Source organism: Lathamus discolor, chromosome 1, assembly GCF_037157495.1.
Source record: "Lathamus discolor isolate bLatDis1 chromosome 1, bLatDis1.hap1, whole genome shotgun sequence".
Lineage (NCBI taxonomy): Eukaryota > Metazoa > Chordata > Aves > Psittaciformes > Psittacidae > Lathamus > Lathamus discolor.
Genome location: NC_088884.1, coordinates 73,767,005 through 73,911,183, shown reverse-complemented (window position 1 = coordinate 73,911,183; position 144,179 = coordinate 73,767,005). Strand labels below are relative to the sequence as shown.

The following is a 144,179-nucleotide window of genomic DNA, read 5'->3' as shown; positions in this document are numbered from 1 at the left end:
GTTTAACCATGGGAGAAATATGAAGGGTGGTTGGCTAAGTATTAGATGAATGCTTGAAGAAGGTGAGCACAAAAGCTATGAGAGATGCCTTTAATGTGAGCAGAAATTGGTGCCACATGATTACTGCCAAGTTTCTGGAATAGTCAAGACAGGAATTACTGCCAGATGTTCTTGCTCTTAGACTCTTTTTAGGTGACTCTTTATAATTCCCAGACCTTTGTGAACCACTTTCAAGGCCTTCTCTGGCACTGGCCAAAATCCTGGAGAGATACTAAGGGTGAGGATGGAAGTACCTAGTAGGCAGAGGAAAGGGGCCCGGACAAAGGTCTGAAAGGCCACTTCAGAGTTAATTACTGGGGGGGCTTTTTTATTTATTTTGCATGCTAGAGCACAATTAAGTGTTACAGCTGGGGAGGCTTCTCTTTATTTTCTTTGTTTTTATTCAAGGACAGTTAGCTGAGGGCCCAGAAGACTAATTCTTAAGCTCCTTATTAGTTCCAGATAATTCTCAGACAGACCAGAAAAAAACAATTTGCCTGTATAATAAGTGCTTGGTGTACTTTTCCCCTTTTTTTAGCCTGGACTATATGCTCCTCGTGCTGGTAAACTCCACTGCTTCTGGTCCAAATCTTTAGGTTGCCTTTAAGGAAAGGCTGGTTGAAGGCCAGACATGTGGTAGGGAGTTGGCAGAGAGCACAGCAGATAGAAATGGCTCCAAGGTCTCAAAGGCGGTGTGTAGTTGATATATTATACATAAGTATGGAGAAACAGTTCATTCTGGCTGAAGCTGGCTAGCTACCACCAGTGTAGTCAAACCACAGAGGTGAAGTAAGGAAGGTAGAGTGAAGAGGTATAAGGGCAGGTTTTCCTGCCGCAAACAGGATGAAAAAAGCCCACTGATTTTGGTGCCACTTCTGTAGGACTAGTTGAAACAAGTTGCATGTATTTGTGATCTGGTAGAAGACTAGCCTAATGACAGCATTGTTGACTGCATTCCTGGATTGACCTTTGGTGGAGGGGGGACCAAGTTCAGGTTGTAATTGTCATAAATTATGAAGGAAGGGCTGAGGGAACGCTTCTAGTTGAAGCCTGTCAAAGTCAGTTTTATGTGTTGCCTTTGGAGCTTAACAATGTACCTATCTTCCTCTCAGAGTGTGAGCATGAGCCTTAATGGACGACTTGCTTTATCCACTGGAGAGAGTGGCTATTTGATTAAAGCATCCTGATGGTTCTGAGTCAAACTTTTGATACAGGGTGGAGTTGAAGGTTTTAGAGTTGGCAAGGTGCAAATATACCAGGAAAAAAAACGCACTGTCAGTTGTGTGGGGAAGGTTTGAGAATATCTCTAAGACTACCTGTCAGTGAAAGCTTGGACTAAACTTGGTTTTATTTAAGGTGCACCAAAGACCTGCACTATGAGGAAGATGGGGCATTTCAGCTAAATACCATAACAAGAGCAGTGCCTGGGAACAGTGTTTTACCAGTGTGTGTATGACCAGAGGGTAATTCATGGTCACTGCCAAAATGCCAGTGCTTTTTAAAGGAACGATTTTAGAGAGAGAATAAAATACTTGTACTGCCTTATCCAACTGTCTTAGCTCACGATCTATGCACATAAGAGATAAAAATAAGAGACATTAGAAATAATGTAAAGTATCTAGCATATGACAAAAAAAAAAAAGTTTGTAATGATTATGGGAAATAAAAATGAAACATAACATTATCTGATTATGAAATTACACAGTGGAAGGAGGGTGACATTAGTAACCTACTGTGTTCAAAGAGCTGTTAATAATGGACAGTTATAGTATTCTGGAAAAATTTAAGAAGCATGACTGTAAACCTTGTTTGAGAGAAACAACGAGGACTGGCTAAATGTCCCAGAGCCCTAATCTGGGGTGTTTGTGAATAAGTCAGAGCTGGACTGTGTAGAGGTCCAGCACCTTGTGGACAAAGAAAGATGATCAGGTTGTCATGGCTAGGGTCTTGGCTCCGGGCATCAACAGGACCAGAAAGTCACTCTTGACTCTATCCCACAAAAGACTGGGAAAAGGAGGTTTGAAGTAACAGTTATCTCTCATCTCTTGCTGTTGGAGTTGCCTGAATATGCTTGAAAAATTATGTTGTGTCCCAGTAAGACCACAGCATCCTTCTACCTTCCCACTTCAGTACCAACTGGTCTCTGTTCTCTGTATCCATTTGTCCTTGACCCCTGCTTGTCTAAGGGAAAGACACTAGTGCTGCATATAAAGTGACTGTATGTTCCAAATAAGAAACCATAGCCTTTTCTAATAATGTACATTGGGAAGATTAAATACCCATTAAAAGGCAAGAACATTAATTTAAAAATCATGTGTGCTAAAGTGACGTTTCCTAGTTCTTATTACAATGGGGTTATTTTTGAGTGTGGAACTCTTTTCCCAGAAATGTAGAACTCTGGCTGATTTTTCTGAGAAACAGGAGTCAGATATTCAACAGCTACTCCCAAATGCTGAAGTTTTCTGGAAGTCTGGTTTGTATGGTGAGGAGAGAGTGGAGGACATGATCACTGCTAACAAGTGAGGAATTATAATTTCCATTCACATTGAAGAATTCCTTCCTGTAAGTCCAGTTGTACAGTAGGGTTTGAACAGGCTCATCCTTGAGGACTTTTTCTGATTTATGCTAATACTAGAAACATTAAAATGAGGAACTTATTCTTCAAAAAGACAGGACACAGTTTGCAAGGCCAACTACAATTTCACATGTCCAAGGTAGGTAAAGGGCAAATAAATACCTGGATAAATAAATACCTCCACAAGTTGGGGCTTGCAGAGATTTGGGGAGGAACTAATTCTGGTATCAGTCTCAGATAAGGAAGATATGGGCAACCAAGGCATAATTCTTTTAAGGATCACAGACTTTACAGAGTGCTTTACAGAGTGCTCACAGAAAATCACCAATGCATATAGTAATATTAGGGGTTATATTAATGTAAGAATTAAAAAAGTGACTCAAAATGAGGCTCAAACAGTAGCCTAAAATGATGAACTGAGCCAGACCAAAGTCTTAAGACTGTGAAAGTAAAATTAGAATGGAGAATCAAGCTGAATGATCAGTATTTAAAATCACAGAATTTAGAAGGAAACCTGTGATAAAAATTAAAATTGGGAAATATTCTATACTTCAACACCATAGAAGTATACAGTCTGATAAGCTAGACTTGAGCTTCTTGTAGGAAATTGTTGCTTATAATTATGTTTTCTCACCTCCATTAAGATTCTGTGTTTGATCGAATTATTGCTGGCACTTATTTAGAATCTAAGGTCTGGAGGTCCTTCTTTTCTACAGAGATTTTTCTGGGATGATATCCTGGGCTATTGGTATCTTAGTTTCAGTTTTGAATGTTCTGCCTGTCACTGGGATGTTTTCCACATACAAAATCAAAAACCAGTGCAAACATACTTAGATAATATGGAACTAGTGAACAAACATGGGAAATGATGCCTTTATGTAAGAAAAACTATTTAAAAAAACCCTTACAATAGTTAAACTTAAAATAATAACACATCTGTAATTGCACAGCTTTTCATGTTGAAAACTTAAAATGTTTTAGACATTGGACAGATATGTAGGAAAATACAGTCTTGATTTCACACTGCAGTATCTGTGTGTGTTTTTTCTCACATGAGTAACTATATTTCAATGTGTAAGATCCCAGTTCTGCAAAAGCTTCAGTATGCAACTTGGACAATTTTATTTAGGAGAGATATCAGCCTAAATAAGTTGCATATTTGGGGTCAAATTTACAAAAGTTAAAGCTACTCACGTATACAATAACTTCAGTGTAACTGCTCAGATATGGACAGATATTTATGTCTGAAGTTGCAGAAGAAAGTTATTAGATCTGGATCTGATTTTAGGTTCTGTTCAGATCTAAATGCATGGTTTAGATTTCTAGGCCCTAATCTTGCAAATACTCAAAGCATGTTTAATTTTACCATGTCTAAAAAAGTTTTAAGGTATGTTAATATTAGCAGGATAAGGCTCTCTGAGCAAGAGTGAAAACCTGACTTTCTCATTGGATTCCCATTGGTATCAGCAGAGTCAGGATGTGCTCTGGTATCCATGATATATGAGCTTGCATAAGCCATAAGGAATACATATATGTTTTTATGTTTTCTTTGGGGACTCCCAGACCACTTTCCTATACACTTGTATTTTGTTTCAGACCTTGCTTTTTGGCATATTTCTACTCAAAGCCGAAAAAGTTTATGGGAATAGCTCTCTTATCTGTTGTCTGAATGATCATAATAATAGGTCAGTAATCAGAGAAAGAATATTTCATGCTTCTTGTGTAAAGGGGATACATCTGTGAATAACATTTTAGTTGGCTTAGCCTTAACAGGCACCCAGACTGCTAATACCCACAGGTGATTGCAATGCTAGTTTTGAATAGACAATGAGTGGTGGCTACCTCAAAGAATTCTGGGAAGACAGAACTTCCAGGAGTTTTTTAAAGGGATTGTCATTATACAATTAGAGATTTTTTTCCTGTAACCTCAGTAGTGAAGGAGTTTTAATTTTATTACATCTTGAAATGTAGAACCATGGAATAAGTCAGGGCTAGCTCTGAGATCAGACCAAATTGCTTAGGGGTTTATCCACTCTGCTCTTGAAAACCTCTAACCTTCCAAGGTCACCTGGTCTATTGTTTGACTGTCCTAACTTCTGTGAGGTTCTGTGAGGAAGCTGGAACTGCTAAGCAGGGTTTATGTGCTTTATTGGGGCATGCAGAGAGCGAGCAAAAGAAAATGGCTTTCCCAAATGAAAGTTTAAAGAACCAGGGTGAGAAACTCCCTGGGAGAACACAGCGGAAAGAAAGGTGAGTCTCAAACTATTTCTATGCATCCTGTTTACTGAGGGTGATGAGAGCTTGGCTGCGGAGCAGCTATAGGGTGCCATGGATGTGATTATTACATGCTGTGGTTTATCTGCTTTCTTAAAAATAGTGTTTTGTGATACCAAGTGTGTGGAGAGTCAATTACAAAATAGTACAATTGAAATATCAAATAGTTAACAGAAAGATTAGTGGCTACTTTGTATTAAAACTGGAAAACACTTTTTGTGCAACAAAGATAGCAGCCTGAGTGGCAGAAATCACACTAACATAGAAAGTCATCTGGTCATCATTTAGGTTTTAAAACAGTGAGCAAAAAAGTTTGAATGCCATTCTGATAGCCAGAAGGTGTTTAGGAGCTCTATGGCATGGAACATGAGTAGCCTTTAAAATATGTAATTTAATGGAGGCAAATGTACTAAGGATGTAATATGACAACTATACAGATCCTAGTTTTCTGCCAAAACACGCATTCAGTTCAAACAGTCCTTTCAGTGTGTTGTGGAAGAAAGTGACAGAGTTAGCAGAATTAGAATGTTCTAAATGAAGTCAGAAGCCAGCTGACTAAGGTGATAGTGTAGCGCCCATATGCATGTCCGGAAGGGGGCAAAGTTTTCAAGTTCTCTCTTAGCCTGAGAAAAGAGCTGAGAAGGCCAAACCTAGATTTTCTGTTTAATTATTTCATTTCTTAACTATTTTTTTCACTTCAGCCTATGGTTTTGGCTGAATTAGAGTCTTTTCCTTGGGCAGATAAGTTCAAGTGCTGTCACTTCAGGATTCCACTGACACATAGGATGTACCAAAATATATTTGACTAGAAACAGTGATTGATGATGTGCTTATTTGGGACAGAAATTACTATGTGTTATAAAAATCTATGTAATGTATGCCAAGCACATAAAAAAAGGCTTAAATTGAGTGAGAACTAATATCCAATTGGGATGAGTAAGGCTGGTTATTTAGGAAACCTGCTATGACTTGTGCGTCGTGACAAAGGAATTTGACTGAATGTAAGAAGGTAATAGGACAAGTGGAAAAACTTCAAAAGGAAAAGGCCACCCAGAGATTCACACTCATTATTATTTCTATTCCCTGATTTATCATAAAAACTCCACTGAGTATAATGTCAGGGGACAACAGTGAATGCTGCTGTGATTACAAGGGAAAAACTTGGGGAACTGCTACAGAAGAGATGAAACTAATTTCTCTCAATTTAAGGAAGAGTCCAAGTTGATACAAGTTTATGTGGATTAGAGACTGTCTTCTTTCAGAAAGGCAGTCTGAGGGCATACCCTTTCAACACACAGATTTAACAGCAATAGAACTAAACCCAGATTGGAAAATACAACTGCTGGTTATTGGATTGACATATGAGTGGTTTGGAGAACATGTTTGTAAATCACTTGAGGTAAAAACGGACCATATACCACAGTTTCTATCTTTATCATAGAAACTACTCTGCAGATAGCCCTTTTAGCCTTGTAAAGTATCCATGAAACTGGGAGAGAAAAAAAAAACACCACTAAACACAAACAAAACCCCTTCAGTTTGAAATCCTGGCTTGAAAAGGGCATGATTAAAATATCCATGATTAGGAGAGGAAACATGAAGTGGTCTATGAGGGCTCTCTTCAGGGAGATCCTTGCCTAAGCATAGATTTTTGCAAAGGTGTTGGAAGTGTAATGGAACATGCTGAGATCGGGAGGGTGTCACTAGGTAGTGTCAAAATGTCCCTGCACTGACTGTTGGAGAAGTGCTAATGGAATTTTAAATAATCTTTTCTGCTCCTTAGGTCTCATAATGTGTAGTTTTCTTTACTCCAAGGACCTGAGTACATTATCAAGGTTTAAGCATTAGCATGTTTCTAAGAAACAGAATGCTGGAAAACAAACAGGAAGTTGAAACAACAGGAAGATCTTGTTCACTTTTGTCTGATTTTGATTCATAATTTTTATGGATCACATTTCTTCTTCTTAATGAAAAAGATCTTGTTTAAATTTAAATTGCTCTTTGTTGCATTTCATAAAGCAACCGTTAATAGATTTGTAGTATAAACTCCTGTTCCCCCACATACAGGATTCCAGATGAATTAGTAACCAATTGTGTTCAGCAGTCCATAAATTTCTACTCTTTTCAGCTAACCTCTTATGAATATTTGCATGGGTTAGCAGAAATAGTTTGGTTATGAGAGTATATTCTGGAGAGTTTAACAAATTTATTCACATGGAGCACTATTGCAAAACATATCATGCATCTTGCAGTAAAAAGATGATGTTAGAGACTTTGGGGCAGAAGAACAAAAATTTTAGTGCCAGAATGTAATGGGTTTCTTGAACCGAAGGTGGTTAACTATGGTTAGCCAAAAGTACTATACATCAAGAATGATGAATAGGGCAGAAAACTTAATCCAAGAATGCACAATAGTTACCGTTAGTGTGTCTGAGAATATTTCAAACAAAGCAATGGGACTTCTGCTAAGGGAATAAGTTGATGATCTTAACAATGCCCTTTCTTGTAAGTACTCATGGTGGTGAATGCTCTCAAAAGAGAACCTCAGGAGTCACTGGCTTTCTGTTTCTTAAGAACAAATGTAAAGGAGCCAATAGCTATTAGAAATGGAAAGCCACAGGAACACTGTGAACCTGCAGCTGCGCTTCCACTTTTGGAGTTAGTCAGGCAGACTTATGAGCTTCAGAGTGCGTAGTGACATTGTGACGGTAAACCATGGAGGGTCAGAGATCCAAAAGGCACCAGCACGGTCTGCTTATGAGTGTGGGGAATTCTGAGAGTTTACCCTGTCTCCTTATATATATGGATTTGTGCTTTAATAATGGCTTGAATCCATCTGTGGTAGTTGTTGGTTTTGGTTGAAACATTTGCTTTTCTTATCTAATTTTCCAAGATTAAAAAATATACGGAGGGCAAGGGGGTATAATTTAGCTACTAAATCCAGTGGTTGGGTCTTTTATGACCCAACCCCTGTCTTATGGCTAATGCCAGGAAATACCAGCACTCCTTTGTGTCACAATGTGTAATATGCTGGAAAAATATTGTCTTTCATTAAATGAAACAATCTTTCAGCAGCTCCTCAAGTCATATAACTAGTAATTTTTTGTTCTGCAGTGAAGTCTGAGATGCTCACTGCAGTTCAGAACTATCACCAAGCTTCTAAGCCATAATAGTAGGGCTCTTTTAATGGCTAATCGATTGTTGGTCCAGTATTACTGGTGCCTATTGGCAGGAGACTATCAGTGTCATGTAACCATAAGTATTAGTGTGAAAGAACTCTAAGTTTTTAGTAGTTTCTATGGCACATCACACCCCTTTTCAATGAAGAAGTGTACCTATTTGGTCAGAAAACCCAACTAGTTTTAACTCTTCAGTGGTGGTTTGCCTGTGCTATTTCTCAGATTCAAAATAACTTTTCCAAATACTTTTCAAGATATATTAGAACATGATTATGCTCATAACACATATTCCTGCATTATTTATCAGTATTTTGACTGTTATGAGACAGCTGCAGTCTTTTCCAACGAGCTTGTTTTTTAAAGCATATCTAACCTTCAATATTAAATAAAGTGTGAGCCTGACATTCTAATAAAAAGCAGTAGTAATTATATCCCTAGAAAATAGGAAAGTTCAGAATATAATGTCTGCTTCTGCGTAAAAATGACAGAAGCAGTTTCTCCCTCGCAGACACGAGAAAGAAAAGTAATTTCAGGTCCTGATGAATTCATAAAGGTTCAAGTGTAATAATTTACTTTTATCATAGATGTAGCAGTATGCATAACAATTATAATGCTGAAAATATTGTCTTTAGCAGGGAAAATAAACTTTCTGAGGGAAGGTTAACTTAATTTTCAGATAAATAGGAAAACAATATACTCTAAATTGTTTCATGCTACAACACCACAGTTTTCAGCCTTTAATCACCAATTGAGGTGGTGTTTTTTTTTCCTATTTAAGAAATAAAGGTAAACCAAAGCACTACTTATTTGTTTGCTAATTTTGAGTTTTTTAGAAAAATACTGAAAAATCTGCATGTGCTCTAAGAGATGGAAGACGTTATTTTGGGAGCTGATAAGGTAAATCAAACAGTGTTTAATCTGCTATATCATGGCAGATAAAATCTATCTACCTGAATCTTCTGTCTCTGGCTGATTGCACAGCATGCAGACAGATACTTCCATTGCTAGAATTCCTTGAGATAGAAGCTTACAAGTCCAGATACTGCATTTCTCTGTTTATTGTTGTTTGATTTATTTGCCTCTTATAAAAATATATCAAAACACTTCATGAGCTCATGTATGAAATTATTTTATGCTAATCCTTCAGAAAGGAGTTCCATAGTTAATTTACTACTTATTAATTAAAATGCATACTTTCATTTATTTCAGTTAGTTACTCAACGCTCTGTTTTGATGACCCCTGTGACTTTACAGAAGGTCTTGCATGTTTTTAACTTTCATTTGCCTCTCTTCTCCTAAAACATAGGCTACCCCATGCTTTTGATTGTTCTTGTCATCCTCTTTTATACTGTTTCTATCTAGTTCTGCAGAGTCTTTTTGATAAGTCACTAGAACCACTTACATCGTGGCTTCATATTTTCTGCTTTGGTTTTGACCACAGATGCATAGGGAAGCACATCAGAGAAGTAATAATACAGAATCACTGTATTCTCCTAGTGTCCAGAATTTATCTAGAAGCAAGATAGCTCTTTTGTCGGTTAGGAATGTCTACAACATAGAGTAATCCCGATTTCCTCATCCAATTTACTGTGTGGGTCTGCATTTTCAGGGCAAAATTGGTTGGGTATAGAAAGGAAGCATAGATTAGGAACTCCTTAATTTAGAGGGAAGAAGCAGTGTGGAACTCTGGCATAAGAAATAAAATTCTGGATTAGAATTGTAGAAGCTGTTACTTTTTTTTTTTTTTTTTTTTTTTTAAATAGTTACTTGGGGCTGGAGGGGGGAGGTTCAGTGGTTGAACCCAAAATAAATAAGTACTTGCGGTCAGCCCAAAATCAAATTTTTGTGTGAATTGAAACAAATAGTTATTGCCAGTAGGAACGTTCAAACCCATGTGGAGAAAACACAGTTTCTAGGGTCTGCTCTCAACAGCAGAGGTTCTCAACAAATATTCACCTTTTGCACCATATGCTTTCATGACCCATTGTAACCTTGCATCCTGTTGCTGCAAATAGGAATAAAGGCTTTCCTATACATGTTTTCATTTTTCCTGTTTCTGAAAGAAATGAGACGTTGTTTAGCAGCAAATCTAATTTGGATGTGATTATTACTGTTGAGAGAATAAGTGCTGGCTGGCTGAGTAGGGAGCCAAAAAAGGTTTCTAGCCACAAGCAAAGAAAACAGCAAGATGGGACTCAGCGACTCCATGTCCTTGCCAAAAGGCTAACACCAAGTTTGAGGGAAGGTCTCTCCAGGCATAAAGTCAAGGCCTTTGCAAACTGGGTGCTGGAGGATGTCACTGATTAATAACAGTCCCAAAAGACCTGTAAGCAAGTCGGAAGAGATCATAAGCATCTGGCTTTTGTAATGAAAAGATACATGGGAAAGGCAAAGGACTGTTGCAATTTACATAAAGTTTTGTGCATCTGCAAAAGAAACAGGGGTTTATATTTTATTTTATTTTTCTGAGGGGAAAGGCTTAGATGCTTTGCTCCATTCACTAGTACCATCTTGGCTGTGGCTGGGAAGTAACTGGGAAGAAGGGCTGAGCCACTGTGTTTCCCTCTCTCCCACCCCGCCCCCCCCCCACCGCTGGCATTACAGCTGTATCCAAGTCTGGGCACAAATACCCTTGTATAAAAGTAAATAATCATTTAATAGCTGTGTGTTGGGGATGGTGGCAGGCTGGTAGGGATAGAGTGAGGAAATCAGGATATAGGTTTGCTTCCCTTCCCCATCCTGGTAGAGGACCACATCTCTAAGAACAGCTAGCAAACTGTAATGTCTTAGGCTGTGATAAGTAAGGTATTCAACTCCACCCTGAAATTTCTCAGATTGCACACAGTCCCTAAGATTTGCATGCTCTGAAATTTTATTTGGTGAAATTTTTAATGACAGCGGAGAACTAGTGCAAGACAAAGTGAACGTAACAGTAGACAGCCAAAAAATAGTGTCCGGTGTATGCAGTCAATAGGTCATATAACCTGCATGGTTCCAAAAGTTATGTTTCCCTTCAGATACAGTGGGTTTGCTCTGAGTTAGGTAGAATATCTTCTGTATTGATTACACCTCCACTGCATGCTTGTACGAATACAGTTGCAAAGAAGCCTATGCTAAGCCAGCAGCTGTTGCTTTACATGACGAGTAGTAGCATGACTGAGAACTATTCCCCAGTTTAGTGGAAATGTAGGGTGTTCAGCACCTCACTGCATGACTGTGTTACAAAAACAGAAAGCATTGCTTACAACAAAAAGTGATTGCCTATGCACATGCATTAACTCATAAAGATTGTGAAGAACTTGCCATTGAAATTATTTGAATAGCTTGTTTGATAATACTTTCCTTTAGAAAAATCAGACAAGTGAAAACTGGATGTATTTTAATTTTTTTCTTTTTTTTTTTTTTTTTTAACAGAACACTAAAAAAATCCCCTATAGAAAGTGAGCATCCTTGCAAAAAGTTGTTGGTTTTGTTGGGTTTTTCCTTGCCAAATCCCTAATCATCTATTGCATAGTTTCAACAAAAATTTTTCAGGCAGCGCAAAGAACAAGAAAGATCAAATGAAATCTGTGAAGTGCTCCTAAAACTGAGAGGAGTAGAATCCTACAAACAAAAAAAAATGTTAAGCTGTTTGGAGCACAAAGGAATATTTGGGGAGTGTACTAAGATATGTCTATGTCTTGTTGATTTGCCCCAAAACAGCTAAACAGCTAATGAAGCAAAAGTTCAACTCAAACAGTTTAATCTAGAGCTGACTGAAAAAATACTTGGAGTAAAACATTTCAATATAAAATGGCTTTTTTCCAAAACCAGAACTTTCAGGAAAAGTTTTCAGTTTCTTTTAAATTTCCATTTCTTATTGGAACCAAATATTTTGGTCTTCTATTCCTCTCCTCTTTTTTTCTTCTTCCTTCCTTCCTCCTTGCACTCTACTTTCTTTGGGCATTGAATACAACATAAAGACTAAAGTTCAGGGACTAGTCACTCCAAACGTTTTCTTTCAGGTTGGTTGGGTTTGGTTTGTTTTGGTTGTTTTTTTCACTCACAACCTTTCAAAACATTCTCAACTTCAAAACTGATGGAGAGTAACAGTAACAGAAGGGGGAAGGGGATTTTTTATTTGTAATCCTGAAAGGTTTTCAAAGTAAAAGAAGCTTTGAAAAGACGCAGAATAGGAGATTTGCTGCTGAACAAAAATTACGTTCACAGAAAAAGAATGGGCTCAAAAATGGAAATTTAATTTAAAATTTGACAAAAGCCTCATGCTTCAAGCCACATATGAAATAACAGTGTCAATATCTTCTGTAAAAATGCTTTTTTCCAGATTCATAGTTTTCAGTGTCAGGAAAGACAACCAGATTATCCAGTTTTCCTGTAGATAACAGCCCCATAGCATGTCACTAGTTTTCCTGTTTGAGCTTAGTAACTGCCAAATTAACAAGGGACTTCTGGGATTGCTAGCTAACCTCAGATTTGTTCATAAGCTTTCCAAGGTTGGCAGGTGCTGTTGACCACCACTTGAAATTTGCCCAGTAGGCTGGAAAGCTGTAGATATGCTATATATTTCCCTCAAATTTTACAGTGCATTCACATTAGTGACTGAACTTCAGTACAGATGTGCCCGGGCTTCTTTAGAAACACCTAGCTTTAATACCAGGATTTGTGGCTGCAAAACAAACTTAAAGAACTGAATGTTGATAGCAAGGTCACACTGATTGAAATATCTGGTGCAGACCCCAAAAGAAGGACAGTAAATTAACACTGGAGGTTCTTCAGTGAACACATGTGTCAGGCTGTGAATGTGCAAGGCTCTCACTGAAGTCTCATTACAGATTTCAAGGTTTGGCAAGTTTTCCAGCTGACAGTTGTTAAACCACAACTGCATGGCACCATTGCCATGGTTCTGCCACGATGAAACCCACTGACATTGATGGATGTACTCTCTTCCACTTCCCTTAGCTATGAACAACTTTGGTGTTCACCATTACTGATGTTTTTATTTGAGAATGAATAGTGAAAAGTCTGGGAGAAGAGTAAAGGGGAACAGAGACAAAAGACAGTAGAATGGGGTTATAGTTATGAAACAGAACAGATTTTTGCAGTATCCTGAATTTTAAAGAATGGGTGCAGGAGAAGTATGTCAAGAGAAGGCAACGAGTAACTGCAAGACTAGGAAGAAGTCCAAGAATTATTCTAGATTTTAAACAATATATGATCAAGATTAAAAACTAAAGGAAGAAAAAAAATTCAAAGGAGTTCGAGAATCAAACAGAAGAGCTTTTGTAGTTGTGAGGAGCAAGGAAAAATATGTTTGAGAAGAGAATTTAAAGTAGAGAAACATAACATAGGGAAAAAAGTAGTGATCTGAAAAATGTGTGTCAAATTTGATTCAGAAATAATAGCTTTGAGTAGGTGTGAAGGGAAGAGAAAAGATCACAGAGGAAGTGGCATGGGATACAGAAAACACATGAGGATGAAAAAAGAGTCAGGAGCTCAAAGAAATATAACAAAGAATTGCAAGGAGGGATATTCTGGGGTAAAAGGCCAGCTGATGTAGGCATGCGAAGAAGCCATTCCCCCCTCTGTTATTTTTTTTCTTCTGCTGTTTGTTTATATGCCACTGAGAACAGTGGGACCTTTCTATCTCTGTCAGTGCTGTTGAGCCTCCAGCTTTCCTGATTTGATAGCCTTACCTATCGCTGGACGATTCAGTATGCAGAAACTAGAAGAATATGAGTGTAGATGCTGTCAACCATGCGTGCTTAGCTCACAGCACAGGAATCAAGCCTAGACTGACTCTAGCAAATTGAGCAATGCCAGGGAATGTTCCTGAGAGCTGAAGACCACTTTTCTCTATTAAATTGTTAGCATGGATGCTGGCAACACTCTGACCCAGGTCAGATAGCACTCTCCTAGACAATTCCCAAGTATGGCTTGGGAGTTAGTGTATGCCAAGGGCAGCTCCCAGTAGGCAGTTTGGATGCACTTGCCCCAGCTTGGTGGGTAGGAGAAGTGAAAAGGATTGAAGCAGCCTGTTCTTTGCCAGATATGCTGTGGGCCAGGGAACATTCCTTAGCACATTTAGTTTACTAGCATGGGTGCAGCCAAAAAGTGCATTGTTTCCTCTCTTTAAAAGAGAGGATGCAGTTACTCCTTAGCTTAGAACAAGGTCAGCTTCCTTTGGATAGGAAAAGGTAAAGAGTTAGAAAGCTGCTGGAATAACAGCCCTGAGCTGCTAAAGGGGAAGAGGCAAGATACACACAGAACAGCAGAAGCACCTCCAGGCAATGGTATACTGTGGAATTAGAAGTGCTTGTATAAATGTTGGGGAGTGGCAGTGAGGAGGAGGGAACTAAACTGAAGATAGACTTGTAAATGCATGTGCTGAAATCATTGCCTGCCATGCTGAAAAGTATCAATGTTGCATTTGTATAGATGATAAGTTATGGGGTCTTGTCCATGCCTACCCTTATAGACACTAAGGCAGAATATTATTCATGGGAGTGCATAGCGTTAGTTATTTAGCTTTTTCTGTAATAGCTATGCACATGAAAGTTCATGCACTGAATTGTGGAGCTGTAGGCAGGACACGCAGTCTAGAAGCAACAGGAATCTATTGTGAAATGTGCAAATGTTGAACCTGCAAATTGACAGATGCTGTCATGGAGACAGCTGGAGGTTAGCTACAACTAGACTTGGAAGTAAGTACACAGCTTTCAGGTCTCTCTTCACCTCCTGTTAGCATTAGTTAATGTCCACAACACAGTGAATATGAAAGGTGCTTTTTAAACTTATAATTAATGTATTAAAAATGATTTTGTTTTACTGGCTTATGTCACTTGTGCCTTTGTATCTAGATCCAACCAGTCAGCTGAAATAAAATATTGAGTAAAACCAACTGTTAATGTGAATACTGTGTCAGTGAATACAGCCTTCTGTTGTGCCAGAAGTGTTACTCTTCTGTGTTAGCAAGCAGAGTCTTCAGGAGGATTCTGCACTTTTGCAGGACATCGGAGAGTTTTAATAATGGAGCACAGCGCTATGATCTTGTCAGATGAAATCATCTGGACTTGTATTCTCCATCTGTTTCCATTCAGGTCAAATGCACATGCTTCTCATTTATTACTGCCTGTCATCTACATGATAGGAACACCGAGAGCCCCCACCTGAGATCAGCTCCTGCCGATCCTAGATACTGTACAGAGACTCATACTAAGACACAGCCCTTAACTCAGAGAGTTATAGTAAAGTAAAATGACTTCAGGTGGAAGATCAAAAGCTACAATGAAAGTAGATTGCAATGAAATCCTGGCTTCATGTCAGTGAGAGTTTTGTCATTCATTTGCATGTGACCTGGATTTCTTCCCTGGCTGCCTTGGCCAAAACCGTAAGGGAAGTCTGCATCAGAGACAGGAATTGAACTCTGAGTCCCTATCCAGTGACATCACCCTTCCTGCCATGGGGTAGGATGATTTAGATGTGCTCTATGAACAGCGCTCTCAATGAAATTAATGGAAGTTGTGCACATCAAGGGCCTACAGGCTTAGGCCATTCATCCCTTGTACATCCTTTCCATTCACCTCTCAGCAGAACCTCTGAGCTCTGACTATGAGAGATGAGTAAACTCAGCAGGTTCACAAAGAAGGCACATAGGAACCTTTTGCAGCCTGAGTGTGAGCTTAGGGTTGGAAGGAATCCAAAACCTCAAAAGGAAATCCAGCTGAAATGACCAACTTTTGCCTGGTTTGGGGTCAAAACCTAGTGAAAACAACACTTTAGATGGTTTCTATATAAAAAAAAATAAAAATGAAACCACCCAGGTTTATAGGAAACCACCTCAATTTTTCTCACTGTGCAGCCAGGTTAGGAAAGAAGGTAGGGAAAACTGAGTAATACTGCTCAAGTTCCAGGCTGATGGCAAAGGTTCAAAATATTTTAAACCTGCTCCACTCTAGGTTCATTTCACTTCTAAAGCTTGGCATAAACCCAGCAGCTGCCTAAAATGGTATAGTACCAAGATACTTACCAGATATTTGTAGTCTCCTTTTTCCTTTTTGGCGTTTACAGTTAAAACACCTTCCTCAGGGAGTCATGTTGATCCTGTCAGAAAACTCATGACTTCCAGTGTTTTTGGAATTTTATTCTCAGAAATTTTAATTCCAGACAGGTCCACTCCTGCAAAGGAGATGAAATACTAAGGTCTAAATTAAATATAGTCAGAGAGTTCTCCTTAATGACGGGCCACCAACCTGTGCCTGTGAAAAGACAAGGCTGTAGATATGCAGCAAAGCAGTTATTTCGGTAGAGCTAGTGCTCATGAAGTCTTGTTCTTGCAACAGTCGACAGCTGTCAGCTTTACCTTCGGTATTCTATGAGGCCCTTATTTTCTTTGTAGAATGTGAGATAATAATCCTTCCTGTGGACTAAAAATGCATTTGCTGAAATTTCAGTGTTAGATAAAGATCTGCAGGCAACGATATATCGGCCATTTAAGCACAAAAGAACAAACTTGCCTCTTAAGAGAAAAGGGGCCTGGTTCACATGTCAATGAAAATATGAGCACTACTTCATAAAACACAATTATTCTGCTTAAGTCCAAACTAGGTAGTCACTAACTTGTAGTTAAGTCAGGTGAAAATCGCTGTGATTTCAGCAGACTGTCTTCTTGGGAAACTCTAATTGTGACACTTTAATGAAGCAGTCAGAAAAGTAAAAATTTGAATTCCCTGAATGGGATTAAAAGCTCTTTTCTATAAGAAAAGTTGTATGCACAGACACGTTTGAAGAATTCTGTGTAGAGGTTCTAGTGCTTCTGATTCTCGTGCTGCCTGTTATCCATAATGACTTAAGAAAAGTTACTCATTATGGCATTTGAGCATCTTATCATAAATGTGAATCAGAGTAGTATCTTTAGTTCAGGAATAAAGCAGAAAAGCACATAACAGGGAGACGAAAAGTAACTTCTGCATAAAGCAGTGCATTCGTTACTTTTTTGTATTTTTTTTTTTGTATTTTTTTGTATTTTTAGTAGTCTTCTGGTTGTCTTTAGTCTTCTCTGAACCAAACCCAAGGTTTTCCTAGCAAAATCAACATTGTATTTTCAGTTTTACTGAATTCAAAACCTGCTAAAGTTAGCAGTAGCAGTTACACTATAGGAATACCATTCTTTCTGCTAGTCTCTTTTATAATGATGGGAAACAAAGCTAAGATGGAGGAAGAAGAAATAAGACTGTAAAGTGCAAGTGAACTAGGTAACGCTTTAGCCATGAAAGAAGACGGCCCAGCTCAGGTTGTTTCACTTACATTTGTATTGTGTTTGCTGTCAGATAATATAGTAGCTGGTAGGAGACAGGTGACCTAGGGAATTACTTGCAATTAGATCCTACAAATATTACAAAGAAGGAATTTTGTCCAACCTACAAGTGTGATAAGTGTTTTGATAAGAAAACTTCTGATTTCATTTCAGTGCTACCATCTGGTGGGCAAAATGCAGACAGCAAAAATCACATTGTTCTAACACTGGAACATTCTGATACAGTGAGTTTTTGTTTTATTTTGTGAAGGAAACATAAGATATTATTAAAACAACTTGAACATCTGGTTTGGGGATAAAGTCATTTTGCAGTGTTGCTGCCAAGCCTCAGGGCCAAGCACAAAGAGAACAACCTTCTCTTCCAGCCTCTCCATAATGCATAACACCAAACTGTAAAATTTCATGTCCAACACAAATGTAGAACAAAACATACTGGAGCTATAGCTGTACACATTCAGAGAATTTCACCTGATAACTTGAAAGCCAAGTAAATGTATGGGATTAAAGCTGCAGAATTTTAAAAACCAACAGCAAGGAAGGGGGATCATGTTTATTTTAGTATGGGTAAGTTAAAGACAAAGTTACATCAGACATTCTGAGGAAAAGAAGTAGAAAGGAAAATCACTAGCAAATCTTTGTAATTAGTTATTGAAAGGCTCTGTTAAGATGCCATAACGAAGAGCAGCATTGTTTTCTTTGGTACACTTAGAACTTACAATGTGAAGGTGGAAACAAGGGTCAGATCTGATCTTCTCCAACTACTGCCTGAACTTTTGGGATCTAGAAGAAAAGGGGCTAATTGTTCCAATTTTGTGTTACTTACTTTCAAATGAATCTGGCCCCAAACCTCAAACATTTATACAAGCTTTTTGCCTGTTAAAATGTATGTAACTGTCATAACCACATGACTTTAATTTTTACAAAACCTTGGGAGAGATTTTTACTGAAAACACATCTTCAGGGCTGAAGTTCTAGTATCATTAACCTTAGTGTAGCTGAGATTTTACTGCTGGCATTCTTCATCTTTCTTATACTGTCATTTTCTCAGATGTAAATAAGAACTAGCCACTGATGTTTCAAATGCTTCCAGTCCCTACTTGAATGCTCTCTTTGGCCATCTGCCTGCACCCAATAACAAACTGTCCTCTAAAATGTGAGTGAAGTTCTATGGTACCATGTGGGATCACTGTGACCTTTACCCTAGTATAAATCTATGAAAATGAAACCCAGTTTAACAAAATTTAATAATCTGAGTTTTTGGAGCAGGTGTGAATACACCATTACTGGTCTCCAAGTCTGATACATTAAATCCTTTGATTTAACTCAGCAGATTTTATATAATAATCTCCTGGGTTTAAGTGTTGATATTGGTATCTTTTGAGTCTTGGGTAATGTAAATCTGCTACTCCAGAAGGTCAGCCAGTAGGTGACTTAATGTCTCTAAGAACTTCCACTAACGAGTACAACAGTAATTCATGATAATTTCAACCTTGCTAATAAGGTTCACAGAGATCTGGTCAAACAGTCCAAAGCTCCAGCTTCATCAGGAAATTTGTACTGTGGTTGAATGAGAATAAATAACCAGTTTCTGAGATTTGTCTCATGTATTGCTCTTCTGAGTTCCTGCCAGCCTGTCAACTAGAACAAATGTCCACTCTTGCAGTACAGATTAAAGTGGCTTTTATTTTTCCTATTACCCTCTTGGCCCCTGACTCACAAGTGATAGTGATCAGATGCAAGAAAGACTGAGAGAAGTTATTGTATTATATGTAAAGAAATGGAAACCATTTTTGAACTCGCGATAAAGTATGTTCCTGAGGTTTCTGAGGTTTCAACCCCTCTACACATTTTAGGTTGAAAAGGTGAACAAGTATTAGAAATTCTCAGATTTTAATGCCAGAAGAGCAGAAAGAACAACTGCAGTTCATTTAATCTGATTTCCCACAACAAATATACTTTTTTTTTAAACTTTTATTAATGCAAGTGTATTATCATTATTTGTAGAAAGATCTTTTTGCACTACTTCAGAAATTCAGCAATTTCTCCTATTAAAACCTTCTATACATAGGAAATGACACATTCTGGCTCAGGGATGCTGCTTCTCCTATATGCAGTGTTCTGCATTTTTTTTATTTGGCTCACTATGGGAAGCATGGCTGCCTCTCTCCCTGGACTGGCACCTCAGAGGATTCTGGGGGCTAGGAGCCGCTGTCTTGTGCCAGAGGCTGTATCCGTACTCCATGGTACTGGCTTTCATTTTCAGCTGAACTCAAAGTTTACCATATGCCCTAATTCCCATATGGATGAAGTCTTTGTGTGAGAAGCAAATGATTTTGGCTCCCCCTTATACTGAATTATACTGAATTCATATCTTTCCCCCTTCATTTCAAGCTCTTTCTGTATAACATCTGCCATAAATTACTCCCTAGGAATTCCTTTAACCTATTTCTTCTTATTGATTGCTACAGTATCTTTTAGAAGAAGATCCAGTTCTAATTGAAAGACTTGATCTGATAATTTTTTCTTCCCCTCCTCAACATTCAGTGACCCTACTACATAAATGTGTATGTATTTATTTATTCCTTAGCTTTGAGATAGGATAGTACATGGCCAGGGAAAGACATAAATAACATACCCAAGAGAAAAGGATCAAAAGAAAACTGTAAGAATTCCTTACTCAGGTTTTAGTGCCTTTTGAAGAAAAATGTTTTTTATATTTTTCACCATTTCTGGCTTGTTCTTCAAGATGTTTTAAAATAACCATTTTGAGATAAGTATTCCTTATAGAGCAGGATGGGAAATGACATCTCAGTGTCAGGATAAGGTGCTGGTAGTACTTTGGAACAATATTCCTTTTAGATGATTCACTCACTCTGATAGGCTTTCATTTTCATCATACCATTTTTTCTGACGACCCACACAGACATTTACCCGAAACTTGTCTTGGGCTCTGGTCTTCTATAGGCAGAATGAATGTCACCATCGGAATGACTTGCTTCTTCATGAAGTTCTTCTGACCTTCAAGAGTTTCTTCATCACAGAACCCACTAAAACCAGTCTTACTGCTAGTGTCCGTGTCCTTAAATGTACTCACAGATATTCCAAAAATAAGCAAAGAGATTTGCTTGCTTCCTTCACAGGGTGCCCAAGCTGATTTTAAAACTGAGAGTAGCAAAGATGGAGCCCTGCAAAGACTGTATATTTTCTGATATGTCTAGCAATACTAGATTCGAGAGAGGCAATTTCCTGTATTTAATGTTTTAGCATGCTGAGTGGTGAAGTAATGACTATTTTCAATAACAGCACTTTTTTTTTTTCCAGTGGAAGCTCATTCCCTTTTCATACAGCAGCTGCTTCCTACAGGACGACTTTAAGGCTGCACACATTACAAAGAGGTATTGAAAGTGACAATGGCTGGATGTGCTTCAAGTATGCGTGAAAAGAACCCTACCAGCCCTGAAAGTACCTGGGATTGGGGCATGGAATCAGAAGGTGCAGAATGGTTCTCCTATTGGATTCGAAGCTGCAAGAGTCCATCTGCTTTGGGCTTTTGTTGTTAATCTGTGCATTTGCAATAATTTCACATATATACTGCCAATTCCCCAGGCTTGTCTGGTTGTAGGGTTCCTTCCGCCAGATTTTTCGGCCTGTCTTCTGGAGCCCTTCTCTGGGGGATCACTCCCACCTCCTTTATGTCAGAATGGATAATAAGGCACTTACCTCAGTAAGCCAGCAGAGTTTATACAACATTTCCCAGTAGGCTTCACTTTGGATAACGAGGCAGGTTGTCTCTGGCAAGGACTGGTGGCTTGTGATACACTCCTTTTAAAAGCTATGGTAAAATAAGGTTTACAGTGATACTGGCTATAGGGAATTTGATTTCTCTGGTGCTGTTAATAGAGGGTTTTTTTCTCCTTCAGCTTTTTGTCTCTTAGAAATGCTAGCCATTCATTTTATGAACTTATGAATACTCTTATGATCCTTTTGTGGCCAGCAATGATTTCTGGCACTAGAACATTTGATTATAGACAGCAGAAAAGAAAGTGAAAATGTAACCTCCCTATAGAAATTGTAGAGATTTCAGGGGAGAAAATGTATTGAATAACTGGCTGGCTTCCCAAGCTTTTACTATTGGTGCAGTATATAATAAGTGACATTCTATCACCATTTACCTCTTCATGCTGTTTTTTTCGAACAGTACCACAGCATAATGGACACAGTAGATTAAATACCTTTGTATTTTATTTTTCTATTCTATAAAATCAAGCTATAGACACAAGCATTCCACCAGACCAGTGGAACACCTTCTAATGTCTTTCTTGAGTTTGCCATTACACTTCAACTCTATAGATAAGGGGGAAAAAGGAAATTATTTAAAACACTGTGTCTGCTAATCCCAGTCTTAGGGCAGAACTGGTTACGGCTGTTGACATTTTCAAATGTGGGGTTCCCCAGAGACTGAGAGTTGCTCCCTGCCCTGCTATGTGTGATAGGAAGAGGGAAACATGAGAGTCATGTCATGTAAAGGACTAAAAAAGCCCGAATTGTATCATGTCAAAAAAAAGTTATTTTCATGGACCTTTCATAATCAGTTTCACTGGCATTTAAGTCAACCGTTGCCATTTGCATGTTGTATTTATATGTGCTTTTTAAAAGATTAATAATGACACACATGCCTCAAGGCTCTGTATTTGCAATCACACATACCCTTCCCTGTGCCTCTCAATGCTAAAAGCAGTTAAAGGCTGAATCTGGGGCAGTATCGTTGCCTTTCTTTAAATGTCAACATGATAGTTTGATTATTCATTTTTCAATTTTTATTCAGAACAGTGGACATGTCATTTTTTTTCTTTGCAAGTTCCTAATCTGGAATAAGAAGGAACTATGTAGTGTTACATATGATCTTGTATTTTTGGCAGAGTTATTCCTCAGTTGCAGCACCTTTCTTTGCTCCATAGGTAGTGTGTGGCTTTAAATGAAACCTTCAAACCAGAGTCCTGATAGAAGATGAACTTCTGATGATGAACTTCATGCCTATGGCCAATACCTTTTAGCTGGCTTAATTAAAAATAAATGGAGTAAAAACTGCTTCTGGCTTCACTGGACTTAGGATCAGGAGGATGAATATATAATATTTCCAGTGTAAATCTTTATATATACCTTTGTTTGTAGATATAGTGTCTTCATTTGTAACATAGGAATACTCAACAAGTCACAGATATCTATAACACAGACAGCAGACAAAATGACAAGCAAGCAACTAAACTGAAAAAAAAGAACCATAGACAATACATTTCTATAAATGCAAGATAAAGTTCAAAGAGAAAGCTAGACAGACATTCAGTTATAAGAGAGATTTATGACTGTACTGGAGAAATATTTAAATATGAGAGTTCCCATGTTTATGAGCAAGCTAGCAAGTTCCCATGCAGATAAATAAAATTCATTTCAATATTCCTACATTAGTCTCTGTTTATATGAGTTTATGCCAGAATTCAGGCTAATGATAAGAATTCGCTACTGCAAATAACAGAAAATTAATCCAGATGTTGGTGTTGGTTCTTAAAGGAGTAGAAAGCAAATGTATTGAAAGCAGCAAAGCTGCTGTTGATGGCTTCTTATCTTTGGTATTACATTTTGTAATGTGTGGTAAGGATGAAAGCAGTACACAGAATAAATGAATGATATTTCAGTAGTTGGTATGGAGCAGTTAGTAGGAAATAAATTTTGTACTGGGTGGTGGATAATTGTAAGCAACCAGCCCGTCTCAGTCCTTATGTAGAATTCAATGCTGTTATTAAAAACGTGATTCTCCTTATGTATTTTTTGTTGTTGTAGGGAAAAACATAATGATATTTCTGTTAAGACTTGCATTTTTACCATATCTGAAAAATTAAAAAAAAGTATTGTTTTGCTTTGTGAATCGGAACACCTTGTTACAGAGTAGGATGGAGTACAATCCCTTTGATACCACTATGGATTCCAGGATAGCATAGGGCAAAAACTCCTCACTCCTAGTACACAGAAAGACAGTCACTACTCACAGAGTGTAATTTCTTGGGAACCATGGAAGCTGGGGGTACCATTCAGTCCAATATAGATTTGTGGTGCAGGATCAGACTTGCCTGGGGGAAATAGCAATAGCTACTACAGAAGACCATGAAGGGCGGAGAGTAAGGAATGCAGGGAGAGGAGCACCAAAGCTCCACTCATTCTTCCAAAAGCTTGAAACCTGATTTCCAGCCTAAATTAAGTCCTAGGCATCTTACAACCACTGACACTGTTATTGTCTTTAGATTTTCAAATTTCTTCCTTTCTTTTATGCCTTTTGTTACATCTGCTGAACTTACAATCATTGGGACATCTAGCAGTCTTTGTTTTGCTAGGCTGAACAACCTGTTGGTTTAGGTCCTCTTCTATGAGGCAAGCTCTGATCAGCTGTGTGGCCATTCTCTGTACCTGCTTCATTTTCAATTTTCATTTTGTTGTACATGGGTGGTCAGAACTGTATTGTATTCATAATGCAGGCTTGCCAAAAGTTTTTGCAATGACATTAATACTTCCCTTTCTTTAGTAAGACATACTAGAGTTATAGCTGTCATCTTTGTGGCTGCATCTCATTAGTGACCAATCATGAACCCTCTCCCTCTTCTCCTGCCCTATTATAGTTGTCCTAATAAAATCTGTAGCTGTGCACTGTAACTAATACGATGGATTTTGTTGCAAGGCTGTGCTTGGATATTGCCTTAAATGTTTCAAATGAGAAGATCCTTCTGTTTGCATTTTTCAGGCAAAATTCACTGCTCACTCTGACCTCAGTAGCCAAAAGATTATTTTAATAGGTGTGGTATTTATGAGTAAAGAGGCAAACAAGTGAGATTGGTTTTGTGGTTGTTTTTTTTCCCCATTTTCATCCTTTCCTGTGAAAATCCAGGGAATGTGTAGAGTCTGCCTGTGCTAGATTGTTCCACTTCCACTTGATCTGGAGAGCAGAAAGGATTCACCAGCTGAGTAGTAGGACCAAACTATTTAGGTGATCTGCACCTTCCTCACAACCACTTGACTTAGTGACCAGCAAAATACAGAATGCTCTGGTGGGAGGTCCTTACCATGGTGCCACTTGGCTGTGTACATGGCCACAGCTGGTGCCTGCTCAGCCTTGCCTGCCTTCCCCCACACTACCTGCAGAAGCTGCCTGGTCCAGGCATCAGTGCTGTTCTTAAGGAGTACACAAAACCTCACAGGCATGGGGGAACAGAAAAGCAGAACTGCAGTAGGGGTCTCCTCATTCTCTCTTTAGCACACATGCTAATGTCCTCTGTTATCCCAAATCACCATCTGCTCCCTAATGTGCCCCAGTGCCCTTCTCTCAAATTAACTGCTCCAGAATGCCTACACAACTGCAGAGGTCATAGAATGGCTTGTATTGGAAGGGACCTTTAAAGGTTGTCTAATCCAATGTCCCTGACATGGAGCATGCCTTGATTCATCTCATCTCTGGAAAAGACACTTAAATTAGTCTGTGTTGTTCAGTATGCTGCAGTCGATGATCTTCACCATAAGCTGGACTTTGGAACATTTGAGTAATTGTTGATAACTTTTATCAATAGCTCCATTAAACCAGCACCAGCAGTATCTGGTTCCTGGTTGATATAATGTGTGAGACCATTTCCCTATATTTGCAGGGAAGAAGTGTGCATATTATTTGCAAGGATTTTGGAGACTGCTCTGTCACGAGGAAAGCAGAGTCAGTGGAGAGACAGGCTGGATCTTTTGTTAGTCTCTAAAGACACCTTCCTCTCTTCTTTAACCTCAGAACAACTGCAGGCATTTCCAGAGTGCTTGTGTGTATTTGTTTACTTTTGTGTATTCTTCTCTAGTGACAGTATAGGAAGGCAAGAGGAAACATTAGGTCAGAATTTCTAACAGCCCACTATGCCAGCCCTGAGGATAAGCAGAGGACTGTCAACAACAGCACCTACTTCCCCCTGTCTTTGCCTAAATGGTCAGAGGATTTTAAGAAGCCTAGGTAATTCTCTGCCCCTATTTCCAGTGTTAGGGTTTTAAAATCCAGACAAAATAAGCCCTAGTTAAATGTCCTCAGAATGGATTAGGTGGAATCCGTTAGGATTCACTAGAACTCTGTTAGGAATAGGGTTTATTTCTTCAGGGCCTATTGGTATATTAATGCTGCTACTATTACTACTATAATAATCAAAAAATCATAAATATCACAGTTTATACAGTATCTGAAGGATGCCTAAGGCTGATATACAGTATAATGTGTATTTTGGAAAACACTTCATTCAATATTTAACTTAATGCATGTCCGCTTTCCTTGGGCATTTGTTGTTGACAGTGGTCATCTTGTCACTGTAGCCCAAGTTATTCTTCGAGGCATGATTCTCTGCCTTCCTCTCATGATTAATTTGTTTTGCTTTCCAGCTTTCTTTCCCTGTGGGTAGAAAATTCAGCCATCAGCAACAACTGCTCTTTTGCGTTTAAGGCACAGGACTCTCTTTTGTGGTAAGACCACTGTGTTTATGCAAAAGTAGCTCTACTGCTATGCTCACACTCCCATGATCCTAGAGCATTTGATCAAGTCCCTCAGTGGTTTCTCTGTCACCGAAAGGTCCCTGTATTACACTGCTCGTAGCTCCCACAGGGACTGTTTTTTTCTAGCTGAAGAGCAATAAAAGTGTAATATCTTTCCAGTTACGATGTCATTATCTCTCTACCCTACCCAAGGCAGGGAGGTGAGCAGAGAGCTACAACATTCTCGAATTGCTGTCCTCTATGTTAGTATATGTTCCCAAAGGCTGTGAAGCCAGGTGTGAGGCACGTTTGTGTCACTGGCCTGCTGCACGCTCGTCCTGCCGGAGCTGGCAGGCTGGCCTGAACCATAAGTGTATTCTGAGAGGCAGGCAATTCAGAAACTCAGGAGCCACTTCTCTGTGTGCTGGCCACAATTCCTGCTTCCCCTGCCAATGTGCTTATGGTTTGGCATTTGTAGACACACCGCAGCTGTCCAGTTGATAAACTGACACACTCTGGGTGGCCCTCATCTCTTGAGATTTTACAACTGCTGTTTGCTCCACCAGGCATGAATCGAAGTCTTCCAAACTCTCCCACAGAGACTTTCCTGGTACTCTGGTGTCAAGTTGAGAACAAGAATCCAGAGCAGACATTTTATTTCTAATAACACTTGTTTTCCTACACTGCTTCTCTCATTCAGCTAACTGGTGCCTGTGATATTTACAGCACCCTCCAAACCAGTAGCCCTCTACCCCTGAAGAAAAAAGGACTATGTATGCTCTACAGTCAAATTTAGGATTACAAATCAAATATATTGCTGTGCATATACTTTTATATGATCCTTGGGCCTCTTCCTGGTGTTTCCTGCATGCTCATTGTCCAGTTTGAAGAAACAGCTATTACCCACTTAAGTACAGTAAAACAACACAAAATACAATGTCTCTAACAGAGATCTTGAGAAATATAGCTGCTGGGCTGTCTGAATTCAAGATATGCTATGTACTAGATCATAGTGATTTGTATGTGTCTCGACTCTCTTGTACAATTCTTGCTTTACTCACACATTACTCCTGGTATATATAGTTATTTCATCTAGCAGAAAAGGAGAAAAAGAGTTAACACCCATAAGAGGTGATGTTTCAAGCACAAGGAATTGAAATAATTCAGTTTTTAGTAGTCACCATCAAAATCTTGTCAGTATTATTCTTTTCTAGCTTCCACATCACAGCATTCAGGTAACAGTGAAAACAGATTTAGAGAAAATTTCGATTTTGTGCCAAATTGATACCATAGTAGAGCAACTGTTGGATTGCGGACAGAAGGAGAGGTATTCATTTCCGTTTGCTTCTGCAGTAGATTCATTGAAATGTGTTAGCTCAGCTGTGTGCATATATGCTGATGTAATCAAGCCAGGTGCATGCACAGGATTTTCTAACAGGAGGTGGAGATGAGTGTGGATCACGTAAAGAGGAGATGCAGAGCTGTGCAGGATGTTTAAAGGTCACAAGGATGCTTAACATTTTGTACCAGACATGTGAGGAGGGAAAATAGCACAGGGGCACAGAGTCGTTAATACATTGAGTGACAAAAGGGGTACAAGTTAGACATTTAAAGGTCTGGAGTTCAGACCATGTATGCTGCAGGAGAGAGGGGAGGGGACTATGCCCCTCTCTGAGTTTAGATCAGAAAGCCAGGGAACCTGGGTTACTTATAGGAAAGACAGGGAATGGAGTAAGGATTAGTTAGGGAACATTTTACTATGCCACTTGAACCCAACCAGACTTTTTAGTAGGCAAATATTCATTTCTAGCAAAACAGACTCAGAAGCAGCTCTTGTAAAATGTATAAGGTTTTTTTCAGTCATCCAAATACTGCATTTTAGTACAGCCTGTTGTTTTTCAAGGGAATGTGGTTTTTCTTTGCTTTCTCAGGAGCAGAGATAGATTTGGGACACGGGTGTACAGGAGGACATGCGGATAAACAAGGCTGAGATTTTAGAAAAATCTCTACAGCTTGACTCCAGCCACCAGAGACTTGTATACCATTAAACTTCCTAGATAACCTCTCAGACTGTATAAGTGAAAAAGACATTACATAAACTGCCAGCATTTTTCTCTTTTTCACTTTGAGAACCACCCTTGTGGGACAGTTGTAAGGAATTTAGGAGGATTGGCTCTAATAAATTTCTGTGGATAGTACTCTAAAAATACAGACAGAAGAGGACACAATGCTCTTTGGGGGAGGGGGGGGAGTTAAACAGTTATAGAATTCTGCAAAAGAGATACAAATTTTAAAAAAGTTTTATAGGATACTGCAGGAAATCTTTCCATTTTTATTGCATTCTATTACACTTTCAGCATAGAGAAGGTGCAATCAGGTATTTTCAATTGCAGTGGGCATGTGCTTTCATGTCTCACCAAAACCTAGTTGAATTATATGCTTAATCGCCAACTTTCCTGTTACTTGATAACTACAGGCTACTTCAGTTTTTGATTCTTAGCAACGGTCACCACTTTGACAGGGACTGTTTGTTATTCTTATCCCCCAAAGAAATGCCATATTGCTGCAGCTTCAGGAAGCCTGCTTGTGCAACTACAAATTCACTGATAGAGTAACTGAACAAGGAAGTCGTGCCTCTGTGCTGGCCATTACAAATGAACATCACCTTTGACTGCCCCAAGCAATAACCCCCTATGTTCACCCTTTCTTCCGGAACACAACTGCAGTCTCTTAATACTGATACCCCATGAATGCCTTCATTTTGAATCCCAATGACCATGGTCTGGGATAGAAGTCCTTTTTGTGTAGTTTCAGTAAAAGTTTCATGACCCATGAATACTTGCATGAAATACAAATCCTGTTAATTTAACTTCCAGGTTATATGGAGGTCTGAGATCAGTTTCTCCCAAAGAAGTGGAGTTTGACATACCAACTAATGGGCATGAAAGGCACCACCCTCATTTGTTTCGACCTAGAAGCTGCCACACTAGTGCTGCCACTGACCTCCTTGCAGGATGCAGGGTAATGCATGGCCTCCTATAGAACTCTGCCACTAAGTCACACGGGAAAGCCCTGGCTCTTACCTGTCCCACATCATCTCTCTCTCTTGTTCCCCCATGGAGTCACTCAAAATCAACTGAATTATGCAGCAAAAGGTGAGCGAGATCTTTATTGGTAAATCCAGTGCTATGAGCCTTTGCATAATAATTCCAGGACCAGGCTTTCTCTCCATCTTCCAAGAAATTTGATAGCTAAAGATTATGACACCTCTGCCAAGTGACTTTTTCACATCAGTGACCATTCTCTATGAAAGCTTCATCACTGAAGCACAGTAACTTTGGAAGCAGTTTCTTCTGTTTTTCCCTAAATCACTTCGGTATTACCAATGTTTCTTCCAAGGTCAAATCTATACCAGCATTCATTTTCATGAGAATCACTACTAACCTCTTAAACAAATGACCTCATAAATGACAAACCTTGTCAACAGCCTTTGGAGGAGAACGGTACCAAAGGCACATACGCACATACTGTGCAGCTGGGCTAAAAAAGGTTCTTCTCAGCACTCTTCTTCATGTATATTTTTGTAGCCAAAAACTAGAGTGGGAAAGGAAGAGATAACATCTGAGTTGGGATGACCAAAGTACATAGAGAGAACAATTTAGTCTCTTAGAACAATGCAAAAAGTTAGATTCCAGTAGTAATTCAAGTGAAGGCAGGGGGTTGGGTCACATCCAAACATCTATGCAGTCCCAGCGATCAAAGCCATCACATGTGATATACCTCACTTCTTTATTTGCTTGTTTATTCTGAATGACTACAAGGGCACTTGATGTGATAAAACGTGGACAGTGTCCTGAGTTCAGCTGGAGAGAGGATATTATCTTTCTGGAGCTTCTCCCTGCAGTAATGATGATACCCGTTTTGGGGTTAATTTTCTGTTGAATAAGCACGTCAGGTTTTAAGGCACTGGTCCAGACTGTAAACAAGTCAGTCTCTTTGGAGCCTGCTTTGGCAGATCTGCTGAGGTTACTATTTGTATTAAAATATTTGCTAACCTATTCTTCATAAAGCCAGGTACGTTTCCATGAAAAGAAGAGGCAATGTTGACATCTGTCCCCTTGCCAGCAGCAGCAATCATGTTACCTTGTTATCTCAACTAGCCCTCCCCCTTGCAGATGTGCTAAATAAGGGACTGCTGCAATTCTGGCCCAGGGCTGATCATATTTCTGCTCCACACACAACTCTGAGTATCTGTGCAAAAGGCAGGAGCAGCTCGGTCCCACCATTCCAGTGGTACCAGTATGAGAAGAAACCTTGCTGCTGAAAGAAATCAGTAATAGAAAGCTCTGGGATGTAAATTTTACATGAGGTAGAGATTTTCACATGTGGCTGACAAGCAATTTAAAGCACTAAGGAGAGTTCAAGAGGGAGTTAAGTGGTCCATGTAGATATACAGACAGTAGAATAATTTGGATGCATTTAGGATGCAGGATAGACAAAGAATTCATCTCATCCCCAAGCTGTTTGGATCTGTGACTACATTTTGGTTCTCAGCTTATACAAACTTTTCTATAGTGAGACTGGCCCCAACTATAATAGAGCATTATAATAGCTCTGTTCATATTACAAGGTTGGGGAGTGGAAAGCAAACAATCTAAACAATGTAGGACCACCACAATTACTTCAATTGTTTATATAGGTTACCCATAAAATTGTGGGCACTTTTCAGACATGGAAAAAGGCATAGACTTGGATTTAGATCTTACAACCCAAAGCTCTAACCTAGTGCATGCTCCCTTGCACTTTCAAAACTCCCATTGACTGCAGTAGTAGATCTAGGATAAAATGCAGGAAGTTCAGCATTATTATTTATGCTCCAATATTAAACAAAGTGTTTACAAGAAGAAAAAGGTCGAGCTTCTGGAGGACAGAAGGTTGCTGTCCCTTTTCCATAAATGTGCAATCTGAAGGCATAAGAGGTTTTTTCTGGTTGGGTTTTCAATGCTTCCATTTGCCATTGGGTAGAGCACTTTGTGGGGATTTTGCTTTCTTGATCTCTATTTCCTTGCACTTGATATGCAGTTCAAACTCTGATAAAGAAATATTAGAAATAATTGATGTTGTACACACCAATAATTCATGCATTCTATTGTCTGGTTTTTAAATAATGGGAGAATTGTACCTACAAAGCAGAGGATTTTTTCTTTGAAATAGGTAAGATTTTTTCAAAGGAGCTGGGGCTGGCCTCATCCTACTCCCATCAAAATGAAAGATTAAAGCTTCCATTCACTTCAAGAGAAGCAAAAATAGATATATGATGAGCACATTTGGGAGCATTCCCTGTCAACCATGCTGCTGGCAAGAACCTACCATTATTTATCAACTAATGGAACTAGATAGGCATTCACTTTACTTAGTGTAGCTGGATCAGTTTGTATCTGACCCTCTGTTCTGGGACTTCATAATGAAATATTGATATAACTATGATGAGCCAAGTACACAGACAAAATCCATTTTGCAAGAAGAGATGGTATGCTTATTACTCTAGCTTATACTATTGGAAAATCAAGCAACCTTCATGGCATGTAAAACCATTTTTCCATTCCATACCTGAAGATTGGCCCATATTTCTGAAGGTGTGGTTGGATTGGGTTTTTTTTTTAATGGTATTAGTTAGACTGATTGAATATGCTATCTTTCTCTGCAAAATTAGGTATGGAGACTCTTCAAAACATGCCTGTTGCAGCTCTTTCTCAGGTATCTGTCTAGCACAAGGCTGCCTCTATGTTGGTTTGGTTAGGGGTTTTTTTCACTCTCTATTGACTCCTGTTAATTTCTGCCCTTTTTCTTCTCTTCTTCCCACTTCTGCCCACTCCCGTCCATTATGGTTCCCTTCTTGTAATCATCATGCTGAACTCCTATTTAACTTTTCCCTTATTTGGTGGTATGCATGGACGTGCTCCACAAAAGACAAAGCCCTCCACAGTATCTTTATTATTGTGTTTTGACATTTTTGATTCTCATGTAATTGTAGGCTGAGTTACTTTGATATGGACTTGATCCAACATCTGAGTATTTTATTGGTTTGCATACTGTCATTGTTAAAAATGACTTTTTTTCTTTTCAAATGTCAAACTTCCCTTATTTTTTCCCATCTATTTTTCATTAGCTGTTCTTGACAGTAGGTCTGGTTAGGTGATTTGCCATCTCTGCTGCTTCTGTCATCTCCTAATGTCAACTGACTTTTACAGAGGCTGTTTTTCTTATCTTTGAGCTTTCAGAGCAAGGTTTGTATGTGGGGTAGATTTTTTTCTCCCTGTCTTCTTTGCTGTCTCTGCTTCTTGTCTTTTTGGTTTGCCTTTGGCTTTTGTCTTTCTGTTTTTTTGGCTCAGCTGTTCAGTATCTGAGGCAAAGTTATTGTTAGCTCTGGCTTAGAGAAAATACAAGATGGAGAGATGCTTCTTCCTTCCACAGATTAGTTTGATGCAATATCTTCCATTATGAGCCTGAGTTTGAATCCCACCATGCCTTTTTCAAGCTGAAATTAATCCACCTGAAATTGCACAGGCAAACTTGTATGTCAGACTACATTTCACTTCAAGAAAACTTGACTGATACTAGACAAAACTTTGAGGAGGTAGGAAGATATTTTAAAATCAGTGAGGTGATCTCACTTTTTGGAAAATTTCCTAATGCTTATTTTAAAGAAATGTCATGACTCGAAACTACCTTGACTGAGAAACTCCAAATTAGGGTTACTTTGTTGTCCCTGGCAAGGATAGGTGCTTCGGACTCAGTTTGGAAGGTATTGTGGGGGTTATAATTTAAACATTAAGAACAACAGTGTCTATATACATAAGAAATACATCGGTTTCTGAATACCAGATTCTGACTTGTGCATTGTTTATAAACCACATAGCAACAGCCTTTGTGCTCTTTAAGCTGTATGCAGTACTATACACTCTTTCAGAAGTTCATAGCCAAAGGCTACCAGATGCCTGAACAGTTGCTATTATATCCACAAAGAAGGAAGTAAGAAGCACTCAGTTTGAAGCATTTTCTGATCTCCACGGGAGTTTCTACAGAGTCTGTGAACCTCATGGGCATTCCCTGGATTGTGCTTGTTGAGAAGACCCCTCAGTGCCCCTTTGAGCACATCCCAGAAGTGAGGTCTCAATGCACCCTGCTCTTAGCCTACTGCTTCATTGTGAGTAGCTCCCTGCACTAACTATGGCTTTTAGTGAAGTACTTAGATGTTTCTCTTAAGCCCTAGGAAGCTGCAGTGTGAAAGTTCCCTAATCTAGAATTATGTCCAAGGAAAAAGCAGCAGTTAAGGGGCAGGTGGAGATGTGGAATTGCTTGTGTATAAAAGAGAAATCTTGAAATAACCTCATTACCTGAACTCCTCAGTTACTGCCAAATAAACATATGGGAAGTAGAGAATTAGGGTAAACTGCCCCTAAATCTCTTAATACAGAAAAATGCTTTGTTATGCCTGAATCTTATACATTCAAAGGCAACTTGGTGTGCCAAGTAAGCTCTGTGCAGTCCCTAAATATTCTGGTCATAATTGTAATAATTGGAGTCCCAGATTGGGGTGTTCTGCTTTTAATCAAAACTGATGTAGGTCAGGCAAATACTTTAGCAACTGGGTTTACTACAGCACATACTAGGACTTCTTAAGAGTGAGCTTTGATTCCACTGAAACGTCAAGGTGGCAGACTTGGCCTCCAGCTGCAGATGAGTGCCAGCAGGGAGAGTCTGGTCATGGGAGCAGGAAATTCATCAGAGGCTGCAAAAATCTCCCAAGATGGGCAAAGTACTCCTTACTAAGCTCCTTGCTGGCACAGTGAGACAGCTACCAGTGTGCAAGCAAGGCAGCTTAGGTTAGGTAAGTTTACATTACAAAACCATTCTGTCTGCCATGTAGAGAAATGCTGAAACATTTTGACATTCCTCTAATAGCAGTACCTTTATTCATAATGAGTCTGGGATACTGTACCACCTAGTAAAAGAATAGTCCAGACATTCAGAGTTTAAGTACTCACACTAATTAAATCAAACTAGTAAAATCAAATCCACTTCCAAAAAGGAGTCCAACACACCTCCAGGTTAGCACTTTTAATGTTTCTCTTTTGAACATCCCAGTTGTCAGGGGGAAGTGGTGAAACCGGATAGGAAATGCTGTTTGCAAAATCCTCTGCAGAGCCATGAGCTGATGAGGAAGATAAGTCTCATGTATTTTGCTATTTTGGACCCAAGGCCTCTTTTCAACTCTGAAGGAATAAGAAACAAATGCATTTGACTAATAAAACAGACAATAGCTACCTCTTTGGTGGAGACACTGTGTATTCTAGTGATACAGATTTGGGATAAGTTGTCCAGCCAAAAGGTAAAGGAAGCTAATAAATATAAGTGTATGTTGTGAGAAGTACTAATTATCTTTTACATTCGGAAGGGTGAATTTTTTTAAAGGTAAGGATTTTCTAGAACACAGAATATATTCTTCCTCCAAAATCAGTCTCAATTGTATTTGCTGTCTCTTTCAAGCAACAGCAGAAACACTTTAGGGATAAAGGATCATTTTATAGAGAATACTTTGGTAAGATGAGGGGTCTCTAGCCAAATATGACAATAGTCAACATAGTTCCTTGTGTACTTCACAGCTAAGAAATTTTACTGAAAGTTCAAAGGATTGGATTCAATTCCTCTTGGATTTCCTGTGATAATCTCAGTTGAATCATCTACTCTTACGTGTTATAGCTCAACAATGTCTGACTTTGTTAAGGAAAAATGACATTTATTAGACACAACTTTCCTTTACAAACCTTCTTCATCTGGCTGGGACAAGAAATGCTATTTCAAGGGCTGTCTTGCAGCTAATGTGAATTTTCTATAAAGAACCAAAAACTAATATCAGATGAGAAAGAATGAACTGCATTAGCCCTTTACCTTAAAAAACAAAACCCGTGGTGATTTTGGGTTTGGCTTCTCCCTCTCCATATGTTAGAGTCCATTTCATGTATGCTGCAATTTCAAGTTTAGTTAACAAAGGTTATACTCATCCTACTTTGCATTGCTGAAGGACCTGCTTTGAAACATTCATACATCATCCAAATTCATCACTGGTATGCTCAGGAGTAGTTGCACAGAATGACCATTTTCAGCACCAGTGTGTCAATCTGAAAGTCAATAAGGAGGTTCATGACAAGTTATTTGGTGAACATTAAGGGTCAGAGTCCTTGGATTTAGACTTGTATTTCAGGGGATGTGGTTTGTGGGTATTGAAGGACAGAACATTATTCAAATGGACTAACAAATGGGCAGAAGAGTCATGCTTTGCATTTGCTCTTTGTATCTTTTCTGGCATCCTCCATCAGCTATTTTTAAGGGCATGTAGACTTTGGGAAGGACACTTATCTGTTTGTTGTGTTAGAAACTAAATAGGCAAGTACTATATATTCAGCTAATGGAGATCATCCTAGTCCCACTGACATTAAATTTACTCAGTTAATCATCGTCTATGTGAAGTCACTGGAGGTTTGCTGTTGACTTTGGAGGACCAGATTTCACTCACTCTTTTAAATATTTAAACAACTATATTTAGGAATTGTGCCCTTGGTGAGTGCTTTGAACACACCTGATAAAGGAAACAAGATTGTTATGTGTTGTACCATGCAGTGAGAATGCATACATTGCTGTTTTGTTTGGTTTAGTCTGTTTTTATAGAGTACTTCAGGAAAATCCATGAATTTGAGTAGTTTGGTAGCTAAGCAAGTGTAGTGATATCTTTTGGATCACAGCTTCTTGTTTCCTCTATTTCTAACACAGAAGTTCTTTTGCAAAGATTTATCTATATGACAGAGGCAGGATTGCTAATTCTCTCTATTAGCATATGTGGATTTTGCTTGAGCAAGGTTAAGTGACTGATAGTGATCTATGTCATGACTCAAACACAAGTGTGGAGGAAAGTTTGTGCTGGCTTCCCTGAAAGAATGCTGTTGCTGGTTTTTATAGGCTTTGTCCAAAACCCAATAAGAGAACTCTTCAGTGCTGTTAGAGAGGCAGAAACATTTCCAAGAAAAAGGAAAATTTGAAAATCTGCATTTTCAGCAGTGACCAGTATTGGTTATTCCTCACTTTCAAAGTTTGCAAGCAGAGAATTCAAAGGAAAATTTGGAAGGGAATCCAAAAGCAAAGGGGCCCCAGTTTCAGGTTGTTCGTACTTTCTGCATTTCAGACTCTTCTTTTGAAGTCTCCAGTCAGGCAACTGAATTACTAGTCGTTTTAGAACTCTCAGGCTCATTCTTTTCTTTTTTCCTCATCTTTTTCTCTTTTCCTCTTCTCTTTTCTATTAAGGTCAAATCCTGCTTCTCCTGATGCCAATAATAAAACTCACATTGATTTCAACATGAGCAGGAAATATGCAGTTTGCTGTTTACCACAACCACCACAATGAATCTCTGGGAAGAATTCATTTATATTCATTCCAACGATGCCATGAAAAATGGGCTTTTGCTATTTTATCACATCCAAACTGTTGCTCTAACTCTAACATCCTAGCTGTTGCTAACAAGTCAGTGATGATTTGTAAACCAACAATTTATGGTAACCACATTCCATCCCCATTATGATGTGTGGTTTGGAAATGGAAAAGTAATCAAGACCTCCTGTTAAGAGACTTTATTTCAGTTGAATGTTTCTGTAAATAAAAGCATTTTGAAAGGATCACTGCTATATGTTTCTAACTCCAAACTGTTCATTTGATCTAGGCCCCATCTACACTCCAAATTCCTGCAGGGTCTGTCTGTCAGGAGTGTGAGATCCCCAGTGGTGGCATGAGTATATTGGCAAAACCGTTTCCATCTTTAGAAGTATTTTCACTCAACTGGATAGTTTCACTAGACTGTAACAGCAGTTCCATTTCTTGGAGACAGCTATGTCCATTCCTTTGAATACTTCATAATACTTTATCAGCACACTATAAGGGTACTCTGACATAAATGAAGGCCTCCTACCACGGTTACAGTAACAGATGAAGAATTATAGTCAGACCCATGGTATGTAGTAATGCCCCTGGGAACTAAGAGACTGCGTAGTTTGTGCAAGACTTTGTCTTGGTTGTAAGGATTGTGGGCAGTCACTATGACACTAAGGAGGACTTTCCAGCACTTTGATGGGAGACCACCTAGAATGACTGGTAAATAGACTCAAACAAGCAAAATTTGTTCCAGTGCTAGGTTCCAGTACCAACTAGTTTATGAGCCTTCTCTTGATCTCTTGGACACTACTACATTCTGTCCTTTCAACCCTGTGTAAGGAGCCTAGCAGCCTGGGTTTGAGGTTAAAACCACTTTGTTTGGTAACCTGCTAAAGGAGATAACAAATTAGGCAATCTAGAGTGTGTTCTAGTTAAGCAGCACTAACTGTGATGTGATATGGAGACAGAGACCATGCTTATTAGGAGATAAAGCACTCTTCCTACCCCTTCCTCTGCAGCAAAAATCACTAGTTGATTAGTTGACATATCCTAGGATTGGGTTGGTAGATGTCAGCTCAAAAGGATTATATGAATGCTTTGATTTTCTGTTGAACAAAAGACTGACTACTAAAAATCACTCTCAAACTGACTTTTGTGACCTAAGAGTATGAAGAAGCACTGAAGCATGTACGAAGTCCATGATAAAAAGTGTTCACTGGCTTAACTCCAGTTTGATGTTGTCTTTCCCACTCCTAACTGTCTGCTGCAAGCACAGTGCCTTCTCATCAGTGGTAACGCAACCATTCTTCTGCAAACTAGACCTCTGAAATGTGTTGTAAAAAAGCAGCGTGTGTAAGGGAGAGAATAATAAAGTTGAAGTAGTTTCCTGATCTGTTATAGTCATGCTGCCAGGTGTGGCAGGCAGCAATGAGAGGTGGAAAGTGGGAGGAGGTGGTACCTAGGATTGTCTGAAACCAGTAGTAACGTTGCCAAAGGCAAAACTATAATCTGAACTAGCTGTAAAAGAGAGCCTAAATATCTCACTAAAGAGATGGTCAACATATAGTCCTACAAACTGCTAGATATGGGTTGTGGTGGGCCTTGAAAGGACAAGTTCTAGCACGCATCCAGAGAGCCACTCAAGTGTGACGTTAGGGACCATTGCAGCCCAGGAATTTTCATCCCCATTGAACAGCATTTGATAACAATAGTTAGTGAAAAAAGTAAAAAATCTCAAGGCTGGGTTACATGATTTTATCCCTACCACTTACTGTTTCCAAATAGCCCTTTTGGGCATGGAAATAGATTTCTGTATTTCTCCTTTATTTTCACAAATATTTGCTATCCCAGTGTATATGTCTTCATCCTAACAAATCACACTGTTCTTTAATTAGAAAGCTAACAAAAGGAAGAAGTTTGTCTGCATTTGTCCATACTAGGAGTCTGCCAGGTAACTGGACGGAAGTTAAGCCTGCCACCATGTTTACATTAATACTAATGCTGCGCTACCACCTTGTGGACAAAAGGTAAATAGCACTGAGCTGTTCCACACGTTGTCCGTATGAAATAAATACAGCACTCGGGAAGATTACTGTGGGCAGTCGAGCTGATAAGGACAGTACAGTCTGAATCCTTCAGCCTGAGCCAGTTCAGGATCTGGGCAGCCAACAGAAGCCAGATTGTGAATATCTGCTGGATTTCTAAAGTGTGAGAACAGGTGATGGGTGTCCCTCAAAGGGGTATGACAGTCTGATTCTCCTCTAGGACACAGACAGAAGCAAGTAGGAATAAAATCATGTTCATATCATATTAGTTTACTAATGCCTTTATATAGGCAACCCCTCTGATCTGCCTGCTCTCAACTGCAGTCCTCAGAGCTGCTAGCTCCTTTCTTGACTCCCTTCTACCTGCTAGCTCAACTGACAAGTCCTTTGGCAGTGTAATACCCTGGAGCTGCTACTCCTCTATGGTCTTCTTTCCACGTGCTGGGATTAGAGCCACTCTCTTGCATTTCAGTGCTGTGCTTCAGGGAAAACAGAAATCAGAACACTACCCAAAATTTCAGTTACTGAACATGTTATTAATATTATTGGTAGCCTGTTCATCAGGATGGGATGAAGAGCTACGGCATAGGTCCCTTATGGCATTAACAGATTCCAGAAGAAGAAGGTGTATTCTAGACCTCGTCTTCCTTTTCCCTAAAACTGAAGGCATCCCAATGGATCAAAAGAAGTTTTCCTGTCTGATGTGCTTCCTCACACATGGAATACACTAAGATTTAAAAAATAAGTCTTATCAAGGCTTTTCAATTACATGGTGGTTCTGATTTGGGTCTTATATGGTTGAAGGCAAAAACTTTTAGGACACTGAGCTTTTTGTTAGTCAATAGGTTAGAGATCCAGATTTATAATGATGCCAAATTCTCTCTGTGGTCTTATGTGACATAAAATCAAACTGAGGCTTTCCACATCCAGAGAACATATCCAAAACTCCCCAGTTTATCTGATACTATAGAAAATTCCTCAATTGCTTTTCTAGTAGGGTAGCTCTCTCCTTTTGGTAAATTAGGTGTCCACAGGAGCAAGCATGAGATTTTGGGTCTCTAACATGGCTACAAATTGCCTTAATGGTAGGCAGCAGAATTCCTGCTGCTTTTCTCCATCTCACCTCCCCCATCCTCTACATTTTCATAAAACAGTTTGAGCATTTTTCCAGAATTGCCTCTTCCAAGCTCAAGAATTGTCGATCCTGTCACACAGGAAGCCAAGGAAAGACACCCATGCAGGAGGCCTGCAAGTGTGAAACAAGTAGCTCCAGACAAACCTAAAACAGAAAAAAAAAAAGCCATGCAAGAGGTGGCATTAGTTTCAGATCTCCCATAAGGAATATAGATACATCATGCAGGGATACAGTCAGGAAAACCAAAGAATCTGGTAAGCGATGTAAAGGGCAACAGGAAGGGCTTCTACAGACATATCTGCAGAAAAATCTGGAAGAAATGTAGGTGTGCTGCTGAGTCGGGTCATGGAAAAGGCTGAGGAACTCCTTGACTTTTTGGCTGGAGAAATGGGACAGGAAACTCAGTGAAGTACAAAATCCTGCACTTGAGGATGACTAGCCCCATGCACCAGTGCAGGCTGGGGCAATTCACCAGCTGAAAAGGAGCTTGTCAGAAAAAGTCTGCTAGCCTGGGGGCACCAGTGGTCGATAAACTGACTTTAAGCCAGGAATCTACCCTTAAGGCAAAGATGGTCAGCAGCATCCTAGGTTGCATTAAGGAGACCACTGAAGGCATATGGAGGAAGGTGATCCTTCCTTTCTGCTCATCACTGGTGAAACCACATCTGGAGTGCTGCAGCCAGGGCTGAGCTCCCTGTACAAGGACATGGACATACAGGGGCATGTCTAAGGAAGGACCATGAACATGATTTAGGGATTAGAGCATGTGAAATACAGGGAGATGCTGAGAGAGCTGGGACTGTTCAGCCTGGAAAAGAGAAGGCTCAGTGAGAGTATGTATAAATATGTATGTATAAATACCCAATGAGGAGAGTGAAGAAGGTACAGACTCTCCTCAGCAGTAACCTGTGAAATGACAAGAGGCAATGGGCATAATTTCAAACACAGGAAATTCCATTTAAATATAAAAACCTTTTTTTACTGTAAAAGTGATCAAACACTAGAACAGGCTGCCCAGAGAGGTTGTGGAGACCCTGTCCTTGAAGATATTAAAATCCTGTTGGGCCACAGTACTAATCAACCTGCTCTAGTGACCCCGCTTTCAGTAAGATCTTGGACTAGACAAACTCCAGAGGTCCCTTCCAACTTCTGTGATTCTGTTAAGTAACATGTTCATTATTCCAGACACAGTTCTGATAGGAGCAATGTTCCTGTGTACAATTTTTTGTTCCCTTTTTGGCAGAGGGAGGAAAAACATTTCTATCTTTTGATTCTGCTTTCACGATAACATTTAGCTCACAACTACTGTGGGACATGAATGAGTCCTCATGCTCTTTTCAGTGCTTTTCTCTGCCCTACTTCTGGTAGCCAAAGAAACTTACTAAAGCATCGCAGCCCTCTTCTGGCCCCAGCTTCTGTCTTACAAGGAGATGGGAAAGACCAAAGTATATATATATTATTTTTTGGTCTGTCAGAAAAACAGGATAAGCTTAGGGCATGAAGGGTAGTAAACGTATTACAGGTGTTCTTCCTGTCCAGGTGTATGGAATAGTGGTCCTTTAATTCAGGACCTGGTTGCTCACACCTTGTTCTGCCTCAAGTGCAGCAAAATTGCTGCATGGGACTACCATGAATCTAGGACTCTCTTTCATTTATGCTTCCCTGCTGTCCTTTTGATGCTCTCTTCCACTGACCAATACTGTGAAATAGCAAAGGTGCCATGGAGAAATGGGTTGTGTACCAAAGACTTTAATCTTAAAGATATGTTAATTTCATCTACTGAGATCTTGCTAGTGACAAATTTTCATGTCATACCAAAAATAACAATTTCTTTACTGAGGGTGGAAGTCTGGTAATGTGACAAATGCTGAATCTGTTTCTCTGGAGAGAAATTTCTAGCAGAAGACTCTGTGATGGTGTTGTAGGAGGAATTCAGAGCAAAACAGTTCTTGCTGGGTTTTGTTGGTGCCCTCAGCTACAGGAGCACATTCTTCCTCACTTATAGGAGTTTTGGTTACTTATGTAAAAAATCATTTCTTTTTGCTCCACATTTCCCAGTTGTGTCCTCAACATAAAAAGGACATGGAGCTGTTGGAGCAAGTCCAGAGGGCCACAAGGATGACAAGGGGGCTGGAGCATCTCCCGTATGAAGACAGGCTGAGAAAGTTGGGGCTCTTCAGCATGCAGAAGAGAAGCTGCATGGAGACCTCATAGCAACCTGCCAGTATCTGAAGGGGGCCTACAAGGATGCTAGGGAGGGACTCTTCATTAGGGACTGTAGTGATAGGACAAGGGGCAGCGTGTTCAGACTTAAACAGAGGAAGTTTAGATTGGATATAAGGAGGAAGTTCTTTACTGTAAGGGTGGTGAGGCACTCGAATGGGTTGCCCGGAGAAGTGGATAATGCTCCATCCCTGCTAGTGTTCAAGGCCAGGTTGGACAGAGCCTTGGGTGACATGGTTTAGTGTGAGGTGTCCCTGCCCATGGCAGGGGAGTTGGAACCAGATGATCTTAAGGTCCTTTCCAACCCTAACTATTCTGTGATTCTACGATTCTAGGATATTATCTATCTTGCTCTGTCTTGTATACAAATATAAACAGGATTCCATAATCTCAAAACTGATCTATTAGAAAGTGCAAAATTCAAACTTCTTTTCATGAATTCTCAGGTGACATAGCAGGCCATGTAGCATAGCCCAAGACAGCGCTTCTGAAACTGGTGTTGTAATAACTTTTTAATAGCACCTTAAGATACAAACTAAGCTATCAGTGGGAATCATACTGGGCCAAACAATCCTCTGTAATAACTTTAGTTTCTTCAGCTGTTAGTCAGCACCTAAAGACTTTACAAAACTGCTGGAATATAAAGAACGATTTTTAGAAATTAATTAGATAAGTCTTTGTACAGCCCATCTTTGCCATTCAAGGTGTTATAAATTATGTGTTATCTAGTTTTCTGCATAATGACATCATTGCTTCCTTGCTTCATTTTTCAGTCTGGTTCCTGGACAGAGATGTCAAAGCAATAGGAAAGTCAGTTTTCTCCACTCAAATTTGTTTTTTGTCTAACTCCATTTGACCAAGTACGATATCAATGCAGAACAAATGAAGTACTGAGAAAATGTACTTGCATGGTTTGCCACAACCCAGACAGGCAATATCATCATAAAGCCATTACCACATTAGTGAGGGAGTAAAATCATTACCAAACTATATGCACTTTATAGAACTATTGGATGATACATCTGTAATAGAAAATCCCTTCTGGTAAGTTTTGACTTGTTTGCTGCATGGGGATAAGTATCAGTAATAGGAAGAAAGTCAGAAGCAGCACAGTGATTAGCAAGTTTCATTTATGAAACTCCTTCCTCCTCAAGCTCCCTGCAGCTAACATAATGTTTTGTAAAGGGGGCTAAAATTCAGATTCAGTTATAAAACCTGCCTTTGTAGGACACTAGAGACACAAGAATCTAGTGAAATCATTTTGTTTACTCAGATTTAAACCAAGAAATATGAACTAATGCAAAAGTCAGAACCAAATTGAAATGTCTGAAGTGCAAGACTTAAACACTGTACAAAATTCATACCATCATCCAACACACATTCCATTTCTAACCCATCAGTTTTGGGATTCATTCAGGAAATACTTAAAAACAGGCCTTTTTTCTTTTTTTTTCCCTTTTTTTTTACGGGTTCTATTGAGAATCTAACTTTTGTTAAACATAATGATGATCATCCATGTAATATTGTGAGATGTTCTTGAAAGACAGCGTTTGTTAACAAACTAATAGGTATTTTCCTTCTACAAGTTCATTTTAATTGTCTGTTTATGTCAGAATATTTAAAGTGTGCCAGTCTACCACTTCATGGAATATTTCTATAATACTGATAGTTGGGTTTTCTTTTCTCTGTCAGTAAATGTAAGAGGAAAGTACTAAATGCTGCACAGTAAGATGACTATGAACGAATCTTTCATTTTGACTTCCATGTTTTAGCACTCCGCCTGCTCAACAGAAATTTTGCTGTTGATTCATAGTCTTTAAGTGGGATCGGTCAAACTGACTTTGCTTAAAGGCAACAGCATATCCTGTTTTCTTGAATGACATGCTCAAACTCCACAACTTCAGCAACAGCTGAAATACGCCACATAATTTTAAATGGTGTCCAAAATTGTTACAAACCAGCCAGTTCAGATACTGAACTTCCAAACTGGAGGATTTTTCTTGTTACTCTACCTGACAGGTGTTATGTGCTATGTTTTATATTTAGTAGTTTATGTTTAAATCTATCTTTTGTGAAAAACATAACTTGAAGGCTAACATTGCTGGTTGTGGATGGGAGTAAAGATTTGTCTTGGATACATTAAATGGCAGCTGTCACCTCTTTTACCCAAATGTAACTAATTTCGCTAGGTCTTAACCAACTTTGGCAATGGCCAGGTGTAAGTTTAAGAGGGTCCATTTGTTGCTTAAGTTCCACCTAAAATCCTGGGAAAACAATATTGAACTTTCTCATGTGCAATCTGCTGATTTTCCCCATTTTCAAACACAGGTCAGAGGGATCAATAAATAGAGAAAAAGAAAACTCTTGACAAAATAGATAAGTAGGGTAAAAGACAGAACCTACCATACAGTCACAGCACTAATGATTTCACAGTCATCTGTAGTGCTTGGCCAGCAGCTTGCTTTCCCCTCCTAAGGTATCCTTCACTCAAAATTTAGGATTCTTATGTTTTGCAGGGCAGCAAGATCATCAGCTTCAGCTTTCCCACACACCATTAAAAAATACTTTTGCAAAGACCTCTTTTCTACTTTCTAACCTTTGTACCCTGTGCTGAAAGTAAATGGCCTTAGATAAGGCTAAAGCTCCTCAGGCACAGTTAAGAAGTCTTAGCTGGCCTTGACTCATCTACAGTTCTACAGGTAGAAAATTTCCTCCTTTGTGCTAAAAAGCTCCCTTTCGAGCAGAAATGTTTCTCAAGTACAATGAAACAGCATATGCAAAACAAATATGCTTTAGGCCTATCTACTGGTCCTTTCCATTCCTCGTCCTTTTGCTCTGCCGGTTGTCAGCCAGACTCTTTCTAGTCTGACTTTCTTTCCCCTAAGGAATTCTTGTGGTGGAAGAGAGTGCCAGAGATTTTCTTTCACTTTGGGCCTCAGCCACCAGCATTACCCAAAGTTAATGTATATTTAATATGATACAGCCAGTAACCCTTTCTGCCAACTTCTGATCATATGCCAGCTGAAGAATGCTGCGAAGTTATGTCCTCTAACTAAACCTCAAAGCCCACGTATAAACTCCTGATTAGTGGTGGGTGAGATTACTAGGGATGTATGTATATACCCCTCTGTTTCTTTGCCAGCTGGAATCCCTCCATGCTGTAGGATATCTGCAGAAGCAGGCTCCAGAGAACCTTCTGTTTTTGCAGTACGTGCCTAAGGCAAAGCTACCAGAGGGTTTTTCCTGGTAGCTTCATTCCCTGCCTCAAGCAGTCATGTTACACTTCTGTGCGTGATTAATTGTTGGGCATGATTTACTGGGTAAATTATGGCATTTCAGTGATGGGTGTAAGGGGATCTTCGTGTGTATAGTTGTACATGAAACAATTTAATGGTTTAGGTTTCTTCAGGAATACACTATCATTTCCATGGAAGTTTGCTTTTTTGTTTTGTTTTCTTCTTTCTCCATGGATCAGCAGAGACAAGGAATACTGACTGTAATGAAGTTTCCTCTCTTGGAAAGCCTTTTTTTTTTTTGGTTTGTTTGTTTCTGGTTTCCCCTCTTTGGTGTGTCTTTAATTAATTAAGGTTTACGTTCACCAGGTAGTATAAAGGTCAAAATGTTAAGGGATCCAGAGGGAAACGATTGAGAAGGTCTTTCTGAGGGTGACAGCTCTGCCTTGTAATACAATACTATTTCTCATGGGAGTGGGTGGGAGGCCTGCCTAAATTTCCTCTTCCTGTCCTGCCAAATTCCCCAAATTGCATAACTGTGTATTCTCCTTACACAGTGGTACCCTTGGCATCCCTAGTAAATCTGCAGGGAAGCAGTGAAGCAGCTGGAGGTTTGAAGGTGGACCAAAACTGGTAGAGGACAGACTTGGTTAGCCAAAAAACAAAACAAGCCCAAACCCACAAACTGAATTACTAACTCTCCCATGTATAACAGAACAACACAATACAGATTTAATAACATACACTATTTTGTTCTAAATGCACTCCATCTAGGAAAAATAAGTTTATCGGGATAAGCAAAGGACCCATGGGGAGTTCATCAGTTCAGTTGCAAGTCACAAGATGTGTTTTACTTGGCTTTGGAGACTTCTTGTGCAAGATTAATGTGAAACTGCTGAAATGCAAACTGACAAAAAGACATATTTTTACTGGTTGGTGCTTTTTCCTCTGTGCCATTATTTTCATCAGGAGGCCCCATCACTGCCTTCCCCATCACCCCTGCTTTAGACTGACAGGAGTATGAGGTACTTCTTGGCTTCTGTGAGGAAATGAAAGAATGACTATTAGAAAAGCAGCATGACCAGTGCACCTCATAAGGATGTAACACTGAAGGCTTTCACTTTATCACTACACTGAATGAGAAGAGAAGAATTTGGACCTTCTTAGAGGGGAGTGTCAAACATGGCTATTCTAGGGTAGGTCTTGCCTGAGTAAGGAGGGTAAGATTTGCCTCCTTTGGAAAAACATGTATGTTTCTTTAAAGTTCAGGTAGCCAAATTCCTTACTTTTGAAGCTTTGCTAAGCTTCATTGGATCCTACCTTAGCCGTGTACACTGGCTGACTGTCATTAAGACAATAAGAATGCAAGTACACCCACAGAGGTTTTGACAATCCTGCTTTAACTGTCTTGTGTACAGCACCTTAAATAGGCTCAGTACCGTCTCTGAGATTGTTCGAGAGAGATCGGGTACTACTCAGCGTGTGTAAGGGTGGGAGAATCTGGCTCCAAATGGTTTCTTTTTCTCTCCTTGCTACAGGAACTGGAAAAGACAAGGGCGTGTGGGCGGGCCTGGAGTCCCTCCAAGGAAAGTGTGAGGCCTTGGGCAAAACAAATCCATCAGGTCTCTCATTTCTTCCAAATATAGGTCTGTTCTGAGCAATAGCCAAGCTCAAGTCTAAACTCCACATCCGACTGTTTCAGAGGGAATACATGAAAAAGACCCTATGGCCTACAGAGTCCGTCTACAGAAAATATTTTGATAGCTCTTCCGCTCTGGCATTATCTTCCACTTAAAAAGAAAGAAAAAGAAAACACACAAAACTGGAGCACATGGTTCAATTTTCACTGTAAAACAACTGATTGATGAAAATGATACTTCTGAAAACAATCTGTTGTGAACTCTCAAGCATTTTCGCCTATGCACCAATTGGCAGGAATAAGACAGATAAATTATTACAATATGTAACAAAACAAATTGCTCTGAAGAGAAATGGTATTTCTCTGTGTGTGTATTAGCAGGATGAGTAGAATTAAATCCATGAAAGTATGCTGAGAGATCATTCTCCATCACAGCAGAAAAATACTGAAAGCAAAAGAATTCACTTCAGCTTTGTCACTGTCTCTATCAAAACAGAGTTTATGATATGCAAGTGTTCTCGTGGAGTAGAGCAGAAGAATCCTGGACTTAAAATGAAAGAACAAACTTGGGATGTTTCTGTTGCTGAGTGGAAGAGGTTTCAGAGCCGTTTTTGCCAAGATACTTCCAAATTTTTCAGGCATCACCATGTATTAATAAAATGGAGCAATTGCAGCAGCTCCCTAAACCTTGAATACTCTATTACTGCCCATAGGATAATTTTATGAAGTGCTTATAGACATGAAGATTTAAGAGACAAAATCCCATTAACTTCCAATAAGACTTTCTTTAGACCCTGGCACATGGACCAATTACGATGAGATAAGCGCTCTATGCAGTAACAGCATCCGAACTGTTCTGTTGTGACTTTTGGTGTACATGCTCCTATCCCACAGCAACCAGTTAAGGCAAAGATGATGACTCCTTTTCCATCAAGAGCCAGAGCACATCACATTTACCTCAGACTTCATACCCTGTACACTGGCAGTTAGTGGGTAGCCGTGGATGAGCCTGCTGTCCCATCTACTTTTGAGAAAAATAAGTACAGCTTCCAAGTTGCACAAAATACCTTGACACTTGTGGATCATGATCACCCACCCTGAGCCATGAGACCCACGTTGCCCCTGTAACCTACATCAACTCTGTCTGCACTGCTGCTAACAGGAGAGGGAATCCTAGACATGACTATTGTTGTCTTTTCCTGAACTAGTCTCTACTTGAGGATAATAGAGGAAAGAAGGGGACACAAAGAGCATGGAAGTCTGGAAAATGTAATTATGAGATTGATTCTGGGAATCGTATCCTGTAGAGTATAGATAAATTTCAGACACATCTCAGAGAGGGACTGGAAAGGGAGAAAGATGAGTTGAAGTGCGTATCTGATATTGTTTCCACATCAAAGCTATATGGCTGCTAGTGGTTGATCTTAAGTTTTGCACCAGCTGTTCCATAGATTTGGCCTTTTGGATATTACTACATTCATCATGACATCAACAAGAAACACAAAGCATAGCTTGGTTTTGAAGCTCTTCTGGGGTATCTGAAGTTGAAATACTAATGGGACTTTATTTCTTAAAGGCTTCTTCAAAAATTTTTCCTTACACTTAAGATTTCCTTTCCAGGATCCAAAATTCCTTTTTAAATTAAGCATGCTTGTATGTGACAGAACCAGAGTATCATGGGCCTATTATTTTCAGCCCCCTTTTTTTTTTTTCTTAGCCAAGGGATAAGCATTCTGAGAAGTCAAATATGACAGGAAATTATTTTGACATATTTGAAGGCTACTGAATGAAATGAGTGTCTAGAAAATAAATAGTGAGCAGAAGTAAAGGGTTCCTTTTACAAGCTTTTGCATTTGCACATTGTAAGGGAACCATTCATAGTTTGTGAGCACAATAGTTGATAGTAATTGCTAACAGAAACGAGCTAACTGCAAGGACTGCTAACAGCAGGCAGCTAGCCAACCTAAAAAAGACTGATCATGTCATTTAAGCAGCAAGTAAAAGACTGTGTAGCAGAGTTACTGTGCTATTCTGTGACAGATAACTTGAAAAGGTGGCAGGTGAATAAAAAAAAATTGTAAGAGTCCAGTAATAACAGATAAATACACTTCAAAGAGCTGTAGCTCATATCACCTACCAAAAATTGGAGTAATTTGGTCTTGCTTGTCATTGAAATATACTCAATAGGAACTTATTATTGTGGCTAAGTCAGCAGCCTAAATTACAGTGAAAGATTAGCTTAACAGAGCTGTTTTGTGGCTTAAAAGCTTTCATATGCAACTACAACTTCATCACTAAATCTTCAAGTACTGGAACCGTCTACAAGCATCTCAGTGCCAGGTCAGTTGTACTGCTGTAGTTTTAAGAGATGTTTTCAAGGGCCAAGCAGAGGTTTTTCAATTCCTCTTTCATCTGACAGAGTGTCTTCTTGACTTTCTGAGGTGTGTTCATAACCTCTACACTGCTGGTGAATGGGTTGTAGTGCAGAGAAAAAGGCTTCTTGATCTTCATTGCGTAGTTTCTGTGGAGGGAAGAAGACAGAGCTGCTAATTCAGAATTCATTTCCCAAAGTGTAAAACCTGCGGGACCTGATTTCTTAGTATGTAGGCATGGACTTGTTGGAGAGCAGAGGCTGCTCTGACACCTCCTCACTGTTACTCGTTAACTTTGTCTGGTGCAGCACACTCTCCCCACGGCTGAGCTACTTGCAGCCCAAAAGATCTGCAGTGCCTGCTTTTCAGTGTGGCTGGCTCAGACCCGTCTGTGCTCTTACAGCTCTACGCTAGCACAATTCAGAGTTATTACAACCACAAGCTGAGGAATGCAGGAACACAGCATGTCTGCTGCCTTCACTTCCAAGAAATAACCTGGAGTAGCTCTGTGTAAAATTCTAAAAACCTGTTGATAGTAGGTATCTTGGACTATTTTTCTGTCTATTAAAAAAAAAAAAAATCATTATTTCTTGCCATCTTTGACAATGCTTCCATTAAGAACATGCTTGTAGGAGCCCCCTGTACTGATGTTGCTTTATGGTTTTTATTCTGACAGATTCTTGTGCCTTTGGTTATTTTGGGCTGCTTTGGCTGCACAGCTATCTTGAAAAAAATGTATGAAAAAGCTTCAAGTCTGAGAATGGTGTATTCCCTATCCTTGTAAGTTCTTTTCAGGTTTGCCTGAGTCAAATACTCTTTAAAGTCTTCTCATTTCTGCCAATGAGTTCTCAGCCACATTTTTACACACATTAACAACTGACTGTGAACCTTCACATTTAGAATGAGTGGCCTAAATTGCTATTGTTATAACCCCAGCAGACAGTGCTTCTAGGGAAGAGGTGGGGGGAGTAGGGAAGTCTGGCCCAGGTTCTCTTTCTCTAATAAATTCTTCATTTCAGCTCCTGCATGCTTCCTCCCCAGTAGCTCCACAACCAGCCTCCTGCCTCCAGCCAGAATTGGTTATGTTGTTCTAACTGTTGGAGATGAAGGCCAGGATTTGAACCCTGCTTACTTTAAAAAGAATAGATCTTTACTGCATAGCACAGTCAAAGAAATGCATTTAGAAACACCTCTAGCTAATTTGAAATAATGTTATTCAAGTTGCAGTCAGCTACTTTGTAGAAATTAGATTGCCTGTGAATGCTGATTCTGCATTCTTGCGCAGATATAATCAGAGGAAAAAGGCAATCTTGTTTTTAAGACCCCTGCTGATCCATGTTAATTCCTAAGTCTGCTATAAAATTTATGTGTGGCCTTGGGTAAATCAGTTTTTCATGACCTCTTATTTGTATGAACTAGCACACTGTCACCCCAACTGTTGGGCTGCTCTCTATTCTCACTGTTCAGTTTCAGATTTTACTTCAGAAGTTGCTAAAATGCGGTACTGCTAATATGAAGCATGGGACAGGTAATAACAATATATAGTTATGGTTTTCTGTGAAGCTTTTCTGAGAAAAACAACCTCATGTTTACCATTCTTGTGAAAAAGCCACTGTGCTAATGAAGTGCACAGTGAGATAGCCTGGCATGGTTAATGCAGTGGAGGTGGATGTATTTGAGTTTAGGATTCAAGCCAGTGTGCCCCCCTCAATGAAAACACCTACAAACACTTTACTTACTGAAGCTTGGCCTTGGCATCTTCCAGACTTTCTGCTATGAAATAGACAGGTTGAAAGGCTTGATCCTGATAGGGGTGAACTGCAGTCACTTCTGGATCAAAAGGCTTGTACTCTGGCTTGTTGGATAAAGCATACTTTGCAATGGGAACAACACAGGTTAGAGCAGGTGAATGAATGTAGCAAGAATTAGTGCCCACATAGCTGTGAAATGCTCTTTGCGGACTAGCTGAAGGTAATATTGGGTCCTGTTCTGTTACAGGTGAAAGCTGCTTTTCATAATTAGTAGTTAATAAACCAAATGGTAAATAATTTTTAAAAGAAAAAAAAAAGAGAGAAAACCAAGAGACGTATTTCCTAAATTAAAGTGACATATGATTTGGTACCAAGGCCACATTCTCAGACAGGGAGGGGAAAGTCTATGCTAGCCCCGAAAACTGAATATCTAGAACAAAAAATAGTTTCATGCTACTTTTTTCCAACTAGTATCATAGAAGATTCACAGACCTGTGCAGGACTATTTCAAAGTCCCCGGCCACAAATCTCACATTTCCTGCTGCAAGGAAGAACAGACAGAATGCTCCTGGTATTTTTTGCACAGCTCCATGCCAGTTAAGCCGCCTAAAATCTTCCCTGAAATCCAATACATCAATGTGCGCTACACTCTGTGGATGCATGTTTGTGTTTTGGGCCCACAGAGGTTCTTCTATTTTTTCTTCTCAGGTCCTTCTACATTGTCCCCTTAGGCCGACAGGAGGATTATGGAAGCCTCTCATGTCCACACTGCAGTCCATAGGCATAACTATTATTTGTTTACACATACTGGAGATACCTTTAAACCAACCAGCACCAGAGCTGGGAACAGCATAGTTGCTCAGGTACTGGCATTGGCTGTCTAGTACATTCACAAAGTCCTGAGAAAACAGCACAATTCAGGCTTAAAGTGAGCTTCTGCATGGTTTTTCTGCCCCTAAATCCTGAGTAGAGATAGTTTAAAGCTAGCTCAGCTCCAGTGACAACAGAGCTGCACTGTAGATGTGCTAAAACCTGGTTTGGTCTCCAGTTGTCCAAGCTGGGGAGTGCCGTGGCCACTTCGATGAAGAGTCCTTTGTACAAGGACACTTTGTACAAAAAGGGAAAACGCAACTCATTCCAGTCAATACTGAGACATTTGTTTCCACCTTCAGCCTGGGCAGTGGGCCCCATCCACCTAGGGACAGCCTTTTAATACCCACCTATTCTTTGAGATCTGCCTGTTTGTCTTTCTGTCTTCTTCCCCAGTCTTCAGAAGCCACCCTCTATTGTTTGATGATCCAAATACCAATTCCCATGGTACATGTATATAACTAGTAGATGTGCATGATACTTCACAAGACTTTCAGCTCAATCTGCTAACTGGAAAAATGCAGACAGTACCTTAAACACAGTTTTGGATATTACACTGAACTGAACTTGAACTCTCCATCACTGGAGACCTGCCTTAACCAGTAGGCCAGTTTGCTGCAGAAGTGGTGCAGAAATTAATACAGGGCTTTAAAAAAAAAAATAAAATAAATATATATATATATATATAAAATGCTAAAAGATTGTGTTTTTCCTGTTCTTCATTTGCAGTGTGTAATTGAAGAATAAACCTTGGAGAGCACTCTTACAATCTAAGATGGATGGTATACACAAACATGAGGCTGCTCTTATAATCTTAGAAGCTCTGGGGACTAATGGGAAAAGATTTCAGAAATTCAGAACCTGACAGGGGTCCCACTATGCTGTCAGTGTTGAAGCAGAACTGAAATCCCATTGATTTCAGTGGAAGTTCAGCTTAAAACCGGATGGCCTTAAAGGCCTCTACAAGTTAAGTACTTCTTGTGCTGCAAGAAAAGCATATGTAGCACTGAGTGCTGCCAGAAGTGTGGTATGAGCCATAAGATTTTACAGTATGTAGGACACAGTCCAGCTGAGTGTTAACAGGAGAAGCATTTTGGATAATGTAGAACAGCTGACAGAATATAGTGAAATAAACAGTGCAATACTGAGAGCTGTTGGAGAGGAATTCTTACAGTTCAGAGGAGGCAAGGTTGGCCAGCAGTCAGACCCATTACAACTACTCAGTTTAGACTTGGTATGGCTATCCTGTCCCTTCTAATACCTAGCTGCTGTCACTAAATTATTTGTTAAATAATACATATTCAAGTGCAAATCACATGCAGAGGATGTCTAGCTCTACTTCTTATCCTCTGCCCTTCTCCCATGTTATGACCTCGGTTTGAGCAGAGCCAGCCCGCAGAAAATAACTACCTGAAGCTGAGTTCAAACTGGTCAGAGTGGGTACTGTGGAGAAGAGGAAAGCATTTTGAAGATTTCATAGTCAGGATGTGGTTCCCTGGGTTACAGTCACACACCCACAGACAGTCAGTCCAGGCTGCAGTTCAGAGATGTTCTCAGGCTCCTTGCTGATGCTGAGTTCTCAGATAACATTAGCTGGACATACCGCTGGTCACCCTCTCCAGCTGGTTAGACGTTATCTTCTTGTAGCCAACCACCTAGCCTTAGTAACTCCTGCCTTTATTGCCTCCTCAGTGTTCATCGTCCTGCTGTTCCTGGCTCTGAAACCTTCAGTAGTGAGGAAACCTCTTCTTTGCACAGGTTGCTGCAGCATGTCTCCTTCTATCATATGAGCTGCAGTTAGTCTGCCCGTGCCAAATACGCTGATCAGCTAAATCATACGGAACCAAGTTTGGGGCCTCTATGCAGAGGCCCTCACCTGGACCCATACTGAGAAACAGATAATTATAAGGATGGACAATGGCTTTCTCCCATGCAGTAACAAAACTTATCTAGAGCTTTCTCAAGAGCCAGGCTAAGACTGCAAAATGAGCTTTGTAAGAAACTGAAAGCTATCATGAGCCTCACTATCTTCTAAACTTCATCTTCTCTAACAAAGCTGCCTAGACACTGCTGTATTTCTAAAAATATCCCTTCTATAAAATAAGCATTGCACTACACATATTTCCTCTCTTCAGCTGAGGAAGAAATGGTATACATTTTCAAGTTGCTAGCGGGTGCTTAGGCATGGGACCTCAGCACCTTACTCATACTGCCTCTCCATACTGAAGTTAGAATCAGATGCTTATGCAGTCTAGAATGATTAAATGTAAACATTTTTTTATTTTGGTTTTGTTCCAAATAAAAATGTGTGAGATAAATCAGCTGTAAAAGGAAGCTTCAGCACTTAAGGCCCTGGATATAATTAATCTGTGTACAAGAATTTTGAGATGTTCAAGGTGAAGTGCACAGAATCCACTAAGCTGCTGTCCCAAAAGCTATGTGGTGATGAACTTGCAGAGGTCACATAGGGATTGTACAGGGCAGACAGCCACATTGTTGGTGGATTGCTTGCCTATCTTCAGACTGTCTTAGGTGTTACATGCAAGATGGACACACTTTTGGAAGAGGGGTAATCTTTCTTCATCACCTATTAAATATAAATGTTATCACATCTGCATGTAATTTCAGTAATGTGATGGATGAAGATTTAGGTGAACCCAGCTGTATCAAAAGTTTATCCAGCAGCATTACCCAACAACTACTGATGATAAAAGAATCCACCACTTATCAACTCAAGGACACTTCCACTGTCAAGTGGAAGGGAATTAGTGGCAGGGAATTAGAGATGCAGTTACACTTTTGTGTTATATAGCACAGTTTTGTGAACAAGCAGTTTTTGCCTACCACTTTAATCAAAAGCAGGAGAGCTAGTCAGTGTCTGGTGAAGAAAAGGGTAGAAAGAGAGAACAAGTTTGATACACTCAACTCCAGCCACCAAATTGAACATTTCTGATGTGACTTTTACCTTCATCTGTGTCAGAATTAAAGAGAAAAAAGGAGGTAACATCACACAGACAGATTCTGTGGTGCATATTACTAAGAAAGCTACGTAAGTATTGGAGTCATTATTTTAGTATCGTGTTTAACATGTAAATGCATTTAAAACTAGAAGGTATTCAGGCAGGCAGAGTAGAATAAGCATTGCCTTGAACGGTGCTTTGTTATTGAACTTTTTTAGTTTTATCAGGTGGACAAAAGCAAGCTCTGCAAATGATATGCCACAGAGTTTATGCACAAAAGTCTCCAAATTGCAAGTTTTGGGAGAAAACCAATGCTAAACTCAGCAGGAAGGTTGACATCTGGGAAGGTTCCTTTCTAATGTCAACTCTCAACTGCCCCTCTGTAGGGACTCCTATTATAAATGTCTTGAGATATGTTAACATGCAGTTTCTTCCTTCTGTCCATTGACTGGGAAGCTAGCTGACCTGTATACCATTAGGAGAGTTTTGTAATATGTTTATTGTCTTAACAATCCAACTATCTCCAGTTATGGGAGTCCAAGCTGTGCTAATCCTGCAATGGTTTCATATGAATGTATCATGTAGCTGGCTGTTAGGCTCCTGTGTCTATGTGTTAAGCTTGAAATATATCACCCATGAAAACAAATGGTTTCTGGTCTATAAAAATGCTTGAAAAGAATGCTTTTTTATTTTCCTTTGGCTCTTACTAATTCCAAAAAATCATCTATTATCTGCACAACCCAATGCAACTGAGACCTACTGATACCAGTTTAGGGCTTTTAGCTTCACAGCTCTGTGAAACTGAGGACAAATTACTACCTCCCCTATAAGCTGTTTTTCTGAAGGAGGGGAAGCCCATAAGCTTTTTGCAAAGGTGTACAGCCCCTCCTTCTACAGTTAATCTGTCCAGGCAGGACACTGTCAAATCTGTGTACGTATATTTTGATCTCCATAAATTTAGTTTTGAAACGTATTTATGAATATGAAATACTAAAGCATTTTCTTTTTTGTCAGTGTCTGTGATATTTACAATTTATTTGCACTTTATTCTGTCCAGTCAATGACTTTCTGATTCATACGTGCACAAATGTCAATGGCATGGATGAAGCAGAGGAGCTCATTATAGGCATAATATTGCCCTCTAGTGTGTAACTCAAAAAGGTACATGAGTTTGATGTTAAAGTCAACTGTATTAACTGGGCAGGAACACTAGAAGAAAATCTAATGCTTTACAGGACGTTTCCTTTCACTGCATTTCATCTCTTTAGGTGAAAGACAGGTACAATCCTACAGTAGTTCTTCCCCTACTCAGTAGCTTCTGGGAAGGAAGAACTAATTTCTTCGAAAAAGAAAAATCCGTATTTTACATCATATTGGTTTGTGTGAAGAAACAATATTTTGCTTTTACCAGAGATTTCAGAAAACAGGATTATAGAAATCTTTCAATCCCATGCATTTGATACATACCATAAGCTCCCCATATGATGAAAGCAGTCCTGCCCCGTAAGCTTTGATGGATCCGTTTTGCTTACAGAGACCAAACTCCACGGTGAACCAATAAACCTGGTAATAAGAACAACTTGTGAAAAACAGTCTCAACAGGCAGTTCATTTTTAAGCTTCTCATTTTTTCTTTATTTTTCTTTCATCATTATATTTTAATGTCTTTTTATCTTTAAATTTTACACTTGCATATTTTAAGAAAATTATTTTTTCTCTCAACACATGTAACACAAATTGTAACACATATTTTTTCAAAACTTGCCATCCTTCCCATTCTCAATCCCCCAAAAAAACTGAAAAAAGACCCAGTAATGATAATTATATGTGTACATAAAGACGTAAAGTCCTACTTCCTTCTTTCTTTGGAGGACGTTACAAATTACCCTGCAACCTCTTAGACCTGAGTTTCATCACAGTCAGTGGAAGCTGGCAGATTTCAACCCATAGTTCCCAGAAGGACAGGCAGACCCCTATTGCAGGTTCAAGACCCTAGGAAAGGTACTCGAAAGGACAGCTTCCCTTCTCCTTTGTCTGTGTCATAGCATTCAGAAGAATTAAAGAATGACTTCTCCATTAGCAGCAATGTGCCCCTTAAGTTTATACCAGTTACATCTTTAGAATGTTAAAATATGAAAATAAAGATGTGTGCCACTGGGGTTCTCTTGCAATAAAGTATGCTTAGGAGCATACTTCCTTTACCTGCTGGACAGTAGTGGGATGAAAGCAACTCTTGGCTCTGCCAGCATTGCCCTTCCCTTATTACAGCATCTAAGGAAATGGGCAGTAAAGGACCAATTCTGGTCACAGCCTGACCCCTGAGCAGCTGGATAAATGTTGTGCAAAAGAAAAACATGGAAAACATGAGGCATTTCAAGAATATGGCTCTGTGTCACAACTCTTCAAGGGTCCTTTAGGGACACATAGCTCTTTGCTGCCTTGTACACAGGACTTGACCTTGGCCTCAGTTTAGACACAAGTATTGCATTCTCAACACCCTTCTCAAAGAACTGCAGGCAGGTTGTAAAATAATTTGAAACTCTATGCCATTCTGTCTATTCTGCTGCTTACTTTCTTCTATTTCTTTCTCCCACCCTCTTTCATATCTTTTAAATTTGATGACTTTGGTTTAGCCTGCAAATTTACCTCTAGAGGAACAGCATGCCGTGATCTATCTTTCTGCAGAAACCTAAGATGCTTTCTCTATAGTACGGCTAATAATTCAGCATTCTAATTGTGTTAATAATCTTAATTCTTATTATTTCAGAGTGAAAAGTCTTTCAAGTATCTCCTCATTTAGCAGAAGATCTTTTTGTCTGAAGAATAAGACATGAAAAGAGGAGGAAAAATTCTTTTTAACGTTATCTTAGATATCCTGAATTTGGCTTTTAGTTAGTGAGGTTCTTTCAACTCTCACTGTTTCAACAGGATACAAGATGCAGTACTACTGGCATTCTGGAGACAACATGAACACTGGAAATTTCCCATCTCTTGTGCACCATGAGTGGGGCTGGGGGATGTGAGGAATTTCAGGAGTGACAGTCTCCTCCCATCTACCCCCTTTCCTGAATGAGCCTCATCCATTTGGGGGAAGGTAAGGCTCCTTTCCTCCCTTGAAAAAATCATAAATACTGGGAAATAGCTGTCATTATAGGAAAAACAAATTGTGTGGCCTCCAGCCTACTTTCAGAACAAATCAGGATGGCAGCAAGGGGCTGCATGACTCGTTTTGCAGATGTATACAGTCTAGTGACTCAGAACTGAATGACAGTACCTGCTCTCAAAGTGCTTTTAAGTGCTCACTTATTTTGTGAGATTAATGACTATAGAGTGAAACAAATTCTGACAGTTCTCTGCGCCTTATGTAGGAGAAAATGCAGAAATCGGATAGGATATCCAGTCTATTAGGTGAATCTGGAAAGTGAGTTGGCTGATATTGTAGTAACTCAGCTTCGGCAGTATATTCTTACAGATGCAAAAAGTATAAGCATTCCCTCAGGTGGAATCACATGCTTCTGGGCTCTGCCACAGGGGCTCCACCACAGGGGCTACAGCCTCTGCTCCAGCACCTCCCTACTGTGCATGAGGAGAGACAATACTCCTGATTCTCCCATTTTTGTAGCTGAGATAGTGCAGAAGAGCCTTCCCTGCACAGTAAGGGATAAGCAGTGAATCGTTTGAGTTTTGCCTCTGATATTAAACTGCCATCTGTACTTACTGTGGCCAGTTTCTCAATCTCCGCTTCAGATGATCCAAGAGAAGCCAGTCCAATATCCTAAAGCAAGTAAGCAAGCAGGCAGTGTTACACTAGTGTGATTATTCAGCCCAAGGGAGAGAAAGAGGGGAAGGGGGAGGACCACATCATTTCTAGCATGAATAGCATGAACTATTCATTGTTTTTGTCACCCAAAATGACCTTCCATGGCTTCCAGGATGCCTACCTCTCCCTGGCCCCCAGCTACATACCACTGGGAGCAACATTAGATGAGTGTTTAATCCTCAGTGTTCTCTGTGTAAAGTTAACTATCTCTTGTCTCAATGCTGGACTATTCGTGGCAGAGATTTACGGGAAGGCATGAGAAGGAAGGACAGCAAGGTGGGTTTTATCAAGGCCATTGCCTTTTTGTGTTTCACTCTCTTTCTGACAGCCCTTACGACTAGGTCAGATCCATTCGGGGAGGATTCAGTTTACGCCAGTCTGTGCTCCCTGTTAATTGTTATTCTCACAATAAGAATCTGTAGATGTCTCGTCTTAAACTATCCCGGGAGCCATATCATGCAGCAAACAATCAAAATTAGGGCATTTTCACCATTCATCATCTCATATTGAATGGAACAAAAAAGAATTTTCATGGGGTGAATTTCAGCTGTGAAAATACTTTGTGGGGGAAAAAAAAAAAAAGAGAAATGTGAAATTCATTTAATGTGATCCCATGTTGTATAATCTGTGTTATAGATGAAAAAAGAGGAAAGCTGAAAGTTTTGAAATTGCTATAATCTCTTATTTCTAATGTGTCTTCAGTCCTGGTACTAAACTGAAGAGGTTTCTTCCAGAATAAATTATAGAACGCTAGGATATTTTAAGTAGTACTCATCTGAATCTGATAACAAACAATATATACGTCTAAAATGGAAACTGGCATGTATCCTAGTCAATACAATTGGAAACCACATTATATGAGGTGAACTGGCTTTTTTTTTAAGATATTCTGAAGGGGATCTATATCGTGTGACCTTTCTGCTCTTATTGCCAGTTTCCACACTGGTCACTGATAGATAAGCCTAGAATGTGAGTTATCTTCCTCCCTCAGCTATAGTTTTGAGGCACATTCATAGTTCTGAAGTCTTTAATTACACGAGGTCAGTGAGTTCACTTGGGTCTGACACTCACTGCTAACACTAAATAGCCCCTTTGTGTACAAAGAAGCCCTGTTTCCTTTTTGGAGCCTCCTGACCAGTATGAGCAATGCTGTGAGAATCTGGTGAGTTGTAAAAAGAAAAACAACTCTAATGAATGACATGGCGATGGACACAATTAAAGTATCATGTGAGATAAAAATGTACATCCAGAGACAGAACCAGCCTGGGGGCTCAATGGCTGTTGTCGGTTAGGTTCATGTGGTTGTAGGACAGGAAACCAGAGGAACAGCATAGTCAGTACAGCTCAAACATGCAGCTCCGCAGAGGCTCCACTGGCATCCTTCTGCAAATTGACATGGCCCTCCCACAGAGAAGTCCCACAGGCACTGCCTATCCTTCCTTTTACACTATATCCACAGGGAGCAGTGCTACCGCTCCCTTGGAGTAAATGTCACTCAGAGTGCTGCTAGCCCACCACCTGAGGCTGCGACTCAAGTCTAAATTAGTGTTTCAAGCACAGTGAGCTGCATGCCTCTGAGGCACAACTGGACTGCTAGCCAGAGCAGTTGGTTTAACAGCCAGCAGAGCAAGCTTCTTACCTGTGAGAACTGGGCAAACTCCTCATCAGCTAGCATGGGAACATGACCCAGTAACTCATGGCAGCAGTCTCTGGAAAACAAGTGACCTTTTTGTTTAATAAAGATATCTTTTCCTATCCTACATGAACTTCCTGTGAAGGACTTCAGCCAATGGATCCACAGAGGGAACAAATGTGGGAGATGATCCACAGTAGCTGCCTCCATACCTGGCTTGGCTCTGGAGGGAGCATGTCAGAGCATTCCCTTTCACCATGGGGATCTAGCTACTCCCCACTGCCTTGGCTATTGTCTCACTTGGGATGGCACAGGCACCAGTCTCCTATGTCACAACATCTTTGAAAGGCTCCTGTTTTGTCCCAGCATACAACAAAAGTCTGTGTGAACTTGTAATTTCTCATGAAATGTAATTGCTGTTGTCTGGCCAGCACTTACTGGGAGAGTTTCACAGCAGGCAATCAAACCCCAGCAGATGGTAACTGAAGGCAGGATGAAAAGATTAAACCAGATATTCTCCAGTCTCTTCCTTCCCCAGACAACTTTGCAAGAGAGACAGAGATCCACACCCTCTCATGCATGACTTCCCCTTCTAACTCTCCAGCTACTAGTTTCTCAAATTGTTTCATTCTGTGGACTACTGGATAGACCTCCAGAGTGATTCCCCAAAGAATCATCCCCAACACATTCAGAAGAATGAAATTGTGCCAGGGCACCAAACTTACGGTTCTGGGGAATGCATAGGAGAAGAGAAATGTCTTATATACTGTGTGCTCTGGAAGACACGAAATGCCAGGCTGGCAAGGAAGTCACGAGCAGACAGCAGCCCTGCAGCTGGTCTCAGCTGGAAACCTGTTCTCTCTGCAAATGGAAGTAAGGTTGAATTTAGGCATTTCCAGGCTTAACTACATGGCACACGTACTTCAGGTAACCAGTTTCAGAGGACTCTTGTGCTCTGTTGCAGTAGCTCTCTCTTCCTAAGCACAGTAGGAACATCCTGGCTTATCATTATCAACATGCCCCTGTGCTGCTATGGGTCCAATTACTGCAACATCAAATCACCTAGCCATCCATCCTACACTTACCCGTACTGTCCACTCCAGTTTACATTTTTAGCCCATTTATCTACTATGTCACACATATCAGTGATATGTCTGAGGTCGCATATGATCCTTACGATCAAGCATGGGACAGAACCTGTGTTTTCAGACTGGGCTAGTCTATTCATCCTTGGATTCTCTCTCTCATTTCTTATACAGCATATGTAAAACTAAAATAGGAGTTGAATAAGAGCTGCATCGCACCCCTACCCTTATCTGAGAGCACCTGGCTCTTCCCCAATACTATGTTGTTCTTTAGCCCCCTCCTGCAGACTTTCTTATTCCTTACACTGAAACCCCTAGTACCTTGCACTGTTGAAGACAGAAGGTGGACCATAGGTCTGCTCCGGTCTGTGCAGTTCTGCTCTTTAATGGGCCTAGTTCAACATATCTCAGTGGCAGATTTAGAGCACACTATTCAGCTTCATTTCCCTTTATCAATGCATACTCCATATGCATAAACTAGCTCAGCGCTGGCAAAACTTATCTATTTTATCTTTCTGTACTTCATTAGAATGAGAACACACAGAAGAAAGAGCAAACAGGTCCTTGTCAGAGATAAGGGTGCTGGAATTTGGCCTTAACCATTTAACATCAGCTTCCATCAGTGCTTTCACCTATTTTTCCCCTCTGTTGGGTTTTTTTCCCCATTATGTTTGTCTAGAACTAACTACACAGTCTCCCTGCATGTGATACTACGTGTTTTGCTTTGCTTGTGTCCATAGAACAGGACTAAAGGATGCAATAATTTGGAACCATTATTTCAGCTATCAGTGTTACTCCAGGACACCCTGCTTTGAGAGGTCTTTTAGAGATGACTAACAAAATAACCAGCCCTACTGTCAGCAGGATACACAATCTACATTTCCATGGGAAACACATTGGTGGTCTGCAAAACTAAGAAAATAGAAAATCACTGCTTTAAAAGAGAGCCAATGATAGCCTTTTTGAAGTCCTATATTCAAAATCTGTGTTGCATTCTCAGTTTCCATAAATGACATTTCATCTTCTTTAAAGCATAAAACAACACTGTAAAAAAAAAAATCAGAAATGGCTTTATTCTTCCTTCTCTGTCCATATTCTATTGTGTTATGAAGCCTGGAACCTAATTTATTTTATGTAAACAAACAAAAAAATCCCACCCAGAAACCAAGCCATTTACAAGATTTGGGTTGGTTTGTTTTTTAATGTTTCTTCCAGTATTTCTTGTCTTGCTCTGTCTGGCAATTTGCACTTCTCTCATTTATATAAAAAAATAAAAAGAGAGAGAGAGAAGAAAAAGGAAGGGGGGGGGGAAGGCTTCACTGGAAGAATTAGAAGAGACAAAACATCTGACTTGATACATGACTTTAGTGGACAGCAAGGAATGCTTCTACTTGACAATGTGAGGTATAGGTGGCTAGCATTTGTCATGGTTATCTTCTGTTGCTGCATCAAATTCAATGGTAATGCATAGAGAACTACCTCAAAGCTGAACATCAACAAAACCCATAGAGATTATGTCTTCATCTTTTTTATATGCTGAGCAAAGGCATCAGAATTAAACAGGGAATCAGAAGAGATTATAAGGCAGCTTATTATTCTCCCCCACCCCCAATTAATAAAGCAGAGTGTTTGAGGGAACAGACAGACTACAAACTATGCCTCCTTTGGCACTGATCAGGACCTGGCACAAGAAGGGTACTCCCTTGTTGCTGATGCCATACTAAACCAATCCAGAGGAATGTGAAAATCTCAGAATCCAGCCATCTTTGCGTTAAATTCTGAGTCTGAATAAAGTGAAAACTGCAACAGCTGAAAAACATATCAGACGAGAACTAAGCCCTACGTAACTCGGTTTTGGAAGGACTATGAAAGAGTCTAGGAAAATTTATATTGCTTTAGCATCCATGTTGGAGGAGCAGGAGGGAAAATGAAAATTACAGCCTATGTTCCCTGAGGTGCCCTTTTAAATATAGGCCAGTGAATCAGACAGTCTGCTGATGGAACAGACTTGGCCAGTTGTCTTGAAAAGCCATAGGAAAAAGCTATCTGCTGGAGGTAATATCTGCAAAATCTGAACTTCTATTTCATTGCTGAACAATAAAACCAGCAATCAGCAGAGAATTGGGGGTGTGGCTGATTGGACTTGCTGCCTAAAGAGCTACGAAATAAAAATGAGTTGAAGGAAAGGTCTTGAGCAGTTGACCTAAAGTGATCTATAAGGCTTAATTCTTGGCCTGAAAAACTCATGTGTATAGGCCTGTGCATTGTAGTGTCAGCTTACTTGAGTTCACTGGCTGTAATTTCTTCCAGCTGCAGAAGACAATGAATGCCTAAATCCTAACATCTTTCCTAGAAAGAAAGATGTGCTTAGGTTCATCTAGTTAACTCTTCAGAAAAATACTTGACAGGTTGAATGGTTACATGGTTAACCATTTAAATCCCCTTTAAGGAATTATGAAGTACTTATGATGTGAAGTTCATTTCTGTTCAGACCAGCCTCACTAGCAGGTCATGTAACAGTAGACAGATCTTACAGTTCAACTTGCATTGAAGTCAAAAGGAATAATTTGTTTCAGTTCACAGATACTGCTGAGCAAAAGAGAAGATGAACATTTATCTGGCTGTGAGGGCTGGTTATAACATGATCTCTTTCTCTCCAGAATATCCCCCTCTCTCTCTTTCTGCATCTCTACAGCTTATTAAATTCAAAGCTGTGCTAGGTGCAGGTTTTTCAAAGCTGTACCACGGGAGGTTCACACTGGACATACATTAGAAAGCATTTCTCAACCAAGAAGGTGGTCAAACATTGGAACGTGCATTCTAGAGAGATGGTTGATGCCCCAAGCCTGTCAGTGTTTCAGAGGCATGTGGAACATACTTTAACTTTTGGTCACCCCTGAATTGATCAAGCAGTCGGACTAGATGATCATTGCAAGTCTATACCAATTTAATTATTCTATTCTGTTCTGTTCTATTATATTCTATATAAAGTCTTAGCATCACATGCTAAAGAATGTTCCAGTTCTTGGAGGTAGTATTTAGCAAAGATACGTGCTAGGATTTATGTCCTACATGGGAGAGTGGGGCAATTCAGGGCTCACCCGGAGCTACCTAGTGACTGGAGGAACTGCCCTGTGCATTTCCACACAGGCTGTAGTTGAAATACACCCACTGCATGCCAAGAAATTTTGGGAGACACATTGCAGTCTATAGTTTGGTCAAGGTTTGATTGGTTGAGCACTGCAGCACAGTGATGTGTTGCAGTGCTCAACTGTAAGACAGGAAAGAGCCTAAGTGCACAGTTGATTGACTAGTTGCAAGGAGAAAAAATTCTCTCCTTGCTAACACTGGTGGTAAGAGCTACCCAAATTAGCAATAAATTACTACTTATAATTCATTAGAAATCATATCCCTCATCCAGTGGCTGCTTGGCATGAAGCTGTCTTTAACACAGATTTTACAGACCTTGCAGATGCTTCTGACTCAGACTGAGTTTGTAACAAAAGGACCTTGCAATAATGTCAATCTTCTTATTAGAGAGAATCATCAAAGATAAGATATTAGGTCAAAGCCCCATATAATGTAACTAAAATAACTTTAGCAGCCTAGTTAGTATAGGAGGGAAGTAAAATGAATAGTTGAATAGAACGGAAAATACATAATGCATACATAGAAGAATCCCTACAGCTGTATGTGCTGGTGCTCATGTGAGATGCTTTTCATATGCCAACCTTCTGGTTCCTTGCACTAAAGGTGCAAGAAAGACTTTGTCATTGAACAGCTTAATCTTCCCTAAAAAATGGCACTGTCTTAGAAAACTTCAGCAACAGAAAGCTCATTCAAGCATCACCTACTGATACATGGAGCAGGTCACTTGATTTCCTGAATACTGTATTTAAATTTAATTTAACTTAAAGGTAAGCCATACTTTTTATTATTTATTTCATCATAGTGATCAGCTGTCCTTTCTCTGGCAGATCTCCTTATTCCTGAGAAAGAAGAAAACTTTAAAAGCCTGCCCTCCTTTAGTTGTTCTTGATAATGGTAAGAAAGGTCGGTTGCTGAGGTGAATAGCTCAAGAGAGGATGCCTTCAACACCTGAGCACGGGGAAGCTCAGTGTCCAGGAGCCTCAACTCAGAGTGGCGAGAGCCACCGGGGGAGCCTCAAGTCCTCGACAGGACCTGCCCAGGAGCCGGCAGCTCACCTGACGCGAGCAGGGACTCACAGGGGGCAGTGCCAGGAGCAGCGGCACCAGCCTTGGCTGGTTGAAAGCCTGCCCCAGGGAGCGTGGCAGTCAGGGTGGGTCGAGGCCATTTGTGGGTTGAGGCCATTTGTGGGTCAAGGCTGTTTGTGGGTCAAGGCTGTTTGGGCAGTGGGCAAACAGGGCAGTTTGCGCAGGCAGAGTGAGCAGGATGGTGAGCACTCGCTTTATGACCAAGGCCCAGTACATGCCTCGGTGGTTGCCAGTGTAGGCACCCAGGCAGAGCCGATGAGAGGGGAGGCTGCAGTGCAGAGCTCGGGGTGTAGAGAGTGCCTGCACTGGTCTGGTGAGGGAAAGGTGCACGACTGGCAGGGCTGCACCCAGTGCTCCCTGGTGGAGGCCCTCCTGCAGCAGGTGGCTGAGCTGCGGGATGCCATCAATAGGATAAAAGATGTCAGGGAAGCTGAGAGGAAGCAGGAATGCTTGCTCCAGGCCCAAACTGTGCTGGGACCTCAAGCATCCCCTGTAGCTCATGGAGGTAAGAAGGAGGCCACTAACCCAGGAAGCTGTGAAACAGCAACAAAAGAAACCAACAAAAAAAAAGAGGAAGAGAACAATTGAAAAAAAGGGGCTTCCTCCTAAATCTGTTATCCCCACCCAGAAATGCTTTTGTGTTCTGCAGGGGGCTAATGAGGAAACACACTTGCACCAAGAGCAGCTGACTGATGCACTGCTAAAGAAAGATCAATACTGGTGTCACCAGGAAAAAGCGGCAGGTCATAGTGGTAAGGGACTATACTTTGAAAGGCACAGAGGCGCCAATCTGTCGATCTGACCCAGTCTCAAGGGAGGTGTGTTGCCTACCAGGGGCACAGATCAGGGATGTTTCAGAGAGGCTGCCTGGTCTAGTAAGGCCTACTGACTATTACCCACTTCTAGTGATCCATGTGGGTGCTAGTGATATAGATAGCAGTAGCCCAGAGAACATAAAAAAGGACTACAGAGCCCTGGGAGAGGTGGTTAGGGGCTCTGGAGCTCAGATAGTCTTTTTGTCAATACCCAGGATAAATGGGAGGACCTTAAAAAGGCTAGGAGGATTGGACAGGTTAATAAATGGTTAGAATCGTGGTGCCATAGTCAGGGGTTTGGGTATCTAGAACATGGGACTCAATTTAGTAGGCCAGGTCTACTGGGGGCTGGTGGAGCTGATCTGACAACGAAGGGGAAGAGCGGTTTTGGTAGGAGGCTTGCCAGACTGGTCAAGGATGCTTTAAACAAGATGTGTTGGGTGAGGGGGGCATCCTTCCATCCCAACACACCGTCAGTTGCCAGCACCTATAATAAATGCTCGGAGCAATGTAGAGATATTCCAGCCGCACCAGCCAATGAGCCAGCTTCATTTGGAGCTCGGCTCAGATGCCTCTATACAAACGCCCTTAGCATGGGGAACAAATAAGAGGAATTAGAGATGTGTGCACATCCACGGGGGTATGATATAATAGGCATCACAGAAACATGGTGAGATGGCTCCTATGACTGGAGTGTTGGAATGGAAGGTTACAGGCTCTTTAGAAAGGACAGGCCCCACAGACGGGGAAGGGGAGTTGTTATTTATGTTGGGGATAGGCTGGAGAGTATGGAACTCTGTCTGGGGACAGGTGAGCAGTCAATAGAGTTTGTGGGTCAGGGTTAAAGGAAGAATAGCAATGGGAGACATTACTGTGGGGATCTGTTACAGACCGCCTGATCAAGAGGAGTCTATGCTTGAAGCACTCTACAGACAGATAGGAACAGCCTCACGCTTGCAGGCCCTTGTTCTCATGGGGGATTTCAACCACCCTGATATCTGTTGGGAGGGACAGTACAGCCCAGCACAAGCAATCCAGAAGGTTCCTTGATTGTGTGGAAGACAAATTCCTTCTGCAAGTAATAGAGGAGCCAGCAAGGAGAGGTGCCATGCTTGACCTCATGCTCACCAACAGGGAAGGGCTGGTTGGAAATGTGACACTCCAGGACAGCCTTGGTTGCAGCGATCATGAGATGGTCGAATTCGAGGTCCTTAGGACAGTGAGAAGAGTGTGCAGCAAGCTCACTGCTCTGTATTTCAAGAGAGCAGAGTCTGGCCTCTTCAGGAACCTGCTTAGTAAGGTTCCATGGGAAATAGCCCTAGAGGGCAGGGGGGGCCAAGACTCTTGGTTGATATTCAAGGACCACCTGCTACATGCTCAGGAGTGTTGCATCCCAACTAGAAGGAAGTGCAGCAGGAGGGCCAGGAGACCTCCTTGGATGGATAAGGAACTGCTGAGAAAACTTAGAGGGCAAGAAGAGGCTTATAGAGCACGGAAGCAAGGACAGGCAGCCTGGGAAGAATACAAGGATGTTGTCTGGGAAACTAGGGACCAGGTTAGGAAAGCTAAGGCACAGTTAGAATGAAACTTGGCTAGGGATGTGAAAGATAACAGGAAGAGATTCTTTAGGTACATTGCAAATGAAAGACAGACTAGGGGCAACATGGGCCCTCTCCGGAAGCCATCAGGAGAACGGTACCCTGGATTTGGAGAAGGCTGAGGTTCTTAATGACTTCTTTGCCTCAGTCTTCACTGCCAAATGCTCTGACCACACCTACGAAGTCTCAGAAGGCAGACGCAGGGATTGTGAGAATGAAGACTTTAGGTCCACTGTAGGAGAGGATCTGGTTCAAGACCATCTTAAGAACCTGAACATGCACAAGTCCATGGGACCTGATGAAATCCATCCACGGGTCCTGAAGGAGCTGGCAAATGAAGTTGCTAAGCCACTGGCCAGCATATCTGAAAAATCATGGCAGTCAGGTGAAGTTCCCAACGACAGGAAAAAGGGTAATATAATCCCCATTTTCAAGAAGGAGAAAATGGATGACCCAGGGAATTACAGACCAGTCAGTCTCAGCTCTGTGCCTGGCAAAATCTTGGAGCACATTCTCCTGGAAGGCATGCTAAGGCACATGAAAAACAACAAGGTGCTTGGTGACAGCCAGCATGGCTTCACTAAGGGGAAATCCTGCCTGACCAATTTGGTGGCCTCCTATGATGGGGCTATGGAACTGATAGATGGGGATAGAGCAGCTGACATCATCTACCTGGACTTGTGCAAAACGTTCTACAATGTCCCAGACCACATCCTTGTCTCTAAATTGGAGAGACATCAATTTGATAGGTGGACCACTCGCTGGCTGGCTGAATGGCTGCACACAAAGAGTTATGGTCAATGGCTCGATGTCCGGCTGGAGACCAGTAACTAGCGGTGTCCCTCAGGGATCGGTGTTGGGACCGGTTTTGTTCAACATCTTTGTTGGTGACATGGACAGTGGGATTGAGTGCGCCCTCAGCAAGTTTGCCGATGACACCAAGCTGTGTGGTCCGGTTGATACACTGGAAGGAAGGGATGCCATCCAGAAGGACCTTGACATGCTTATGAGGTGGGCTGATACCAACCTTATGAAGTTCAACCATGACAAGTGCAAGGCCCTACACCTGCGTCTTAGCAATCCCAGGCACAGCTACAAGTTGAGCAGAGAAGAGATTCAGAGCAGCCCTGCAGAGAGGGACTTGGGGGTGCTGGTCGATGAGAAAATGAACATGAGCCGGCTTCAGTGCGCTCGCAGCCCAGAAAGCCAACCGTATCCTGGGCTGCATCAAAAGAAGCGTGACCAGAAGGTCCAAGGAGGTGATCCTGCCCCTCTACTCTGCTCTCGTGAGACCTCACTTGGAGTATTGTGTGCAGTTCTGGTGTCCTCAACATAAAAAGGACATGGAACTGCTGGAACAAGTCCAGAGGAGGGCCACGAGGATGATCATGGGACTGGAGCACTTCCCATATGAAGATAGGCTGAGGAAGTTGGGGCTGTTCAGCCTGGAGAAGAGAAGGCTGCGTGGAGACCTCATAGCAGCCTTCCAGTATCTGATGGGGGCCTATAGGGATGCTGGGGAGGGACTCTTCATCAGGGACTGTAGTGATAGGACAAGGGGTAATGGGTTCAAACTTAAACAGGGGAAGTTTAGATTGGATATAAGGAGGAAATTCTTTCCTGTTAGGGTGGTGAGGCACTGGAATCGGTTGCCCAGGGAAGCTGTGATGCTCCATCCCTGCCAATGTTCAAGGCCAGGTTGGACAGAGCCTTGGGTGGGATGGTTTAGTGGGAGGTGTTCCTGCCCACGGCAGGTGGGTTGTAGCTAGATGATCTTAAGGTCTTTTCTAACCCTAACTATTCTATGATTCTATAAATCAGCTGGTTGACACAAAGCACCTGGATTTAGCAATCCAAATGCAGCCTCGTAAAAAATAATGCAGTCTCCCTTCCCCTTGTGTCTCTTGCTAGTCAGACCCCAGGAAACAGCAGGTAGGTCAGCCTAGCGATCTTATGTGTTCTTCCATCTAAGGCCACATATTCATGCATTTACAGACTAGTACCACAGCCTTTTTGCTCTTCTGTCACAGCTACACAGTAGGTATCAAGGAGTTTAGTGTGGCAAATGGGACTAAGAAGACAGAAGAAGCAGTGTTGTTTCAAGGTAGCTGTTGACTTGACTCCTGGAAATCAGTTCTTCTAGCAAATACTGCCATCCTGCCTCATACACTGGAAAAAAAGGAGGACTTTAGAGGTATGTACCTGTATTTGTGTTTGGATCTTATGAGCAGCATAGCTATAGAAGCATAAAATATAGCCAACCCCCTAGAAAACCTGTGTATGGAAGTCATGCTGAGCAGGGTGCTGTGTGGCTGTACTGCTGCTAGCACTGGAATTAGCTGGGTAGTGGTACCATGACTGCAGCCACACACAGAACAAACACAAGCTTCCCTACAGCTTCATACCTATATATGCCTGGTACTAATGCCCCGTGCTACAGCACTTCTTGCATGAGGGAACCCTACAGCTAATCAGCTCTGCTCAGCAGCTTGGGTCCTATGAGATGGCTTATGCATGTATGTGGTGCACAAACACATCCAGGAAACCCTAGAATAAACCATGGTTCATCATGACTGACCTTTTAAAAATCTGGAGACATCCTGAAGTTGAGGTATGTTGTTCTCTTGGTAGCCACAGTATTTCTCCAGCTGCTGGAAAGCATCCAGATACTGTGTACAAGCATGAGTAGGGTAAAGGCTGCTCAGCTTCCTGTAGACTTCTCTCCTGAAAAACTAAAGCCATATAGCATGACCCGCCTCCATAAAGCAGTACATATCTGCCCTATCTACAGAGAGGCATAAACCCCAGCACAAGCAGTGGTCTAAAAATATGAACTCAGGGCACTAGTTCCAAGTTCTTGAAAGCTGATGCCTGGGTGGATGTAGTAAAGCATAAGGGGTTTTAGTTACACTTTTCCTTCAGAAGTTGGGTTCTGTTCAGCAAATCTGTTTTATCCCTTCCTACACCCTCCCTTAACAAGAGGATCCTGGTTCAGAAGTGTTTCTTACTTAGGTATAAATGCATTGGAGGTACCAGAGAAATCCCATAAAGAAAGTTGAAACTGTGGCCCTCCCCATGTTTTGCAGTTTAGGGATGAAATGAGTCAATTATTCCCGCCCTTTCTATGTTTGGGTACAACATGAAATGCTGGTCCCTCCATCTCCATGGTGAAGCCTAGCCTATATTTGATTCTTACAAACCTCCTCCTAAAAAAGCATGTTTTCTGATACTGAAGAGTGATATATGGACAGGCAAAGAGGTTCATACTTTTGCTGTTCAAAATGCCTGGCATGGGCTATGTATTTGAAAGACTTGCCAATTTCTTGAAGCATTTAGCCCATTATACAAAAAGAAGCCAGCTGAAGAAAAATATATATAACCAGATTTTGGCACAGGCTTCAAGCTTCTCCCAAAATTGATGGTGCTTGGATTTAGAGCTGTGGTTTGGAATATATTTAGCTGTTGCAAAATAAACAAGTAGTAATAGGATGGCAAGAAACCTTATAGAAATGGTTATTTTTGTTCAGACATGGCCCTAGGGTGTTCACAATTTTATAAACATTGTTTTATGAAAATTGAGATCATTCTTGGAAATGCTGGGTACGGAAAGTGACCTTTTGTTGTTTTTGTATTGTATTTTTTTTTGTGATGCTATTGTTGCTATGGAGGTGATAGCCGATCCCTGGTAATGGCTCTCTTCATTTGTATGAATGTCTTACACAGTGTGGGAGTAATGAACCAGAATGAAGGGGGGAAGGAAAACCTTAGGAGGAAAAAAAAAAAAACAGCAGAGGAAAACAGTGGCTGCTGTCACTATTGCAAAAGCCACAGGAGACTGGGCCATTTCCATAGAAAAACTAGGAAAAAATGTGGAGGACTAGAGTTCAAGTGTTGCCCTGGCTTATTTCCCCACAGAATACTACTGACTTCAGTGGGATTGCATGGGATCTGAACCAGTACACAGTTCATCCCCAGACTGGAGTCTAGAGACTATTTTGAACTTCTGCACATATGGTCTCTTTTATCAGAGTATTTACTGTGTGCCCAAACATTAACTACCACAGAAACATGGGCAGTCTAGGAGATTAGTGATCAACTATCTAAAGCTAAGTGTCCATCCTCTCTAAGTACCTCTAAGGCAATCATTTAAGTTCCCTCCAAAGTCAATAGAGTATCAGAAATTTCCAGACAACAATTTAGCTTGCCCTAATGTCTCAAATAGGTGTAATGCCTCACCATATGGAGGTGCTATCCCTCAAAGGACCATTAAGCTGCTATTTGATGGTACTTCAGTCCAGAGATGGAAAGAGAAACTACTGAAAGTGTGGTCTATGAAATACTCTAGAAAGGAGCCTCAGAACAAAGGATAGAGCAGCCACTTGACTTTATTGGCAATGACTTTATTTTACATAAATATTATATAAGAAAAAAAATGACACTATTCAGCTTTGTTATGATGTTGTGACAGGTGCATCCCCATAATTTTGTCCCAGATTCTCCCTTTTCTTATACAGCTTTTACTCATAAAACAGCTTAGTTTCAGGGCCTTCCAAGAAGCCTGCTTGAAACCAGAAACTGATCATCTCTACCCTCTGTTTTCTGAAAGCCGTATTTCTTCACTTGATTAGTTTTCATTTCTATAACCATGTTGCTACAAACTGAAGGCATCCAACAACTCTTCAGAGTGAGCACCGAGGGAATTTAATCTGTGCTACAAATTTCCCGTTCAACTGCACAGTGCTCAATTAAGTTGTGCTGTAATGCAGCTGACCTCAGGGCACAGCCCCAGGGGGTTGTGATAACCACTGGGGGTGTCTAATTTTGGAAACAGCTTTATATAACAAGACAACCTGGGTTTCTGAAGCTCACTCTTTGGGGAAATGGGCAGATATTCCTTTAAAGATCTATTCTGTTACCACAGTGGGACTAATTCTAGGTGGAGAATGGCTGCAATGACGGAGGTTGGCAACAAAAGAGAAAAACAGGAAAGAACACAAAATTAAATTTTCTTAAATATGACATTCCCACACACCATCCCATGCCAAGATTGTTGGCTGATGGTAGCAATCATGAGAATGACACCGACCATCAATCTTTGACAATTGAAAGATGCTATAAAAACCTATTTGGGCTTAATAAAAATGTGATCGCCTGGATGAGTTAGATGCAAGGTTTTTATGTGACTGTAGGCAACACCACTCAAGCTTTCTATGGCACGGTAGATTTTCTTCAAAATAAAATGGTCACTGAAAGAGATGGGATGGCCTCGTGGCTGGGGTTCTGGCATGTGACACCTAGTGTATGGATTTAATTCCTGACATTGATATAAACTTTGTATATAATTTGGGGCAAATTACTTAAGCTCCAGCTTTTTCATTTCCACAGTTATAAAATGTGGTCATCATTCTTCCTTTTTCCCACCTTTAGGCTGTCTTTTAATTTCCATTGTAAATTTTTCTGAACAATGATTCTCTCTTATTATGTGCACATGTGGCACAATCCTCAGACTCTGCTCTAGTTGGGTCATTTGGACATATTTATGTTTGTATTATCATACAAATGTGTAATCATTGCTGCTTACTGAGATTTCTTACAAGTTAGTGGGAGAAAGGGAAAACAAAGGTATAAGAAATAAGCAGTCTGTTTTAGAATCATAGAATCATAGAATAGTTAGGGTTGGAAAGGACCTTAAGATCATCTAGCTACAACTCACCTGCCGTGGGCAGGAACACCTCACACTAAACCATCCCACCCAGGGCTTTATCAAACCTGGCCTTGAACACTGGCAAGGTGGAGCATTCACAACTTCCCTGGGCAACTGATTCCAGTGCCTCACCACCCTAACAGGAAAGAATTTCCTCCTTATATCCAATCTAAACTTCCCCTGTTTAAGTTTTAACCCATTACCCCTTGTCCTGTCACTACAGTCCCTGATGAAGAGTCCCTCCCCAGCATCCATACAGGCTCCCTTCAGATACTGGAAGGCTGCTATGAGGTCTCCACGCAGCCTTCTCTTCTCCGGGCTGAACAGCTCCAACTTTCTCAGGCTATCTTCATACGGGAGGTGCTCCAGTCCCATGATCATCCTCGTGGCCCTCCTCTGGACTTGTTACAACAGTTCCATGTCCTTTTTATGTTGAGGGCACCAGAACTGCACACAATACTCCAGGTAAGGTCTCACGAGAGCAGAGTAGAGGGGCAGGATCACCTCCTTTGACCTGTTGGTCACGCTCCTTTTGATGCAGCCCAGGATATGGTTGGCTTTCTGGACTGCGAACACAAACCGCAGCCAGCTCATGTTCGTTTTCTCATCGACCAACACCCCCAAGTCCTTCTCTGCAGGGCTGCTCTAAATCTATTCTCTGCTCAACCTGTAGCTGTGCCTGGGATTCTTTCAGTTCTGCCACATATTTCACATAGTGTCTACAAACATCCTTTGAATTGAATTAATTTTGTTTGTTTGGCTTTGGGGATTTTTTTGATGCCAAATCTTCAAGAGAAACAAAGTCCCAGTGCAGAAATGCTGCGCCCATGTGAAAGTCACTTGCCATCATTTCATATGACATCAAAGGACTTTTTACAGTGTAAATAATAAATCATAAGAATACTTTGAATTTTCCTTTACCTTCCATTTGAGAGGAGGTTCCATTCATGTTAGCAGCAATGAATACTTGCAGAAGAACAAGCAAGGCAGGTCTGTCCTATGAACATTCAGTTAGCTGCATCCTATCATTGACCTTCCATCCTGCAAGTAGGCATTTGCTCCTTATAACAAAGTTGGAATTATGATATTAATGTCATCACCACAGTTATGGTTAATTAGAGAACAGTTAGAAGAAGTTGTTGGAACTAGGTGATCTCAAGGTCCTTTCCAACCCTAACTATTCTATTATTCTGTGATTCTAAGTTATACTGTTGGCTCCGGAGTTTTCTGGCTTCTGATATTTTCATAGGATTGACAGGCAGGGAGACAGAAAAAAATTTGTTCTAGAAAGTGAATAGTAAAGACCAGCTCTGAGAATGGCTTTTCTGCAAAACAAATGACCAAAAGGTGATACTTAACCAAGGAGTAAAATTTGAGGTAGATATATATATGGTATTAAAGCGGTTTAACTGTCTCACATTGACAGTCTTTTCTGGAACTGCAGTGTAATGCCCCAGGAATCAGAGTATAAGCAGCAAACTCACCAAGTTGCAGTCTCCTGTGCTGTGTATTCAATGCGAGGCAAAGGGTCTCCTCTGTAATGAAGAGAGGAAATAATGCATGTGTCTAAAGCAGATTACAAGTTTTTTTTCTAAGTATTATTTACTTTCCTTGCACCACGAATACGTGCCAGAATGAAAACAGAAACAACAAAATAGTACATAAGTAACAACTTCTTAGTCTCAGTAGGTTCTAATGTGTGCATTTTCTCTTCTTTTCCAGTGTGGTGAGGAAACAGGGGGATACAGTAAGAAAGGGAGTCATGTTCTGCTTTACAGGAGAAAAAAGAAGCCTTCAGGATTACCCTTACCTCTGCTGAAGGCAATCTAGCAACCAAAACGCAGTGTCCATCCCTGAAGGATGTGATCAGCACAGTAACATTGCGGAGAAGCATTCATAAGCTCAGCAGCAGAGAGCTGCCCAGTCGTACACTGCATGGTTATCACTAACTTCTCTGGTGGGCAATCTTCTCTCCTTTTCCTCACTGTTGCTCCTTCAGTAGCTCTGAGTCAGTTCAGTGTGTGCTTTTGTCCTGTTTTGTGCTTCGCCAGCTGCGCAACATGGTGGCAGTGAGAAAACTGTATTCAAACAGCAGTCTCTAAAGTCTTGGGAGATTTCACCAGTTCTTGGATACCATGAAGATGATAATCCATAGCCAGTTCTACCTATGCATCTAATTGACTTTATCAGACAGCAGTGTGATTCTGGTGAAGTTTTACAAAAAGGCAGAAATATTTTCAGCCACCCACACGAGTCCTGGGAGGGTTTTAGGTACATGGATAGAGACATTTTGTCAAATAAATAACAAAAATATTAAATTGATTTTCTTTGTCAAAAATATGTCCCTAAACATTATTCCATATAGTTCCTTGAAAAACATCAACCTCAGCTCAGGGCAAGCCCTAAAAGGAACTCCAAAATTGAAATGAAGGTGTCACTTTTAAAATCACCTCTGCTGAGACAAAATACAACACTGAAGGAGATGTGAATGCAATCCTAAGATTTCCGTCTTTAGGTATATTTGCTGGGTTGTGGGAAAAGTCTATTTCATATGGAGTGAAAACTTCTATGGCTGAATTCTCTTTTCTAAAAGATAACCCCATTGATATGTTGACAAAATATTAAATCTCTGGTATTTCTCGCACAAAAAAGATGTCTGAAAGCGCATGTGGACCACTGAAGTTTCTCTTCAGCAGTCTCGTACTTACGTTCTGTAATTAAAGGCAAGATCAGCAAAGAATGCCCTCCGTTTCTTATACTCCAGGTCGGTGTATCCCTGGGTTAGAAAACAATTTTTAAAAAGGTTTTACATTAAGAGAGATTTGTGGGCATAAATGCTAACAAAAGCATTCAGAAAACCTAGGTCTCACATAGGTTGTTTCTCTGACACAATGAATCTTGAGCCTTACGAACAGTGTAAGCCAAAGTCTGAAATCAGTTACATTCATGACATTTAGATGAAAATTTGGCCCCTGTGACAGGAAGGAAAGTAGCGTGGCTTCATGGGAAGGTTTTGGAGTTGTTCATAAACACTACAGCACAGACCAATAAACTTACAGTCAAATTTAAATGCAAATCACAATAAAAATGAAATTGAAGTAGGGGTGTCACTTCTGTTGGCAGAACAGCTGAATCTCTGAATCATTTCTTTCCTGCACTAAGCACAAAGGTTTCAATATAGGGCCATCATGGACATGATAGTACCAAGCCTAGTACCACCTTGATGGGGAAAGTACACTGCATCTGAACAATACTATGCACTTCGGATTAAGAAGGGGTCCTCACTGGCTAGAAATCATATAGCTGTCACTGAATCTGTAGAAAGAACAGGCTTTCAGCTCAAGTTCCCCTTGCCTATTTATTAACCTGTAATGATAAAGACAGATTTAGTGGTATCTGTTTAAAGCGGCAGTTCACTTATTAATTACTGTAGTCTTCTTTTTGCCCCCTCGGTATTTACTAGAAATTGAGCTTCAAGCAGGCATCTGCAGCTATTGAATACAAATAGAGATTTGGAATAAAATTCCTTTGAATTTTACATCATTCATAATAGGAATAAAATCTGAAATCTGGCACTCTGTTACTAATATAACTCAGAAAGCAGCGTTGATCAGCATCACTGTACAAATATTTATTATTCTAAAATATTCAGAATTTACTGGAACCACTTTGCATACTACAAGCCAAATTTGTCCCTTAGGTTTATTCACATAATTTTCAGTGTAGCAATAATACCGGTAATACTGCAGTTAATGAGTATTGTGTGCGTGAGTCTGAGGAAAGAACTGGATCCTGACAGCATGTTTATTTTTGTCATGTGTTATGTTCATTCAGATGCCACCCTTGCTTGTCAGTAGCTGTAACAAGTCCATGCAAAGCACATAGAAGAGACATTGGGCCGGACTAGCACTGATGCTGTCACTTCTCAGCTTTGTCGCTACTGCTCCCAGGGCTCTCTACCTATGCTCTGAGCAGCAAGAGCCTCCCTGGGGGACCACTACAGTCAGTGCCAGTGTGCCCCAGAGAATGGTGTCACAGTGTCATCAGTTTGCTTTCCTGACCATTAAAGAGACAGTAAAGAACAAAGCAAAGCTGTTGAGATCGACAGTCTAAACTGCCTATTTGGTAGTAAATGTATATATGCAGAATATTTGCTGAATTACTTGCACATCAGCTTTGTACTTTCCTCGAACCATGTCCTTTTTTGAGCCATCCTCAATGGCACAGTAAATGAGCCCATGTTGTGATTCCTCCTGCCACAGACAAATGATTTTCAGTGCCTGAACTAACTTGCTTCAAGCTAGTTTAGGTATTTCCACATTGCACTGCATTCTGCAGTGTAGATTTATCTGCACTCAATACTTTGGTAACTCTGCACCCCTGGTGTTTTCTCATCCTCTTCAGTGCTCATACCTTCTATTCGGTGACAAAGGGAGGGAACTTAGCCAAATTCAAAAAATTCCCAATTAGCATTCACTTATCTCATGAGAAACAGCAACAGAGCTAGATCAGGAAAATTACCAACACTTGTATTGTTTCTACAAGAAAGATATTAAGAATAATTAAAGATGTCATGGTTAAGGAGGATGTGAAGCTCTCCTATAACATTGTAGCTTAATAAATGATTATCAAAAATAGAAGATAGACTTGGAAAGTTTTGTCGTACCACACAGAACTGTACATTAATATTGTGTAAGTTAACAAAAAGGTCTAAATAGAATTCAGACATTTCAAGAAGGGAATTACAATCTTGTAGATTCTGCTGGCACCCATCTAAATCTTCCTTGCATTTTTCAGTGCAAAGTCTGTGGCTTTGTTTCTTCCCATGCATCACTTCTCTGTGATGATTGTCAGCACACTTCACAACAGTTTCATTACCTACCTTGTCAATCAACAAATAGCTCTTTAGAGTCCCTTTCTTATCTGTACCTAACTCCTATCTCATCTGTACTAAAGTGGGGAAACTTATGAGAAATGAGTGTTGGATCCCAGTATTTTGCCTTTTGTCATCGCTAGAGAAGGATGATTTTTCCTCTTCCTTCTCCTAGGATTTCTGCTTATGGCAAGGCTGAGCGTACAAGCACAAAACTATTATGAGTAAAACCCTTTTTGTAGCCCACTCAACCAACAAATCCAAGGGAAAGTCCATCATGAACATTCTAACAATATTTTGCTGAGTACTATCAATAAACACTGACAAAATCCTGGCTCCAAACACCTTGTGCAAAGACAAATGTGTATTAGGATTTTAATAGTTCCAATTCACTTGCTATTTAAACTTTAGATCTGATTTAAACTGAAAGCACTATACCTTTTGAGCTTCTCCAGTCACATTTAAATCTCAGTTCAGTTATCCATAATCAGTGCTGTCATGTATTTACCTGGTTTTCTGTCTAGACAGTTTTTGCAAGTTCAAGCATAATATTCCTGTCTGTGGGATCTGAGGATCTGGTATTTATTAGAGACTAGGTCTTTGCCATTTGTCCTCAATATCATCGTCTTTACATCAGCACTCGAATAAGATTCCTGGCATGTGTGAAATTAAAAAATGCAGATATGTAATATCTGAAAGGTCAAAACACAGAAAACACAAAAAGCCGAAGGCTGGGGAACTTGACTCCTGTGTGGACCAGAAGGTACGAAGTGGGCATACTTTAAATATATCAGGGGTGAAATAATAAACTAGATATTTTTAAACTAAACAACGAAATGTAAACTTATGCTAAAGAAGACATGAAATAGAAGTTACTTCAGTGTGTGCCTGATGTTAATCATAAGTACCTTGGTGAATAAGAGCCCATAAGTTTTTCTCAATAATAAGTTATTCATTCTTCAGTCCCTAATTCCACTTGGATCAGACTTTCTCTGGTCCTTTATTTTTATTGTTCTTTCATGAATATTTCTTTACTCCTGAAATTTTCCTAACAATTTTTTTCTACAGATTCTTTTTAAAAGATGAAATAACAGTGATGTTAAACTTACAGGGTGACCATGGTCCAAACTGGGATCATACTTAGTGATCAAATGGTGACATTTGTCCAGATCTTGGACTTTCCTAGGGAACCAGGGCACTGGAGAGAAAGTAGCAAGACTTAAATGAGATAGGATTAAATAATTTTTAAAAGGCACAGAAAATAAAAGTTGTGCTGATGATTACAAGCCTTTTGTTTTCATCAGCTACATGTCACTGTGTGTCGGTAGTTGAATTCATTTGCCGACCTAATTGGCAGACTGGATAACAAATAATCTAAAATTAACTTGCAATGATAACGTCTCTTTTAATGAGTAGTAAAGGCAAAAAACATTTCCTTTTAGTCCAAATGAGGTGTTCTGTTTGACGCAGAAAAAAACAAATTTATTTCTACATTTTGGATTTAAGAAAATATTTTGATTTTGTCTAAAAAGTAATCCTAAATTTTTATACCTTTAAAAATGAAAACATTTTAAAAGGAAAACATGAAATTTCTAAAAATAAAACAGTTCAAGAAGTATTCTGACTTCAAGTTTTTTTCCTTCTGGCACTATTTTTTTTTTTTTTCCCCAGCAGAATTATAGCATTAGCTGAATTTCCAAACATTTTCTTTCCTCTCAAATGGGGACCTTTTCTGGTGACCAAAATAAACTGTGATCATTTTAAGTGCCAGCATTTATAACTAATGAATTTAAGAAATTAATGAAAAAAGACAAAGTTGATACTGTTTTTTGAGGTCAGACAGATTCTGCATTACAGCTCAGGAAAGGTCCATCTAGGGTCACCTTAACCTCATACTTGACAAGAGACCAGGAATCTCTGGCAAATGAATGATAAATTCAGCTATAGCCCTGTTACATTATATCCAAGCACAGACAGCTCTCAAAAGTACAAGTCTACCAGTACACACTGATACTGGGAAATTCTAGTTCTTTCATGCTGTTATGGCCAATTTTGCAATAGGAATGAAGAAATACTTGTCTGATAGATGCTTTAAGCCTACCTGGAATTTTTTGCTGAGCCTATGTCTTTGGCTGTGCCATACTGCATGCAAGATGCCTGCCCTGCCGTCTGTGGCCATATCCCCTCAAAACCTGTACCTGATCCACAGGCTGTGACAAAGTGCCTCTCTTTCCACATCATTCCCATTGGGAGGTATCCCAATTCAGGGAAAAAAGTCATGCAGTGAAGAAAACCGAATGCACACTCACCTGCACTCCAAACAAATTAAATTACTATTAGGAAGCTAACGCTTAACAAGGTACTCCAAGAAAGAAACAGAACAGCACAAGCAGATGCTTGTTACTTACCTTTGTCTTCTCTGCTAGTTCTCACATCCTCTGCTACTCTCTTTAAGGAAGTGATAAGGGGACTAACATCAGCACCGTGAACTTCACATTCAACAAAAATATCAAGATCAACAGCAGAGTTCTTGGGCTTCTCGGCTCGTCTGGTTTCAAAGTGAAGTATCTGAGCTTCAAAAGTCTGCAAGAGCCAGATGTTCATATGATGCAAATTCTCCAAAGACTGAAAATCCAGGTAAGTCTAGATACACTTCTACAATGCCTTTAAAAGGTGAATAAAAGAGCTAGTAACTCTTTTAAAGTAAAGTGCATATTAAGCGATGAAGCTTAATAATGTCCAGTTTAGGAGCTAAAATACAAGCAAAGCTAAAAATTAAACACCATAGAATTAGGTAGAGATAGATGGAGATGAAAGATGAGATGCTGTTGACTGTAGCATTCCATCTGTGCAGAAATAACAGATGAGTAGCTGGGTAACTCTTGAAACCCTGGCAGAATGACAGCAGATCTATTGATGTATAATAACACCATAATCATTAAATAATTGCAAACAATTAAAAATAAGTAACATATACAATACTTCTCTTTTCAGTTATTCATTTTTCACAGATGAGAGTGAGCACCTGGCAGGGATACTTCAAGTGCCCAGAATATATAATGCCTGTATGGTTTACAGCTCGTGTTCTCTGGATCTCCTTGCCAAATATGCAGAGAAAATTCACTGGCTTCTAATATCCCCACAATCTGAGTGCTTGAAATGCTGGCCTGTTGTTTAGTCGTGGCTGGCCACCACAACTGCTAGAAAGAAATAACAGATCAGTATGTGCTCTAAACAGCCCTTAAATAAAATGCTGATTCTTCTAAATGGCTGTGTCCAGCTGCTCCCTCCCTCCAGAGCACTACCCTTTTTAACTTGGAGAGGACAGCTGACCTCTCTGAGCAGCTGTAGCAAAATAGGGACAATGAGAAAGGAGGAAAACAGCTGGAGGCATAAGTCAGGCAGGGAGCAGGAGATGGATGAGAGAGGGTTGATGCAGAGTGGGAGAGGTGAAGGCAATAGTGACAGAAGAGAGGGCTTGGTGGAGGAAAAGAATGGTGAGGTCTGTACCTCAAAGACTTTGGCTGCCTTAGAGAGCTCAATCTTCCTGACATTGCAGAGGGTGAGAGTCAGGATAAGAGTGGCTCTGCTGTCCTCCCTGTTGGAGTCCAGGCTGCCTCTCCTGTTCGGTGACTTTATGCCATGCATCTCCTTCTCCTTGCTGGCCTCTTCATTTTGGCCTGAGATCCCCCCCAAGTCAGTCTTCATTGGAGATGTTGAGTGGAAACTGCCTGAGGATGTGAGTGTTTCCACAAAACAATGACCAGGGGAGGTGGTGGGACTGGAGATCCAATGCGTCTATATGGGTAGTAAGATCAGAGCTGCCAGACAGCAGGGAAGCAAACTGGTTGATACTGTGTTAGTTGTACAGACATTTATGTTGGCCATGCCAGTCACATCAAGGGAAACCTCCTGCGTAGGATGTGCGCAAGAGCCCAAGATAACCCTCCTCCTCAGGGTAACTTCAAAGCATGGCCTTCCTGCTCTGTTTTAAGGTGCCTGCAAGTTGTTCAGCCCTGGAGATTGGCTCTTTTGTGGAGAAGCAATTAGCCTGAGCCCCATTTACATCTCCTAGTTGAGACTGCACTGCACGATGTCTGAGACTGCCCTTCCTCCCCATCCTCTCTTAATTCACTGAGGCCCTCTCTGCATTGAACATGCCCCAGGGAACAAAAGGGGCTCTGCCCCCAAATCCCAGCCCAATCCAAGTGGTGTTCTCTCTGCACAGACACCATTGTGGGAGTGCCATAGATACCTGAGCCAGACTCAAAGTTTATTGCTCACTTCTCAGCTTTTCCTGCCCAGAAGGTCTGTCTGATCTCTTCTACCCTAGCCCTACAAGAGCTGAGTGTTGCCTCTAGAATTAGATCATCTTTTGGAACTTATTTCTGTAATGATTTTATCTGCAGTGAAGTAGACTCTCAAAAAGCCCAGGGTCACATCTTTCTAACAGTTGGCAGGGCAACCTCAGAGTGGGCATCAGCTCTGCTCTTGCCAGGGCATGGTATCCCTTGACATCCACAAACATATCTCTGGGTATGAGCACCTGTATCTTCATATCCCAAGTTACAACGTGCTGGAACCCCTGTGAAAGTCAGCTTACAGACCTACAGAGAAGACTAGCTTTTTGTCCTCCCTTTGCAGATGGGGACACTTCTTATGTGTCCCCTACCTGATCCTGCGACTGGGTCACACCCCGCAATGCTATACTGCTTTTGCCTCCTCCATGGCCAGGAAAGATAAAGACGGTGAAGAAAAAATTTGTTCTCCAGAGACTATGGCAGCACCATGTTTCCCCTTCACCCAAGACAGAGCACTGTGAAGATCTCAGTTTCTTCATTCCTGCCTGGCTTGAGACAGACAAACCGCAGGTGAATTTTGGAGCACCATGCCCAGGAGGCAGGTCTCAGCGTCCTGAGGAGCATCAGCCCACCCAGACCTCAGGCACTGCGGGCTTCACAGAGCATGGTGAGTGCCAGACTGGGAAGAGGTGCTCCCTGGCCGGGCCTATCCGAGGTCCGGCTGCTGCCAGCGGGCAGGGCAGAGTACGGTAGGGCAGGGCAGAGTAGGGAAAGGTGGGGCAGGCCAGGCAGCTGTCCGCGGTGCTGAAACTGGCCCGGCTCTGGACTGTGGCACCCTCCGCTTTGCGGACGGCTCCGGTCCTCCCACCCCGACCTGGCTCGGCTCATGTACCGGGGGAGGTCCGGAGGGCAACGGGGCACTTCAGAGGCGGCTGAATTGCAGCTGCAAACTGGATGGGGCAGGGGAAGAAGATGGGTGCCTTAAGGGGGGAAAAAGGCTGTTCTCACTCCTACATACCCCCAGCAGTGGAGACAAGAGGGGGCATAAGAAAACAAGCTGAGCAGAGTCTATCTGAGTCCAAACTGGGTCTTTCCCATGCATCCCCACCTCCAGGCCACAACCATGTCACAAACAACAAATGCACAAGGTCTCCTACTCCAGCTACACGTGGACATGCGGAAGGCCACAAAGCTCAAGATGCATGTTTAAGGCACTGGTCACAAGTACAGACAGATCAAGAACATCAGGCTTCTATGGATGTCTTTTATGCTCTAGTGTGAGAGTCCTGTCTCTACGTGTTTGTACAGCATACAGCTCTAATCATGGTTCTGCATATGAGCTGAGTTTTTTTCATGGAGCCAGAATGTGCTTCAACCATCAGAGTGTGATGGTTGAAGCAGCATGGGCAGAGGTTACGACACAGCTTTGTAGCCCACTGCAATAGCAGCACAGAAAGCCCTGGCTCTCCAGGAAGTTAAATGTCCTTGCCTAGCTTATAGACACTCCAATACAACCTTGAATCCATGCTTACGAAAGGCCCAGGAAGGTCTCACTCATGATGTAAGTCAGCTCTGATGAAACATTCCGGAGTCCTGATTTCATCACTTTTGCAGACCTCTGGGAGTGCAGTAGGGCAGGTCTCAGGCTGGATGCTGCAGTTTAAAGGGCTATAAAAGGACGGGAGCACAGTATGTCATCCTTTTCCATGGGGACAGGCAGATTCTCCCTGCAGAAGATGGGACTCTCTCCAGCCAAGAGTAGGCTCACCCCTCTCCTGCAGCCACTGGAGTGGGTGCTTTGAATGGCTGATCACCACAAATAACAGGCCCAATTTTGATTTGTTACTATTGTGGGTGTCTCTGTACTGTATGACGTCAGTGCTATTAATTTGAGATGGATATAGCATTAATATTTATGTTTATTTAGATTAATTCATATTGTTACATTTGAACATCAAGAAAGTCTTCTCTGCCAACTGCCAGCACAGTTTGAAGCCACGAAGAGACAGGTTTTCAAATAATGCACTCCTGTGGGGTCCTCCTGTGCTTAATCCCTCTTTCAATAATTTCCATGCCCTTAGGGGAATGAAGTGTCCCTTTTCCAGGCTGCTGCCAGATCTGGGCATCTTAAGACACCCAAAGGACACCTCTCTGTGTCACCTGTGCTAACAAGCTCTCCTGCCATCACCATCACTGACCTTGGCCAAGGTCATTGGAAAGAAAAAGAGCCTTGTGAAAGGCCTTCTCTGATCACCTGAAACAGAGCTGGAGATGGGGAGATCAAGAAATGTGATCACAGTGGGATAGCAGAGAGGAAGATTACTCACCAGATTAGCTTGGGATAGGTTAGTCAAAGTAGCATAAAAAGATTTACAGAATATGAAAACATAGAGCAAGCAAGGCTTTGCTGTAAATTTCTAGGTAATTACACACGTCAAGAGATATATTTTTTTGATATCACTTTAATGACCTTGTCTGGATGAGTGATAGTCAGTCAGTCCAAGAAAGCTTTCTTTGAATTGGGGCACACCTCTAATGGGCATTCCCACCTACCTGGGTATTTAATTCTGAATGACCTGTGTGGTTACCTTACAACGAGGAGTTACACTGGCTAGATAATACAAAAAGCATTTTGCTGCACAACATTAGTTTTGCTTGAGCATGAAATAAGAATCTTCCCCTTAACAAGTACTGTTTAAAATGCAAGTTATTTGTGATATTTAAAGCTAATTTGTTCTGCAAGAAAATCTACTTTCAGCATATTTCTTCTGGTTTTAACTTTCTCTCATCTGTCAGTTTTGCTGAACAGCTATGTTAGGCTGCTTTGGCTGCAAACACTGCTCATTTAAACCTGCATTAAGGGACACAAAATCAGATACGTGGCATCGATACTCTTTAACCATTCCACTCGCACATAAAAGACAACCATGAATTCTCAGTATCATCATAGATTTACTGCTGCTGTCCCTCACAACAACCACCAGAAACAGAGAAGTTTGGAGAGCTGCCTGAAGATTAGTTTGAAAGACTTCACTCTTGGGATGAAATTTTCTCTTTGTGGTACAGAGTTACTTTATGGGTCCTATTATATTAAGAGAGAAAAATATGGGCTATTTTCACACTGAAAATACATGTCAAGCAGTATTGAAAGATCTACACAGACATTGTCATGAGAAAAGGGGGAATGAAAAAAGATGCAGAGATAAAAAAGCTTACTTCAAAGCACCAAAATTATACCATTTGCATAAGTATATGTCTATTGAAAAGGGTTCCAGCTGATATCCTTAGATTTATATTATAACTCACCATAAATATAATGGAAACAGCTGTAATTTCTATATTCCTTAAAGATGATGCTTACATTAAGGCTCCATTGATTTTCAAACTACAATAGTACAATAGTAGGTATGAGACTCATGGACTTTCAAATCCCTCTCCATCACTGGATCTTCAACAGAAAAGCGACTCCTGAATCATGTTAGTATCATGATGCAGAATTGTTTCAAGCTGGAAATACTGTTTTGCTTTGCTTTGCTCCATTCTGTTCCAGTGTACAAGTGTACAGAAAGTTAGGAGACACCTTGTAACAGTGCTGAATAAAGCAGTTTCAGACAAGGACACACACGATACAAGGTAGCCTCCACACAGTGAGTAGCTGAGTATGTCTATTCAGAGAGGTCTCCCCTTCTGTAAACTGACCGATCCTGAATCAGCTCTGAAGCCATGATGTTACACAACATTTCAACCAGCACAGCTCTGAGACTGGTCTAATAAGGCCTTGATGTCATGTTAATACATCTGCATGGTTTCTTGCTTGTCAAACTGACCTCAAATGCAGCTGCAAAAAGCCACACAGATTTGCCTTTACGTAACTCTTCTCTGAAGGGGCTTTTTTGGGGGTACTGTACTGAGGCACAGACTCCATGTTCTGAATAAGCAATCTCAGTACCTTGCTCTGCTCTGCAGACAGATGACACATCCCCAGCACACAGCATTCTTGACTTGCACAAACCTTTTCGGGATTGGTGCCTCTGCAAATACCATATACTTATATACAGTGATACAGCTTTCTTAATTGGGCTGCAACACACTTGCTGTTTTCTCTGCTAGCATCTATGCTTTGGATCAATGGTAGCATCAAATTTTTAGGGAAAAAAAAGTATTTCAGGATAGAGGTGCTTGTGTATAAAAGTAGAGGTATAGAGGGCTAAGCAGTATATGGATACCCCCTGAAAGGTGTAGAGTTTGGGACTCCATGGGAACCTTGCGCAAAAGTGAGGGACTGAGGGGAGAATGACTCTGAGAGAAAGCAAGGTGGATTAGTCTGCCTGTGGGCCCAGTGTGGTAATGCAATCTCACAGCTGCAGCAGACTATAGCTCTGCATGGTGGAGATCTCTCTCTTCTGTTAACCTTTGGCACAAGACTTACGGGGCTTTCCCCAGATTCCCCAAAATAAGGTCATTTGTATGCATTAGTGAGAAAAAAATATTGTAACTGTCCGAAGGCTAAAAGCGTCAAGGGTCATCTGCAAATGTCTGTTTTTCTGCTAATCTATAGAAATTCAGATATATATCATAGGCATTCATTCAGTGCACAGGAAGATAATAGACAGAGGCTAGATGAAGACTGGGGTTGCACAAGGCAGCTTCTAGTCAGTAGGCAATGACTGGTATGTTACGGCAAATCATCATTTTATCTTCTGAAGGGCATTGCAGAGGATCCCCATCTCACCTGTAAAAGAAATACACAAAGCAGTTAATTCTACAGCTAGCTGTTTCTAACACTCCTGTATATATTTACCCTTTCTGTCATTCATTCCCTGAAAGAGTAAGGTGAACAAAGTGCTGGATTGGACACTTTTATTAGGGTGTTACTAGAATAAGGTCTACAGAGTCAGCCCTTTGCCTTCATCAGCCATACAAGGATGACTCATAGGATCAGAGGTGCTGGCTCTCCACAGGCTAGCCAGTGTTAGGGGGGAAATGTGTCAGGAAAGGCTAGAATGCAAAAGGAAATGGGATTAAAGCCAGGCTTTTCCTTTTGCTCTTTACTGAGAACAGCTAGAGACACCCATCAGAATCCATGGCAAGGCCTTCTGGCCTTTTCTAGCACTGTCACCAAAACTGGGTATTTCAAATGTAACAAACTACAGTCAAGCGTAAATGCTATTTTGAATCTTGAATAGAATTAGGAAGCATTTTTGCATGAAAAGGAAGATGTGTGCCACTCTATCTTGGTCAGGCTCAAAGCATTAAATGCAATCAAACAAAATCTGGTTTGTGGTTTCTATTTCTGATCCAAGTCTTGAGGAAGTCAGGGTAAACAAATCTGTAGTTCCTTACTATTGATAGTGTCAGCTAAGTTCTTCAGCTGCTTTGCATTGTCCAAGACTTCAATCCTCTGGGTGTAGGGATTGTACCGAACAGAGAAAGGACGAGGGATCGTTTGAGCAAATTTCCTGAGGCAAAAATACAAAAACACATACAAATTTGAAAAGCTCCTTTTTTTTCAGTAACTCACTCTTTTCTTGGTGTGTGCATTTGTTGATGAGGGGAATAAGAAAATATGTGAGAGGAAATGACAAATTCCTGCTGAGTCAACTGAGACCTACAACATTCTGTAATACTCTTGAATTTGCATTTGCCCTTACTATCTTTGTTGTTTTCCAAACATGACTAGTTATGCTATTGGCATGGCAACACTGCTCCTGATATAGGCCAACTATGTAGCTATTGGGATTTGCCAAACTTGAAAACACATTTTCCCATTCAGTAATGGAAAATATAGGAAATTTGCAATTTCTGGGAAAATAAGGGCAAGTACCTATGCCATCCTAGCATGAAAGGAGCAAGCAGAGTGTTAACTTCTGGCATGGTTGGTAGTAGCTTCTAGGTCATTATAAAGATAGGAGATGGATAGTCAATGGAGCAAAGCAGTATTTTTGCCACCCCTTATTTGCAGCCTTCTCTGCTGCAAAATAGTTAATTCCACAGCAGAAGTATTAAGATTTTTGAAAACATTAATTTGCATAATCACAGAACTGTGGAAAGGAGGACTCTGAATGGGATGAAATAGTCAGAGTCAGAGCTATTGTTCCAGGCTCCTTGTAGACCCCAGCAGGATACTGGCTTATATATCTGTTTTGGATTAGTGAAGTTATTGCTGAAAGAGGAAGGAAAGCACGCAGGAGTTGATCATGTAGCCCCACTATACAGACTGTGACTCAGCATGGTAAATCCCTCATGCCCAGAACAGTGGAATATGCTGGCTGCCACCTCCACATTGCTCCTTCAGTTTAGCCCTAATTATTATCAGCTAAGGCCATTGTCTCAAACAAAATTCAGTGTGAGCAAGCCACAAGGTGTGACAGTGGAAAAAACTATATTGGCTAGGATGAAAGTGCTCTGTGGCATCAGTCCAGTTTTTCTAAAGGGGAGAGATCCACCTTAGAAGCCAGTCTGCCTAAATCTCAGCTGAAGGTAAAATCCTAATTAGAAGATTAATGCCTTGAGCTGAAATATTTTAGGTCAACCTCAGAATAATTTTTCAGGGAGGTTTTCTATTACACACAAACACACAAGTCCAGGTGCAAGCCACAGACAGAGGCATTGGACCAACCTGCAGACCTCTATTTCAGTTTAACCACTTTTCCAATTTGGTCACTGAAACAGATAAAAGAATTTCCAAGATAGTTTGTACCGATTAAGGCTGCATATTCCACGTTCTCAGGGAACCTGCTCTTCAGTTAAAGTATACAGAGAAGATGATAGGAACTGTGTGCAGGATATTAATAGCACAAATCAGAAGAGAAGGCCATATTTCTCAGGTATTACACCAGAGAAAAGGGCAGAAGGAGATGCTGAAGGCTTATGAAGACTGAAGAAGCAGCAGGGGAGGTAGCTAGGAAGCTCTTAGAGCTGGGAAGCCTGGGGCAGCAGAATATCTTAGGTGTCAGTATGTGTTTATCTGTGAATGGGAGAAAGAAAGCGAGAGAAGACACTGTAGGCCTGGGACAAGTCCCTGTGTGGCACCTCCATGTGAAAAATTTGTTGAGTGTGAACTAAGGCTAACCCCCAGTAGCTTGACTAACATCCAGAAATATAGCAGTGGTTTTCTTAAACAGAAATAGAAATACTGCTGTGAGGTAGAACCCAAGCTGAACCCCAAATACAATCTGAGCCATTCCTGTTTCAAGAACCAGAGCCGAACCTGGACCATTTTTTTCAACATCTTGTTGAACTGGAACTGAGTCTGTATTTCAGTCACAGATGACTGAAAGATTTACTGTGTAGCCCTGTTGTCTTGTAAACACATGGCTGGTAACAAGCTGGAAGCTCTGCATAAAAGTAACCACACAGGCCTCAGGATTGGGGTTATTAGGCTTGCTTGGAGTTTTGTTTAGCTTCAATAACAGCTGTCTAATGACCATGTAGCTATTACCTAATTTGTTTTAGTTTTGCTTAATTCTCAATAATTTTGTGCTACAGTATCTTTTTAAACTATTTTTCACATAGGCAGGAATCACAAGGAGTTACACTGTACATAGGGAACAAAGTCTGACCCTAAAGTAATGATGCACCATAAAGGAGTATGGGCTGATAACAGAGGCCTTAAAGGTATGAGCATAGAATGCTGGTCCTCAGGCTATCAACAACTCCCCACTGGTCAGCTATTTACAGCAAAGCAAACTTAGGAGCTGAGGAGAGAAAAGGACAAAGAAAAACTTAACATAAATAGTAAATTAACACGGACTTGCAGACCTACGTAGAAAAAGCAAGATGCAAAGCATGTCAGAAAACATAAAAATGGCCCTGAAGAAACCTTGGGATGAGAAGAAAGAAAACATCCATACCAGCCACCTTCTAATGAAAGAGAGGAAGAAACTCCATTAATTAACATCACAGTCCTGCTCTGAAGACCTGAAGATGCTGGTTACTTGAGAATTTCATTCCCGACCACAAGACCGAAACTATTCAGTTTAGACACAAAAGACAAAGAAAAGAAGTAGATACTAGGATATTTTTTCTACAAGAACTTTTAACTATAGTAATATTATTAGACACCTGTTCTGTACTAGTTAGTTAGCCTTGACCCGATTGCTATTGGACCAATAAATTTTTGTTGCATTTTGGTTATACAGGAAATCTTAAACTAGCCACAAATTCTTGGTTTTATGCATAAGGTAACAAATGCTTCATCTCTTTAAGCACTGCACATCTTTTTCTAATGTCTCTCAAAACGTTGCTGTCAATCCAAGACTCATTATGGCAAAGGAATCCACTGTATTGGCAATGGACAGAAAAATGGGTCTTCTCTGGAATGACTGGATTACCTTAGCTTTTCTTTCGCATCTTTAAAACTTTCAGCAACATAGTAGATTGGCTGGAACTCAGTAACAGGGTACTTCTGCACAGCAGTCTTTTCCAGGACAAGAGGCTGAATCTCAGGCTTACTTGATAGACAATACTACAAGCAAAAAGGTAATAAATATATTTCAGTTTAAAAGTGCTGAGAAAGAAATATAAAGCTCCTGAATACCACCCAATTTCAGACAGGAAAGGGTTGCTCCTGTGGATACAATGACAATGTCACTTACTAGGAAAGAAGCAGAAATGAGTCCCCTGTGTATATATACACTGACATATTTATTAGAGCTCTTCAGTGAAGTATGACATTTTGTGCCACTTCTATGCACAAATTATGAAGCAAAATATGGATCTGAAGACATTCAGAAGAGAAATTTGAGCAATTATAAACATCTTTGAAATGCTGTTTTATAGAACACACCTGCAGCTCCCCAAATGAAGACAGCAGCCCTGCACCATATGCCTTGAGCAAGTCGCCTTCCTTACATAGTCCAAACTCCACTGTAAACCAATAAACCTAAAAAGAAAATTAATCAGAAGCATATGATTCCTTGATCAAAAAGAATAGGTGCAAATCACTGATTTGATTACATTTGGAGTTTGTGTTTCTATTTAAAATGTTGCCATACGTCAAATATCAACTATATAAATACAATAAATGTCCCCACAGACTGAAATTCTTCTCCTGAAGGGGCACAGTGCTAGACTCAGTGTGCCTGTGATTCAGTTCAGTTTCCTGACAAACACAGTTGTGTTTTATTGTGCTTACATTTGTCAGCAGAGCAGAGACAATGAAACTATAGCAATAAAATTTCATTTTGGCTAGCTGACTGAAGTTTGAACCTTAGTTGACAGAAGTTTGTGTCCTGTTTCACACAGAAGGCATCTAGCCACAGCAGCAAGAGAGGGAATGGGCTGTTAGTGCAATATTGAAGGAAGATGGTGTGTGGCCTAGCTTGGTTTCTTGGTCTGTCATTTTGAAGGGATACCTGCTCTGGCTCGGAAGAACTACATCATGTATTTGAAGCAGTAAAGATGGTGCAATGCTTTGCTCAGGTCATTTGGTGCTGGGGACACTAATCTTAGAGGCGTACCCTTGTTTTTATTAGAAGTTTGCAACTCTGGGCCTCAGCAGCCTCAGAGTAGGATTCAGATGAGCCGCACTGACTGCAGAGGACATTATCTACCTGGCAGGGTGGAACAGAAGAAACACTTGCAGGTAGAATAGCTACTGAAGCTGTCTCCTGAACTTTCCTGTGGGGTTGTAGTAACATGTAATCTCTTCTTGCCCAATATGTTTGTGCTGGAGGAAATCTTGTCTGGGCTTCTGTGTTTAATCAGATCTGTCACTTTGAATAAGGGGTGCCAAAGCTATTTTTCTTTAAAGCAACTGTTTCAGGGTGGGGTTTTTCAATCATGAGCTTTACTCTGTTACCATTCAGCTCTATGGGAGTTCTATCAGTGACTTCAGTGGCAGCAGAATTAAGACAACACAGGGCACTTCTTTGGAAAATTGAACCCTCATTTATTAAATTACCGTAGCAAGTTTCTCGATGAAATCATCCGGAGCTCCCAGAGATGCCAGTCCAATTTCCTGTAACAATAAACCATTATTCTTCAAGCTGTTTATTACAAACATTCTTCCTGTCTTGTCTTATGTAATTTCTCACATTTTAAATGTTACCATCACTTACTACCACACACAAATGTTTACAGGACATGTTCCTATCACGCAACATCAATTTTAAACCAGAAATCTCTCCAGAAATGAACAAAGGGTCTTGTCCAAATGTCATTTACAAGGCATGATCCTTTGTGCCCAGTACAAAGCCCATTGAGGTCAAATAAAATTCTCCTCTTGCTTTGACAGGCTTTTGATCAAGTATACAATGCACATCTGAGAGAATGATATGGTCAAAAGAAGGTAAATCAATCACACCCACACACCTTAAATATTTCCCTTTGTTCTGTGGGACCGTGATTGCATGAATTTTCCTGGAGTCTTGAATGAGCTATTTTTTCTGAATGATGGGGCATGATTTGAAAGAGCTTATTCATACCTTGGGAGTTAATGCAGACTTTCCTAGGAGGTATAGCTGGATTCAGAAGACAGCCACAAAAGACTGTATATAACCAAGTTCCTTTCTTGGTTTGCCCCAGTGAGGACCACACAATGCAAAAATTAGAGCACCATACACACACACACACAGCAAGAGCATGGGAACAGACATCACCATGTCAAATCCTAGTGAGCAAAGTGGTGTTCCTTCCCCCCTCCCTCCCTCCCTCCCTCCCTCCCTTCCTTCCTTCCTTCCTTCTTCCTTCCTTCCTTCCTCCCTCCCTCCCTCCCTCCCTTCCTTCTTTCCTTCCTTCCTTCCTCCCTCCCTCCCTTCCTTCCTTCCTTCCTTCCTTCTTCCTTCCTTCCTTCCTCCCTCCCTCCCTCCCTCCCTTCCTTCTTTCCTTCCTTCCTTCCTCCCTCCCTCCCTCCCTCCCTCCCTTCCTCCCTCCCTTCCTCCCTTCCTCCCTTCCTCCCTCCCTCCCTCCCTCCCTCCCTTCCTTCCTTCCTTCCTTCCTTCTTTCCTTCTTTCCTTCTTTCCTTCCTTCCTTCCTTCCTTTACTTCCCTCCCTCCTTCCTTCCTTTCTTCCCTCCTTCCTCCCTCCCTCTTATTTTTATTTTTTTTTATCTTTCTTCTTTCTTCTTTCTTTTTTTTTCTCCTTCTCTCTTTGTGTCTTTTCATGGTAAGATGCAGCCAAAAGTTTACTCCTTCACTGAGGTTTGGCTTCTTTTCCAAAGATGTTCACACTATCAAAGAGAAAGCTCCTCTCCAGCCTTCTCCCATGCTTGCAGCTGGGGCAATTCTTCACTTTACTCAGCGTCCTCTGTGGCTTCAATAGAAAACAAAAACCCTCCACTTTCCCTAACATTTAGACTGCATGGTGGGACAATAATTCATATGACTCATGAGCCATTTAACTTTGCTCAGCAGGACCAACATCTACAAAAGGGGTTTTAGATGATTGCTTTGCAAAGGTTTTGCCCACAAGAAACCAACTCACAGAAGACAGACTTGCAGATTTCGAGTGAATGAATTCATGTAAGCGATTCGTGTCGAGACTTCAAGCACTAAATAAATTGGCCTTGGCCACTCTTAAACAGTATGCTTAAAGGTGAATCCACCCCAACACTCATAGCTCTTGGCTCCACCTCTGAAATACCAAGTCTCTGGTGTGTTCGATTATATAAATATTATAACTGCTGAGTAACTTACCTGGGAAAACTGAGCAAAACTGGGATCAGCAAAGAGAGGCACATGTCCTAGCAGCTCATGACAAATATCACTGCAGGAAAACATGACATCTGAATAACTTTAAATTAGTAAAAGTCCAGCAATGCTGGATGAATGCCTTAGAGTCAGCATATAATCAAGAGTGCAGTGCATTTCCTTCTAACAGCAAATAATGCTCAAGAATCATGGGAAAATGTTCCAAAATTATTCTTGTGATGGAAAAGCATGCACACTACAAGGTTTTCAGTACTTCTACCATCATGCATCCCTCAGAGGGAGGTTGATATATTATTTGTTTATGCTTATGGAAGAAAACCATCCATTCAACTGCCTGCTCAGCTCAGGAAAGCCCAGAAAGAAAACACCCCACAAAAGAGAACATGGACTTTTCAGTCTCAAGGACAAGAAACCTCTTTAGATTAAGTTCAGGCTATTAAGGCAATTCACCATGGTGTCAACACCTGCATCAAGAGCTCAACTCCAGTCCATGTTCAGGTGCACAGCCTCCCACTAAGACGTAGGAACTTGCCCTTCTTTAGGTTGAACTGTTTTCATCATAAGTGGCAGCTTGACAAGCATACTTGGGGAAGAACTCACCTAAAGACAGCTAGATTTTTCAAAGACAGAGAAGTGATTTCATAAGAGGGAAAGGGGAGAGGAATAAGATGCTCCCAGGAGAGCCAGGCCTTTGGAAGACATTTCAGCATGGCTTTGTGCAGGATGAGAATGGGGTAAGCAGATGTAGGGAGGAAAATCAGAAAAATGAGGGATAGGAAAATAGAGAGGGAAAGGAGGCTGTGGGAAGAAGTAGGAAGTAAAGGTAAGGGAGGGGAGGAAGAATTGCAATAACATGAAGCAGAGGAAGAAAACTGTTTTGAAAATGGCACGTGGAAAAGGACAATGGACAGGGACAGAGAGAAGCATTACAGCATACAACTGAAAAAAAGAAGGGATCGATGACCTGGTCTTCCCTTATCTTGCTGCCAGAAGCTTGCATGCGACATGTTGAGTCATTCCTGCACTAGATTTCAGACCACTATTTGGGTGCTAAATGCCTTTGTACACTGCTCTCTCTTGCATCCCAGCCACCACACAAGCAGTAGCAAAACTGTCTCGTCCATCCCAAGAGAACTTGCAGAAGAGGATGAAGCTTGTTAAAAAGACTAGAAATCTTCCAAAAAAATGTTTTCAGAAGACAGCAGCCACTTGGCTGCTCTCCATTAGGGCTGTTCCCAAGAGTGCTCCAGAGTTCCACATGGTTATTATCAGTTGGGCTGACCCTGGTTTTAGCCTGCTGCAACTTTACACACTTTCTGTGCCAAAGTACTTACGGCTCTGGTGTGTACATGGGCTTGGATGCATGGCGAATATACTGTGTAGAGTGGAATACTCGGAATGCCAGCCCAGCCAAGAAATCCCGAGAGGAGAGCAAGCCTGCAACAGGACGCAGGCGAAATCCAGTGCAGGCTGAAGGGACAAAAGAATGGTGTCATGTGTTTGATTTATCCTTATCCAGACTCCTCACAGTGGAAAAAGTTTGTTAATTGTTTTGCTTGCTCTTTTTATGTTAAACAGTTTAACTCTGAAAAAGCAGGGAATTTTCTACCCATGTGTATCACCATCACAGTATCTGAGTATCTGTACTTTTGTTCCCCTGGAAGGTTTAGAGAGGGACCTGTGACATAGGCTAAGTGTTCTCCCAAGCACTGTGGGGAGCCTGTGATAAAGCAGGGACCACTTTTCCATCTCTGGAAGCACCACCCCACTGACAGCTGAGGCCTTTCATTTGTTTTGGTATTTCTTAATATGCTGCAAACTTACTCTGCAGGAATTTGGAAACGTCTTCAAGCTGGGGAATGTTGTCCTCCCGGTAGCCACAGTACTTCTCCAGCAGTGGGAACACGTGATTGTGTTCATAACAAGCATGAGTTGGATAGAGACTCTTCAGCTCCCTGAAGACAGTGCCCCAAGTTTTCCTTTCTTCTTCCGTGTAGGTGACTCGAGGAATAGGTTGGCCACTGGAAAGAAAATGGATACACTCCATAAGAGCAACAGAGAAAATGTCTTATGTCTCCAGCATCATATCAGGACCATTACATGAACTGGCATGTAAGCTGTTAGTGCAGGAGGGGAGATGCTTTTGGTCTGACATGCAGGTGTAAAAGGGGCCTCACTTGCCCCTAGACACAGGCTGGGAAGGTCTTTACTGACCTTAGCTGAGATACTGGCCTTTAGACAATACCTTGCTTTACTGTGGTGAAAACAAGTAGGCGCTTATTTGTCCTAGTGAGTTGTTCTTCTAAGTGTGTTTGCTGGCTGTTGGTTTCAGTTTATTTGCATTTCTAGATATGCAGCAGCTGTTGTATTTCTTGCTCTAATACACATTATTTTACTTGTTTTGGCTGCAACAGGGAAACCAAAAAACTCTGTTTCTTGGAGGGACAAAGAAATTCTGATAGGTACTTTATGCTGTAACAGATGCAGACTCCAAACAGATTGACTTTTTATAATGAGCAATTTTGAGTCAAATCCCGCCCTCAGGCCTCCATGTGCTTAGTTTGTGTTGAAACTAGCAGGAGTTAGACAATCACAAGCAATGTAGTTTGGCCTCCTGTGAATATCCAATTCCTTTGCAATAATGATAGGGCCATAGGTGAATCCAACAGCTTTGAAAAATCAAAGGGTTTTAAGTAACTTAATAGGGTTAACATCACTGCTGGAATAATGCTGGAGCTTTCCAAGCCCCAGAGACCCATTGTTAAACTCTTGATGACACCCCACCATCTCCCACTCCCTCTTCTTTTCCTTGAGCCGCAGGGCAGCTCCTCTGGAACACCATCATTTTCTGTCTCTCTGTATCAGCCCTCCTTGATCTGTGGAGCTTTAAACACTATGTTGAATTATGAAGATTGCTGGGGATTGCTCTTCTATAGCACTCCTAGGTAATCCTCAACCACCTTCCAGGGTTACAGGGGGAAGCTATGGCTTAGAAACCTTTCAAATTTCAATTAAAATAATTCAGGGATCAACAGGGCTGGAAGCAACAGAAGGCAGAGGGAAGACACAAGCTAAAAGCAAAGAAAAGAGAAGTCAGGGAAATAAAGCATTCAAGAAAACCAACAGGTAAATATATCAGGAGAGGAAGCAAAAGAGCAAAGCCAGAGTAGAGAGACAAACAGCAGGAGGAAAGAGGACAGAAGAGGTGCAAAAGAAGGGGCACAGAAAAGGGTAAAATTGATGGTGGGAAGAAGAGTACAAGACAAGCAGCCACAAACCCAACTCACTTTTCTAGCTGGTTATCACCTTCACAAGCTAAGCACATTTGCCTTTTCAGATATTTCCCACAAAGCCTGATAACTTTGGATGTCCCTCTCCTCCTGCCCAGTTCTCTTGCATCTCTGTCCCTCCATGCTGGAGACACCCCCTTGACCTCTCCCTCCCCACAGTAGACCCTGAAAGGCATGTCTGCCATGTGTAGCACCCAGGGCAAACACATCACAGATCCATCCAGGCCCTCATGAATCAACACCCGAAGTCACAAAAAACACATGCCTTCCTTCCACAAGCCCCAGAAGCCCAGACGCATGACACCCTACTTACTGCCCTGTTACAGAAAGAACTCGTTGGAAAATTCAATAATTTCACATAAAAGGTGCTTCTGGGACATAGGTCCAGGTATACATAGCTTGTTACCAATGTGTCCGAGTACCTGGCTAACAGACTAAATATTAATTAGTTATATATTGGAATATAATGGTTTCATCTCCATAAGATGGTTTCCATTTTAATCTTGGGGGGTGGGTGGAAATATCATGATTTTTGTTTTATTTCTATGTAGGATTTGGTGAAAGCATGCAAACTAGAGACCAGGATTTGCTACCCATTATGCAGGAAAGATAAATCTTCTATGGGATACCTATAAATGGGCATTAGATCCAATCACATCTGACCATAAAGTCTTACCCAAATTTTCTAGTTTTAAACTGGGCTCCTGATTTTTTCACCTGACTTTTTTTTCACGTTCCATCAGTCAGTCCAATTTGGCCTCTCATTTTGAGATTAGAATATTAGCTCTTTGGCTCAGGAACTATCTTTTTATCGCAGTCCTGAGAAAAGCAGAGCCCCAAGCGTACAACGTATGTTAGTTTATCCTTTGCAATCACAATTTTTCCAGTCCCAGCAAGGCACAGGCCCAACAGTACTGATACAAATGTGTGAGTGACTTTGGGAACAGAATTTTCTCTCCACCAGATCTGATCACTGAAAGCAATCAAGCAAGCCTGTTGTAACTGAATTTATCATCTCCATTTATTTTTCTTAGGAAATGAGAGCCCAAATTGATGATTGCAGCTTGGTCAGACATGATAAAAGTAGAGTATCAAGCACTGGATTAGCATCAGAACCATAACTTATTAGTTATTTTTATAGTGTGTGCAGCGCTTGCTTTAATGTAAATGATAGGCACTCCTCCTGCAGCCCTGATTTAATGGGGAGAAAACCAGAAACGGCTTTATTCAAAGCTCAGGTCTTTGTAGTAGCAACAGAGTCTGATGCTTAATTAGACAACAAAGCTGGAGAAGAGGGATGTTGTGGGGAAGGAAGGGAGGCGATGTTCTCTTCTGAACGTGTGCCTGGAACAATTTACTTTTGTTTTACTGCAATTTGGGGATAAATGCATGAACAGGAAGATTTAAACACATGGCAGATTTACAGCTGACAACAGCAAAAGAGCAGTTGTGGAAAAATACATATTGCCAGGAGGGTGAGAGCCCTAAAAGAGGGCAGAAGATGTGGCCTTACTTTCTGCCCCTGCACTGAGCACTCACTGTTTGTAGTTGTAGGCGATATCTGCAAACTCCTTCCTCCGGGCCCGATACACAGGATCTTTGAACCCCTAAGGAGAAACAGCAATGGTCAGTCCCTACATAAATGCAAAGAGTGAACTACCTTCCTCTCAATGAGCAGCCTCTGGCAAGGCTGGTGCAGTCCAAGAAGTGCAGGAAGGAGAGTGGGAAAGCTACCTCCATCCTGCCCAGCTCCACTCCTTCCCAGTCTGCAGAGCCACCAGAGCAACCATCCCGCCACAGTCTCCCTGCACCTCTCGCCCCTCAAGCCCTTTTGTTTTCTCACTTCTGCTTGCTACGAGCAAAGGAAACATGCTCCTTTACAGTGCCAACAAGGTGCTCCCCCAGGAGCAGTACACTGAATTCATGGCACTCAAATAACCATGTCCTTCTGGTTTCTCAGGAAGCTTGTTGCAGTTCCTGGCACAGCTGGGCTGACCTAGAGGAGCAGAGTTAAGACAAATTAGAAAGACACTCATCAACTCAGTCAGACTTCTTCGGCAGATTTTCAGCATGAACCGCACTTAGAGGTGCTCATTTTCAAACTGTTAGAAGAACAGCAGGCACTTACCAGGCCAAAAAAAAAAGCCCTATTTGCACTACAAATTCAAACATTTGAAAGTATTTAATTGCTACAGAGAATGTCTAATAGACTTTGTGGTTGGGAGCTTGACTTTTTCAGGTAATTACTAATAAAACCAGGGATGAGAAATACAGTCTCTTAATCTTCATCTAGGATAACCATTCTCCTATCCCAGTGTGCCTCCCATTTAAACTCAAATTTCCTTAGGGTTAGGAGTGTCTTCACCACTTAAATTAGAGAAAAGTCCTTCCAAGCTAGGACACCCTTCTGCAGGGCAAATAGCAGCAACTCACTGGGCATTGCGGCAGTTCATGAACACATCTCTGTGTAGTGCTCAGCACAGCTGGACTGAGCAATCACAAAGCTACAACCAGGTACAGGAGGCAGCTGAAGTGGAGTAGAGATCCAACAGTTTAAGTCAAAAAGGGGCAGCCAGTGGCCTAAAAATGTGCTGTGCAAGATGAGCCTGGCATAGAGCTATTCATGATTAAATCCCATATCACTTAACCAATAAAAACACAGGCTCCTTTAATTTCTATTTTATGCACTCTATGTACTGTCACACCTATTTACCCCAGCAGCTGTGTTTGCTTTTTAAGGCATAAACTGCTAACTAATTCTAGGAACTGGAGCAGAGATGCTTCATTCTTTTTAACATCCTTTTTGTTTTGTGTTTTTTCTTTTTTCAAATACAATCCTGGTCTATTCCCGCACAACACACAAGGGGGCCATTGACTCAGTGTATCTCCTTTCATTCTGCCTTTCATATGACCATTCTGAACATCATGAATCATTGTACATGATGCATAACACATCTCAAGTTAAGCAATAGGTAGTGAATGACTAATCACCCCATCTCAATTAAACTAATAGCAGCAATTTTTGTTGCACTGCATGTAATTTATTTATAATCACCCTATCTCAATTAAGCTAATAGCAGCAATTTCTGTTGCACTGCATGGAACTCAGTGTGTTTTGACAAATGAAAATAAGTTGTTGTTTGCTTGGAGAGGGAATAGAGGCAGAAAGTGTTCTTGTATCTGGAAAAGCTGAAAAAATGCTGAATATTTTATTTTTATCAGCTAAACCAATGAACAAAACTTTCTGACCCTACCATTTAAACCACAAACTTTTTGAAACAAGGGCCTTTTCTTTTGTTGTGTCTCACGATACAAGAATCATGTCAGATTGAGCAACCACATAACAAGGCATTAAGCTCAATCGTGTATGTGTAATCAAGGATGAAAAAAAGCAGTCTTCTTATCTCTGGGCTCTGATATGCTGCTTCTAAAGCTGCTAGTGATTCACAAAATGAGTCTGAAGTCACCATGTCAGAGCCACATGGGAAAGCTAGAGGTATCCTTACGGTGGCCTTGTGCTCTGGTGACTACTAAGTTCTCCTGGTATTTGCCCAAATTAAAGCAACCTGTAGGCTGATTTACTTCATAACCAGGGATTGAGCTGATTCTGACCCTACAAATGTGGTACTCTTCTTGTCCTGTATCATGTGAGACAGTCTACTAGGTTTGTCTGAAAGCAGAGCAAGTGCAAATGAGAGAAACATCTGTCCCAATAACTAGAAGCATGTTAAAAACATAAAGCTCTTTTTCTTACAGGGTGATCAGCATCCAGTTCTGCTCCATAGCTTAGGATCTGATTGGCAAACCTGTCCAGCTCTTGGATACTTCTTGGGAACCATGGCACTGCAAAACAGAAAAGAAATTGAGAGTGGTATGCTTCTTCATTACTTGGTTTGGGCCTGCTTTCTGGTCTTTCCTTCTTTTCACCAGAAATATAAAGAAACATATGCAAAGGTCTAAATTCTTTGGGCAGCAATGGTCTTTCCCTGTAACAGGAAGCAAGAGCACACCCTGCAAGCTGTCTTGAACTTGTGGCTGTTTTGCACTGTTGGAAGAATACAGAGCACCAGGAATGTCTAGCTCTTGGCACAGAGCTGGCATGTAATGTTTATGGTTTTCTGTTTATTATTCTGGTTTCTTGGCTTACCAAAATGTAGGAATTTTTCCAGAGTGTGCTTCCTTTCACAGTACCTGGAATCAGCCATTTTAAAGGAACAGCAAGAAGCCCCACAACAAGAAGGATACAGGATTATCTGACCCTCTGAAAATCTTTTTCCAAGAAAGACCTACTTGGTGGCCTCACTTAAGTTAGGATGCTGAAATAAAATGATGAATGGCACCCTAATACTTCAGACTGGCATTGTATTACTGTAGCCATTATACAATAATGCACTCATTTAATTGACATTTTGGGTCTGGTTCTATATAGCCTAGTAACTCACTGTACACACTGCCTAGAGCACAACTCAGGGTATGAAATGGGACCACACTGACTATACAGCATGCAATGCCCATGTGGCCCTCCCCTTACAGAAGGACATAAGGTGGAGGTCAAGGAAGAATCGCAGAGCTTCACAGATGCGATGTGTTCAGATAGGGGAAAGCAGAAGGCAAGTGTCCTCATGGCAGTTGCACTATAAGGAGAGGCTCTTTGCAGCTCATGAGGTACATGGGGCATTCATACCAGGTCAGACCTCCTTCCTGGTACCAACACCTCCACCTAAGGATGTACCCCAAGCACACGGCTTGCAGTTATGTCCCATATGGTCCCCACATTGAGTACAAGTCAGCAACATGGACTTCAACACTAATATCATGCATAAACCTGCTGGTCCAAGCCCAGAGGCTTTCAGCAGTCTATCAATAACATGTTTGCAGTTCATTTAGTGACTTTCTTGCACAGATGGATGTCACTTGTTCAGTCAGTGCTTGAAAAACTGCTCATTCCCCTATGTGTCTCTCTTCTCAACTGAGAGCACTGCCACTCAACCATACCTCCCCATTTATTTTGGGGGTTATGCCAAGTGAACCTGATCCCCAGCCAGCAGCTGCTGCATGAGTTCTCTGCAGTGCTTTGCTGATGGGGCTCATCCCAGACCTGACAGACCACCTGCAGAATAAGAGGAACACTGTCTCCAGGACTGCTCAGCCTTGCTTTGTGCTGAGTCTAACAACAGGGAGGGCACTTGTGGCACTGGGCTTCTGCAAGACACCTGCACAGAGGGGTCAGAGCAACAACAGCACATTTACAGGGCATGCTTTGGGCTGCCACAGCTCAGCCCCAACACAGAGTGCCCACCTTCCCTGACCTACCACCATCCAACACTTCTCCTCGAAGCCCTCAGTTTGTTTCGGGCAGGGGCAGGGAGGGCAGGTATCTGGTGGCTGCCAGCCTGGAGAGGTCCTTGGCTGCAGAAACCCCGCGCTCCCGCCCAGCAGGAGTGGGGTTTGGTCTCTTCTTCCGGAGCAGCAAAGCCCTCCGCTTTGCCCTACAGAACAGACCTGAACAAGTCACTAGATGGCAGCAGCAGTCCCAGGAAGATCGTCCCAAAAAATTACTTCTTTTGCAGTTTCTCCAGAAATACTCTCTCACTTTGCTTATCGCACCCTTCCTGCACCTCCGGCCCCTTGAGTTAAACTAGTCAGAGTAGAAAAAGGTGTGTTTGAGTCCTAGAGAGGAGTCACTACTCGCACCAGGTGATGGGCATGCACACCAAGCCATCCTCCTCAATTTTCTATATGGCAGCCAGGCACTGGGTTTATCCCCCAGCTCTAACACCGAGCTTTATGTGATGGTAAGGGAACTGCTTCACTTTTTAGTGCTTCAGACTCACCACGATCAGCTTGGGGTGAGGCACACTGATCACTTTTGGATTAGGCACTGGCAAATAAAGCCATCTGGCAACCCCACAGCAAAGGATTTGTCAGTGTTAGAGTGAATAACCACTATCTTCAGGGACACACCACGACCTGAAGGTTTCCGGCAATGCAGAAAAATCAGTGGGGGCTTAAGTCTGCCTTGGATTTCAGCAGTGATGTCTCTGGGGTTTTGCTGCCCTGAATCAGAAAGGTGTAGGTGGGCAGGGTTTGAATCATTGCAGCTTCACTGGATAAAATAGATATATAATAGTGACTTACTTTCATTAAATACATTTTATTCTCAAGATCTCCAGAGGACTTGGTGCAGAGCCCATGATAAACTCTGGACAGACTGACTCTCAGGCTGATGCAGTGTCAATCCTAGGTGAGGAGATGTGTGTGTTGTTTTAACCCAACACAGGAGCCGCACCTTATCTTCTAGGTGTACGGTCCTTGTAGATACCTGACCTATTTTCAGCAGATCTCTGCCCTTCTCCCTGTTCCCCCCATATACTGATAGTCACTAAGAGTCCAGCTTGAACTTGCAGAACGGGGCAGGCTGTGAAAGGGAAATCCTGAGGGTGCTTAGTGCTATCCGCACCACTGTAGTGATGTTAAGTCAGGTCCTGGAAAGTCCTGAGTCTTCTCAGCTCTCATGGAAACAAGAATCAAAGGTCCTGAACACAGCCCCAGAGCACTTCACAAAGCCCACACGGCCCTTGTATCAGGGACCAGGGTGAAAAAGGGCTACTGGGTCTTTTGCCTAACTGTGGTGTGCAGGAGGCCGTCCCAAGCCCTCCCAGCAACTATTGAAAAGATCAAATCAAATTACCCCGTGTGAATCTATCCCATATTTTGTTTGCAACATCCTCCTCCAGCCCGTTAGCCAGACTTGCTGTCTGTCTGCACAGCCATTAATGAATTGTCAGGGCAAGCTGTTGCAACACTGGGCCTCTGTGAAGGTCTGAGTACCAAACGTGGGCTGATCAGTAATAAATATTGATTTGTCTGTAAGTGAAACGGCAGCATTTATGGGATCGTGCTGGACACCCAAGTGGTGACCAAATTATCATGGGGTCAAATACTTAGCAGAATGCTAATAAGCCATTTATATAAGAGGCAGCAAAGCAGGGGCAGTGAGGACTTGTGCAGAACTCCTCCATTCGGACCATTGTGAGGAGGGTCAAAGACAGGTCTATGCAATTTATAACAGTTCGAGGCCCAGGTTTAGTCCTTTTTTAAACAGTCCCAAATGCTTTGGTCAGCCTCAGGGTCTAGCAAACAAGGCCCCTACAGAATATCAGCTCCCAGCCTGTCTCAGAAATGCAATAAATTGTCTGCATTTCCCTAATGCTGCAACAGGATAATATTTAATTCCTTTTATTCATGGGCTCCAAGTGAACTGTAGATACCCAGCTTGTTTCCAAAAACAGCCATGAAGAAACACGCTGTTTTCACAATAAATCTCTTTCCATCTCTACAAAAGTCTTCTGGCCCTGTGACTGCTAACCCATCTCATCTGCAGCTCTAAAGGTACCTTTGAATTTAGGTCATTTTGCTGGCCTGCTCTCAGCTAAAATTACACTGTTGATCCAAATCCAGTATTTGTAACCATTTGGGTCTGTCAAAGGGAGACCAAAATTGTATTTTGCATGTAATTGAGACAAGACCCAAAAAGCAGTTGAAATGACAAAAAACAAAAAACAAAAAACCAAAAAAACAAAAAAAAAAAAAAAAGGAAAAAAAAAGACATTCATTTAACCCTTGCCCAATAAAGGGTTACATGCATACACATGTGCTTAACACTGAACTGTACCGAAGGGGAAAAATACAGAAATTTCCTCTGACTGCCCACAAAGCAGTGCCCCAAGAATGGCACCGTGCTCTTCCTATGGGAAACAAATCGGTTTGGGTTTGGGTTTCTTATCTCAAATCATGAGCTTGAACAAAACTAATCCTTTGCAAGGAAGGGATGAGAGCGTCTTTAGACAGCAATGGAAGAATTGGTCCCATTGGAGCCTGAATGGCCTCCAGGAGAAAATCTTCCCAGATTTTACCTGCCCACTGAAAGAAGTGTGACAATATACCCATAAACCATATTTCTGAGCTTTTGCTCCCTGGGGATATATTGCTCTCATTCTGTGTTTTAGGAATAAAACTTCACGAAACACATCTGTGGATTATGACCAGATTTGGAGGATACGTTTGAAAGGCAGGATGACCTAAAAGGCACCACAAGGCCTGCTATTTGTTAATGCCATCCCTGATAAAGGACAGCGTATTACCAAGCTTTCTACAGCCCAAGCTGCTCCAATCTCATTCTGCCCTTGTAGAGCTGTCTCAGCCCAGAATGTGCCACCCACAGTTCATCCCCTAAGCATGGCTTGTTTGACCTTTCAAAATATGGCTCTTTGGGGATTTCAGTTTGACTGGACCCTTACTACTCTTGACAGAAGCTGAAATTGAAGAAAGAAAGAAAAAAGAAAAGAAAAAGGGAAAGGGCAAAAAGAAATATCAATCTTCCTCTATTTCCTTGGCAATAAATTGCTCCCACTTTACACTATTTCTGAATTACTGAAACTAACAAACAAACACAAGTTATCCTCTCAAACAGAAGGGGATCAAGTCCCTTTCTGCTGCACTGAAAGGATAATCTAGCTCAAAAAGCCTTTGATCAACACAGTAATATGCAGTGAAATCCTAATCCTACGGCTGATCATGGGAGTTTTGACTTCTGTGAGGTCAGAATTTCACTCACAAGCCTTTCTAGGCCTATGTTTATAGCTGTGTCTCTATCCAACTCTAGTACAGCTTTATTATTTAATAAAGTTTATTATAAACTTCTTAATAATATTCAGAAAAATAAAAGTAATGTCAACTGCTACTAGGCCCTGTAGCTTCCTTCTGGAAATAAAAGAGTCCCCAAAAGAGAGCCTCTTTGATTTGACGTGATCATAAATCACCTAATCAACCTTTTGTCCCTTCGTCTCGTGAATGGAGAGAACTGACTCCAAAGAGTATCTGCCTTCTTTTTTTTCATCTTCAAATGTAATGTCATGGGTAGGACACAAAAGAAACGGTAAAAGGATTACCAGCACTGATCTCAAGAAGGTATTAATGTCCTTTCATGTTGTTCCTAGGAAGGAAGAGGAAGATCCAGACCTAAGTATTTAAAGTCTGAAATCCTATTAAAATCACATCTGTTATCTGAAAAAGCATTTAAGCATGTCTCAGACTGGATGCTGGGCAGCCACCACTGTACCAAGCAGCCTCAGCTCTAGCAAATTTCTGAGAATTAGGAATATGGCTTGCAAAATCTTTCCTATTTCCTTCCGAAGTCAGAATTACGATTGACCTCCCTGGGATTTCTTACAGGAATGAGGAGTTATTCCTGCTTCCACCAAAATGGATTGCAGAGACTTACTATAGCAGGAGTGAAGAGCATCCACAAGCCCAAAAGTGGAGAGTCAGATGGATGGTGTGAGGGGTAGCGATGAATGGACGGGCAGTCATTCATAGAATCACAGAATCGCTCCACCAACTAAGAACGGCCATGCACCACCACCCACGGAATCGAGAAAGAGCTCTCAATCTGTCAATCCTGTCCGTGTCCGTGTCCCTGTCCGTGTCACTCATGGGACTTTTCCTCCCTCCTCTCATGTCAGCCCAGAGGTACAAGGGTCTCACAAGGATGGGGCTGCAGGAGCCACAGCCAGGGTCCATGAGGCCAAATTGGAAAGTAAATCCAGGTGTTTAAAGGGGCGTGCCAGCCCCAGGGAGCACAGGAGGGTAATCCCTCCCTCTGCCCCATGAGGATGCCACCCTTCCATACCAGACCTTGTACAGGACTGGGCTCTTGTTGACTCTGCTACACCACAGAGTTTGTGCCAGAGTGATCTATGAGGTCTCAGAGATACTTGGCAAGGGGGAGGGCACTGTGGCAGCACTTTGCAGCACTTCAAGGTGGCAAAGTCTTACTGGGTTCACAGGGTCTGTGTACCACTTAAAAGTTAACACACAGCTTCTTTTCACCTGAGTGCTCTCTGGGAGAAGTGTTCAAGATGGGGCAGCCCCCCAGCTGGGTCACACAATGCACCAGTCGTTGTAAACGTCTCCAGGACTCCCCCTTGGTGACCTCCCTGAGAGACTCCAGGAAACCATCCTTGTTTGGGAAGGTGAAAGGCAGTTTTCAGTAGGTGACATTTTTCCACAAAATGGCACTGTAGAGGCTTTACTCTGCTGGGTACTGAACAGACACAGATTTATGATGGGGATGGGGTGGGAAGGAAAAGGGAGCAGAATAAGGCCTGAATTTCTCAAGGGAATTGATTGACCATCTACAAGCCAAGCCCATGCATGCAACTGCAGATTTTGCTGGAACTGTTTGCCCTTTTAAATTGTAATGGAGTTTATGTGGGTTTTTTGAATCAGGGCAGACAGTAGCTGGACAGATGTAGTGCATCCCACAGAGATCCTTGTTTACTCTCTTCTTCAAAGTTTTCATGTGTACGGAGAGCATAAGAAAAGGCTGAAAGTGTACAAGCCCTGCAGTGACTTTCAGTGCTCAGTGGTCGAAAGGCTATGGGATGATAGTCAGAGATTCAGTGACCATGTCATTGGGCGTGATAAGCTAATCTATCTGCATTAAATATGGTGGTATGGATCTCACTTGCACTCCTGTTATTCCTTCATATTACAGGTGTGAATCAAGAACAAAAGTTGCCACCCTGAATGACTTGCACAAAGCTGTGTATATAAATGTTGCCTAATTTGAAATAAGGCAGAGACTGGGAGCAGAAAATATATGTACCTACAACATCCTGCACTGCTGCTTAGAGATTTACAAGTTGAGCCCTTTGCCTGTAACTCAAATCATTCTTTGATGCCTGATAACTTCTTCAGGCAGTGTAACAAGCTACCGCAACAATGCTGTATTTAAGAGACTGAGAGTGCTGTCAACCAGACAGATGACAACATAACACCATAACAGCAGTTCCCAGGAGAACTAAGCATGGCAAAAGATGGAGCATGTCAGTTTACACTGAGAGAAAATCTCCAAATGAAAAATCTTACAACACAGGCAAAATAGTCAGAGGTAGGGAAATATAGCCATACAGATCCAGAAGGAACTCCATTGCTACAGGAAAAAGAAGTCAATATTTACATGTGATGTAAACATTCCTTGGCAATGTCATCTTTGTCAGTGTCCTTACCAGTGTCCTTCTTCTTTGTTCGTGAGAGCTCATGGACTGTTGCTCCAATATCATTTCTCAAGGACTTGATGATCTTGTCCAGTGCCGGGACATTCTTGCCTTCCAAATTAATGAAGAATTCGTACTCATCTTTGTTGAGTCGGGAAGGTCGGGACTCAATGTGGGTCAGGTTTATTCCTTTTTCCTTTAAGAAACAGAGATTTTGGTCCCTCAGGATTTGGGGGAAGAAATATGACATAAATACTAGCTAAAATTAATGTGTTAGACAACAGCTCCTCCTATACAATACAAATAACTCAAAAGTAAATTCTTGCCACTGATGGCCATTGGACTGAGGACTTTCACAACAGGGAAGGAGACAAAAAGCAAGAATGAGAAGGATGCGGTATTCCCCCTTGCGCAGAGCACCAACATAAAGACTATGCATGACACAAACCTTTGAAAAAGGTGGAAGCAAGGTACAAGTTGTAAACAGGCTTTGTATTGTAAACAGTGGCCCCAATACCACAAATACATAATGGGAGCTTGTCTGTGTAGACAAGAACATCTCCCCAGGATCAACTCAGGAAGTAGGCGTTTCACCTGAAGAGAACACTCTCATGAGTAAATGAATGCTGTATTTATAAGCATCTTGAAAGGAGGTTGGCAAAGTGAGCAGCTGGTCACCCTGTGAGATAAGCTTCCTCTAAGCCACTGCACAGTCACCTGCAAAGCCACCTGCGTGGTTTCCAGGGCTGTGAGCAGGTGCTGGGCAGAGATCCAATGGGAAACATGGATCCGCACCAAAAAGGCAGCCAAGGGTTTTGCAAATAAAAACACGGGTGCTTAAAATCACAGAATCACAGAGTTGCTGAGGTTTAATGGGGCCTCTGGAGATCATCTAACAGCCTGCTGAGGCAGGGTCTGGTAGGGCAGAGTGCTCAGGACTATGTCCAGTTGAGTTTTGAGTATTTCCACAGATGGAGACTCCACAACCTTGCTAGGAAACTGCTCCGGTGTCTGACTACTCTCACAGCAAGGAATTCTTTTCTTTAGCATAGAAATTCAAATTCCAACCCACCAAATCTCTTCCCTGACCAGAAGAGAAGCTCTGAAGAAAGGGATTGTTGGCAACTATAGTTTTGATGTCCATGGCCAGTGGGTACCCAACCTCAGACATGCCACCATGTCAATGTGTAAAGCAACACATAGCTAAAAATCCTATTTTTCCAGTCACATAAATGCAACTCCAGGAAAATCTGCCTCAGTTTAGCTGAACTCAAATGTTTTCTGAAGCACTGTAATTTGAATATGAAAATACTGGTTGGTTTTTTTGGTGGTTTTTTTTTGGTTTGTTTTTTTTTTTTTGAGAAAAACCTTTTAAACAGATTTTGGTTGGTGCTGACTTTGCCACCTGACCTGTCAGGCTTACACTGGAGCGGTGGCTAAAGCACACCATGGTCAGGTCTGGGCTTCTGTCCCCTCGGAGGGATAGACAAAGCCCTGGAGGAAGTTTTGGCTTGAGGATCAACCACAGAGGATTCAGAGGAGCTGACACATAGTGCGCAGCAGCCTTGGAGCAGCTTTTGTTTCGCTGCTTTCAGGTTTAAGACCCCAAACTACATGGGGTGGAATGATGGCCCTGGCGATGTCAGTGTCAAACCCCCTGCTGCAGCGGGGTCAGAATTTAATCCACGAAGAAACACTGCTAGGATCTACTTGTGACCCACAGGGAAGAAAGAGGGAAGCTTTCTTTTCTGTGCCTCCCTCCAGTCTGAGCTTCTCAAGCCCCTTAAGGTTTTCTTTGCTCCTCTCAGTGCTTGCACAGCGCAGGGGGGCATCTGGCCATCAGCGGCAAAGACCTCATTCACTCCACCACAAAAGGCAGTTTATTACTTTGTAGGAACCAGCATGCATGTCATTCCTCTGTTTCCTGAGTGTCACACGCTACAGATGTACTTAAATTGTTTGGCTAGATACCAACACAACAAGTTGAAAAGGTCAAAAGCGCATTCGCCAACTGCTGCTCTTGAGAGATGCTGTCCTCACAGGGCCGTCTGGGGGAGAGAATGGCCACCACTGTCCTGGGCCCCGAGGACAATTTGTTTTGGGCCTCCGAAGCCCCATTTCACAAACAGGCCTCACATTGTACCCTCTGCTTGGTGAGGAGCTGGGAGGTAGGCCAGCCTGGAGCTGGAAGTCCAGATGACTCAGGGCTGGAAAGCCTTTGACAAAGAGCAGGCGCAGGGGGCTGCCAGCCCCTTTGCCATGGCCACACCATGGAGAGCAGTGTGGCAATGCGTACCCAGAGCACAGAGCTGCAGAGTGGGTGTAAAACCTTTTCCTGCCAAAGGCTCGGCTCAGGCACACTGAGGTACTGCTTTACCTTCACGTTGCACTGATGTGTCAGGGTGTTGTGTTCTGCCTCTGTATGGATGCATGCAGGAATGGGGTCCCAGATCCTGACTGGGCTTTCTAGATCTTGCAGGGGCTGTGGTAAGTATTCATTGCCAGGTTGAATGGGGCTTTGTGCAGCCTGGTCTAGTGGAAGGTGCCTGTGCCCATGGCAGGGGGGTTGGAACTGGATGATCTGTAAGGTCCCTTCTAACCCAAACCATTCTGCAATTCTGTGATTCTATAACGTGGACCACTGTTCAGTAGCTGTTATCCCCTCCTTCCTTCCCCTACCCACAAGTGCCCATCCCTGCCTTAGCATGTCTATCCCACAGATCGCATAGCTGTTTGAGTCTGGTACTTCAATTATATCCTTTTTTTTTGGCCTTTTCCATTGTACCAACTCTCCAACCTGTCTCAGCAGGCAGCTGCATGGACAGCAGTGCCCACCAAATGGAGGGAATGATGCAGGGGTTGGGAATGAAGAGAGAAGCTGTAGTGTTGGCACATGGCATGCTTAAGGCAGCAGGAGCATCAATGCCTCCTGAACTATCACTACAGTATAAGAGAGTGAGGAAAAGGAAAAACCCAGAAAAGCTCACAGAGTCACTCCCTTTATACACCTGAGATAAGCAGAACAGCTGCCTGCAGAGTGGGAAGAGATCCCTGTTTTCTCTCTTCTGTTTGAGGGATGCCTGCTGCTCAGCAATGTGCAGAGCTAACCCATTACCTCTTTGTGCCAAGGCTTTGGGACCTCACAGCAGAGAAGCTGAAGGGAGAACCCTTCTGGTGACTATTTTCAAACTAAGAATTCAGCAGTATCCATCCAACTCCCTGAACTGGTGCTCCTGGAGAACATGTTCTCATATGCTATGCATTGATACTAAGCCACGGATTTCAAAATATTTACAGAGACTGTTACTGGAGTTGTTTAACAAATCTCAACTTCATTCTAGTCCGACTACTCCATCTAGTGTTTAATCTTCATAGTTTCACATTGTTCAAAATCTTTTTGTATCCTCGGCATCTTGCAATCGCATCAGGTTTCTCGCAGTAGTTGATACTTAAAGTTCCAACTTCTGGAGACAAACGGTTACCTGAGAAAGTAGAATGGGGATGTTGTTTTGTCTAGTTACTTATTTTGAGCAGTTTTCAATCTCTGTGTTTTTTAGTAGAGCTTGAAATCTTGACAACGGATGCCCTCAAAAGACAATTAATAAAAGTCCTGTATTTATTTTATGCAACTTCATGATTTCTGAGCTATTTTTTTGTTGCTGGAACCTAGATCCTAGCTTCCTAACTGGTTTTGGAAGATCTGGGCTGTCACATGTTTGAGGATGGATTCACACAAAAAGTATTAGTATTGGTCTCTCCTGCCTTTCCTATTTTAGATCTCATACGAATCAGATCAGCCCATGCCTTGAGATTAGAAGTGCCTTTGCTGAATTTACCCCATCACTCACTGCAGCTGCAAAGAACTTGGAACAGGTTGGTGCTTCCCTACTGACCCATTGGTGTGATCCCAGAGTAAGGCCACAAAGATGGCTGGAGCACCTCTCATATGGAAAGAGGCTGAGATTGTTGGGCTTGTTCAGCCTGAAGAAGAGACCTTGTAACGTCTTCTAATACCTAAAGGGGACCTATAAGAAATCGGGAGGACTTTTTACAAGGGCAGGTAGTGATAGGACAAGGGGGGATGGCTTTAAACTGAAAAAGGACAGATTTACATTAGACATTAGGAAGAAGTTCTTCACTCTGAGGGTGCTGAGGTGCTGGCACAGGGTGCCTAGAGAAGCTGTGGCTGCCCCATCCCTGGCAATGTTCAAGGCCAGGTTGGATGGGGATTGGAGCAACCTGGTCTAGTGAAGGTGCTCCTGCCCATGACAGGGGGGTTGAAACTAGATAATCTTTAAGGTCCGTTCTAACACAAACCATTCTACGTTCCTCCTCAAGTTTGTGACCAGCATACAAGTTGAAGTCTCTCCTACAAGGATACATCATATCATACAACCATGTATCTGCTGGAGCACTCCTGTATTTGTAGAGGAAGGGTGGCTGTTCACCTTGGATTTATGTGAAAACAGTATACTAGGCCATTTCTAATTTACTTTTTAGCAAATATTAACAATTCAGAACAGATTTTTGCCTTGAGGACTAACACCTAATGGAAATCACAGAGGTACAGTATTGCCAAATCCCTTGAAGTTAGCAGAAGCCACTCCAAATTTCTTGGGGTTTTTTTTCCGAAAACCTCCACTCCTGGGGGTGAAAAATCTCAGCTTTCATGATTTGAAATCCAAGTTAATTGTATCTCTATCATTCCCCATTAGACAAAGAAATCCCAAGATATGTTTTCAGAGCTCAAAAACCAAGTTAGAACTAAGTCCATTTTGTGTTAAGTCATGATTTTTGAATGTCAGGTGTTAGCAATACAGATTGCAATTTACAACAGAGGCAATGGTGGATGCAGGAGGAGATTGCCCATCTCCCTGCCTGCCTTACCCACAGTGCTGGATTTCAGCCTTGGCTCCCTCTCACAGGCTGTGAAGCAGCTACAGCCCCTTCCCCATGTTATTCCAGTTATGGCATCCTGACTGAACATCTCCCACGCTGCAGTGGCTCCACACCAGCAGGATCAAACCAACCAAACCAAACAGTACACTGCAGTCTTGCAGAAGTCACTGTGAAGAGAATTTGGTCCCACCCTCAGAGAGTTTAATGGCCTGGTCATTGGTAAAGAAAAGTTATGTTTTCACAGCTACAAGGGGAAACTTTCAATGGGGATGGATACTTTCTGGGAATACTATGGGCTACTACTTCCCATAGCGTTCATACATCCTTCTGTTTATTCATTACTAAATGCCCCTGCTTATGGTCGCTAAAACTAAGTACAGCTGGGAAATCCATCTGCAGCTTGTTTTCATGGCTGCTGTCATTAAGTTTGGCTTCATCAGGAGACCCCACATTGTTACCAGATGAAGAACAGTCAGCAGCACTATGGTACCACTAATCAACATTAAGTGAGAACTTGGATGAAATCTCCCAAAACAAGGATTTACTTGCACTTACCTGATACCAAAGGAAAAAAAAAAAAAAAAAAGAAGGTGACATGTTCCTTGTTCTTTTAACCCTTTCCATGGCCTAGTTCAGGGCTTCCTGAAGGAGAACACTTTTAGAAGCACAAGTAAAAGCTTAGTGCCCAGTTTCCACAAGGGATCAGGGGAGTGAGGAAATTACAAGAGATGCCTTCAGCTGTGGTTTCCCAAAGTGAAGGCAAAGGCAGGTCTCTGGGTCAGCTTTACTGCCCAGCAGTCTGCTTCTCAGCTGAAGACAGTGCTTCCTTATCTTTTCCTTTACATCTGCTGGGGTATTCCTTGCATGATAAACTCACAGAGGCAAAAGGACCCCCAGCTGGCTCCTGACAGCAAACAGCTCCAGAGGGCAGCTGGCCCTGGAGCAGCCCCTCGTGTCCATTACTCTGCACTTATGCTTCAACTCTGAAGTTTGGTATGAGGCATTAAGCACAAGCTAGCCACAAAACACATGGACAAACCAAAAAGCGTATGTGACAGTATCTGGCACTGCTCAAGCACCTAGCAAGAGGGCACTCCTCTCTTTAAACTCGTGTTGGTTTACTAGATCACGGGGTCCTGCTTTCCTGGCCCTGGAAAGAGGAAAGGACAGACAAAGGACACAGATTTGAAGCAGTGAGTTCAGATGTAATTAAATTATTGTAGCTGTGCATACGCATACTATAATGGAAAAACCCACCAAGTCTATTGGTAGAGGTATGCCTGCCCTGTTCACCTATCACTGCAGACACCTCCAACACACCCCCTGGCCAAAGCCACTGCTCGCTTCTCCTGATTTGGAAATAATCCAAAACACTGCAGAGCAAATACTTTCCCAAGGGGCAAAAAGATAAGAGTCACTTCAGACTTTCTGTTGAATGGATTGAGCTTCGAAACAGAAGAAGAGCACAGTCACCTTTGCTGGCTCTGAAACTGTGGGGTCTCAGTCCATCCTGTTACTCCCACCCAGTCCTATTGTAGAGCAGTAGCTCCCTCCCACTGAGCATTAACTTACTCCGGGAGCAAGAGTACAACTCAGTGCAAACTGATGGGGCTGCTTTTGAGCTAGAGTTCTACCCACTCTAAGAAAATCACTGACTGTTGGACCTTGTACTGAAGTCTTGCTCTGTATTTGGGAAGGTCATTTCAGTGAAGATGGAAGGGTCCTCTGAGACAACTGGTTGGGCAAACTTGTAACGTATACCAACCCAATGCTTTCCACATGCTACAGCTGACATGTCTTCTACTACTTGTAAGTCGCTCAGGAAAAGAACTAGGAAGAAGATTGGTGTATTAAAAAATCCATGTGGAAAAAATTCAATCAGAACTGAGGGCTATCCTTTTACATATTGAAATGTGTAGTTCTGATATTTTTAGTGATTAACTTAACTTTGGAAATGCAAACCTTGGGGGGCTGTCGTAGTTTAAACCAATCCACACAGGTCGTCCACTCACCCCCCCCGACCCTCCCCACTCCCGGAGGGATGGGGAGGAAAATCAGGAGAATGTAACTCCCACGGGTCGAGACAAGAGCAGCCCAGCAACCAAGGTACAACACAAATCACCACTGCTACCACCAATTATAATATTGATAAGAGAAAATAACAAGAGAATACGATACCACCGCCGAACGAGTTCGACCCCCCCGAAGAGAGAGAGCCTGCCCCTTCCGGGTAACTTCCAGTTCCCTCTCTGGGCATGACGTGCTGTAGTATGGAATACCTCTTTGGCTAGTTTGGGTCAGGTGTCCTGTCTCTGCTTCCTCCCGGCCTCCCTCGTCCCCAGCAGAGCATGAGACTCACAAAGTCCTTGGCCAGAATAAACATTACTTAACAACAATTAAAAACAATCGGTGTTACCAGCTCTCTGCCCAGGCTGGAAGTCAAAACACAGAGCTTGCACCAGTTACTAAGAAGGAGCAAAACGGCTCCTGGTAAACCCAGGACAGGGGCAAAGTTTTTCTTTTTGTCACTTTTTTTCCTGCAAAATGGACTCTGTTGTTGTTGCTGTTGTTTTAAGAAGTGTTCTCAATTTCAATAGGCTTTTATAACTACGGAGGAACACAAACATTCCCATTAAATGTAACACTTGGGTTAGCCCAAAATGATCTGCTTTACTTTTTCAGTTTTGACAAGAAACCTGGAAGATTTCTGTCTTTTTTCTGACTTGGACTTACACTCTGTAACTCTTTGATGTGTCTCCCCAAAGAGTGAATCAAAAAAGAAACATAATTCCACAATGACTATTCTGTATTCCTGATTTTAGGTGTGGTATTTTAACTATGTGTGATGTTCTATTTCAGACTAAGGTATTTATTTGTGTTTTGGTTTCCTACCTAACATCTTCTGTGACAGCACAAGACAAATAAACAGGATACGGCTGCACCAAGCAGTGCCTCAGTGTACAGCAGGTCCTATTAAAATGAAGTTGGTGTAAAGACTGCTGGTGGGTTTATGCTGGCTCTACAGCCACCCTCAAGCCTGCAAAGAGGTCAGGGCTGTTGCCCAAGCAGAACCTGTAAGGCAGCTGTATGCATACTAAGACCAATAAAGAATATGGACAAGTAGGCTTTTCAACTGCAAAAATAATTGGGTTTGATAAGCAGAAAGTGAACCTTTACCACATCCTAATATACACACAGAACAACTTGTGTGGAAGCAAAATAGATTCAAATTTAACAATCTGCTTATTCGTGGGCATGATAGAGCTGCTGTTGTGCTACAGCGCATGTCAGAGTGCAAGTCTGGCCTTGTGGGCACTGCCTCTCTGCAGGGAAGGTGAAGGGACTGTGGTGATGGTGCTGACAACAGTGGCATAGGGAGCCCTGAGTACAGAGCGGTCCAGGAGGAGCAGATTCACGCAGACAGGCAAGGATTTGCAAAATAGAGGGTGGACAAGAGCCAGTGTTCAGAAGAGTTTAAGAGCCTGCTCAGGTCTGGTGTTTGAGGGATCTTCCTTAGTACCGCTTATTTTCATGTGTGAGACTGGCAAAGGACTCTCCTCCCACTCAAAGAGGGTGCTGAACCCTTCCATAGGCATTGGCTGGGTTTGTTTTCAGAGGTAGAAATGCTTTCAGCTTAAAAAGACATATATTCGGCTTAAAAAGTCTTTCTTTAAACATGTGTCCTAGAAAGCTACAACCCTTCTTCCATGCAGACTTCTTGCTCTTTTTGGACATTGTGCATTGGTCCAACACTGAAATGCATTAGAGAGAATATGTATCAAGAGTAAACGTAAGAAGAAAGTGGATATAATCAAGTACATTTTGGACGTAATGCTAGTAGACATAAGGAGCTGAGTACCTAGAGGAGATTCTTTAGGAAAAAAAAAAAAAAGGCTTCAAGCTACATAGGAAAAACAACAGTTGTCACTGTACCCACATACCTGCGTGCAGCTGCGACCTGAACAGAAAACAGGAGCTTGAGTCTTTGAGCAAAAAAGCAAACATGAGAGCATGAAGCTCTGTCAACTTCAGGTGCAACCCTGAAGGGATGTTCGAGTAGGACAAACATCACTGGTTCCCCAAAATACATTGTAATTGTCCTGCGCTTGATGAGTTGCAAGTCCAGGCTGCAGCACAGCGCAGATCCCTTTGGGCTTTTGCTTTCAGTGGAGATCAAGCTGTGATGGGGGCTAATGTCTGGCCAAGTTTCACCCCAGCACAGAAGGAGGACATGGTGAACTTGGGAGTGAGGACCTGCTTGTGCACCCTAGGCAGGGACATAAGAGTGATTGAACAGCTCTCTCAGAGCAACAGAATTTTTTTCTTCAGCTTGTAAACCAAAGAGAAGATGAACCTCCCTGGGTCCACACAGACACCTCCTTTACAGAAAGGCATCCTGGCTGCTGATGGTACCACAAGATCTATCTGTTCTTTAGGAATCCCCTCAGTTCTCTGTTTTAATCTGGATCTTGCTTGCAGACTTTGTTCCCTATCTTGAGAGAGGATTTATTTTCAAGACATTCATATTTACAGCTCTTGTAACCCTCCTTCTCCCCCCTCATGTCCCACAGTAGTTTTGTACACGGCTAGAGAAGAGGCAAAATCCTCAAAGCCGGTGCCTGAGGTCCCTTAATTGCTCACAAGGATGAACTGGGGGGAGGACAGGGTTGAGCTCTCTGTCTGTGCTCTCTGCATTCCCACACACAAGTGCCCGCAGAGAACCCAGCAGCCTCAGCAAGGATCAGAGGGGCTCCGAACACACCACACATGGCCATCAGCATCAGTGGCCATGCAAGGTCTGTTCTTTCCTGGGGGTCGATGGCTACAGTGCCATGTCTGCTCCAGGGAACAGCCTGATCCTATTCTGTGGCTTCTGCGTTATGCTTTTTCCTACTTTATGTGGTTGTGTGAGGCAATGACTGCCTGAGCAGCTGTCCCCACATCTTCCTTTGCCGCCCTTCTGAGACAAAGTTGCTGCATTTCCGCAGGCCAGCATCAAGCTGGCAACAGAATCCCTGGGGACAAGGCAAGGGGCGTCCTTGCCTGGAGAAGCCCACCCACAGAAAGTCTGAACTAACTCCTGTAGCTAATCTGCACCACACTTGACTTTATTAAGCAGGAAAAGGGTGCAAGAGAAAAAATCCTTTTGATGTCTCCCTTCTTGCTCCCACACTTCACCTGCGTGGTGACTCTTTCTGCTGTGGATGCCACTGAGTGCAAAGTCTGTGTCTCTGAGGCTCCATGGTTATGGACCAGGTGTGAAAGAGTGGAGGTTCTTTTGGCCCTGCGTGCTCATGAGTCTTACACCACTGTGCACAGGACGAGGTCTTTTGCACTGAGCGAGAACAACCTAATGGCTGCTCTGGTTTATACGCCCCAACACTCATGAATTCACTGATGACAGCCCTGAGGAGCTGAAACTGCAGCTCAGGCTTGTACTATTAAATCCTTTTCCTCCAGCCACCTACCTATCTCCCTACTACACTGTGAACAGCATGCAGAACTGATATAATAGCACCTATGCCAGGTCTCCCGTCAAGCCTTGGTGTTGGGGCAGACTGCAAGTTTGCACAGAAAGAATTGGCTTCACCCAGACACCAGTGCAAACATCTTTGGCTGAGCCCCATCCCCTCAGTTGCCATCAGTGTCATTGGGGAAAACTGTGACTCAGCTGGTCTAGCTTAGGTACTGCTTTGGGGTGGGAAAAGTCGCATCCAAGAAGCAGCTACTTCTCCCTTTCCTATACTAGCTCCCCTGCATATTTTCCTTTAGACCTAACAGCAATTTGGTTAGTAGACAGTAATGTGTTTAACCAGAGAATATTAGCAGCCTCCTTAATTCGCTTACAGACACGCACGCCACCAACACGCAAACATTTTGCAGGACTGCTTTACAGTGGTCAGTTCACAGACTTAGACGAGCTGTGCTGTCATTGGTGTGAATTTCCCTTCATCTTAATGAATCAAATATGTCCTATAATTAGTTTTCATTTGTACTAATACCACACAAATCTTTCATTTCCTAGTCAGTTCAGTTTACGAATGGAAAGTATGCAGGCCACAACTTTTTACAGTGTTCTACAGAAAGCTGTTTTCAGGCACAAGTAGTACATGATGATGTTCAAAGGAAAAAACGAAATCACAAAACCAATAGATGAGTGTATTTGCTTGGGAGCATAGAGTACACAGCTCTGTGTTGCAACACAACCTGAATTGCAAGGATTTCGTGCTTTTTAAACACCATCCATATCATCTGGGAAATATTTCTGCAATAACAAACAGGCACACAATGTTCTCAAAGGTAAATGGCTCCTTGTTTCTCCAAAAGCTTTCCCAGTCAGGCAGTGCCAGTTGCTGCGTCCCTTTTTGGTGTGAAAAAAGTGCTGTCGTTTTGATGCTGTTTCGTAGGTACTCAGTACTGCCTCTGTAGAAGTACCACTGATGGGAGGTGGTGGGTTTATTTGTATCAGATTCACTGAAATGGAAAGGCGCTAAGAGGACAATAGCTGCTCCTCTAGAAATACTTCATGCAACGTGTACACTATGGGTCACACAGCTCACATGCAGGTTATATTTGCCTCTATATACACATACATACACATACCCAAATGTCAATCTCAGATTATTGCCCAATTCACTTCTACTCTTACTCAAGCAGTTACAATGGACTATTTCCTTCTTAAATGGAGAAAATGCATTATTTTCCATCCTCACATCAGTTAAGGTAGAGGTTTTAATTCAAATATTTGAGATCTCCTGAAGGAAAATACTTACCTCAAATGTGCGCAAAACTTTAGCCAATGCCCCAACTTCTTCTTTCAGAGAGAAAATCAAAGATATCACACCATTTTTATTCGAGGACTCTTCAATGTACATAGATTCCTGAAAGAAAAGAGAGCAAACGAACGAAGTTTTACATTCACCGTAGAAGTCAGTTTTGCTTTGCTCTGTTTCCTTTTTGCACAGCATTAGCAACATAAAGAGGGTACAAAGTTGCTTTAAGTGGAAATCAAGGCAATTGTTGCTGCCAGAAGTAGAATAGCTCTGGGGCTGCCCTAATTTATGATGGCAGAGACAAAAATCCCTTCTTTCAAACTAGGGCCCTTGTGGGAGCAAAGTAGTCAAAAAGGACATGAAAATAATATCATCTTTGCCTTGTTTCACCTCTCAAATGTATCAAAACCAAGGATGACTGGAAACACTACTGTACTTTGGCTTCAGCTGCAGTGCAAAGACCTTCCCTCAGGCTTTCTTTTCATTAACACTCAGGATTAAGCAGAAGGATGGAGATGAGCTCTATGCAGAGATGCAGGCCATGATCTATGTTTCCCTTCAGTTCTGCTTGTACCCTTCCAGGCAGCCTCAGGAGATGTGGTATTCACAAGAGGGGAATGGAAAGTGGTTTAAAACCAAAATAACAACAAACAAACAAAAAGAATAGGGAAAAATGTTGGAGCAAATGTTTAGATCTTCCCTAAATTCCAGTGAGTAGAGATTCAGGGCAAGACATGTTTTCACTTAATGCATTTTCCCTTTCTTTTACTGATTTTCTCTGCAAATTCCAAAGGCAATTTCTACTATTCCCAAGCAAGGAGAATGTTTATTTTAATTATTTTCATGGTTCTCATTACCAGAATGCCTTGGTATTTCTCAGTGCATGTGTTTCTTTCCACAAGAGACCTGCTAAGTAGGAAGGAGCTATTTCACCACTTCAGAAACAGGGAACTGAGTCCTGGAGTGGGCCCAGATGTTCAGAATTATCTGGGTACCTGACATGGCAGGTAAGAGCCCGCTAAGATTTCTAGAATCACTTAATTTTTCTGAAGACAGTAAATTGGATGCACAACCAATGCAAATGTTTGGAAGTCACATTAATACCCTATTTGTTGGAGATGGGGGTGTTGTGCTAACAACTACTGGCCTAGGGCAAATTGCCCCGGGTTGGTATTTCAAAGATCGCACTGGACATCTGCAACAAACACAGCTCCTGGACCAAAACTTGACTCAAGGCATCCACTCAATTTTTCTTTATGCATTTGAAGTTCTGTATTTTCACTCAAAGCCTGTCTTTATTATAGCTATTGCTTAATTTAAGATATAAATCAGAGTATAATGAATCTCAGTTCCCAAATACTGTCTTTAGAAAAGACAGTCTTTGTAGCAGACAAATCAACAACCAAATCCAGCTGCCCTGAAGCCATACAGTTCATGGTGGGACTACATTTTCTGAAGCAGTGTTACAAGGAATAGTCTTCTTTTGTAAAGTCAATAATTACTGATTATTCAGGCTGTCTGTGAAGCTGCTGCTAACCTGAGAATTCACTGCCAAAGACTGGCAACAGATTTTTCTATCTGGCTTTATTTCCAGAGGCTGCAAAGGTTATCCAAATGTTTCCTACCTTTATGGGAAACATCTAGTGGGAACTGCAGTAGAAATACTGGTTTTATGCACCAAAGGGAAGATTGTCATCTGCTCAACTGTGATGTTGCCCACAGCATCCCAGTGTCTCCTGGGTCCTCACACAGTCAAAGAGTTCCATCTTACATGATGGGAACCAAGAGGAAAAGCAGCCAGGAGTGATGTGGCAGCTGGCTAATGAAACCCATTTACACCTCAAGCAACTTCATTGCAAGAGAAAATGATGACAGGAGTCTGTCAAAAGGCAAACCAAATGAGGGCATCTCAGAAATTTTATGATAGTGTAACCAAAATGCATCTGAAATGCCGTCTATATATTGCTTTGACCTTCTGTTTTCTCTCACCACAGCCAAAACTGATCTTAAAGACAGAACTGTGCCTGCTCAATGGACTGAGAATTTGGTTTTCATGGTCTGCACTGGAATTGCTCTACAAACATTGCTGTTAGGTATTTAAAATACTCTTGCTAATGCATGAAGTGAGGATCAACTTCTATGACTTGAATCTGTGTGACAAAGGAAGAATTTGTGGTCTGGACACCTGCAGGAGATATAATGGAAGGTTCAAGTCCTGCAAGATAATTCTGATGTTTATTTATACCATGAGATGACCCAAAAATGCCTTAAAAGCCTTCTTTCCAACCCAGATAGATTTTCATTGGTCACTAGCCTTGATGTGTTGAGATCAGCCTCTTTCAATCTGTCATCACTCATTTTCTCACTCTCGTAAATCAATTTACGCTGATGCTTAAATTAAGACGCATTGCAGTAGGAAGAAAGCACTAATCATGCAAACAGAATGATACTTGCTTAACTTCTTGCACATCTTTATATGCACTCAGTTCACTCAAAAGTCTTTGTACAAATGTTAGTTCCAGCCTGAGTCGGTCCACAGAGATGACAGCTTTCATTAGAAGGGGAAAAAAAAAGAGTAAAATGATCGTTTTCCTGGTACCCAGTTGTTATCAATAGATATGGAGGCAGTATATATCAGTATACACTGGGGACAACATACATCAACACATAAACTGGAGGTACACACAGGCACTCACATTTATTGGTGGCTTTTTGTAGTACCTATGCATAGTTTTAACTGTTGATCACAGTTTAGCCATTCTCAATTCTAATTTATTCCTTTTCAACATACAGAAAGGAATTGCAACTCTGGGGGTAGTTCTGCTTGTCTAGTACAATCTCAAAGACAGGTGATGTGTAGATGTAAGGATGTTTTTACCTGAGCACAATATAAATCTGCATTTTATTAGTTAACCACTTCACAAGTAGATTGATATTGCCTTTCCAACACATGCAGTATTGGAGGTCAATAGCACAGACCTGTCAGCCTTCTAATTAATTTCTGAGCGGGTGAGATAAAGCTTTTCAGAGTGAATTCCAACACTATTAAAGCCAGAGGAAATTTTCCTTGAAGTTCAAAGAAAATGAGATTCCTAAGTTACTTCTGAACATGAAACTAATTTCCAAATCAGATTTCTTAGGGCATTTAGATGCTCAGTTCCACTAGATGTCATTGGGACGCTCAGCTCTACTAGATGTCATTGGGACGAAGCAGTTACATGGTAAACTAAGGTAAAGTAGTAAGGTGAAGTAAAGTGAGACCCTAGAGAGCTGTTTTTAGAGTTCAGCCTTAGCACGCAAAGTAGTACAAAACAAAGCTTCCTTGGCAGCTCTGCTCTTTAAAAAGTTTGTATAAATTGAAGCCCTTTTTTGTACTTCTTCTGCAGCTTGTCTCTGGCTTCAGCAGCATTGCATAGGACACATACACACAGAATATGGTCTTAATAATTAACCATGCTGGCCTCAGGTTACATCACTTGCCCCTGTAGTAACTATACTGCCTGTAATCGAAAGGCATGGGATTCAGGACTTTCCTGGATTTCCCAAAAGCAGAGAGTTCAAAGTCAGTCAGTAAACATAAGAAAAAGGGTTGTCAGAGTCCCAGAGTTTAACAAATATCTCCACCAGAAAAGCAGGTAACTTCAGCTGCTTTCCTTTAACAGGAGAAGACAGCTTTCTTTCATCACACAGGTTTAAGACCCCTAAATGAGCTGTTGGTCTTTTCTGCTGCTTCTCCCTCTATTTGCCATATACGCAAGGATGTTGTTGCAATGCTCATTTTCATTCTCACTGTACTTTTGTGAGCATAATTAACAAGAGACAAACATGGGGACTGCCAAAAGGAAAACAGTGGCAACCAGGCACTGCAAAGCATCGGGACGGTGGTATTATTTCCTCCTACCTTGGGTAACACTGCCTCTTAGAGAGTGGGGGACAAGTTTTGCAAGCAAGCAGGGGGGAGGCAGGAGGAAGGCAGCCACAGCCCCCCCGGCAAAGAGGAGGCACACAGACCCCATCGCTTACCTGGAAAGGGTCACCATTCATTTTGCAGTGCTGTGAGTCCATGTTGCAGAGGCAGTGGTGCTCACTCAGAGAGTCCCTTTTGTCGCTGCAGGTGAAGCCTTCTGACCTTACTACAGCGGCCAGAGCTCTGCGCAAAGGTATTTAAAGTGGAGCAAGCAAGGCAAAGCCATCCCTTTTCCCCCCTCTCCCCAGCTCCCTCCTCTGGACATGGTGCCAAGGGGGCGTTCTCCCTGCACGCCCCCCCCACCCACCCCTGGCACATCAGCAAGCTGCCAGGCTTGTTCACCGGCCAGCCCCTGCGAGTTCCACCCCAGTGCATAGCAGCTCTCCAGCATATTGTTTCTATCTGTGCCCAATGCGGACGAGCGGCATGCTTTGAATTAACAGCCGTCCTCCTTCTGATCAACATCAGATGCTGGTTTCGCTTTTTCACGTCAACACATAGTCTTTGGTTCAACCTTCCCCCCTGGTTCATTCCCACTGCTACATGTGTGTTCAGCTTCAGGTGGATTCCCATCATGGCTTACTCCACGTGACCAGAGATCAGATGCTCCCCAGGATCCGCTCTTTGGATGCCAAACATGAGCCAGGGTGAGTTGTGGCACAGTGCAGCAGCTGAGGGATTTGTCCTTTTGGGATGCCTCCAAGAGGTTGGAAAGCAGAAGACATTGCTCCACACATCAGATATTGGAAAGAGAAACCCAGTATAAAGGAAGCTTGAGGCAGGAGTTAGCTGCATGAACTTCACACTGAGTTATGAGTCTGGACATGGAGAGAGGGAAGAAGGTAAAGGAAGAAAAGGAGCAGGGAAAACTATGTCAGAGATACAGGACAGGAGGATGCAGAAAAACTGCAGAAGATGTATGTATGCTTGTATATAGTGTCAGCCATAGAGAGCTACAAGGGGAACTGGGAGAGGAGCACAAATGACTTCAGAAAAGGTTGGTAAAGGATTGGAGCCTAGATTTGGTTTAGAAAGAGTCACCAAAGGGGTTGAGAGAATAATGGAAAGTCAGAGACCAATACTGGAGGGCAGGTGGGGAAAAAACCTAACAAACAAAACCAACCAACTGGTCAAGTATCTATCTTGCTATTTGGGATGGTGAAGTCTGTACCAAGACAAACTATGCCGATGCAGGTAATCTTGTTATATTTTTGTGATGAGTATAAATTCTGCGGAGTAGAGAAATCATCTCTTTATGGTTATTTTAGCTTTGAGGGAACCCCTACTGCATGCACCAGTGGAAGCTCAGATTGGTGAGTGCCAACAAACACTGTGAATTACTGGTACTTAGAAAACCCACTAGCTACTAAACCCGATCAGCCTTCTAGTAGGGAAACTGAGTGGAGCCACTTTCAGGAATCTCAGTCCAAACCCATGTTGAACCCCATGGCCACAAACTCAGAATCCAGCCCACTGAAATTACTGACTGTATAACATGCACCTGAAGTAACTCAGGGCTCTGGGCACAAATACTTACCTTTTTTTTTTCAGAAGAGCTGCTTGTTTATGCATCCTGTGGCTGCACACAGGGGTAGAAAGTTACTTTCTGAGTGATCAGCAAGCCTGTGGCATGGACTGGCAGGCTGAGGAAGGCAGCCCAAAGAGATGCACACAGAGCACACTGGGCCCTGCTGACATTGTGGCATCAGGTCGGGTCAAGGCAAAGTGGAGCAGTAGAGGAAAGCAAGGCTAACCTACATAATTGCTAGCAGTGTAAACACCACTTTGAACTGCTCAGCCAATGAATTCTCTATGGTAGGCAGCATTTTGTGCCCTATGCTTGTGTAGCACCAGGCACAGTCCTACCCAGGACAGGGATATTGAAGGCCACCTTGCAAAAAAACCCAGTAAGATGAGGATGGTGACAACACTGGTGTTGGTGGTCCCTGTGCAGGACCTGACAGTCTCTAGCAACTGCTCTTGTGTACTTCCCCACACACGATGCCTTGCTACATATTATATTTTCCAACTAGATTAAAAAACACTTAAATGTATGACCTATGCCTGGCCAAAATAACTGTGACATCCAAAGTCATAAACTGCTTCTTCTGTCATTTGTTTGTGCCTTCCTCTTTTTTTTTTCTTTTTCCCTTCTCTTTTCACTAATCTTTGATCTGTCTCTTTTCTTTCTCTGTGACTTGCATTTACTTTTTTTTCCTTTCTTTCATCCCTTTTCTTATGTATGTACACTCTAGCCTGACACTAATGGCAAGGCAAAGTGAAACACTGGGTAAGCAAAATACTGCTCATGCCAAATCCTCGTAATTATCTGCTTGGCATCCACCTACCCATTTTTATTATTTATGTTGCAAGCTTATCTCTTACTCCTACTGCAAAGTTGTGTGTGTGTGTGCCTGCATACCCAGTGCCACTACAGTATGAACACACAATTGCATCAGCACTGGTTACCTTGGACCATTTCAGAGTCCAAACTGCCAGAGCTTCCCTGTGATCTTTGAAGTACGTTGAGCATACCAAGCATGGGTTCATCCCCCTCAGTGACATTGCTAGCTGGGATTTCCCACTTGGGTTTCAAGTTGCCTCATGTGTCTGGTTCCATGGCTCCTGACTGAGCACCTGAGCTTTGGTTCTAGTAGTCCTGCTCTGGGCTCTTGCTGTAGCAGTGTGCAACCCTGCTCCTTTAAATCACATGTAGACACACACTGATGTCCCATGTTGTCTCTATCTAAAACTCTTTTGCCCTCATAAACACACACTTTCTTGGAGGACACACACATGCACCCATCACACACATCCATCCCTGGCTCTGCTGCTAAGCCACAATTAAGAGGGCTCTTTGCACTGAAAATTGGCAGGTTCCCCTGGCCAGCATGATGCAAGTTCAAAGGGCCACGGACTTTGGCTGCTTTTCAGACTGCTCTTTCCAGCCTCTGCCTTTAGCCACTATTTGCAGAGCAGCAGCTCCCCACAACTGCACATCTTCTGTTTTGGGCAGGGGTGTCCCTTCCCGTGTAAGGACACTGGGACCACCCTTGGCTCGCAGCTCCCTGCCTTCCCAGCTTGCTCAGGATGCCCCAGTCCCATTGAGGGAGCTGTGAGCAGTGGATGGGGGCTTTGTTAGTAAGACCAGAAGCTCCAAAAACAAATCCCAAATGAGGATTCAGTGAGTACCCGCAGGGATACTCACTGCGTACACTACGCGTGTGTATATGGTGGGGGGCAGTCTGCCTTATCAATATTGCGCATGCATTTACCAGAGGTCTTCAAGCTCTCCTTCACATGCCAGCCAGGCTACATTTCCCCACACCCCGGTGCACATCGTGGCTGTCACACCGCCCAGGCAGAACCCTTCTCCTTGCAAAGCCGAGCTCCCGAAACCTCCCGCAGCCGGGGCTAAACGCTTTTTGGCTGCACCTCATCCATCCACCTGCCCGCCGGGTTTCCCCCTCTCCTCCCGTGTCCGGCAGGTGGCACTGTGTCCCCACTGCAGCGGCCGCCGAACCCGGCAGCGGGCCGAGTGGGGAATGCGGACGGACACCCTGCTGTCCCCGTCGCTGCCCTCTGGACGGGGGGCTGTCCACCTCCTAGGCATCACCCAAACCCCGCTCCCACCCTCCTGCCATGCCCTGCCCTGCCCTGCCCTGCCCTGCCAGAGGGCCGCAGCCTCGGAGGCGCCGGGAAAAACACCCCGCCTAGCCTCCAAACTTTCTGTCTCCAAATCGTGGCGATGGGGGGGAGCAGCGCGGTGTGATTTATCCCCCGGGGCTGTGATGGACGCGGGACGCGTGGCCGCACAATGGGGCCACCCGGTGGGGCCGGCGGTCGAAGGGCCCCGCTCCGCGGGCGCGAAGGGACGGGGGCACCGGACCCGGCGGGAGCGGCGGAGGGGCTAGCAGGCCGGGTCGGGCCGGGCGGGGGCTGGGGCCAGGGCTGGAGCCGGGACTGGGGCCGGAGGAGGGGCGACTGCCGCCGCTCCTGCTTTTCTTGTTTTCTTTTCCCTTTTCTATTTCTTCCTTTTTTTTTTTTTTTTTCTTTTTTTTTTCTTTTTTTTTTTTTTTTTTCCCTTTCAGTTTTTTGCAGCCCTATATGCAAACTGTCACTTCAGGTTAGCACAAGACCTGCTGTAGCTCATTAGCATGAGCTGTATCTAATATGCTTAAAACCTCTAATTATTTATTATGCCCTAATTGGCAGCCCAAGAAATGTCTGCAAAGCGATGAGTGTTCATCCCAAAGACGCCTCTCGAGAGGAATTCAGCAGTGTCCTTGGTCAAACGTCATTTTTAATTCTTCATTAGGGCACAGGCTTTATTCCTCTTGTAGACGGTACAATGCTAAGAAAACTCGTACAACTTGCTGTCCCGAGGGCTAGACTGCCTCCTCTCTGGGCAGGGTGGGCAACAATTACTCACCAAGACGGTTTAATGCTCAAAGTCCTCTTTCTCTGAAGGGACGCTTAGGAAGAGATGCTAAAGTTTATCAAGTATTCAAAAGTGCCGGCAGATGCCCCTTGAAAATTGCTTACCCGAAGAAAAGGGGGGGAATAGCTTTTCTTCCTGCCTTCTCAAAGTAGCAAAGTTCTGAAAATTATATTCGCATAGAAACCGTTTCAAAATGAGTTTACTTCTCTGGGGTCGCCCCCCACCTCCTAATTGCCTTTTCTTTTTTTTTCCTTCCAAGTCCGTATTATGTTTCTTCGGGCTGCGCCAACTATTTATTTATCTTTATTCTTTCAATCCTTCTTTTCATTCATTATTCTCTCTCCCTCTCTTTTTTTCTTTTACTCCCTTTTATTTTTTCCCCCTTCCTTGTGTGTGTGGCTTCTCGGTCTGATCTGTAGCTTGTTACCACCCACTGCACGCTCTCTCCTGCAGCCGAGGTGTTTCTATACAAACTTCAGCGTCCAGTTGTCATATTAATTATTACACTGAGTAATGACTGAAATAGTCAAAATAAGGGGAGACTCAAGAGAGCTTTTTCTTGCTGCTCAAAGATTCAGCAAAGAAGCCTTGCAACAAAGCACTAATTGGTCCCCAGAAATACTCTGACAAGGCATGGAAGATAGGTTTCATAAAGCCCAGCAATTGTGAAGGGGGAAAAGATCCTTGAATAGACCCCACGCTTCTTTTCTAAACTCTCTTGCTGAGCAAAAAATGGACTGCTTCTTGAATACTGGACTGATCTTGAATGCTATACCCAGCAGAGAAAAAAATGCACCATTTATTGTAAGTTTTTTTTCCAGCTATTCATGTGTTCTATGTGGAGAATAAGCTGGTTTTGTTTACCATGAAAGACCTTTTACTTTATTTTCACTCTTGGGGGGGAAGCTGAAAAAGGGAGGGGGAGGGCGAGGGGAGGGAGAGAAACACATGTGCCCAAATCCAGACGAGCTGCCTACTGTAACAAAATGGAGTGTAACAAATCCTACAGAAGTCCCGAATGTATCGATTCTTTGAAGATCTATATAGATTAACGACTTTCGTTCTGCTTTTCCAAGACAGCATTTAATCATAAAGTAAATGGTCTTTAAGAAAGAAAAGGGGTGGGGGGAGGGGGGAGGAGAAGATGGGGGGAAAAACATACCAAAGTGGGGTTTTTTTATATATATATATATATATATATTTTTTTTTTTTTTTAAATCAAGGACTTCAAAGGACCTCATGAGCATGGCTACAATTTAGGCACACAAAAAAAGCCACTATAAAATAATGACAGTTCAAGATTTTCTTAAAAATAAAAGGTGGGGGGGGAGGAGGAAAGAAAAAAAGCCCAACGAAAAGGGCAAAAGCTATTTATCATTATGTTAGAATTAGGAATTTCGAAGTGCAGGTGCAGGACTGTGCATAGGAGTAGGTGGAGGCGGGGGACCTTGAAACAATATTTATTATCTATAAACCTGTCAGTCCCAGCCCCCTTACCCTCCACAGAGAGCAGCCAGGGGAGCTGCCAGCGTTGGCATCACCCCAACCAAGGCAAGGGGAGCGTTTGCTCACCAGTGGCAGTGGATCATAGAAACATAGAATCACAGAATGGTTTGGATTGGAAGTGACCTTAAAGCCCATCCAGTTCCAACCCCCTGCCATAGGCAGGGACACCTTCCACTAGACCAGGTTGCTCCAAGCCGCGTCTAACCTGGCCTTGAACACTGCCAGGGATGGGGCAGCCACAGCTTCTCTGGGCAACCTGTGCCCATGTCTCACCACCCTTGGAGAACTTCTTCCTAGTATCTAACCTAAATCTACTGTCTTTCAGTCTAAAGCCGTCACCCCTTGTCCTGTCACTACATGACCTTCCCTGTTAAAAATCCCTCTCCAGGTTTCTTGTAGGCCCCCTTCAGGCACTGGAAGCTGCTCTAAGGTCTCCCCTGAGCCTTCTCTTCTCCAGGCTGAACAACCCCAACTTCCTCAGCCTCTCTCCATAGAAGTGCTCCAGCCCTCGGAGCAACTTCATGGCCCTTCTCTGGACTCACTCAAGCAGATCCATGTCCCTCTTGTGTTGGGGGACAGAGAGCTGAACACAGTACTGCAGGTGGGGTAAGGGAGGTGCTGAGCAATGGGAGGAAAAAGCTCTGTCCTTCCGCCTTGCCCCCACCCCAGGCCTGGACAATGGCAGGGACAGAGCCACTGAGGCAAAATGATATGTGAGTTACACTCAGTGACCTCTGGGATTACCATTTTTTGCCTTTTTAAGAACCCTCTGAGACTCCAGAAGGGGGACCCAGAAACTCCAGCCTCACTTTGCCATTTCAGGGAAAAAAGGTGGGAATTTTCTTATGCGGTGTTTCCATGACAGTTCTGGCAGTGGGCTGCTCCGTACATCTATATACGTCTCCCTAAACATGTATACAGTTTACCTGGCTGCAATTATTTTGCTATCTATCTCTTCCCAAGGCCTTGGGGTCTCAGGGCTGGTTCATTGTCATTTTCTCACTCCAGCGATGTCACAACACAGAGCTGATGCAACAGAGCAACAGCTATTTCCAGTGCGGAGGATTCTGTTGTCAGGCAAGGTGTGTTGAGCAAACCAACCAGACGACTTGGAACTGAAGAGGGAGAGCTCCCTATACAGAAAATAAAAAATAATGTTTTATCCTGCTTAGGCCTGGCTGTCCTGCCCAAGACAGACTAAAATGATTTCACACTTTTCACATGCAGTGAGACAGTAGGCTAAAAATCAGACAGAAACTAAGTGACCAGTGAAGAGGGCCCTGAAATAAATACAGCAGAGGTTAGACCAGACAGAACTGCTTCACTTTTTCATTGCACATGTGCACTAAAAGCTGCCATGTTAAAAGCTACTACAAGACTACTCAGCAGGTGCACGTTAAGGTCCTGCCATGCAACAAGGCTGCTTATCACAGTTTAAACTCATGTACCCAGCCAGGGTCAGGGATGCAGTGGCAGATGAGAAGTGATTTCCACAGCTCCTTCCTGCTGTAATTGAGGCCAGCAGCAAAACAGGGTTTAATTTTGCACTCATTCCCACTGAAACCTGAACAGGGACTGTACAGGTCTCCTCCTTTCATGCTTCAGAGCTGGTGTGAGCAGCAGGGACTAATGCCATTTGCCAGAGACTTCCTAAAGCCATAATCTCACTCATGGCAAGACTGTCATACCATAACTCTCTTTTTTTAGGGACTTAGGTCTGACACACATCTGAGTTTTCAGAGTGAAGAGGCGTAGAGAGAAGTGGAGATGAGGCAGACTTGAAGGCAGAAAATGTTGTTAAAGCTTGCACAGATACGTGCCTATGTGAAAGGCAGGTGGGCAGGGAGAGAAGGCCATGCTGGAGTCCCCACTGCTACTCATGACAAGAAGAGGACCACCAGCATGGTCCCAGGCTGGTCTTGGCCATGTCCTCCCTCAGGGTTGGTCTGACCACCAAATCACACCAGCCTGAAGCTCTCAGCACCTCAGTACTTCTTTTCCGTGCTCAGAAAGGCGGGGGCCTGCTTCCACTTTGCAAGGTGCCATGCGAGGTAGTGAGGGCTCTGTGAGCTCCTTGGGACCAGTTAAGGGACTTCATGGCCTGGGAAATGGGGTCTGGTAGCGAGGGGAGTGCTGACTCCTCATCTGCTTGCTCTGCTTAGCATACAAAGACTTTATGTTGCCTTCTGAGACAAACATCCCTCCCCAAGCCAAGTGCTGGTGGCATTACTGTGGCATTTGAACCTTCTGGGTACTGTCCACTTTGGCAGCACTCAAGAGAGGGCTATTTTGGAAAACAAAATCTTCACCTAAAGCGTGGTCAAGCATTGGCACAGGCTGCCCAGGGACGTGGTGGAGTTACCATCCCTAGAGGTGTTGTAAAAGACGTGTAGATATGGCACTTATGGACATGGTTTAGTGGTGGTCTTGGCGGTGCTGGGGTAACGGTTGGACTCGATGATCTTAAAGGTCTTTTCCAATCTAAGTAATTCTATGATTCTTTCTCTCCAACGAGGCGCGTCCCTTGGCACTCAGCATTTCAAGAGCTAACTAAGGGAGACCTCTCCCGAGGCTACGCACGCTACTTCCCTGGCCAGCACTCCTCCCTACACCCGCACCTGTTTGCCCGCCGTTGTTCGCCAGCCGACAGAGCCGTCGGGCCGCAAACACACTGCCCCGGCCGCTGCGAGGGTCGCAGTCCGCGGGCGGCGGGAGGCGAGCGCTCGTTGAGCGAAGTAAGCGGCAGCGGGCACCCGGGTAAGCCCAAAACCCGTGCACGGAGAAGTTCCCCGTCCCGGCGCTGGCAGGGGCTCTCCTCCCGCGGGCACCCCCCGCAGCGCGGCTCTCCCCTCCAAGCCGATGAGGTTACCCGCACCCCGCGCCGCAGCAGCGCACCCCCACGCCGAGGGGCAGCGGGAGGACACGGCACCCCCCGCCCCGTGTCCCCCCCCCCCGGGGCAGGGCTCCCCCGTTTCTCCCGCACACCCCTCCCCGCTTCACCGCCCCCCCCCCCCCCCCCCCCGCGGCGCCCCACGCGCGCCGCCGCCCGCCGCCGCCGCCGCCTCCCCGCGCGGCTCCCCGGCGCGGGTGTTTGCTCAGGGCCGGGAGCGCGGCACGCGCCGGGCGCACGCACTTGCGACAACAAACCCGCGAGGGGCGGCGGGGCGGGGGAGCGGGCACCGCCGGGAAAGGAGCGGGGGGGGGGGGGGGGGATGTGCGGGGGGAGGCGGGGCCGTGCGGCGGCCAGCGCGTGTGCGACGGGGGCCGGACGGGGCGGGGGGGTCCGTGTGTGTGTGTGTGTGTGTCGTGGTCCGCCTTCTCCCCCCCGCCCCGCAATGAAAAGGCGGCCGGTAAAGCCGGGGAGCGTGGAAGGCGCAAGGTGCAGTGTGTGTGTGTGTGTGTGTGTGTGCGAGCGCGGGGGGAGCGGCGGGGGGAGAGTGCCTGCGTGTGTGTGTGTGTGTGTGTGTATGGGGGGGGCGAGCCCCGTCCGCCCCTTATAAGAGACACAATCCCCAGCCACTTTTTTGCAAAAGGGGCTTTGCAAAGCAGGCTGCGCACACGCGAACGACACGAGCCTCCCCGCGGCCGCCGCACGGAGGGCGAGAGGGAGGGGGGCGGGCAGAGCCATCCCCGCCGGGCTCCGCCGCCGGCTGCCGCGGCCGCCGCTGCGCCTTCCCCCGCCGCCTGTTTTGTTATTTTATTGGGGGTTTTTTATAAATAATTCCTCTTCCTCCTCTCTTTGAATTTTTCCCGGCCGTGGGAGCACGGGGACCGGCCGCCGCTCGGTCGCCCCCGCGCCCATGGCCAGCGGCAGCCCCGCTAGGATGGCCAGCGGCGCCGGGCAGCCGCCCTTCCTTCAGCCGGCCTGCTTCTTCGCCGCGGCGGTGGCCGCCGCCGCCGCCGCCTCCGCCGCCCCGCCGGGGCCGCCGCCGGGGGCACCGCCGCCGCCGCCGCCGCAGCTGAGCCCGGCGGGCGGGCAGCCGTCGCCGGGCGGGAAGCCGTCGGCGCCGCGGGCCGCCAAGCGGCAGCGCTCGGCCTCGCCGGAGTTGATGCGCTGCAAGCGGCGGCTCAACTTCAGCGGGTTCGGGTACAGCCTGCCGCAGCAGCAGCCGGCGGCCGTGGCGCGGCGCAACGAGCGGGAGCGCAACCGCGTGAAGCTGGTGAACCTGGGCTTCGCCACCCTGCGGGAGCACGTCCCCAACGGCGCCGCCAACAAGAAGATGAGCAAAGTGGAGACGCTCCGCTCCGCCGTCGAGTACATCCGCGCCCTGCAGCAGCTGCTCGACGAGCACGACGCCGTCAGCGCCGCCTTCCAGGCCGGCGTCCTCTCGCCCACCATCTCGCCCAGCTACTCCCACGACATGAACTCCATGGCGGGCTCCCCCGTCTCCTCCTACTCCTCCGACGAGGGCTCCTACGACCCGCTCAGCCCCGAGGAGCAGGAGCTGCTCGACTTCACCAGCTGGTTCTGAAACGCGGCAGGTGGGTCCGCGCCTCCGGAGGGACGGGGGAGGCCGGGGTAACGGGGAGGACGCGGGGAGACACGGGGGATGCACCTGCCGGGCAGGGTGGGGGATGTCCGGTACTTACGAGCGGCTTCGGCAGCCCGGCGCTGCGCTGGTCTCGGCGCGGCTCTGACTTCCTCTCTCTTTTGTTGTTACAGGACAGTTGCAAAAGGGAAAAAAACCCAATATATATCACACAGAGAAAGACAGAAATCCACTCAGAGAAAGAACCTGTTGCATTTTCCTCTCCCCCGCCGTCGGAGGGCGGTGCGGGCACGTCTCTCGCTCGGCGGGAGGGCACAACCGGGTCGGGGTGGCCGCCCGGCCCCGGTCCCGGGGCACCGGCCGGGCTTTGCCACGGACTGCGCCCCGGTGGAGCGGGGGTCCCGCGGGGGAGCCGGGTGGCGGGGACGGTCGCTGCGCTCCTCGGCCAGCGGAGGAGCTCTACCTCTCCCGCAGAAGGAGGGAACCCTCCCTCCACGCCCCGCCGCGTCCTTGCAGAAACCGGCGCTCATCAGTCTGTGGACAAAGTTAGTTCCCCAATGTTTGTGGAGGTGTTGAAATTAAGCTATGCTGTACTCAAAGAAGCCCTGTGCGCCCCCCCTTCCGCGCACCTCTCCTTCCCCTCTCTCTGAGCTTTCCCTCTTGTTTCCAACATAGAATGCTTCCAATCTTTTTTTCCTTTGTTTTTTTTTTTTTTTTGTGAATTTTTTTATTATAAGAAAATCTATTTGTATCTATCCTAACCCGTTTGGGGATATATTAAGCTATTTTTGTACATAAGAGAGAGAGAGATTTATAGAGGTTTTGTACAAATGGTTTAAAATGTGTATATCTTGATACTTTTTTTAATATGTAATGCTTATTACCTCTTCATGTTTAGGCTGTAGTCGACGTTACCTTACAACTGGCATTTTTTGTATGTGGTTTTGTAAAGGACTTGGATTTCTTCCAGATGTACTTTAGCACCAACGTGTCTTACTTTATAGAAACTTTGTTAATGTATTAATAATGTTATTAAACAATGTTCAAAGTGAACAAAGTTTATGCAGCTATTGTCCAAACGCAAAATGGTAGCCATTTGTTTGTATATGCTGCCTTTTGGGAAAAGAAGAAAATACACAAACAAACGACCCCTATGCCACTGCCTTTTCTTACTGTTTTATTACAAACTGACAAAGGTCCTGTATAACCCTGTTTTATACAAACTAGTTTCGTAATAAAACTTTTTTTAATGAAAATGATCGGCTGCCTGCTGCATGCGATTTTTACTTATTTCTTCCTGCCATTGACAACGATGAATGTAAGGACAAAATGTTAAGTGATGTTGTGCGGGAGCTAAGTTGCGTATGGAGTGCTTGTATCTGATGGATGTAACATATCTATATATATCTTTATCTCTATATAAATATGCAAAGATCCAGCGGTATCACCATTGTTTTCTTGCCCTTCTGTGTTGCAAATGCTGTACCCAAAGCAAAAGGCGAGGAGGTGATTAATGATTGCATTGTCCCTCCTGAAATCACTGCACATTAAAGAATTCCACCCCCAAAAGCCCAGGTCCCAAAAAGGAGGGCGCTCCATCCCGCAATTCTGCAGCGTGACCTCGTCCTCCGCGGCTCGGACCCCACGGGGCAGAAAAACACGGGGGGGGGGGGAAGGAAGGCACAAGGGAGGGAGGAAGGCACAAGGGCCACCGCGGTGCCTCCGTAAAGAGAGCGGCCGGGTAAATAAATCCGTCGAGGGATGGGGGGAGGGGGGGAATGATGGGAAGCGAGAGGCGAAGTGGAATGAAATGAAATAAATAAATAAAGTAGTAGAACTGGGTGGCAGCTTAGAGACACTGGTCTTTCTAAGCTTGTTATTCTACCCAAATAGCGTGATCTGCCTGTAAAAGTACCCAATTACCAAGACTCAAAAAAAGAAATTGGACTCTCCCCCTCTCTTCCCCCCCACCCTTTTTTTTTTTTTTGGCTAGCCTGCTTGTTGTCAGTTAGCAAGGACGTGACCAGAATTCTCCTTCTCCTTTTCGCCTGGCTCCTGCATCACTTGCAAATTCAGTTTGCGTGCACTAAGCCAAGCGGAAAGCAAAGCGCAAAACGCATCTTAAAAAAGAGAGAGAGAAAAAAAAACCCAACAAAGAGCGGGGAGAACCAGTGTGTTGCACGGAGTTAAAAAAACCCAGCCCGCTCCGCTCCAAATGGACCGTCGGGTTGCGAGGGATGCGCTATTTCTAAAAAGAAAGGAGGGAAAAACTTTGGAGCACCCCGGGATTTTCTCGGTGTGTACGTACGTGCAACTATATGTGTGTACACACGCATGAGCAGCCGTGGCCATAAATACGTGTGCATATCAATGCACAGGTCCTTTCTGAGTTGCTTTAAAAATAGACTCACGTTTTCCCCTTCGCTTCCTCCCCCCGCGCCCTGAAATGATCAAATGATCAATATGTGATTTAATGCGGGATGGGGGGGGGGACGACGACGAGGACCGGGAGACGCACAGGGGACGGGACACGCTGGGGTCACGAAATCCCTCATTACTTCAGCAGCACAAACACTCATTGTTTTAACCGCTAGTGGAACTAATGTTTAGTTATGAAAATAATAACCGTTATATGCCTCCATCCGCTCTCCCTTTTACAGCGTCCCCCTTTTTTATTTACCCACTTTTGCAAGTGCGCAGATAAGGTATGCAAAAGAAAAGTGCAGCCAGTAATTTATAGCTATGAATATAACATTAGGATAATGTTTCATTCTGTTACAAAGGCGAAATTTCTCTTCCTTGTGTAGACAGGTGTTCTTTTTTGCTCACTACTGAATAGTAAATATCCAGACTCATTAAACTAAAGGCAAAGTTACGCTGTTGTTCGCTACAATGTATAAGGCAGGCTCAGAAATTCACCACCTCCTCCCTCCCTCTTCCCCTCAGCCCCCTCCCGAAAGAAAGGAAGAAAGAAAACACACACACACAGACACACACTCACACAATTTTCCTGAAGATAGGGAAAGGGCAAAGCAGGATTGGGGTAAATCTCATTACATCTGCTCTAATCGCTTAGCAACACAAAGCCTTTTCTTGTATGAGCGCGGAGAGCCTTTCAGCGCGCCCTGACAGACAGTATTCAGTCAGCATTAGTAAACTCCATAAATCAGGGACTTCTTTGGGCGCAGGATAAGTTTTAGAGCTACTCAGGGATGGGGTGGGGGTGGTGGGAGGGAGGCGGGACAAGCGGGAGGGGGGTGCAGATGGAGGTTACTGGGCCACGGATTTATTAATTTATTTACCTATTATGTATTTATCGTAATGCTGGAAAAGCGTCCCGTTAACAAGCGCCTCTTCCCCAGTGTCCCTGTCTCCCCCCCTCCAGCTCCCAAATCAAGACCCTCTGGCAGCGATGGAGGAGCACTGCTAGACCCCCACCCCGGCCGCGTTGGGCCGCGGGGGTGAGCAGCGCTGCCCACCCTAACCCAAACCCCAGCCGGGGGACAGGACGGTCCCCTCGGCGTGAGTTTTTACGCTCGCCCCCATGCCCGCTCCAGCCGCTGACCCTCCCCACAGGACCCCCCCATGACCAAACTTCGTCCCAGCGAGTGAGACCAGCGCTGGCTCCGTGGAGCCTCCGCTCCCACAACCCTCCGCGCTCAGGTGAGAGCGGCGGGGATACCCCGGAGATCATCCCTGGGGAGGGGCGCCCAGCCTCGCAACACCGTTTTTTTTCCCGTGCTTAAAAACTTTTTTCCTCTCTTTTTCCTTTATTTTGATTTTTATCAGGATTTCATCCCTTTTTTTGTGTGTCAGTTCTGCCCTTTCACCCTTTTTTCCCGCTGTCCCCCCGCGGCGCAGGTCCTGCCTTCTGTGTGCGGGCTCCCGGGGGCACCGGGGGGTTGCGGCGGGAGGGGCCGGGCAGGCAGCGGGCAGCGCTGCGACAGCGCGTGTCAAGCCTCAGCCTTTATCCCGGTGGCGGCGGCGCGGCGGGGGCCAGCGGGGCTGGGGGGGGGGGGCAGCGTGAGCACCGCTCCGCCCCTCTCCGCACCCGCGCTTCGCTCCGCACCGGGCGGGCAGCACGCGAGGAGAGCGGGCACCTGCCCAAGGCGAGGCGGCGCGGCCACGGCCAGGGGATCAGCGCAGCCCCGTAACGCAGCGCCTGTTACTCAGTGTATTCAGGGATTAGCTCGCCTAGAAGTGTAGGGGGGACTCTGGGTCTCCCCTCCTGGAGAGGAGAGCGGGGAGAAGCCCCCCCTCCACGTCCCTCCGGCCTCCACCCCGGTCCGTCCCGGAGCACAGCAACTTCTTGCTCCCAAGCCAGCTCGCTTTTAGCGTGTCAGCACGCACAATGCAGGGCTAATTCCTGCTGCAAAAGGCAAGTGGTGAGGAATCAATCGCAGGCTTTATGCAATCAAAAGGGGTGATGGGTTTGGGGTTGGGATTTTTCTTTTTTTTTTTTTTTTAAATTCCCTGCCCCAGACTGAATTTCTCCTGCTCCTTACTCCCGTCCTATTAATAATCCCATGCAGGCAATTGCAGACCGAGGTAAAGCTATCATTTGTATGCGCCTGAAGATTAATTTCCCCCATGTACCAACTCAACGGCATAGTTATCTCTTTAACAGGGAAAACAGTTTGGCTCCATTGTCGGGTTGCCAAGACCGCCTTTTGAGAAAGGGAGCCCGGCTAGCCTCTGATCAAACTCAAAGGTTAGTTAAAAGACAAAAACAGCTGAAAATCTTCATGAATAATGCTGTTTCCCCGAGCCCAGTGTAGTGCAAGCGCACATTTCAATGCCAGAGCATTTTGTTATGCTGCTCGCCTAAGTCAGAATTTCACAGAAAAGGCAGAGAAGAAAAGCTCCAACAATTAGAGGGGGCCTGTCAGAAAACATTAACGCCTTCCTCGCCCAGCCTGTCAAGCGTGCTGGAAATAAAAAACTGGCATAGCGAATCGCACCTCCACCCTCCCGAGCTGCGGGAGGGGAGAGGGAGGGGGGTTAGGGACGGAGAAGTAGAGAGAGAGAGAGAGAGAGAGAGAGAGAGACAAATGGACAGGCCCAGGCAGTTAACAGTCCCCCTCGGCTTTGCAGTTCACCCAAAAGCTGGAAAAAACGAAGGGAAAAGGACCCGCAGCTGGATGTTCTCTCTTGGTACTCATCCATCTCTTTCATGCTCCTGAACGAAAGGACCATCACACACACTCACGCTGTCTCTCTGCGTCTTCAACCTTTTCCTGCACTGGTTCTGCAAAGCACACCTGAGGTGCTCAGTGAACCAGCAGCATGGCAGAGCTGTTACCAGCCTTTGCTTTCTGCTTCCTCCAAAGTGCCACTTCTAAGTTTCCCCATATGTGGTCTTGCTCATGTCTGGTGTGGCCGACCTGCAACCAGGCTGAAGCACCTCATGTCAGAGGACCTTTGCTCATGTATAGCAGCAGAGGTATCTTGCTCTTTAGGTTGTGTAGGAAAACTCATTTCAATGTACAGCTTTAACTACCTGTACCTACTACCTACATGCTCGAATCTTTTTCCCTAGTGAAATACCTGCTGTCAAGGACACAAAACTATTTAAATCCTCCCTTGTGCTACCTGTAAGTGAACATCTAGGCTTTGAATTTCCCTGGCCAAAACACAGATTTTTCCAAAGCATTTAAATTATGAGAGAGATCTGCTCCTTCTCTTACTGTAAGCAAAACCTCACTTAACCACTTAACCATCACTTTAAATCCTCTTTCTTATTTATTTTTTCCTTGTTGCCCTTGCTGTCCAATTGCCAATACATGTATATGTTAATATCTGGTAAGGACCAAAGTAGTACTTCTATAGCCAGCCTTTTGCTGGCTGAGGTGGGAGGGAAGAGCAGGGAAGAACACTGCTATGTCTTGTAGTGTTCAATTGTGGGTTGAAAAAATAAAATTCCAGCAAACTACAAAGTGACTGAAGAAAAGGAGCATATCCAAGCTTCATCTGAGGGGTTCTAGGGTGTTATATCAGAAAAGGGACGCACTGTCACAGCTCAGACAGCATGTGAAAGAAAGACAAGTCAGGCTTTGCCTTTGGTTGGAGAGCTGTGTGATTCCTACATGTCCTGTGTGGAAGAAGCTCTGGCTTGGGGGACAGGATCCCCAGCCCTCCGTTGCATGAACACCCTGGAGCAGCACAGTGCAGCCAGTCAATACGGTGCTTGCTGTCCCCTTCAGAGAAGGCAGGCATTTAGAGCAGCTTTTGAGCCTGGTGTGTCCACAGAAAGATGCAAGCAGAGGAAGTGCCCCACTGGGCGCTCGTTCTTACATTGGTTCTGACATGTTTGTCCTGGGCAAACACAAACAACTGGTAGGAGAGGGGAGAAGTTTCATGAGGTCCCTTTTCTTCCTCTGTCTGGCTATCTGGTACTGACTGTACTAATTGCAGAGAGAGAGGTTGGATAAAAATGCAGGGAAGGGCAGGTAAGGGAAAAATTGCTTTTATTGAGGAATCATTGATCTTGTACTGAAGCTATCTAGATTCATGGCTGGCTAGGATTTGGTCCTGTCTCAATCTATTTTAGCCTGAGATCCACAGCTGCTAAACAGAGACCACAAGTAGTTCCTTACAGGTATCTGGGGATAGGCAGCACTGGGAAAAGGTGAAAAAGCTGGCAATACACAGCGAGTCACCGATTCAGACTCTGCTCTTTTGCAAAGTGCTGTGGAAAAAGCCAGTTCTCATTAGTACCTTCCTTATTTTTCCTGGGGACAGATATGTTTCCCTTCATCCCATTGTGAGCAGGATTCAATCATGCTTGTGCTCTTCATCTGCCACCCCAGAAAGGGATAGTTATATATTTCCCCCAGAAGAGCTTCGCTTCCTCCAATACATCAGAGCAAACATCTGGATGTTGTCCTATATGTTACATGGAAGCTGATTGGGAGCAAAATTCCTTTGAAAATGTCACCCACCAGGCCATGTGTGTCAACCCTTTCTTAGACCCTGTAACAACTGCAGCAGTCAAGTTGCCCAGGTCTTCTGCTGGTGGCTCCTATTTTGCAGCAACACATCAGTTTCTTGTTTTCTGCTTTTATAAACTCCCAATAGCACTGGGGAAGGAAAGGTAAAAATCACAAAGGCCCTTATAACCAGCCTCAATGGCACAGTCCAGGCCTTTACGGTAGGGGTGGGGATTGTCTTGTGAAATGGAGCCCAAACTCACTTGGTCCAATTTCACAGAAGCAGATCAGGGAAAGAGTGCATGTTCCCCTTTTGGAATGGGGTCCTTATCCCAGCCTTCCCTGCCACACCACTCTCTTGCTCACTCTCCCCTCTTGCTGCTGGTTGGAGCTGTGAGCTACTTACTTCAATTTACACTTGCTGCACTGGCAGGGCTGTATTACTCTGGAACAGGAAAGGAAAAGCCCCATATTAGTAAAGTGTGAAATGCAGTTTTGACTGAAAAGGGAAGCCATTTCGACAGGATTAGACCGTGACAGTGCAGATTAAAGCCTTGCCATATGGCTTGCTTTTACTTTCAGGTAACAGCGCATTGCTAATTAAGTAGTGATGACATTTCTAAATGAAAAAAAGAAAAAAGCCACCTGTATGTGAAATAAAGACAGTCAAGAGAAGGGAAGACATTAATTGGAGCTAATAAACTGGAAATCAGCCTTCTTTTATCATTGTGGTTGGCTTTGAATAGCAGAGGGAATTTGTTTGATTTGTTATTGAGTAAACAATAATTCATGTGTGCACGTGGAGAGGTGAACACAGTGCTTCTGAAAGGCCCGTGACTGACAGTGCAGGAGAGCAAAGTCCAGCACTGCATCCAGGAGAAACCTGGAGCAGGCAATATCATAGAGGGGTTCCCCACCCTGCTTTGCCAAGGGCCTGCAAGAGGGTGATGGAGGGTTTCCCAGAGCAAGGCAGGATGCCAGTATGCCTGCTTAAACATCAGTTACATTTAAGCACATGCTTCACTGTAGTGGAGATCTTAGCTTTTCCATCTCTGCAGGTGCATGCAGGAATGATGGTATAACCAGGCAACACAAAACTATAGTCCTTCCTACAGCCACTGCTGTGTCACTCTGGGGCAGCAATAACTTCAAGACAATAAATGGTATCATATCAGACTGTTGGTTTACAAGCAACTGGTAATTAATAACCAACCCGTTGAGCCTTTGAGATGAAGAATGTTCTTCAAAGACCTGAGACTTTTACTTGGAGCTTCTAAGCAATGTCTGCGTTTAATCCTCCGTGCCATACAAACTGCATTTGGAGCTGCTGACCCAAAAGGCTGAAGAACAGGCAGCAGAATGGGACACATTTTGCTTCATTCTCTTTTAATTTTAAAGGCAAACCACATTTTAGGTTACCATAATGCACATCATGTTGGTCTGCCCAGCTGTGGACCCTGACCTAGGAAGGGCACTAACAGTGTCATACCCTTCAAAATGGAAGGTACTGCTCCCCCAAAAGAAGCAGCACAACTTTATCTCTTCTGTCTCTCACTGGCTATGTTACCACTCAGATGTACACCAGTGTTTCACACGGTTCTTACAGATTTTGCATGCTTAATGCTTTAAAGTTAGAATTGAGCATCCAGGTAAAGTCCATGGGTGAGCCTGGCAGCACTTTACACTTTCTGCTCTCAAATTTTTGCTTCTTTCTTCTTCACCTCTTCTGCCTCCTGTTTATCATATATGGGACTGTCACAGCTTGAGAGTTACACTGTGAACGAGCTTCTAGGCTAAGCTCCATTTGCAAATGTCTTTATGAAAGCATTACTACATCCTTCACCAGCATGGTATATCAAGAACAAGTGTGAGGTGGAAGGAGACCGGCACAGACCAGGCACAAACCAAGAGAGAAAGCACAGACATAACTTTCAGAAGCATCTCACTGCAAATACTACCCACCTGAATCCCAGATCCCTCTGGGCTTTACCAAAGGTTTGGGTTCTGCCTCTTAGGGATATGCTGGTGAGGATGGCAGCCAACTTCTCCTGCCTCTGAGGCCAGCAAGCCAAAGAGGTGGGTAAAAACACTGGCAATTGCTCCCATCTATACAGGAAGGGGGATGGTATGGATCTGCAGTATCACTGGAGGCAGTACAAGATGCTATGACAGAAGTCACAGTAAACATGAAAGGAAAAGAGGCTTACTACCAAACCAACATGCTGTGTACTGCTGAGCGGGACATAATCCCAGAGCTGATGAGCAGAAAGGGAGCATATAGAAAGAGCAACACTGGGCAGACATCCCTGAGACCGAGGCAGCCTCAGGAGATGATCCCATAGCAGCAAGCAGCAGCCCAGGGCTCCCTCTCCTCATGTTCATTCATTTGCCAGAAGAGAGACGTGTTTGTGCAAGTGGCTTGTATAGAAGGCTGGCAGGAGGGGAGACAAGCACAGGAGGATGATGGCTTTATCCTTCATTCACCTA

General features: G+C 42.9%; 3 protein-coding genes across 3 annotated transcripts; 1 reads left to right on the top strand and 2 right to left on the bottom strand.

Moving 5' to 3' along the window:
* Positions 1–45,803: 45,803 nt before the first annotated feature.
* LOC136015029 (tyrosine 3-monooxygenase-like) lies at positions 45,804–80,989 on the bottom strand. The gene is made up of 11 exons (XM_065680330.1): positions 80,794–80,989; positions 79,495–79,583; positions 76,221–76,288; positions 74,997–75,047; positions 70,387–70,532; positions 60,801–60,936; positions 60,082–60,151; positions 58,341–58,397; positions 56,091–56,186; positions 50,782–50,915; positions 45,804–49,191 (listed from the first exon to the last, which is right to left on the bottom strand). Exons 1-11 carry the CDS (start codon positions 80,987–80,989, stop codon positions 49,032–49,034), a joined length of 1,203 nt encoding a protein of 400 aa, XP_065536402.1. The 3' UTR covers positions 45,804–49,031.
* Positions 80,990–84,587: 3,598 nt separating this feature from the next.
* PAH (phenylalanine hydroxylase) lies at positions 84,588–124,535 on the bottom strand. The gene is made up of 13 exons (XM_065680318.1): positions 124,383–124,535; positions 120,360–120,467; positions 108,700–108,883; positions 101,382–101,470; positions 99,167–99,234; positions 96,162–96,358; positions 95,672–95,807; positions 94,323–94,392; positions 92,591–92,647; positions 91,475–91,570; positions 91,020–91,153; positions 88,030–88,145; positions 84,588–87,418 (listed from the first exon to the last, which is right to left on the bottom strand). Exons 1-13 carry the CDS (start codon positions 124,422–124,424, stop codon positions 87,375–87,377), a joined length of 1,341 nt encoding a protein of 446 aa, XP_065536390.1. The 5' UTR covers positions 124,425–124,535; the 3' UTR covers positions 84,588–87,374.
* Positions 124,536–133,786: 9,251 nt separating this feature from the next.
* Positions 133,787–135,917, top strand: ASCL1 (achaete-scute family bHLH transcription factor 1). The gene is made up of 2 exons (XM_065665130.1): positions 133,787–134,755; positions 134,937–135,917. The coding sequence occupies exon 1, from the start codon at positions 134,074–134,076 to the stop codon at positions 134,743–134,745; it is 672 nt and encodes a 223-aa protein (XP_065521202.1). The 5' UTR covers positions 133,787–134,073; the 3' UTR covers positions 134,746–134,755; positions 134,937–135,917.
* Positions 135,918–144,179: the final 8,262 nt, after the last annotated feature.

What these genes read in the sequence shown, in the direction of transcription:
- ASCL1 (XM_065665130.1), top strand. Translation starts at nt 134,074, where the DNA reads ATGGCCAGCGGCAGCCCCGCTAGGATGGCCAGCGGCGCCGGGCAGCCG.
- LOC136015029 (XM_065680330.1), bottom strand. Translation starts at nt 80,989, where the DNA reads ATGAACATCTGGCTCTTGCAGACTTTTGAAGCTCAGATACTTCACTTT. An exon ending in CCTATGCATTCCCCAGAACC is followed by an intron (nt 60,152 to 60,800) that starts GTAAGTTTGGTG and finishes CTTGTTTTCCAG; the next exon opens with AGACTGCTGCCATGAGTTAC. An exon ending in AGATTGAGAAACTGGCCACA is followed by an intron (nt 56,187 to 58,340) that starts GTAAGTACAGAT and finishes TCTTATTACCAG; the next exon opens with GTTTATTGGTTCACCGTGGA.
- PAH (XM_065680318.1), bottom strand. Translation starts at nt 124,424, where the DNA reads ATGGACTCACAGCACTGCAAAATGAATGGTGACCCTTTCCAG. An exon ending in AAGTTTTGCGCACATTTGAG is followed by an intron (nt 108,884 to 120,359) that starts GTAAGTATTTTC and finishes TGTTTCTTAAAG; the next exon opens with GAAAAAGGAATAAACCTGAC. An exon ending in CTTCATTTGGGGAGCTGCAG is followed by an intron (nt 91,154 to 91,474) that starts GTGTGTTCTATA and finishes TTTTGCTTGTAG; the next exon opens with TATTGTCTATCAAGTAAGCC.